The 144,179-nt window shown below is 34.6% G+C and overlaps 3 protein-coding genes across 8 annotated transcripts; all 3 read right to left on the bottom strand.

Annotated features, from left to right (window-relative positions):
* Positions 1 to 41,636: 41,636 nt before the first annotated feature.
* LOC133639447 (centrosomal protein of 95 kDa-like) lies at positions 41,637 to 88,771 on the bottom strand. 4 transcript variants are annotated; one of them, XM_062032738.1, is made up of 19 exons: positions 88,524 to 88,771; positions 81,734 to 81,865; positions 79,458 to 79,565; positions 79,275 to 79,385; positions 75,777 to 75,906; positions 75,407 to 75,546; positions 69,285 to 69,448; positions 65,254 to 65,311; positions 62,836 to 62,897; positions 60,107 to 60,219; positions 59,905 to 60,055; positions 59,701 to 59,818; positions 58,483 to 58,649; positions 58,320 to 58,415; positions 57,161 to 57,290; positions 52,623 to 52,789; positions 52,492 to 52,566; positions 42,087 to 42,239; positions 41,637 to 42,028 (listed from the first exon to the last, which is right to left on the bottom strand). In XM_062032738.1, exons 1-19 carry the CDS (start codon positions 88,546 to 88,548, stop codon positions 41,759 to 41,761), a joined length of 2,370 nt encoding a protein of 789 aa, XP_061888722.1. In that variant the 5' UTR covers positions 88,549 to 88,771; the 3' UTR covers positions 41,637 to 41,758. The 4 variants fall into 4 exon arrangements, with proteins under 4 accessions (XP_061888722.1, XP_061888720.1, XP_061888723.1 ...); XM_062032736.1 differs by having other exon boundaries at positions 41,638 to 42,028; positions 60,107 to 60,288; XM_062032739.1 differs by having other exon boundaries at positions 41,638 to 42,028; positions 59,905 to 60,031.
* Positions 88,772 to 94,977: 6,206 nt separating this feature from the next.
* Positions 94,978 to 118,421, bottom strand: evpla (envoplakin a). Of its 2 annotated transcripts, none has more exons than XM_062033170.1 (23): positions 118,245 to 118,421; positions 115,399 to 115,751; positions 112,493 to 112,592; positions 110,576 to 110,730; positions 108,881 to 109,004; positions 108,675 to 108,806; positions 108,337 to 108,378; positions 106,915 to 107,076; positions 106,721 to 106,828; positions 106,482 to 106,577; positions 106,290 to 106,400; positions 104,624 to 104,770; positions 103,326 to 103,480; positions 103,147 to 103,244; positions 102,904 to 103,073; positions 102,633 to 102,805; positions 101,123 to 101,261; positions 100,852 to 101,045; positions 100,639 to 100,789; positions 100,438 to 100,521; positions 100,258 to 100,365; positions 100,102 to 100,194; positions 94,978 to 98,678 (listed from the first exon to the last, which is right to left on the bottom strand). In XM_062033170.1, exons 2-23 carry the CDS (start codon positions 115,449 to 115,451, stop codon positions 95,295 to 95,297), a joined length of 5,979 nt encoding a protein of 1,992 aa, XP_061889154.1. In that variant the 5' UTR covers positions 115,452 to 115,751; positions 118,245 to 118,421; the 3' UTR covers positions 94,978 to 95,294. The 2 variants fall into 2 exon arrangements, with proteins under 2 accessions (XP_061889154.1, XP_061889155.1); XM_062033171.1 differs by having other exon boundaries at positions 115,399 to 115,733.
* Positions 118,422 to 119,812: 1,391 nt separating this feature from the next.
* On the bottom strand, positions 119,813 to 141,776 carry srp68 (signal recognition particle 68). 2 transcript variants are annotated; one of them, XM_062033167.1, is made up of 16 exons: positions 141,610 to 141,776; positions 140,439 to 140,505; positions 139,592 to 139,705; positions 139,321 to 139,516; positions 136,534 to 136,616; positions 135,854 to 135,963; positions 135,712 to 135,791; positions 134,570 to 134,710; positions 129,589 to 129,687; positions 129,429 to 129,493; positions 129,163 to 129,316; positions 126,961 to 127,055; positions 124,729 to 124,858; positions 124,423 to 124,501; positions 124,305 to 124,357; positions 119,813 to 120,713 (listed from the first exon to the last, which is right to left on the bottom strand). In XM_062033167.1, exons 1-16 carry the CDS (start codon positions 141,695 to 141,697, stop codon positions 120,486 to 120,488), a joined length of 1,782 nt encoding a protein of 593 aa, XP_061889151.1. In that variant the 5' UTR covers positions 141,698 to 141,776; the 3' UTR covers positions 119,813 to 120,485. The 2 variants fall into 2 exon arrangements, with proteins under 2 accessions (XP_061889151.1, XP_061889152.1); XM_062033168.1 differs by having other exon boundaries at positions 124,423 to 124,498; positions 141,610 to 141,772.
* Between the last annotated feature and the right edge of the window lie 2,403 nt (positions 141,777 to 144,179).

Raw genomic sequence — 144,179 nt, 5'->3', positions numbered from 1 at the left:
TCTGCTTTATAAAACATACTTGTGTCAATATATCTGCTTTATAAAACATATTTGTGTCAATATATCTGCTTTATAAAACATACTTGTGTCAATATCGTGTATATCTGCTTTATAAAACATACTTTATAAAACATATTTGTGTCAATATCATGTATATCTGCTTTATAAAACATACTTGTGTCAATATCGTGTATATCTGCTTTATAAAACATACTTGTGTCAATATATCTGCTTTATAAAACATACTTGTGTCAATATCGTGTATATCTGCTTTATAAAACATACTTTATAAAACATACTTGTGTCAATATCGTGTATATCTGCTTTATAAAACATACTTTATAAAACATACTTGTGTCAATATCGTGTATATCTGCTTTATAAAACATACTTTATAAAACATATTTGTGTCAATATCATGTATATCTGCTTTATAAAACATACTTGTGTCAATATCGTGTATATCTGCTTTATAAAACATACTTGTGTCAATATATCTGCTTTATAAAACATACTTGTGTCAATATCATGTATATCTGCTTTATAAAACATACTTGTGTCAATATCGTGTATATCTGCTTTATAAAACATACTTTATAAAACATACTTGTGTCAATATCATGTATATCTGCTTTATAAAACATACTTGTGTCAATATCGTGTATATCTGCTTTATAAAACATACTTGTGTCAATATCGTGTATATCTGCTTTATAAAACATACTTGTGTCAATATCGTGTATATCTGCTTTATAAAACATACTTGTGTCAATATCGTGTATATCTGCTTTATAAAACGAATTTGTGTCAATATCGTGTATATCTGCTTTATAAAACATACTTGTGTCAATATCGTGTATATCTGCTTTATAAAACATACTTGTGTCAATATCGTGTATATCTGCTTTATAAAACGAATTTGTGTCAATATCGTGTATATCTGCTTTATAAAACATACTTGTGTCAATATCGTGTATATCTGCTTTATAAAACATACTTGTGTCAATATCGTGTATATCTGCTTTATAAAACATACTTGTGTCAATATCGTGTATATCTGCTTCATAAAACATACTTGTGTCAATATCATGTATATCTGCTTTATAAAACATACTTGTGTCAATATCGTGTATATCTGCTTTATAAAACATACTTGTGTCAATATCGTGTATATCTGCTTTATAAAACATACTTGTGTCAATATCGTGTATATCTGCTTTATAAAACATACTTGTGTCAATATATCTGCTTTATAAAACATACTTGTGTCAATATCATGTATATCTGCTTCATAAAACATACTTGTGTCAATATCATGTATATCTGCTTCATAAAACATACTTGTGTCAATATATCTGCTTTATAAAACATACTTGTGTCAATATCGTGTATATCTGCTTTATAAAACATACTTGTGTCAATATCGTGTATATCTGCTTTATAAAACATACTTGTGTCAATATGGTGTATATCTGCTTTATAAAACATACTTGTGTCAATATCATGTATATCTGCTTTATAAAACATACTTGTGTCAATATCATGTATATCTGCTTTATAAAACATACTTGTGTCAATATCGTGTATATCTGCTTTATAAAACATACTTTAGTCAATATGGTGTATATCTGCTTTATAAAACATACTTTAGTCAATATGGTGTATATCTGCTTTATAAAACATACTTTATAAAACATACTTGTGTCAATATCGTGTATATCTGCTTTATAAAACATACTTGTGTCAATATCGTGTATATCTGCTTTATAAAACATACTTGTGTCAATATCGTGTATATCTGCTTTATAAAACATACTTGTGTCAATATCATGTATATCTGCTTCATAAAACATACTTGTGTCAATATATCTGCTTTATAAAACATACTTGTGTCAATATCGTGTATATCTGCTTTATAAAACATACTTGTGTCAATATCATGTATATCTGCTTTATAAAACATACTTGTGTCAATATCATGTATATCTGCTTTATAAAACATACTTGTGTCAATATCGTGTATATCTGCTTTATAAAACATACTTTAGTCAATATGGTGTATATCTGCTTTATAAAACATACTTTAGTCAATATGGTGTATATCTGCTTTATAAAACATACTTTATAAAACATACTTGTGTCAATATCGTGTATATCTGCTTTATAAAACATACTTGTGTCAATATCGTGTATATCTGCTTTATAAAACATACTTGTGTCAATATCGTGTATATCTGCTTTATAAAACATACTTGTGTCAATATATCTGCTTTATAAAACATACTTGTGTCAATATATCTGCTTTATAAAACATACTTGTGTCAATATGGTGTATATCTGCTTTATAAAACATACTTTATAAAACATACTTGTGTCAATATCGTGTATATCTGCTTTATAAAACATACTTGTGTCAATATGGTGTATATCTGCTTTATAAAACATACTTGTGTCAATATCGTGTATATCTTTTTTATAAAACATACTTGTGTCAATATCGTGTATATCTGCTTTATAAAACATACTTTATAAAACATACTTGTGTCAATATCGTGTATATCTGCTTTATAAAACATACTTGTGTCAATATGGTGTATATCTGCTTTATAAAACATACTTGTGTCAATATCGTGTATATCTGCTTTATAAAACATACTTTATAAAACATACTTGTGTCAATATCGTGTATATCTGCTTTATAAAACATACTTGTGTCAATATCGTGTATATCTGCTTTATAAAACATACTTTATAAAACATACTTGTGTCAATATCGTGTATATCTGCTTTATAAAACATACTTTATAAAACATACTTGTGTCAATATCGTGTATATCTGCTTTATAAAACATACTTGTGTCAATATCGTGTATATCTGCTTTATAAAACATACTTGTGTCAATATCGTGTATATCTGCTTTATAAAACATACTTTATAAAACATACTTGTGTCAATATCGTGTATATCTGCTTTATAAAACATACTTGTGTCAATATATCTGCTTTATAAAACATACTTGTGTCAATATATCTGCTTTATAAAACATACTTGTGTCAATATATCTGCTTTATAAAACATACTTGTGTCAATATCATGTATATCTGCTTTATAAAACATACTTGTGTCAATATATCTGCTTTATAAAACATACTTGTGTCAATATCATGTATATCTGCTTTATAAAACATACTTGTGTCAATATCGTGTATATCTGCTTTATAAAACATACTTTATAAAACATACTTGTGTCAATATCGTGTATATCTGCTTTATAAAACATACTTTAGTCAATATGGTGTATATCTGCTTTATAAAACATACTTTATAAAACATACTTGTGTCAATATCGTGTATATCTGCTTTATAAAACATACTTGTGTCAATATCGTGTATATCTGCTTTATAAAACATACTTGTGTCAATATCGTGTATATCTGCTTTATAAAACATACTTGTGTCAATATCGTGTATATCTGCTTTATAAAACATACTTGTGTCAATATCATGTATATCTGCTTTATAAAACATACTTGTGTCAATATATCTGCTTCATAAAACATACTTGTGTCAATATGGTGTATATCTGCTTTATAAAACATACTTGTGTCAATATATCTGCTTTATAAAACATACTTGTGTCAATATCGTGTATATCTTTTTTATAAAACATACTTGTGTCAATATCGTGTATATCTGCTTTATAAAACATACTTTATAAAACATACTTGTGTCAATATCGTGTATATCTGCTTTATAAAACATACTTGTGTCAATATCGTGTATATCTGCTTTATAAAACATACTTTATAAAACATACTTGTGTCAATATCGTGTATATCTGCTTTATAAAACATACTTTATAAAACATACTTGTGTCAATATCGTGTATATCTGCTTTATAAAACATACTTGTGTCAATATCGTGTATATCTGCTTTATAAAACATACTTGTGTCAATATCGTGTATATCTGCTTTATAAAACATACTTGTGTCAATATCGTGTATATCTGCTTTATAAAACATACTTGTGTCAATATCGTGTATATCTGCTTTATAAAACATACTTGTGTCAATATCGTGTATATCTGCTTTATAAAACATACTTGTGTCAATATCGTGTATATCTGCTTTATAAAACATACTTGTGTCAATATCATGTATATCTGCTTTATAAAACATACTTGTGTCAATATATCTGCTTTATAAAACATACTTGTGTCAATATCGTGTATATCTGCTTTATAAAACATACTTGTGTCAATATCGTGTATATCTGCTTTATAAAACATACTTGTGTCAATATCGTGTATATCTGCTTTATAAAACATACTTGTGTCAATATCGTGTATATCTGCTTTATAAAACATACTTGTGTCAATATCGTGTATATCTGCTTTATAAAACATACTTGTGTCAATATCGTGTATATCTGCTTTATAAAACATACTTGTGTCAATATCGTGTATATCTGCTTTATAAAACATACTTGTGTCAATATCGTGTATATCTGCTTTATAAAACGAATTTGTGTCAATATCGTGTATATCTGCTTTATAAAACATACTTGTGTCAATATCGTGTATATCTGCTTTATAAAACATACTTGTGTCAATATCGTGTATATCTGCTTTATAAAACATACTTGTGTCAATATCGTGTATATCTGCTTTATAAAACATACTTGTGTCAATATCATGTATATCTGCTTTATAAAACATACTTGTGTCAATATCGTGTATATCTGCTTTATAAAACATACTTGTGTCAATATCGTGTATATCTGCTTTATAAAACATACTTGTGTCAATATTGTGTATATCTGCTTTATAAAACATACTTTATAAAACATACTTGTGTCAATATCGTGTATATCTGCTTTATAAAAATACTTTAGTCAATATTGTGTATATCTGCTTTATAAAACATACTTGTGTCAATATCGTGTATATCTGCTTTATAAAACATATTTGTGTCAATATCATGTATATCTGCTTTATAAAACATACTTGTGTCAATATCGTGTATATCTGCTTTATAAAACATACTTGTGTCAATATTGTGTATATCTGCTTTATAAAACATACTTGTGTCAATATCGTGTATATCTGCTTTATAAAACATACTTGTGTCAATATTGTGTATATCTGCTTTATAAAACATACTTTATAAAACATACTTGTGTCAATATCGTGTATATCTGCTTTATAAAACATACTTGTGTCAATATCGTGTATATCTGCTTTATAAAACATACTTGTGTCAATATCGTGTATATCTGCTTTATAAAACATACTTTAGTCAATATTGTGTATATCTGCTTTATAAAACATACTTGTGTCAATATCGTGTATATCTGCTTTATAAAAATACTTTAGTCAATATTGTGTATATCTGCTTTATAAAACATACTTGTGTCAATATCGTGTATATCTGCTTTATAAAAATACTTTAGTCAATATCGTGTATATCTGCTTTATAAAACATACTTGTGTCAATATCGTGTATATCTGCTTTATAAAACATACTTGTGTCAATATTGTGTATATCTGCTTTATAAAACATACTTGTGTCAATATCGTGTATATCTGCTTTATAAAACATACTTGTGTCAATATATCTGCTTTATAAAACATACTTGTGTCAATATCGTGTATATCTGCTTCATAAAACATACTTGTGTCAATATCGTGTATATCTGCTTTATAAAACATACTTGTGTCAATATCATGTATATCTGCTTTATAAAACATACTTGTGTCAATATCATGTATATCTGCTTTATAAAACATACTTTAGTCAATATCATGTATATCTGCTTTATAAAACATACTTGTGTCAATATCGTGTATATCTGCTTTATAAAACATACTTGTGTCAATATCATGTATATCTGCTTTATAAAACATACTTGTGTCAATATGGTGTATATCTGCTTTATAAAACATACTTTAGTCAATATCATGTATATCTGCTTTATAAAACATACTTGTGTCAATATCATGTATATCTGCTTTATAAAACATACTTGTGTCAATATGTCTGCTTTATAAAACATACTTGTGTCAATATCATGTATATCTGCTTTATAAAACATACTTGTGTCAATATGGTGTATATCTGCTTTATAAAACATACTTTATAAAACATACTTGTGTCAATATCGTGTATATCTGCTTTATAAAACATACTTGTGTCAATATCGTGTATATCTGCTTTATAAAACATACTTGTGTCAATATATCTGCTTTATAAAACATATTTGTGTCAATATATCTGCTTTATAAAACATACTTGTGTCAATATCGTGTATATCTGCTTTATAAAACATACTTTATAAAACATACTTGTGTCAATATCGTGTATATCTGCTTTATAAAACATACTTGTGTCAATATATCTGCTTTATAAAACATACTTGTGTCAATATCGTGTATATCTGCTTTATAAAACATACTTTATAAAACATACTTGTGTCAATATCGTGTATATCTGCTTTATAAAACATACTTTAGTCAATATCATGTATATCTGCTTTATAAAACATACTTGTGTCAATATCGTGTATATCTGCTTTATAAAACATACTTTATAAAACATACTTGTGTCAATATCGTGTATATCTGCTTTATAAAACATACTTGTGTCAATATCGTGTATATCTGCTTTATAAAACATACTTGTGTCAATATCATGTATATCTGCTTTATAAAACATACTTGTGTCAATATCGTGTATATCTGCTTTATAAAACATACTTGTGTCAATATCATGTATATCTGCTTTATAAAACATACTTGTGTCAATATTGTGTATATCTGCTTTATAAAACATACTTGTGTCAATATCATGTATATCTGCTTTATAAAACATACTTTATAAAACATACTTGTGTCAATATCATGTATATCTGCTTCATAAAACATACTTGTGTCAATATCGTGTATATCTGCTTTATAAAACATACTTGTGTCAATATCATGTATATCTGCTTCATAAAACATACTTGTGTCAATATGTCTGCTTTATAAAACATATTTGTGTCAATATCGTGTATATCTGCTTTATAAAACATACTTTATAAAACATACTTGTGTCAATATCGTGTATATCTGCTTTATAAAACATACTTGTGTCAATATCGTGTATATCTGCTTTATAAAACATATTTGTGTCAATATCGTGTATATCTGCTTTATAAAACATATTTGTGTCAATATCGTGTATATCTGCTTTATAAAACATACTTGTGTCAATATCATGTATATCTGCTTTATAAAACATATTTGTGTCAATATCGTGTATATCTGCTTTATAAAACATATTTGTGTCAATATCGTGTATATCTGCTTTATAAAACATATTTGTGTCAATATCATGTATATCTGCTTTATAAAACATACTTTATAAAACATACTTGTGTCAATATCGTGTATATCTGCTTTATAAAACATACTTTATAAAACATACTTGTGTCAATATCATGTATATCTGCTTTATAAAACATACTTGTGTCAATATCATGTATATCTGCTTTATAAAACATACTTTATAAAACATACTTGTGTCAATATTGTGTATATCTGCTTTATAAAACATACTTGTGTCAATATCATGTATATCTGCTTTATAAAACATACTTTAGTCAATATCGTGTATATCTGCTTTATAAAACATACTTTAGTCAATATCGTGTATATCTGCTTTATAAAACATACTTTAGTCAATATCGTGTATATCTGCTTTATAAAACATACTTGTGTCAATATCGTGTATATCTGCTTTATAAAACATACTTGTGTCAATATCGTGTATATCTGCTTTATAAAACATACTTGTGTCAATATCATGTATATCTGCTTTATAAAACATACTTGTGTCAATATCATGTATATCTGCTTTATAAAACATACTTTATAAAACATACTTGTGTCAATATCATGTATATCTGCTTTATAAAACATACTTTATAAATCATACTTGTGTCAATATCGTGTATATCTGCTTTATAAAACATACTTTAGTCAATATCGTGTATATCTGCTTTATAAAACATACTTTAGTCAATATCGTGTATATCTGCTTTATAAAACATACTTTAGTCAATATCGTGTATATCTGCTTTATAAAACATACTTTATAAAACATACTTGTGTCAATATATCTGCTTTATAAAACATATTTGTGTCAATATCGTGTATATCTGCTTTATAAAACATACTTGTGTCAATATATCTGCTTTATAAAACATATTTGTGTCAATATCATGTATATCTGCTTTATAAAACATATTTGTGTCAATATCGTGTATATCTGCTTTATAAAACATACTTGTGTCAATATCGTGTATATCTGCTTTATAAAACATACTTGTGTCAATATCGTGTATATCTGCTTTATAAAACATACTTGTGTCAATATATCTGCTTTATAAAACATATTTGTGTCAATATCGTGTATATCTGCTTTATAAAACATACTTGTGTCAATATCGTGTATATCTGCTTTATAAAACATACTTGTGTCAATATCGTGTATATCTGCTTTATAAAACATACTTGTGTCAATATCATGTATATCTGCTTCATAAAACATACTTGTGTCAATATCGTGTATATCTGCTTTATAAAACATACTTGTGTCAATATCGTGTATATCTGCTTCATAAAACATACTTGTGTCAATATCGTGTATATCTGCTTTATAAAACATACTTGTGTCAATATGGTGTATATCTGCTTTATAAAACATACTTTATAAAACATACTTGTGTCAATATCGTGTATATCTGCTTTATAAAACATACTTGTGTCAATATCGTGTATATCTGCTTTATAAAACATACTTGTGTCAATATCATGTATATCTGCTTCATAAAACATACTTGTGTCAATATATCTGCTTTATAAAACATACTTGTGTCAATATCGTGTATATCTGCTTTATAAAACATACTTGTGTCAATATCATGTATATCTGCTTCATAAAACATACTTGTGTCAATATATCTGCTTCATAAAACATACTTGTGTCAATATCGTGTATATCTGCTTTATAAAACGAATTTGTGTCAATATCGTGTATATCTGCTTTATAAAACATACTTGTGTCAATATCGTGTATATCTGCTTTATAAAACATACTTGTGTCAATATCGTGTATATCTGCTTTATAAAACATACTTGTGTCAATATCGTGTATATCTGCTTCATAAAACATACTTGTGTCAATATGGTGTATATCTGCTTTATAAAACATACTTTATAAAACATACTTGTGTCAATATCGTGTATATCTGCTTTATAAAACATACTTGTGTCAATATCGTGTATATCTGCTTTATAAAACATACTTGTGTCAATATCGTGTATATCTGCTTTATAAAACATACTTGTGTCAATATCATGTATATCTGCTTCATAAAACATACTTGTGTCAATATATCTGCTTTATAAAACATACTTGTGTCAATATCGTGTATATCTGCTTTATAAAACATACTTGTGTCAATATCATGTATATCTGCTTCATAAAACATACTTGTGTCAATATCATGTATATCTGCTTCATAAAACATACTTGTGTCAATATATCTGCTTTATAAAACATACTTGTGTCAATATCGTGTATATCTGCTTTATAAAACATACTTGTGTCAATATCGTGTATATCTGCTTTATAAAACATACTTGTGTCAATATCGTGTATATCTGCTTTATAAAACATACTTGTGTCAATATCGTGTATATCTGCTTTATAAAACGAATTTGTGTCAATATCGTGTATATCTGCTTTATAAAACATACTTGTGTCAATATCGTGTATATCTGCTTTATAAAACATACTTGTGTCAATATCGTGTATATCTGCTTTATAAAACATACTTGTGTCAATATCGTGTATATCTGCTTTATAAAACATACTTGTGTCAATATCGTGTATATCTGCTTTATAAAACATACTTGTGTCAATATCGTGTATATCTGCTTTATAAAACATACTTTATAAAACATACTTTATAAAACATACTTGTGTCAATATCGTGTATATCTGCTTTATAAAACATACTTGTGTCAATATCATGTATATCTGCTTCATAAAACATACTTGTGTCAATATATCTGCTTTATAAAACATACTTGTGTCAATATCATGTATATCTGCTTTATAAAACATACTTGTGTCAATATCGTGTATATCTGCTTTATAAAACATACTTGTGTCAATATCGTGTATATCTGCTTTATAAAACATACTTGTGTCAATATCGTGTATATCTGCTTTATAAAACATACTTGTGTCAATATCGTGTATATCTGCTTTATAAAACATACTTGTGTCAATATCGTGTATATCTGCTTTATAAAACATACTTGTGTCAATATCGTGTATATCTGCTTTATAAAACATACTTGTGTCAATATATCTGCTTTATAAAACATACTTGTGTCAATATCGTGTATATCTGCTTTATAAAACATACTTGTGTCAATATTGTGTATATCTGCTTTATAAAACATACTTTATAAAACATACTTGTGTCAATATCGTGTATATCTGCTTTATAAAACATACTTGTGTCAATATTGTGTATATTTGCTTTATAAAACATACTTTAGTCAATATCGTGTATATCTGCTTTATAAAACATACTTTATAAAACATACTTGTGTCAATATCGTGTATATCTGCTTTATAAAACATACTTGTGTCAATATCGTGTATATCTGCTTTATAAAACATACTTGTGTCAATATCGTGTATATCTGCTTTATAAAACATACTTGTGTCAATATCGTGTATATCTGCTTTATAAAACATACTTTAGTCAATATCGTGTATATCTGCTTTATAAAACATACTTGTGTCAATATCGTGTATATCTGCTTTATAAAACATACTTGTGTCAATATCGTGTATATCTGCTTTATAAAACATACTTGTGTCAATATCGTGTATATCTGCTTTATAAAACATACTTGTGTCAATATCGTGTATATCTGCTTTATAAAACATACTTTAGTCAATATTGTGTATATCTGCTTTATAAAACATACTTGTGTCAATATCGTGTATATCTGCTTTATAAAAATACTTTAGTCAATATCGTGTATATCTGCTTTATAAAACATACTTGTGTCAATATATCTGCTTTATAAAACATACTTGTGTCAATATCGTGTATATCTGCTTTATAAAACATACTTGTGTCAATATATCTGCTTTATAAAACATACTTGTGTCAATATCATGTATATCTGCTTTATAAAACATACTTTATAAAACATACTTGTGTCAATATCATGTATATCTGCTTTATAAAACATACTTGTGTCAATATCATGTATATCTGCTTTATAAAACATACTTTATAAAACATACTTGTGTCAATATCATGTATATCTGCTTTATAAAACATACTTTATAAATCATACTTGTGTCAATATCGTGTATATCTGCTTTATAAAACATACTTGTGTCAATATCGTGTATATCTGCTTTATAAAACATACTTTAGTCAATATCGTGTATATCTGCTTTATAAAACATACTTGTGTCAATATCATGTATATCTGCTTTATAAAACATACTTGTGTCAATATCATGTATATCTGCTTTATAAAACATACTTGTGTCAATATCATGTATATCTGCTTTATAAAACATACTTGTGTCAATATCATGTATATCTGCTTTATAAAACATACTTGTGTCAATATCATGTATATCTGCTTTATAAAACATACTTGTGTCAATATCGTGTATATCTGCTTTATAAAACATACTTGTGTCAATATCGTGTATATCTGCTTCATAAAACATACTTGTGTCAATATCATGTATATCTGCTTTATAAAACATACTTGTGTCAATATCGTGTATATCTGCTTTATAAAACATACTTGTGTCAATATTGTGTATATCTGCTTTATAAAACATACTTGTGTCAATATCATGTATATCTGCTTTATAAAACATACTTTATAAAACATACTTGTGTCAATATCATGTATATCTGCTTTATAAAACATACTTTATAAAACATACTTGTGTCAATATCATGTATATCTGCTTTAAAAAACATACTTTAGTCAATATCGTGTATATCTGCTTTATAAAACATACTTTAGTCAATATCGTGTATATCTGCTTTATAAAACATATTTGTGTCAATATCGTGTATATCTGCTTTATAAAACATACTTGTGTCAATATCGTGTATATCTGCTTTATAAAACATACTTGTGTCAATATCGTGTATATCTGCTTTATAAAACATACTTGTGTCAATATATCTGCTTTATAAAACATATTTGTGTCAATATCGTGTATATCTGCTTTATAAAACATATTTGTGTCAATATCGTGTATATCTGCTTTATAAAACATACTTTATAAAACATACTTGTGTCAATATCATGTATATCTGCTTTATAAAACATACTTGTGTCAATATCGTGTATATCTGCTTTATAAAACATACTTGTGTCAATATCGTGTATATCTGCTTTATAAAACATACTTGTGTCAATATCGTGTATATCTGCTTTATAAAACATACTTGTGTCAATATCGTGTATATCTGCTTTATAAAACGAATTTGTGTCAATATCGTGTATATCTGCTTTATAAAACATACTTGTGTCAATATCGTGTATATCTGCTTTATAAAACATACTTGTGTCAATATCATGTATATCTGCTTTATAAAACATACTTGTGTCAATATCGTGTATATCTGCTTCATAAAACATACTTGTGTCAATATCGTGTATATCTGCTTTATAAAACATACTTGTGTCAATATCGTGTATATCTGCTTTATAAAACATACTTGTGTCAATATCGTGTATATCTGCTTTATAAAACATACTTGTGTCAATATCGTGTATATCTGCTTTATAAAACATACTTGTGTCAATATCGTGTATATCTGCTTTATAAAACATACTTGTGTCAATATCGTGTATATCTGCTTTATAAAACATACTTGTGTCAATATCGTGTATATCTGCTTTATAAAACATACTTGTGTCAATATATCTGCTTTATAAAACATACTTGTGTCAATATCATGTATATCTGCTTCATAAAACATACTTGTGTCAATATCGTGTATATCTGCTTCATAAAACATACTTGTGTCAATATCATGTATATCTGCTTTATAAAACATACTTGTGTCAATATCATGTATATCTGCTTTATAAAACATACTTGTGTCAATATCGTGTATATCTGCTTTATAAAACATACTTGTGTCAATATCGTGTATATCTGCTTTATAAAACATACTTGTGTCAATATCATGTATATCTGCTTCATAAAACATACTTGTGTCAATATATCTGCTTTATAAAACATACTTGTGTCAATATCGTGTATATCTGCTTTATAAAACATACTTGTGTCAATATGGTGTATATCTGCTTTATAAAACATACTTGTGTCAATATCGTGTATATCTGCTTTATAAAACATACTTGTGTCAATATCATGTATATCTGCTTTATAAAACATACTTGTGTCAATATCGTGTATATCTGCTTTATAAAACATACTTTAGTCAATATGGTGTATATCTGCTTTATAAAACATACTTTAGTCAATATGGTGTATATCTGCTTTATAAAACATACTTTATAAAACATACTTGTGTCAATATCGTGTATATCTGCTTTATAAAACATACTTGTGTCAATATCGTGTATATCTGCTTTATAAAACATACTTTAGTCAATATGGTGTATATCTGCTTTATAAAACATACTTTAGTCAATATGGTGTATATCTGCTTTATAAAACATACTTTATAAAACATACTTGTGTCAATATCGTGTATATCTGCTTTATAAAACATACTTGTGTCAATATCGTGTATATCTGCTTTATAAAACATACTTTATAAAACATACTTGTGTCAATATCGTGTATATCTGCTTTATAAAACATACTTGTGTCAATATGGTGTATATCTGCTTTATAAAACATACTTTATAAAACATACTTGTGTCAATATCGTGTATATCTGCTTTATAAAACATACTTTAGTCAATATGGTGTATATCTGCTTTATAAAACATACTTTATAAAACATACTTGTGTCAATATCGTGTATATCTGCTTTATAAAACATACTTGTGTCAATATCGTGTATATCTGCTTTATAAAACATACTTGTGTCAATATATCTGCTTTATAAAACATACTTGTGTCAATATATCTGCTTTATAAAACATACTTGTGTCAATATGGTGTATATCTGCTTTATAAAACATACTTTATAAAACATACTTGTGTCAATATCGTGTATATCTGCTTTATAAAACATACTTGTGTCAATATGGTGTATATCTGCTTTATAAAACATACTTGTGTCAATATCGTGTATATCTTTTTTATAAAACATACTTGTGTCAATATCGTGTATATCTGCTTTATAAAACATACTTTATAAAACATACTTGTGTCAATATCGTGTATATCTGCTTTATAAAACATACTTGTGTCAATATGGTGTATATCTGCTTTATAAAACATACTTGTGTCAATATCGTGTATATCTTTTTTATAAAACATACTTGTGTCAATATCGTGTATATCTGCTTTATAAAACATACTTTATAAAACATACTTGTGTCAATATCGTGTATATCTGCTTTATAAAACATACTTGTGTCAATATCGTGTATATCTGCTTTATAAAACATACTTTATAAAACATACTTGTGTCAATATCGTGTATATCTGCTTTATAAAACATACTTTATAAAACATACTTGTGTCAATATCGTGTATATCTGCTTTATAAAACATACTTGTGTCAATATCGTGTATATCTGCTTTATAAAACATACTTGTGTCAATATCGTGTATATCTGCTTTATAAAACATACTTTATAAAACATACTTGTGTCAATATCGTGTATATCTGCTTTATAAAACATACTTGTGTCAATATATCTGCTTTATAAAACATACTTGTGTCAATATATCTGCTTTATAAAACATACTTGTGTCAATATATCTGCTTTATAAAACATACTTGTGTCAATATCATGTATATCTGCTTTATAAAACATACTTGTGTCAATATATCTGCTTTATAAAACATACTTGTGTCAATATCATGTATATCTGCTTTATAAAACATACTTGTGTCAATATCGTGTATATCTGCTTTATAAAACATACTTTATAAAACATACTTGTGTCAATATCGTGTATATCTGCTTTATAAAACATACTTTAGTCAATATGGTGTATATCTGCTTTATAAAACATACTTTATAAAACATACTTGTGTCAATATCGTGTATATCTGCTTTATAAAACATACTTGTGTCAATATCGTGTATATCTGCTTTATAAAACATACTTGTGTCAATATCGTGTATATCTGCTTTATAAAACATACTTGTGTCAATATCGTGTATATCTGCTTTATAAAACATACTTGTGTCAATATCATGTATATCTGCTTTATAAAACATACTTGTGTCAATATATCTGCTTCATAAAACATACTTGTGTCAATATCGTGTATATCTGCTTTATAAAACATACTTGTGTCAATATCATGTATATCTGCTTTATAAAACATACTTGTGTCAATATCATGTATATCTGCTTTATAAAACATACTTGTGTCAATATGGTGTATATCTGCTTTATAAAACATACTTTAGTCAATATCATGTATATCTGCTTTATAAAACATACTTGTGTCAATATCATGTATATCTGCTTTATAAAACATACTTGTGTCAATATGTCTGCTTTATAAAACATACTTGTGTCAATATCATGTATATCTGCTTTATAAAACATACTTGTGTCAATATGGTGTATATCTGCTTTATAAAACATACTTGTGTCAATATCGTGTATATCTGCTTTATAAAACATACTTGTGTCAATATCGTGTATATCTGCTTTATAAAACATACTTGTGTCAATATATCTGCTTTATAAAACATATTTGTGTCAATATATCTGCTTTATAAAACATACTTGTGTCAATATCGTGTATATCTGCTTTATAAAACATACTTTATAAAACATATTTGTGTCAATATCATGTATATCTGCTTTATAAAACATACTTGTGTCAATATCGTGTATATCTGCTTTATAAAACATACTTGTGTCAATATATCTGCTTTATAAAACATACTTGTGTCAATATCGTGTATATCTGCTTTATAAAACATACTTTATAAAACATACTTGTGTCAATATCGTGTATATCTGCTTTATAAAACATACTTTAGTCAATATCATGTATATCTGCTTTATAAAACATACTTGTGTCAATATCGTGTATATCTGCTTTATAAAACATACTTTATAAAACATACTTGTGTCAATATCGTGTATATCTGCTTTATAAAACATACTTGTGTCAATATCGTGTATATCTGCTTTATAAAACATACTTGTGTCAATATCATGTATATCTGCTTTATAAAACATACTTGTGTCAATATCGTGTATATCTGCTTTATAAAACATACTTGTGTCAATATCATGTATATCTGCTTTATAAAACATACTTGTGTCAATATTGTGTATATCTGCTTTATAAAACATACTTGTGTCAATATCATGTATATCTGCTTTATAAAACATACTTGTGTCAATATCATGTATATCTGCTTTATAAAACATACTTGTGTCAATATTGTGTATATCTGCTTTATAAAACATACTTGTGTCAATATTGTGTATATCTGCTTTATAAAACATACTTGTGTCAATATCGTGTATATCTGCTTTATAAAACATACTTGTGTCAATATCATGTATATCTGCTTCATAAAACATACTTGTGTCAATATGTCTGCTTTATAAAACATATTTGTGTCAATATCGTGTATATCTGCTTTATAAAACATACTTTATAAAACATACTTGTGTCAATATCGTGTATATCTGCTTTATAAAACATACTTGTGTCAATATCGTGTATATCTGCTTTATAAAACATATTTGTGTCAATATCGTGTATATCTGCTTTATAAAACATATTTGTGTCAATATCGTGTATATCTGCTTTATAAAACATACTTGTGTCAATATCATGTATATCTGCTTTATAAAACATATTTGTGTCAATATCGTGTATATCTGCTTTATAAAACATATTTGTGTCAATATCGTGTATATCTGCTTTATAAAACATATTTGTGTCAATATCATGTATATCTGCTTTATAAAACATACTTTATAAAACATACTTGTGTCAATATCGTGTATATCTGCTTTATAAAACATACTTTATAAAACATACTTGTGTCAATATCATGTATATCTGCTTTATAAAACATACTTGTGTCAATATCATGTATATCTGCTTTATAAAACATACTTTATAAAACATACTTGTGTCAATATTGTGTATATCTGCTTTATAAAACATACTTGTGTCAATATCATGTATATCTGCTTTATAAAACATACTTTAGTCAATATCGTGTATATCTGCTTTATAAAACATACTTTAGTCAATATCGTGTATATCTGCTTTATAAAACATACTTTAGTCAATATCGTGTATATCTGCTTTATAAAACATACTTGTGTCAATATCGTGTATATCTGCTTTATAAAACATACTTTAGTCAATATCGTGTATATCTGCTTTATAAAACATACTTGTGTCAATATCGTGTATATCTGCTTTATAAAACATACTTGTGTCAATATCGTGTATATCTGCTTTATAAAACATACTTGTGTCAATATCATGTATATCTGCTTTATAAAACATACTTGTGTCAATATCGTGTATATCTGCTTTATAAAACATACTTGTGTCAATATCATGTATATCTGCTTTATAAAACATACTTTATAAAACATACTTGTGTCAATATCGTGTATATCTGCTTTATAAAACATACTTGTGTCAATATCATGTATATCTGCTTTATAAAACATACTTTATAAATCATACTTGTGTCAATATCGTGTATATCTGCTTTATAAAACATACTTTAGTCAATATCGTGTATATCTGCTTTATAAAACATACTTTAGTCAATATCGTGTATATCTGCTTTATAAAACATACTTTAGTCAATATCGTGTATATCTGCTTTATAAAACATACTTTATAAAACATACTTGTGTCAATATATCTGCTTTATAAAACATATTTGTGTCAATATCGTGTATATCTGCTTTATAAAACATACTTGTGTCAATATATCTGCTTTATAAAACATATTTGTGTCAATATCATGTATATCTGCTTTATAAAACATATTTGTGTCAATATCGTGTATATCTGCTTTATAAAACATACTTGTGTCAATATCGTGTATATCTGCTTTATAAAACATACTTGTGTCAATATCGTGTATATCTGCTTTATAAAACATACTTGTGTCAATATATCTGCTTTATAAAACATATTTGTGTCAATATCGTGTATATCTGCTTTATAAAACATACTTGTGTCAATATCGTGTATATCTGCTTTATAAAACATACTTGTGTCAATATCGTGTATATCTGCTTTATAAAACATACTTGTGTCAATATCATGTATATCTGCTTCATAAAACATACTTGTGTCAATATCGTGTATATCTGCTTCATAAAACATACTTGTGTCAATATCGTGTATATCTGCTTTATAAAACATACTTGTGTCAATATCATGTATATCTGCTTCATAAAACATACTTGTGTCAATATCGTGTATATCTGCTTTATAAAACATACTTGTGTCAATATCGTGTATATCTGCTTCATAAAACATACTTGTGTCAATATCGTGTATATCTGCTTTATAAAACATACTTGTGTCAATATGGTGTATATCTGCTTTATAAAACATACTTTATAAAACATACTTGTGTCAATATCGTGTATATCTGCTTTATAAAACATACTTGTGTCAATATCGTGTATATCTGCTTTATAAAACATACTTGTGTCAATATCATGTATATCTGCTTCATAAAACATACTTGTGTCAATATATCTGCTTTATAAAACATACTTGTGTCAATATCGTGTATATCTGCTTTATAAAACATACTTGTGTCAATATCATGTATATCTGCTTCATAAAACATACTTGTGTCAATATATCTGCTTCATAAAACATACTTGTGTCAATATCGTGTATATCTGCTTTATAAAACATACTTGTGTCAATATCATGTATATCTGCTTCATAAAACATACTTGTGTCAATATATCTGCTTTATAAAACATACTTGTGTCAATATCGTGTATATCTGCTTTATAAAACATACTTGTGTCAATATCATGTATATCTGCTTCATAAAACATACTTGTGTCAATATATCTGCTTCATAAAACATACTTGTGTCAATATCGTGTATATCTGCTTTATAAAACATACTTGTGTCAATATCATGTATATCTGCTTCATAAAACATACTTGTGTCAATATCGTGTATATCTGCTTCATAAAACATACTTGTGTCAATATCGTGTATATCTGCTTCATAAAACATACTTGTGTCAATATCGTGTATATCTGCTTTATAAAACATACTTGTGTCAATATCGTGTATATCTGCTTTATAAAACATACTTGTGTCAATATCGTGTATATCTGCTTTATAAAACGAATTTGTGTCAATATCGTGTATATCTGCTTTATAAAACATACTTGTGTCAATATCGTGTATATCTGCTTTATAAAACATACTTGTGTCAATATCGTGTATATCTGCTTTATAAAACATACTTGTGTCAATATCGTGTATATCTGCTTCATAAAACATACTTGTGTCAATATGGTGTATATCTGCTTTATAAAACATACTTTATAAAACATACTTGTGTCAATATCGTGTATATCTGCTTTATAAAACATACTTGTGTCAATATCGTGTATATCTGCTTTATAAAACATACTTGTGTCAATATCGTGTATATCTGCTTTATAAAACATACTTGTGTCAATATCATGTATATCTGCTTCATAAAACATACTTGTGTCAATATATCTGCTTTATAAAACATACTTGTGTCAATATCGTGTATATCTGCTTTATAAAACATACTTGTGTCAATATCATGTATATCTGCTTCATAAAACATACTTGTGTCAATATCATGTATATCTGCTTCATAAAACATACTTGTGTCAATATATCTGCTTTATAAAACATACTTGTGTCAATATCGTGTATATCTGCTTTATAAAACATACTTGTGTCAATATCGTGTATATCTGCTTTATAAAACATACTTGTGTCAATATCGTGTATATCTGCTTTATAAAACATACTTGTGTCAATATCGTGTATATCTGCTTTATAAAACGAATTTGTGTCAATATCGTGTATATCTGCTTTATAAAACATACTTGTGTCAATATCGTGTATATCTGCTTTATAAAACATACTTTATAAAACATACTTGTGTCAATATCGTGTATATCTGCTTTATAAAACATACTTGTGTCAATATCGTGTATATCTGCTTTATAAAACATACTTGTGTCAATATCGTGTATATCTGCTTTATAAAACATACTTGTGTCAATATCGTGTATATCTGCTTCATAAAACATACTTGTGTCAATATGGTGTATATCTGCTTTATAAAACATACTTTATAAAACATACTTGTGTCAATATCGTGTATATCTGCTTTATAAAACATACTTGTGTCAATATCATGTATATCTGCTTTATAAAACATACTTGTGTCAATATCGTGTATATCTGCTTTATAAAACATACTTGTGTCAATATCGTGTATATCTGCTTTATAAAACATACTTGTGTCAATATCGTGTATATCTGCTTTATAAAACATACTTGTGTCAATATCGTGTATATCTGCTTTATAAAACATACTTGTGTCAATATCGTGTATATCTGCTTTATAAAACATACTTGTGTCAATATCGTGTATATCTGCTTTATAAAACATACTTGTGTCAATATATCTGCTTTATAAAACATACTTGTGTCAATATCGTGTATATCTGCTTTATAAAACATACTTGTGTCAATATTGTGTATATCTGCTTTATAAAACATACTTTATAAAACATACTTGTGTCAATATCGTGTATATCTGCTTTATAAAACATACTTGTGTCAATATATCTGCTTTATAAAACATACTTGTGTCAATATTGTGTATATTTGCTTTATAAAACATACTTTAGTCAATATCGTGTATATCTGCTTTATAAAACATACTTTATAAAACATACTTGTGTCAATATCGTGTATATCTGCTTTATAAAACATACTTGTGTCAATATCGTGTATATCTGCTTTATAAAACATACTTGTGTCAATATCGTGTATATCTGCTTTATAAAACATACTTGTGTCAATATCGTGTATATCTGCTTTATAAAACATACTTGTGTCAATATCGTGTATATCTGCTTTATAAAACATACTTGTGTCAATATCGTGTATATCTGCTTTATAAAACATACTTGTGTCAATATCGTGTATATCTGCTTTATAAAACATACTTTAGTCAATATTGTGTATATCTGCTTTATAAAACATACTTGTGTCAATATATCTGCTTTATAAAACATACTTGTGTCAATATCGTGTATATCTGCTTTATAAAACATATTTGTGTCAATATCATGTATATCTGCTTTATAAAACATACTTGTGTCAATATCGTGTATATCTGCTTTATAAAACATACTTGTGTCAATATCGTGTATATCTGCTTTATAAAACATACTTGTGTCAATATCGTGTATATCTGCTTTATAAAACATACTTTATAAAACATACTTGTGTCAATATCGTGTATATCTGCTTTATAAAACATACTTTAGTCAATATCATGTATATCTGCTTTATAAAACATACTTGTGTCAATATCGTGTATATCTGCTTTATAAAACATACTTGTGTCAATATCGTGTATATCTGCTTTATAAAACATACTTTAGTCAATATCATGTATATCTGCTTTATAAAACATACTTGTGTCAATATCGTGTATATCTGCTTTATAAAACATACTTGTGTCAATATTGTGTATATTTGCTTTATAAAACATACTTGTGTCAATATCGTGTATATTTGCTTTATAAAACATACTTGTGTCAATATCATGTATATCTGCTTTATAAAACATACTTTATAAAACATACTTGTGTCAATATTGTGTATATTTGCTTTATAAAACATACTTGTGTCAATATCATGTATATCTGCTTTATAAAACATACTTTATAAAACATACTTGTGTCAATATCGTGTATATCTGCTTTATAAAACATACTTGTGTCAATATCGTGTATATCTGCTTTATAAAACATACTTGTGTCAATATCATGTATATCTGCTTTATAAAACATACTTGTGTCAATATCATGTATATCTGCTTTATAAAACATACTTTATAAAACATACTTGTGTCAATATCGTGTATATCTGCTTTATAAAACATACTTGTGTCAATATCGTGTATATCTGCTTTATAAAACATACTTGTGTCAATATCGTGTATATCTGCTTCATAAAACATACTTGTGTCAATATCGTGTATATCTGCTTTATAAAACATACTTTATAAAACATACTTGTGTCAATATCGTGTATATCTGCTTTATAAAACATACTTTATAAAACATACTTGTGTCAATATCATGTATATCTGCTTTATAAAACATACTTGTGTCAATATCGTGTATATCTGCTTTATAAAACATACTTTAGTCAATATCATGTATATCTGCTTTATAAAACATACTTGTGTCAATATCGTGTATATCTGCTTTATAAAACATACTTGTGTCAATATCGTGTATATCTGCTTTATAAAACATACTTGTGTCAATATTGTGTATATTTGCTTTATAAAACATACTTGTGTCAATATCGTGTATATCTGCTTTATAAAACATACTTGTGTCAATATTGTGTATATTTGCTTTATAAAACATACTTGTGTCAATATCATGTATATCTGCTTTATAAAACATACTTTATAAAACATACTTGTGTCAATATCGTGTATATCTGCTTTATAAAACATACTTGTGTCAATATCGTGTATATCTGCTTTATAAAACATACTTGTGTCAATATCATGTATATCTGCTTCATAAAACATACTTGTGTCAATATATCTGCTTTATAAAACATACTTGTGTCAATATGGTGTATATCTGCTTTATAAAACATACTTTATAAAACATACTTGTGTCAATATCGTGTATATCTGCTTTATAAAACATACTTTATAAAACATACTTGTGTCAATATCATGTATATCTGCTTTATAAAACATACTTGTGTCAATATCGTGTATATCTGCTTTATAAAACATACTTTAGTCAATATCATGTATATCTGCTTTATAAAACATACTTGTGTCAATATCGTGTATATCTGCTTTATAAAACATACTTGTGTCAATATCGTGTATATCTGCTTTATAAAACATACTTTAGTCAATATCATGTATATCTGCTTTATAAAACATACTTGTGTCAATATCGTGTATATCTGCTTTATAAAACATACTTGTGTCAATATTGTGTATATTTGCTTTATAAAACATACTTGTGTCAATATCGTGTATATCTGCTTTATAAAACATACTTGTGTCAATATTGTGTATATTTGCTTTATAAAACATACTTGTGTCAATATCATGTATATCTGCTTTATAAAACATACTTTATAAAACATACTTGTGTCAATATCGTGTATATCTGCTTTATAAAACATACTTGTGTCAATATCGTGTATATCTGCTTTATAAAACATACTTGTGTCAATATCATGTATATCTGCTTCATAAAACATACTTGTGTCAATATATCTGCTTTATAAAACATACTTGTGTCAATATCGTGTATATCTGCTTTATAAAACATATTTGTGTCAATATCGTGTATATCTGCTTCATAAAACATATTTGTGTCAATATCGTGTATATCTGCTTTATAAAACATACTTGTGTCAATATCGTGTATATCTGCTTTATAAAAATACTTTAGTCAATATTGTGTATATCTGCTTTATAAAACATACTTTATAAAACATACTTGTGTCAATATCATGTATATCTGCTTTATAAAACATACTTTATAAAACATACTTGTGTCAATATCATGTATATCTGCTTTATAAAACATACTTGTGTCAATATCATGTATATCTGCTTTATAAAACATACTTTATAAAACATACTTGTGTCAATATCATGTATATCTGCTTTATAAAACATACTTTATAAATCATACTTGTGTCAATATTGTGTATATCTGCTTTATAAAACATACTTGTGTCAATATCATGTATATCTGCTTTATAAAACATACTTTAGTCAATATCGTGTATATCTGCTTTATAAAACATACTTTAGTCAATATCGTGTATATCTGCTTTATAAAACATACTTGTGTCAATATCGTGTATATCTGCTTTATAAAACATACTTGTGTCAATATCATGTATATCTGCTTTATAAAACATACTTTATAAAACATATTTGTGTCAATATCGTGTATATCTGCTTTATAAAACATACTTGTGTCAATATATCTGCTTTATAAAACATACTTGTGTCAATATCGTGTATATCTGCTTTATAAAACATACTTGTGTCAATATGGTGTATATCTGCTTTATAAAACATACTTGTGTCAATATGTCTGCTTTATAAAACATACTTGTGTCAATATCATGTATATCTGCTTTATAAAACATACTTGTGTCAATATCGTGTATATCTGCTTTATAAAACATACTTGTGTCAATATCGTGTATATCTGCTTTATAAAACATACTTTAGTCAATATCGTGTATATCTGCTTTATAAAACATACTTTAGTCAATATCATGTATATCTGCTTTATAAAACATACTTGTGTCAATATTGTGTATATTTGCTTTATAAAACATACTTGTGTCAATATCGTGTATATCTGCTTTATAAAACATACTTGTGTCAATATTGTGTATATTTGCTTTATAAAACATACTTGTGTCAATATCATGTATATCTGCTTTATAAAACATACTTTATAAAACATACTTGTGTCAATATCGTGTATATCTGCTTTATAAAACATACTTGTGTCAATATCGTGTATATCTGCTTTATAAAACATACTTGTGTCAATATCATGTATATCTGCTTCATAAAACATACTTGTGTCAATATATCTGCTTTATAAAACATACTTGTGTCAATATCGTGTATATCTGCTTTATAAAACATATTTGTGTCAATATCGTGTATATCTGCTTTATAAAACATATTTGTGTCAATATCGTGTATATCTGCTTTATAAAACATACTTGTGTCAATATCATGTATATCTGCTTTATAAAACATATTTGTGTCAATATCGTGTATATCTGCTTTATAAAACATACTTTATAAAACATACTTGTGTCAATATCATGTATATCTGCTTTATAAAACATACTTTATAAAACATACTTGTGTCAATATCGTGTATATCTGCTTTATAAAACATACTTTATAAAACATACTTGTGTCAATATCATGTATATCTGCTTTATAAAACATACTTGTGTCAATATCATGTATATCTGCTTTATAAAACATACTTTATAAAACATACTTGTGTCAATATCATGTATATCTGCTTTATAAAACATACTTTATAAATCATACTTGTGTCAATATCGTGTATATCTGCTTTATAAAACATACTTGTGTCAATATCGTGTATATCTGCTTTATAAAACATACTTTATAAAACATACTTGTGTCAATATCATGTATATCTGCTTTATAAAACATACTTTATAAAACATACTTGTGTCAATATCATGTATATCTGCTTTATAAAACATACTTTATAAAACATACTTGTGTCAATATCGTGTATATCTGCTTTATAAAACATACTTGTGTCAATATCGTGTATATCTGCTTTATAAAACATACTTGTGTCAATATTGTGTATATCTGCTTTATAAAACATACTTGTGTCAATATCATGTATATCTGCTTTATAAAACATACTTTAGTCAATATCGTGTATATCTGCTTTATAAAACATACTTTAGTCAATATCGTGTATATCTGCTTTATAAAACATACTTTAGTCAATATCGTGTATATCTGCTTTATAAAACATACTTGTGTCAATATCATGTATATCTGCTTTATAAAACATACTTGTGTCAATATATCTGCTTTATAAAACATACTTGTGTCAATATCGTGTATATCTGCTTTATAAAACATACTTGTGTCAATATGGTGTATATCTGCTTTATAAAACATACTTGTGTCAATATGTCTGCTTTATAAAACATACTTGTGTCAATATCATGTATATCTGCTTTATAAAACATACTTGTGTCAATATCGTGTATATCTGCTTTATAAAACATACTTGTGTCAATATATCTGCTTTATAAAACATACTTTATAAAACATACTTGTGTCAATATCATGTATATCTGCTTTATAAAACATACTTTATAAATCATACTTGTGTCAATATCGTGTATATCTGCTTTATAAAACATACTTGTGTCAATATCATGTATATCTGCTTTATAAAACATACTTTAGTCAATATCGTGTATATCTGCTTTATAAAACATACTTTAGTCAATATCGTGTATATCTGCTTTATAAAACATACTTTAGTCAATATCGTGTATATCTGCTTTATAAAACATACTTTATAAAACATACTTGTGTCAATATCATGTATATCTGCTTCATAAAACATACTTGTGTCAATATATCTGCTTTATAAAACATATTTGTGTCAATATCGTGTATATCTGCTTTATAAAACATACTTGTGTCAATATCGTGTATATCTGCTTTATAAAACATACTTGTGTCAATATCGTGTATATCTGCTTTATAAAACATACTTGTGTCAATATATCTGCTTTATAAAACATACTTGTGTCAATATATCTGCTTTATAAAACATATTTGTGTCAATATCGTGTATATCTGCTTTATAAAACATATTTGTGTCAATATCGTGTATATCTGCTTTATAAAACATACTTGTGTCAATATCGTGTATATCTGCTTTATAAAACATACTTGTGTCAATATCATGTATATCTGCTTCATAAAACATACTTGTGTCAATATATCTGCTTTATAAAACATATTTGTGTCAATATCGTGTATATCTGCTTTATAAAACATACTTGTGTCAATATCATGTATATTTGCTTCATAAAACATACTTGTGTCAATATATCTGCTTTATAAAACATACTTGTGTCAATATCATGTATATCTGCTTCATAAAACATACTTGTGTCAATATATCTGCTTTATAAAACATATTTGTGTCAATATCGTGTATATCTGCTTTATAAAACATACTTGTGTCAATATCGTGTATATCTGCTTTATAAAACATACTTGTGTCAATATCGTGTATATCTGCTTTATAAAACATACTTTATAAAACATACTTGTGTCAATATCGTGTATATCTGCTTTATAAAACATACTTGTGTCAATATCGTGTATATCTGCTTTATAAAACATACTTGTGTCAATATCATGTATATCTGCTTCATAAAACATACTTGTGTCAATATATCTGCTTTATAAAACATACTTGTGTCAATATCATGTATATCTGCTTTATAAAACATACTTGTGTCAATATCATGTATATCTGCTTTATAAAACATACTTGTGTCAATATCGTGTATATCTGCTTTATAAAACATACTTGTGTCAATATCGTGTATATCTGCTTTATAAAACATACTTGTGTCAATATCGTGTATATCTGCTTTATAAAACATACTTGTGTCAATATCGTGTATATCTGCTTTATAAAACATACTTGTGTCAATATCGTGTATATCTGCTTTATAAAACATACTTTAGTCAATATCATGTATATCTGCTTTATAAAACATACTTGTGTCAATATCGTGTATATCTGCTTTATAAAACATACTTGTGTCAATATTGTGTATATTTGCTTTATAAAACATACTTGTGTCAATATCGTGTATATTTGCTTTATAAAACATACTTGTGTCAATATCATGTATATCTGCTTTATAAAACATACTTTATAAAACATACTTGTGTCAATATTGTGTATATTTGCTTTATAAAACATACTTGTGTCAATATCATGTATATCTGCTTTATAAAACATACTTTATAAAACATACTTGTGTCAATATCGTGTATATCTGCTTTATAAAACATACTTGTGTCAATATCGTGTATATCTGCTTTATAAAACATACTTGTGTCAATATCATGTATATCTGCTTTATAAAACATACTTGTGTCAATATCATGTATATCTGCTTTATAAAACATACTTTATAAAACATACTTGTGTCAATATCGTGTATATCTGCTTTATAAAACATACTTGTGTCAATATCGTGTATATCTGCTTTATAAAACATACTTGTGTCAATATCGTGTATATCTGCTTCATAAAACATACTTGTGTCAATATCGTGTATATCTGCTTTATAAAACATACTTTATAAAACATACTTGTGTCAATATCGTGTATATCTGCTTTATAAAACATACTTTATAAAACATACTTGTGTCAATATCATGTATATCTGCTTTATAAAACATACTTGTGTCAATATCGTGTATATCTGCTTTATAAAACATACTTTAGTCAATATCATGTATATCTGCTTTATAAAACATACTTGTGTCAATATCGTGTATATCTGCTTTATAAAACATACTTGTGTCAATATCGTGTATATCTGCTTTATAAAACATACTTGTGTCAATATCGTGTATATCTGCTTTATAAAACATACTTGTGTCAATATTGTGTATATTTGCTTTATAAAACATACTTGTGTCAATATCATGTATATCTGCTTTATAAAACATACTTTATAAAACATACTTGTGTCAATATCGTGTATATCTGCTTTATAAAACATACTTGTGTCAATATCGTGTATATCTGCTTTATAAAACATACTTGTGTCAATATCGTGTATATCTGCTTTATAAAACATACTTGTGTCAATATCATGTATATCTGCTTCATAAAACATACTTGTGTCAATATATCTGCTTTATAAAACATACTTGTGTCAATATCGTGTATATCTGCTTTATAAAACATATTTGTGTCAATATCGTGTATATCTGCTTTATAAAACATATTTGTGTCAATATCGTGTATATCTGCTTTATAAAACATACTTGTGTCAATATCGTGTATATCTGCTTTATAAAACATACTTGTGTCAATATCGTGTATATCTGCTTTATAAAACATACTTGTGTCAATATCGTGTATATCTGCTTAATAAAACATACTTGTGTCAATATCATGTATATCTGCTTTATAAAACATATTTGTGTCAATATCGTGTATATCTGCTTTATAAAACATACTTGTGTCAATATCATGTATATCTGCTTTATAAAACATACTTTATAAAACATACTTGTGTCAATATCATGTATATCTGCTTTATAAAACATACTTTATAAATCATACTTGTGTCAATATCGTGTATATCTGCTTTATAAAACATACTTTATAAAACATACTTGTGTCAATATCATGTATATCTGCTTTATAAAACATACTTGTGTCAATATCGTGTATATCTGCTTTATAAAACATACTTGTGTCAATATCGTGTATATCTGCTTTATAAAACATACTTGTGTCAATATTGTGTATATCTGCTTTATAAAACATACTTGTGTCAATATCGTGTATATCTGCTTTATAAAACATACTTTAGTCAATATTGTGTATATCTGCTTTATAAAACATACTTTAGTCAATATCGTGTATATCTGCTTTATAAAACATACTTTAGTCAATATCGTGTATATCTGCTTTATAAAACATACTTTAGTCAATATCGTGTATATCTGCTTTATAAAACATACTTGTGTCAATATCATGTATATCTGCTTTATAAAACATACTTGTGTCAATATCATGTATATCTGCTTTATAAAACATACTTGTGTCAATATATCTGCTTTATAAAACATACTTGTGTCAATATCGTGTATATCTGCTTTATAAAACATACTTGTGTCAATATGGTGTATATCTGCTTTATAAAACATACTTGTGTCAATATCGTGTATATCTGCTTTATAAAACATACTTGTGTCAATATCATGTATATCTGCTTTATAAAACATACTTGTGTCAATATCGTGTATATCTGCTTTATAAAACATACTTGTGTCAATATATCTGCTTTATAAAACATACTTTATAAAACATACTTGTGTCAATATCGTGTATTTCTGCTTTATAAAACATACTTGTGTCAATATCATGTATATCTGCTTTATAAAACATACTTTATAAAACATACTTGTGTCAATATCATGTATATCTGCTTTATAAAACATACTTTATAAATCATACTTGTGTCAATATCGTGTATATCTGCTTTATAAAACATACTTGTGTCAATATCATGTATATCTGCTTTATAAAACATACTTTAGTCAATATCGTGTATATCTGCTTTATAAAACATACTTTAGTCAATATCGTGTATATCTGCTTTATAAAACATACTTTAGTCAATATCGTGTATATCTGCTTTATAAAACATACTTTATAAAACATACTTGTGTCAATATCATGTATATCTGCTTCATAAAACATACTTGTGTCAATATATCTGCTTTATAAAACATATTTGTGTCAATATCGTGTATATCTGCTTTATAAAACATACTTGTGTCAATATCGTGTATATCTGCTTTATAAAACATACTTGTGTCAATATCGTGTATATCTGCTTTATAAAACATACTTGTGTCAATATCGTGTATATCTGCTTTATAAAACATACTTGTGTCAATATCGTGTATATCTGCTTTATAAAACATACTTGTGTCAATATCGTGTATATCTGCTTTATAAAACGAATTTGTGTCAATATCGTGTATATCTGCTTTATAAAACATACTTGTGTCAATATCGTGTATATCTGCTTTATAAAACATACTTGTGTCAATATCATGTATATCTGCTTCATAAAACATACTTGTGTCAATATATCTGCTTTATAAAACATATTTGTGTCAATATCGTGTATATCTGCTTTATAAAACATATTTGTGTCAATATCGTGTATATCTGCTTTATAAAACATACTTGTGTCAATATCGTGTATATCTGCTTTATAAAACATACTTGTGTCAATATCGTGTATATCTGCTTTATAAAACATACTTGTGTCAATATCGTGTATATCTGCTTTATAAAACATACTTGTGTCAATATCATGTATATCTGCTTCATAAAACATACTTGTGTCAATATATCTGCTTTATAAAACATATTTGTGTCAATATCGTGTATATCTGCTTTATAAAACATATTTGTGTCAATATCGTGTATATCTGCTTTATAAAACATACTTGTGTCAATATCGTGTATATCTGCTTTATAAAACATACTTGTGTCAATATCATGTATATCTGCTTCATAAAACATACTTGTGTCAATATATCTGCTTTATAAAACATATTTGTGTCAATATCGTGTATATCTGCTTTATAAAACATACTTGTGTCAATATCATGTATATCTGCTTCATAAAACATACTTGTGTCAATATATCTGCTTTATAAAACATATTTGTGTCAATATCATGTATATCTGCTTTATAAAACATACTTGTGTCAATATCGTGTATATCTGCTTTATAAAACATACTTTATAAAACATACTTGTGTCAATATCGTGTATATCTGCTTTATAAAACATACTTGTGTCAATATCGTGTATATCTGCTTTATAAAACATACTTGTGTCAATATCGTGTATATCTGCTTTATAAAACATACTTGTGTCAATATCATGTATATCTGCTTCATAAAACATACTTGTGTCAATATATCTGCTTTATAAAACATACTTGTGTCAATATCGTGTATATCTGCTTCATAAAACATACTTGTGTCAATATCGTGTATATCTGCTTTATAAAACATACTTGTGTCAATATCATGTATATCTGCTTCATAAAACATACTTGTGTCAATATCGTGTATATCTGCTTTATAAAACATACTTGTGTCAATATCGTGTATATCTGCTTTATAAAACATACTTGTGTCAATATCGTGTATATCTGCTTTATAAAACATACTTGTGTCAATATCGTGTATATCTGCTTTATAAAACGAATTTGTGTCAATATCGTGTATATCTGCTTTATAAAACATACTTGTGTCAATATCGTGTATATCTGCTTTATAAAACATACTTGTGTCAATATCGTGTATATCTGCTTTATAAAACGAATTTGTGTCAATATCATGTATATCTGCTTTATAAAACATACTTTATAAATCATACTTGTGTCAATATCGTGTATATCTGCTTTATAAAACATACTTGTGTCAATATCGTGTATATCTGCTTTATAAAACATACTTTAGTCAATATCGTGTATATCTGCTTTATAAAACATACTTTAGTCAATATCGTGTATATCTGCTTTATAAAACATACTTTAGTCAATATCGTGTATATCTGCTTTATAAAACATACTTGTGTCAATATCATGTATATCTGCTTTATAAAACATACTTGTGTCAATATCATGTATATCTGCTTTATAAAACATACTTGTGTCAATATATCTGCTTTATAAAACATACTTGTGTCAATATCGTGTATATCTGCTTTATAAAACATACTTGTGTCAATATGGTGTATATCTGCTTTATAAAACATACTTGTGTCAATATGTCTGCTTTATAAAACATACTTGTGTCAATATCATGTATATCTGCTTTATAAAACATACTTGTGTCAATATCGTGTATATCTGCTTTATAAAACATACTTGTGTCAATATATCTGCTTTATAAAACATACTTTATAAAACATACTTGTGTCAATATCGTGTATTTCTGCTTTATAAAACATACTTGTGTCAATATCATGTATATCTGCTTTATAAAACATACTTTATAAAACATACTTGTGTCAATATCATGTATATCTGCTTTATAAAACATACTTTATAAATCATACTTGTGTCAATATCGTGTATATCTGCTTTATAAAACATACTTGTGTCAATATCATGTATATCTGCTTTATAAAACATACTTTAGTCAATATCGTGTATATCTGCTTTATAAAACATACTTTAGTCAATATCGTGTATATCTGCTTTATAAAACATACTTTAGTCAATATCGTGTATATCTGCTTTATAAAACATACTTTATAAAACATACTTGTGTCAATATCATGTATATCTGCTTCATAAAACATACTTGTGTCAATATATCTGCTTTATAAAACATATTTGTGTCAATATCGTGTATATCTGCTTTATAAAACATACTTGTGTCAATATCGTGTATATCTGCTTTATAAAACATACTTGTGTCAATATCGTGTATATCTGCTTTATAAAACATACTTGTGTCAATATCGTGTATATCTGCTTTATAAAACATACTTGTGTCAATATATCTGCTTTATAAAACATACTTGTGTCAATATCGTGTATATCTGCTTTATAAAACATACTTGTGTCAATATCATGTATATCTGCTTCATAAAACATACTTGTGTCAATATATCTGCTTTATAAAACATATTTGTGTCAATATCGTGTATATCTGCTTTATAAAACATATTTGTGTCAATATCGTGTATATCTGCTTTATAAAACATACTTGTGTCAATATCGTGTATATCTGCTTTATAAAACATACTTGTGTCAATATCATGTATATCTGCTTCATAAAACATACTTGTGTCAATATATCTGCTTTATAAAACATACTTGTGTCAATATCATGTATATCTGCTTTATAAAACATACTTGTGTCAATATCGTGTATATCTGCTTTATAAAACATACTTGTGTCAATATATCTGCTTTATAAAACATACTTTATAAAACATACTTGTGTCAATATCGTGTATTTCTGCTTTATAAAACATACTTGTGTCAATATCATGTATATCTGCTTTATAAAACATACTTTATAAAACATACTTGTGTCAATATCATGTATATCTGCTTTATAAAACATACTTTATAAATCATACTTGTGTCAATATCGTGTATATCTGCTTTATAAAACATACTTGTGTCAATATCGTGTATATCTGCTTTATAAAACATACTTGTGTCAATATCGTGTATATCTGCTTTATAAAACGAATTTGTGTCAATATCATGTATATCTGCTTTATAAAACATACTTTAGTCAATATCGTGTATATCTGCTTTATAAAACATACTTTAGTCAATATCGTGTATATCTGCTTTATAAAACATACTTTAGTCAATATCGTGTATATCTGCTTTATAAAACATACTTTATAAAACATACTTGTGTCAATATCATGTATATCTGCTTCATAAAACATACTTGTGTCAATATATCTGCTTTATAAAACATATTTGTGTCAATATCGTGTATATCTGCTTTATAAAACATACTTGTGTCAATATCGTGTATATCTGCTTTATAAAACATACTTGTGTCAATATCGTGTATATCTGCTTTATAAAACATACTTGTGTCAATATCGTGTATATCTGCTTTATAAAACATACTTGTGTCAATATATCTGCTTTATAAAACATATTTGTGTCAATATCGTGTATATCTGCTTTATAAAACATATTTGTGTCAATATCGTGTATATCTGCTTTATAAAACATACTTGTGTCAATATCGTGTATATCTGCTTTATAAAACATACTTGTGTCAATATCGTGTATATCTGCTTTATAAAACATACTTGTGTCAATATCATGTATATCTGCTTCATAAAACATACTTGTGTCAATATATCTGCTTTATAAAACATATTTGTGTCAATATCGTGTATATCTGCTTTATAAAACATATTTGTGTCAATATCGTGTATATCTGCTTTATAAAACATACTTGTGTCAATATCGTGTATATCTGCTTTATAAAACATACTTGTGTCAATATCATGTATATCTGCTTCATAAAACATACTTGTGTCAATATATCTGCTTTATAAAACATATTTGTGTCAATATCGTGTATATCTGCTTTATAAAACATACTTGTGTCAATATCATGTATATCTGCTTCATAAAACATACTTGTGTCAATATATCTGCTTTATAAAACATATTTGTGTCAATATCATGTATATCTGCTTTATAAAACATACTTGTGTCAATATCGTGTATATCTGCTTTATAAAACATACTTTATAAAACATACTTGTGTCAATATCGTGTATATCTGCTTTATAAAACATACTTGTGTCAATATCGTGTATATCTGCTTTATAAAACATACTTGTGTCAATATCGTGTATATCTGCTTTATAAAACATACTTGTGTCAATATCATGTATATCTGCTTCATAAAACATACTTGTGTCAATATATCTGCTTTATAAAACATACTTGTGTCAATATCGTGTATATCTGCTTCATAAAACATACTTGTGTCAATATCGTGTATATCTGCTTTATAAAACATACTTGTGTCAATATCATGTATATCTGCTTCATAAAACATACTTGTGTCAATATCGTGTATATCTGCTTTATAAAACATACTTGTGTCAATATCGTGTATATCTGCTTTATAAAACATACTTGTGTCAATATCGTGTATATCTGCTTTATAAAACATACTTGTGTCAATATCGTGTATATCTGCTTTATAAAACGAATTTGTGTCAATATCGTGTATATCTGCTTTATAAAACATACTTGTGTCAATATCGTGTATATCTGCTTTATAAAACATACTTGTGTCAATATCGTGTATATCTGCTTTATAAAACGAATTTGTGTCAATATCATGTATATCTGCTTTATAAAACATACTTTATAAATCATACTTGTGTCAATATCGTGTATATCTGCTTTATAAAACATACTTGTGTCAATATCGTGTATATCTGCTTTATAAAACATACTTTAGTCAATATCGTGTATATCTGCTTTATAAAACATACTTTAGTCAATATCGTGTATATCTGCTTTATAAAACATACTTTAGTCAATATCGTGTATATCTGCTTTATAAAACATACTTGTGTCAATATCATGTATATCTGCTTTATAAAACATACTTGTGTCAATATCATGTATATCTGCTTTATAAAACATACTTGTGTCAATATATCTGCTTTATAAAACATACTTGTGTCAATATCGTGTATATCTGCTTTATAAAACATACTTGTGTCAATATGGTGTATATCTGCTTTATAAAACATACTTGTGTCAATATGTCTGCTTTATAAAACATACTTGTGTCAATATCATGTATATCTGCTTTATAAAACATACTTGTGTCAATATCGTGTATATCTGCTTTATAAAACATACTTGTGTCAATATATCTGCTTTATAAAACATACTTTATAAAACATACTTGTGTCAATATCGTGTATTTCTGCTTTATAAAACATACTTGTGTCAATATCATGTATATCTGCTTTATAAAACATACTTTATAAAACATACTTGTGTCAATATCATGTATATCTGCTTTATAAAACATACTTTATAAATCATACTTGTGTCAATATCGTGTATATCTGCTTTATAAAACATACTTGTGTCAATATCATGTATATCTGCTTTATAAAACATACTTTAGTCAATATCGTGTATATCTGCTTTATAAAACATACTTTAGTCAATATCGTGTATATCTGCTTTATAAAACATACTTTAGTCAATATCGTGTATATCTGCTTTATAAAACATACTTTATAAAACATACTTGTGTCAATATCATGTATATCTGCTTCATAAAACATACTTGTGTCAATATATCTGCTTTATAAAACATATTTGTGTCAATATCGTGTATATCTGCTTTATAAAACATACTTGTGTCAATATCGTGTATATCTGCTTTATAAAACATACTTGTGTCAATATCGTGTATATCTGCTTTATAAAACATACTTGTGTCAATATCGTGTATATCTGCTTTATAAAACATACTTGTGTCAATATATCTGCTTTATAAAACATACTTGTGTCAATATCGTGTATATCTGCTTTATAAAACATACTTGTGTCAATATCATGTATATCTGCTTCATAAAACATACTTGTGTCAATATATCTGCTTTATAAAACATATTTGTGTCAATATCGTGTATATCTGCTTTATAAAACATATTTGTGTCAATATCGTGTATATCTGCTTTATAAAACATACTTGTGTCAATATCGTGTATATCTGCTTTATAAAACATACTTGTGTCAATATCATGTATATCTGCTTCATAAAACATACTTGTGTCAATATATCTGCTTTATAAAACATACTTGTGTCAATATCATGTATATCTGCTTTATAAAACATACTTGTGTCAATATCGTGTATATCTGCTTTATAAAACATACTTGTGTCAATATATCTGCTTTATAAAACATACTTTATAAAACATACTTGTGTCAATATCGTGTATTTCTGCTTTATAAAACATACTTGTGTCAATATCATGTATATCTGCTTTATAAAACATACTTTATAAAACATACTTGTGTCAATATCATGTATATCTGCTTTATAAAACATACTTTATAAATCATACTTGTGTCAATATCGTGTATATCTGCTTTATAAAACATACTTGTGTCAATATCGTGTATATCTGCTTTATAAAACATACTTGTGTCAATATCGTGTATATCTGCTTTATAAAACGAATTTGTGTCAATATCATGTATATCTGCTTTATAAAACATACTTTATAAATCATACTTGTGTCAATATCGTGTATATCTGCTTTATAAAACATACTTGTGTCAATATCGTGTATATCTGCTTTATAAAACATACTTTAGTCAATATCGTGTATATCTGCTTTATAAAACATACTTTAGTCAATATCGTGTATATCTGCTTTATAAAACATACTTTAGTCAATATCGTGTATATCTGCTTTATAAAACATACTTGTGTCAATATCATGTATATCTGCTTTATAAAACATACTTGTGTCAATATCATGTATATCTGCTTTATAAAACATACTTGTGTCAATATATCTGCTTTATAAAACATACTTGTGTCAATATCGTGTATATCTGCTTTATAAAACATACTTGTGTCAATATGGTGTATATCTGCTTTATAAAACATACTTGTGTCAATATGTCTGCTTTATAAAACATACTTGTGTCAATATCATGTATATCTGCTTTATAAAACATACTTGTGTCAATATCGTGTATATCTGCTTTATAAAACATACTTGTGTCAATATATCTGCTTTATAAAACATACTTTATAAAACATACTTGTGTCAATATCGTGTATTTCTGCTTTATAAAACATACTTGTGTCAATATCATGTATATCTGCTTTATAAAACATACTTTATAAAACATACTTGTGTCAATATCATGTATATCTGCTTTATAAAACATACTTTATAAATCATACTTGTGTCAATATCGTGTATATCTGCTTTATAAAACATACTTGTGTCAATATCATGTATATCTGCTTTATAAAACATACTTTAGTCAATATCGTGTATATCTGCTTTATAAAACATACTTTAGTCAATATCGTGTATATCTGCTTTATAAAACATACTTTATAAAACATACTTGTGTCAATATCATGTATATCTGCTTCATAAAACATACTTGTGTCAATATATCTGCTTTATAAAACATATTTGTGTCAATATCGTGTATATCTGCTTTATAAAACATACTTGTGTCAATATCGTGTATATCTGCTTTATAAAACATACTTGTGTCAATATCGTGTATATCTGCTTTATAAAACATACTTGTGTCAATATCGTGTATATCTGCTTTATAAAACATACTTGTGTCAATATATCTGCTTTATAAAACATATTTGTGTCAATATCGTGTATATCTGCTTTATAAAACATACTTGTGTCAATATCGTGTATATCTGCTTTATAAAACATACTTGTGTCAATATCATGTATATCTGCTTCATAAAACATACTTGTGTCAATATATCTGCTTTATAAAACATATTTGTGTCAATATCGTGTATATCTGCTTTATAAAACATATTTGTGTCAATATCGTGTATATCTGCTTTATAAAACATACTTGTGTCAATATCGTGTATATCTGCTTTATAAAACATACTTGTGTCAATATCATGTATATCTGCTTCATAAAACATACTTGTGTCAATATATCTGCTTTATAAAACATATTTGTGTCAATATCGTGTATATCTGCTTTATAAAACATACTTGTGTCAATATCATGTATATTTGCTTCATAAAACATACTTGTGTCAATATATCTGCTTTATAAAACATACTTGTGTCAATATCATGTATATCTGCTTCATAAAACATACTTGTGTCAATATATCTGCTTTATAAAACATATTTGTGTCAATATCGTGTATATCTGCTTTATAAAACATACTTGTGTCAATATCGTGTATATCTGCTTTATAAAACATACTTGTGTCAATATCGTGTATATCTGCTTTATAAAACATACTTGTGTCAATATCGTGTATATCTGCTTTATAAAACATACTTGTGTCAATATCGTGTATATCTGCTTTATAAAACATACTTGTGTCAATATATCTGCTTTATAAAACATATTTGTGTCAATATCGTGTATATCTGCTTTATAAAACATACTTGTGTCAATATCGTGTATATCTGCTTTATAAAACATACTTTAGTCAATATTGTGTATATCTGCTTTATAAAACATACTTGTGTCAATATCATGTATATCTGCTTTATAAAACATACTTTATAAAACATACTTGTGTCAATATCATGTATATCTGCTTTATAAAACATATTTGTGTCAATATATCTGCTTTATAAAACATACTTTATAAAACATACTTGTGTCAATATCGTGTATATCTGCTTTATAAAACATACTTGTGTCAATATCATGTATATCTGCTTTATAAAACATACTTTATAAAACATACTTGTGTCAATATCATGTATATCTGCTTTATAAAACATATTTGTGTCAATATCGTGTATATCTGCTTTATAAAACATACTTGTGTCAATATCATGTATATCTGCTTCATAAAACATACTTGTGTCAATATATCTGCTTTATAAAACATACTTGTGTCAATATCGTGTATATCTGCTTTATAAAACATACTTGTGTCAATATCGTGTATATCTGCTTTATAAAACATACTTGTGTCAATATCGTGTATATCTGCTTTATAAAACATACTTGTGTCAATATCGTGTATATCTGCTTTATAAAACATACTTGTGTCAATATCGTGTATATCTGCTTTATAAAACATACTTGTGTCAATATCGTGTATATCTGCTTTATAAAACATACTTGTGTCAATATCGTGTATATCTGCTTTATAAAACATACTTGTGTCAATATCGTGTATATCTGCTTTATAAAACATACTTGTGTCAATATTGTGTATATCTGCTTTATAAAACATACTTGTGTCAATATCGTGTATATCTGCTTTATAAAACATACTTGTGTCAATATCGTGTATATCTGCTTTATAAAACATACTTGTGTCAATATATCTGCTTTATAAAACATATTTGTGTCAATATCGTGTATATCTGCTTTATAAAACATACTTGTGTCAATATCGTGTATATCTGCTTTATAAAACATACTTTAGTCAATATTGTGTATATCTGCTTTATAAAACATACTTGTGTCAATATCATGTATATCTGCTTTATAAAACATACTTTATAAAACATACTTGTGTCAATATCATGTATATCTGCTTTATAAAACATATTTGTGTCAATATATCTGCTTTATAAAACATACTTTATAAAACATACTTGTGTCAATATCGTGTATATCTGCTTTATAAAACATACTTGTGTCAATATCATGTATATCTGCTTTATAAAACATACTTTATAAAACATACTTGTGTCAATATCATGTATATCTGCTTTATAAAACATATTTGTGTCAATATCGTGTATATCTGCTTTATAAAACATACTTGTGTCAATATCATGTATATCTGCTTCATAAAACATACTTGTGTCAATATATCTGCTTTATAAAACATACTTGTGTCAATATCGTGTATATCTGCTTTATAAAACATACTTGTGTCAATATCGTGTATATCTGCTTTATAAAACATACTTGTGTCAATATCGTGTATATCTGCTTTATAAAACATACTTGTGTCAATATCGTGTATATCTGCTTTATAAAACATACTTGTGTCAATATCGTGTATATCTGCTTTATAAAACATACTTGTGTCAATATCGTGTATATCTGCTTTATAAAACATACTTGTGTCAATATGGTGTATATCTGCTTTATAAAACATACTTGTGTCAATATATCTGCTTTATAAAACATACTTGTGTCAATATGGTGTATGTCTGCTTTATAAAACATACTTGTGTCAATATGGTGTATGTCTGCTTTATAAAACATACTTGTGTCAATATGGTGTATATCTGCTTTATAAAACATACTTGTCTTGTTGCCTTATTTGTATTAGACTTGATTAAAAGTTTGTCTAGAATGATCTGAAACAAAAGCAGTTTAATGTAGTAGAAGTTGTTATTAAAGAAGAATACTGTGCTGCCAATAATGATGCACCTGCTGTTTGGTCAATAAAAACTAGGACTAAAATGTACTTTACAGTCAATCTGGTGTTGAAATTGCCGTGTAAAATTGCTAATGCTGATCAATAGCATGTCAGTAGCAAAGCCAATGTATATTAGCATTGAGCTAGCAATTTTTTGGAAAAGTGGATTCTACTTTGCTTTAGCCTTTTTTTTTACTGGCATTGAACATTGCAATTTCTCCTAGAGGTAGTTTGGCCGAGTCCGCTCTCGGTGCTGCTGGAGTGATGGCAGCGTTGTTAAACAGGTGTGTGTAGTGTCCTACTTGGTCTCTGTAGTAGTTCTCCATGGACTGGATGTGGTCCTGGTGTTGCCTGTGGTGCTGCTGCCTCTGCTCCGTGGCGTAGTCCCTCTGCTCCCGCAGGCGACTCTTCTGCATCTCCAAACCTTCTTCAAAGAGCTGTCGAAACATCTGAGGAGGAAGGAAGGTGTAAGAAGCAAGATGGAGGAGGAGTGTGTGGAGCTCCCACCTTCTCTTCTTTGGTGCGAGCTTTCATGAGACGAGCGCGGTGTTGGACGTGGTAGTCCTGGTGGTACTTCCTGGCGCGGGCCACCTGCTGCCGCTGATCCCTCAGTCGGTTCTGGGTGGACTTCTGCTGCTGGGCGTGCTCCTTGAAGTCCCTCTGCCAACACACACAAGCATTAGCATGTTTGCTACTTCACCTCAGCAGCTCTCCATCCTTGCTCAGTCCTTGTGGCCTCAATCCTTCTCCACAACTGTCTTTTCATGTCTGACACGGAAAAATGCTGACAATTGCACATCCTTTTTGGATGGGGGATCCAGTTTTTGTCCTTCTTTCTTGGCCTCTTCCGCGTCGCGTTTTGTTTGTTTTGGCGACTGCAGCGATGGAGTTGCTGTGGGCTGGTTAAAGGAGCGCCAGGACTCAATCAAATAAGTTGTGGCACTAGAAATGCACAATAACAACTAGTAATGGAAACACCCATTATTTGAAAAACCTCTCAAATATGGCAAAAACATTTGTGAGGTGTTTTTTTCCCCAGACGTTTCAATATGTGTCACAGAAGCATTATTTGTTATTTACACAATACTGACCTTCTTTTGTGTCTTTGCTACCAAACATTGTTTTTCACACGGAAATTATGTCACTGAATTTTTTGCCTTTAAATTTTGTGAACTGAATTTTTTGACATCAAATCATGCATGATGTAAGTATATATTTAATATAGTAACATTCATAATAACATGTAATATATACATGATGTAAGTATCTATTTAATATAGTAACATTCATAATAACATGTAATATATACATGATGTAAGTATATATGTCATGTAGTAACATTCATAATTACATGTCATATATACATGATGTAAGTATACAAGTCATGTAGTAACATTCATAATAACATGTCATATATACATGATGTAAGTATATATGTCATGTAGTAACATTCATAATAACATGTAATATATACACGATGTAAGTATATATGTCATGTAGTAACATTCATAATAACATGTAATATATACATGATGTAAGTATATATGTCATGTAGTAACATTCATAATAACATGTAATATATACATGATGTAAGTATATATGTCATGTAGTAACATTCATAATAACATGTAATATATACATGATGTAAGTATATATGTCATGTAGTAACATTCATAATAACATGTCATATATACATGATGTAAGTATATATGTCATGTAGTAACATTCATAATAACATGTAATATATACATGATGTAAGTATATATGTCATGTAGTAACATTCATAATAACATGTAATATATACATGATGTAAGTATATATGTCATGTAGTAACATTCATAATAACATGTAATATATACACGATGTGAGTATATATGTCATCTAGTAACATTCATAATAACATGTAATATATACACGATGTGAGTATATATGTCATGTAGTAACATTCATAATAACATGTCATATATACATGATGTAAGTATATATGTCATGTAGTAACATTCATAATAACATGTAATATATACATGATGTAAGTATATATGTCATGTAGTAACATTCATAATAACATGTAATATATACATGATGTAAGTATATGTCATGTAGTAACATTCATAATAACATGTAATATATACATGATGTAAGTATATATGTCATGTAGTAACATTCATAATAACATGTCATATATACATGATGTAAGTATATATGTCATGTAGTAACATTCATAATAACATGTAATATATACATGATGTAAGTATATATGTCATGTAGTAACATTCATAATAACATGTAATATATACATGATGTAAGTATATATGTCATGTAGTAACATTCATAATAACATGTAATATATACATGATGTAAGTATATATGTCATGTAGTAACATTCATAATAACATGTAATATATACATGATGTAAGTATATATGTCATGTAGTAACATTCATAATAACGTGTAATATTTACGTATTTTGCTCATTTTAAGTATACATAGCGCATTAATTTCAAAAACGCATCACAATGTTCGCTTTTTTTTACTATCACTGATTATTACTCACTGCAGACTTCATGAGCGCCAACAAACATAATAAAACATCACTTACTGTACAATGTCTGCTGTCATTATGATGCTATATTTATATATTCCCATTTAGATGAAGAATGACTCATCATCCTCACCAAGAAAAGGGGGGTCGAACTGAGCGTCTTTTTGTGTCGTTCTTGCCATTTCCGGGTCTAAATTGGCTGTCAAAGTGTACCAACTGCTCGAAATAGGTCGTCATCCTTCTACTATCCAGGTGAGAGGCATGACTTATGAGCTACATTAAAGTTGGATGAGCAAGCAAGCGAGAAAGCAGCTAACGAGTCGATGATCTCAACATTGGCACACAAGCTTGTGATCACGGCACCGCTAGAAATATTTGTCTGCGTTAGCACTTCTAATAACAATACCACTAATACTTGTTCATATTTATAATAACACTATCACTAATACTTGTTAATATTTATAATAACAATATCACTAATACTTGTTCATATTTATAATAACACTATCACTAATACTTGTTAATATTTATAATAACAATACCACTAATACTTGTTCATATTTATAATAACACTATCACTAATACTTGTTAATATTTATAATAACAATATCACTAATACTTGTTAATATTTATAATAACAATATCACTAATACTTGTTAATATTTATAATAACAATATCACTAATACTTGTTAATATTTATAATAACACTATCACTAATACTTGTTAATATTTATAATAACAATATCACTAATACTTGTTAATATTTATAATAACACTATCACTAATACTTGCTAATATTTATAATAACACTATCACTAATACTTGTTAATATTTATAATAACAATATCACTAATACTTGTTAATATTTATATTAACAATATCACTAATACTTGTTAATATTTATAATACAAATATGACTAATACTTGTTAATATTTATAATAACAATATGACTAATACTTGTTAATATTTATAATAACAATATCACTAATACTTGTTAATATTTATAATAACAATATGACTAATACTTGTTAATATTTATAATACAAATATGACTAATACTTGTTAATATTTATAATAACGATATGACTAATACTTGTTAATATTTATAATACAAATATGACTAATACTTGTTCATATTTATAATAACAATATCACTAATACTTGTTAATATTTATAATAACAATATGACTAATACTTGTTGATATTTATAATACAAATATGACTAATACTTGTTAATATTTATAATAACAATATGACTAATACTTGTTAATATTTATAACAACTATATCACTAATACTTGTTAATATTTATAATAACACTATCACTAATACTTGTTAATATTTATAATAACAATATCACTCATACTTGTTAATATTTATAATAACAATATGACTAATACTTGTTGATATTTATAATACAAATATGACTAATACTTGTTAATATTTATAATAACAATATGACTAATACTTGTTAATATTTATAACAACTATATCACTAATACTTGTTAATATTTATAATAACACTATCACTAATACTTGTTAATATTTATAATAACACTATCACTAATACTTGTTAATATTTATAATAACAATATCACTAATACTTGTTAATATTTATATTAATAATATCACTAATACTTGTTAATATTTATAATAACAATATGACTAATACTTGTTAATATTTATAACAACTATATCACTAATACTTGTTAATATTTATAATAACACTATCACTAATACTTGTTAATATTTATAATAACACTATCACTAATACTTGTTAATATTTATAATAAAAATATCACTAATACTTGTTAATATTTATAATAACAATATGACTAATACTTGTTAATATTTATAATACAAATATGACTAATACTTGTTAATATTTATAATAACGATATGACTAATACTTGTTAATATTTATAATACAAATATGACTAATACTTGTTCATATTTATAATAACAATATCACTAATACTTGTTAATATTTATAATAACAATATGATTAATACTTGTTGATATTTATAATACAAATATGACTAATACTTGTTAATATTTATAATAACAATATGACTAATACTTGTTAATATTTATAACAACTATATCACTAATACTTGTTAATATTTATAATAACACTATCACTAATACTTGTTAATATTTATAATAACAATATCACTCATACTTGTTAATATTTATAATAACAATATGACTAATACTTGTTGATATTTATAATACAAATATGACTAATACTTGTTAATATTTATAATAACAATATGACTAATACTTGTTAATATTTATAACAACTATATCACTAATACTTGTTAATATTTATAATAACACTATCACTAATACTTGTTAATATTTATAATAACACTATCACTAATACTTGTTAATATTTATAATAACAATATCACTAATACTTGTTAATATTTATATTAATAATATCACTAATACTTGTTAATATTTATAATAACACTATCACTAATGCTTGTTAATATTTATAATAACACTATCACTAATACTTGTTAATATTTATAATAACAATATCACTAATACTTGTTAATATTTATAATAACAATATGACTAATACTTGTTAATATTTATAATAACACTATCACTAATACTTGTTAATATTTATAATAACAATATGACTAATACTTGTTCATATTTATAATAACAATATGACTAATACTTGTTAATATTTATACTAACAATATCACTAATACTTGTTAATATTTATAATAACACTATCACTAATACTTGTTAATATTTATAATAACAATATCACTAATACTTGTTAATATTTATATTAATAATATCACTAATACTTGTTAATATTTATAATAACAATATGACTAATACTTGTTAATATTTATAACAACTATATCACTAATACTTGTTAATATTTATAATAACACTATCACTAATACTTGTTAATATTTATAATAACACTATCACTAATACTTGTTAATATTTATAATAAAAATATCACTAATACTTGTTAATATTTATAATAACAATATGACTAATACTTGTTAATATTTATAATACAAATATGACTAATACTTGTTAATATTTATAATAACGATATGACTAATACTTGTTAATATTTATAATACAAATATGACTAATACTTGTTCATATTTATAATAACAATATCACTAATACTTGTTAATATTTATAATAACAATATGATTAATACTTGTTGATATTTATAATACAAATATGACTAATACTTGTTAATATTTATAATAACAATATGACTAATACTTGTTAATATTTATAACAACTATATCACTAATACTTGTTAATATTTATAATAACACTATCACTAATACTTGTTAATATTTATAATAACAATATCACTCATACTTGTTAATATTTATAATAACAATATGACTAATACTTGTTGATATTTATAATACAAATATGACTAATACTTGTTAATATTTATAATAACAATATGACTAATACTTGTTAATATTTATAACAACTATATCACTAATACTTGTTAATATTTATAATAACACTATCACTAATACTTGTTAATATTTATAATAACACTATCACTAATACTTGTTAATATTTATAATAACAATATCACTAATACTTGTTAATATTTATATTAATAATATCACTAATACTTGTTAATATTTATAATAACACTATCACTAATGCTTGTTAATATTTATAATAACACTATCACTAATACTTGTTAATATTTATAATAACAATATCACTAATACTTGTTAATATTTATAATAACAATATGACTAATACTTGTTAATATTTATAATAACACTATCACTAATACTTGTTAATATTTATAATAACAATATGACTAATACTTGTTCATATTTATAATAACAATATGACTAATACTTGTTAATATTTATACTAACAATATCACTAATACTTGTTAATATTTATAATAACAATATCACTAATACTTGTTAATATTTATTATTTATATATATCCGTTCTGTCTTGCCTCTTGGTGAGGGTGGTCGCATTTTTCCCTGCTCCTCCTCCTTCCCGCTTGCTTTCTTGTGTCCTTGTCTTTGTCCGAACTTTTTGAAGCCTCTTTTCTTGAGCTGTCCTCAAATCTAAACATCAAAATGAATTTGATCAACTGGACTCTCGACGCAATTGACACAGTCTTTTCGACAAGGAAAAGAGGTTCGGGGGAGCCTGGCTGCCCTGATGGAACCATTGCTGCGGGGTACGTGAGAGATTCCTGGAATACTGGAGAATCATGTGCCTCTCAGTCCTTTCCATCGAGGACGTGGAAGACATCTACCTATTTGGAGCTGTGATCGCAGGGCATTTGCTGATTGGGCTGGGCATTGCTCTGGTGTATCGTCAAATTCGGAAGACGATGGCAGCCACTCAAGGGGCCAACAGGCTGTTCAACGCAATGGAAGGATTGGGTCGTGCTGTGGGATCACAGACTGGAGCGATTGCTGATTTGAATCGCAAGGTAGATTCCATCTTGATGAAGTTAGAGAAAGAATAAATTGGAATTGTCAGAGCCAGCATATAGAGCAGGAATGTCATTGTTTTGACTGCTCGAAGAAAAAACAACATCTTAATCTACGATTTGACTCCCTCGAATGGCCTTGAGGAACAGGCTGTTTGAAAACACTCCCCTGAGGACTCCTCAAAGATGGACGCTTTTGACCTTTCCCTTTTTTTCAAAAGCACCTGGGTCGGACTCTTGAACTCTTGAACTCTTGGGGCCGGCCTCGGCCCATAAAGACAATTCCAACATCTCACCCAAGTTAATTGGGCATACATGCACGCACACACCCCTCCCCAAATCAACGCCTTCACCACTGCTTAATTCCTCCGGGGTTGTGGGGGCTGAGTAGCGCTCAACAGCAGCTGCCGGCCTCCAAAGTCCTGTTGGATGACTCTGTTGCGAGTTGTTGTGATTACATGTACCATGTTTATGTGTGCCATGCTATGTGAGGTTTTTTCCTCGGACTCAGTCTGGACCATTCCTGAGGGTCCAGCCTCAGACTGATATTTTTTTACTCTTCCCCCCCCTTCCCCAATGTCACCTTTTTCCCACCTTTTTAAGGAGCGCCCTAAGTGAGGCTGATCCGTTGGCGGTCCCGTCTTGTCTCCCTGTAACGTATGTCTGCTCTTAGCAGGATTGTGCCGAAAATGTAATTTCAGTTCTTATGTGTCTTGTACATGTTAAGAATGGACAAATAATGCTCTGAATCTGATATTAACAATATCACTAATACTTGTTAATATTTATATTAACAATATCACTAATACTTGTTAATATTTATAATACAAATATGACTAATACTTGTTTATATTTATAATAACACTATCACTAATACTTGTTAATATTTATAATAACAATATCACTAATACTTGTTAATATTTATATTAACAATATCACTAATACTTGTTAATATTTATAATACAAATATGACTAATACTTGTTAATATTTATAATAACACTACCACTAATACTTGTTAATATTTATAATAACAATATCACTAATACTTGTTAATATTTATAATACAAATATGACGAATACTTGTTAATATTTATAATAACACTATCACTAATACTTGTTAATATTTATAATAATATCACTAATACTTGTTAATATTTATAATAACATCACTAATACTTGTTAATATTTATATTGACAATATCACTAATACTTGTTAATATTTATAATACAAATATGACTAATACTTGTTAATATTTATAATAACACTATCACTAATACTTGTTAATATTTATAATAACAATATGACTAATACTTGTTAATATTTATAATACGACTAATACTTGTTAATATTTATAATAACACTATCACTAATACTTGTTAATATTTATAATAACAATATCACTAATACTTGTTAATATTTATAATACAAATATGACGAATACTTGTTAATATTTATAATAACAATATCACTAATACTTGTTCATATTTATAATAACACTATCACTAATACTTGTTAATATTTATAATAACAATATCACTAATACTTGTTCATATTTATATTAACAATATCACTAATACTTGTTCATATTTATAATACAAATATGACTAATACTTGTTAATATTTATAATAACACTATCACTAATACTTGTTAATATTTATAATAACAATATCACTAATACTTGTTAATATTTATAATACAAATATGACAAATACTTGTTACTATTTATAATAACACTATCACTAATACTTGTTAATATTTATAATAACAATATCACTAATACTTGTTAATATTTATAATAACAATACCACTAATACTTGTTAATATTTATATTAACAATATCACTAATACTTGTTAATATTTATAATACAAATATGACTAATACTTGTTAATATTTATAATAACACTATCACTAATACTTGTTAATATTTTTAATAACAATATCACTAATACTTGTTAATATTTATAATACAAATATGACTAATATTTGTTAATATTTATAATACAAATATGACTAATACTTGTTAATATTTATAATAACACTATCACTAATACTTGTTAATATTTATAATACAAATATGACTAATACTTGTTAATATTTATAATAACAATATGACTAATACTTGTTAATATTTATAATAACAATATCACTAATACTTGTTCATATTTATAATAACAATATCACTAATACTTGTTAATATTTATAACACTATCACTAATACTTGTTAATATTTATAATAACAATATGACTAATACTTGTTCATATTTATAATAACAATATCACTAATACTTGTTAATATTTATAATAACAATATCACTAATACTTGTTAATATTTATAATAACAATATCACTAATACTTGTTAATATTTATAATAACACTATCACTAATACTTGTTAATATTTTTAATAACAATATCACTAATACTTGTTAATATTTATAATACAAATATGACTAATACTTGTTAATATTTATAATACAAATATGACTAATACTTGTTAATATTTATAATAACACTATCACTAATACTTGTTAATATTTATATTAACAATATCACTAATACTTGTTAATATTTATAATACAAATATGACTAATACTTGTTAATATTTATAATAACAATATGACTAATACTTGTTAATATTTATAATAACAATATCACTAATACTTGTTAATATTTATAATAACAATATCACTAATACTTGTTAATATTTATAATAACAATATGACTAATACTTGTTAATATTTATAATAACAATACCACTAATACTTGTTAATATTTATAATAACAATACCGTTAATATTTATAATAACAATACCACTAATACTTGTTAATATTTATAATAACAATATGACTAATACTTGTTAATATTTATAATAACAATATGACTAATACTTGTTAATATTCATAATAACAATATGACTAATACTTGTTAATATTTATAATAACAATATGACTAATACTTGTTAATATTCAAGTCACCAAATGTAAATGAAGTATTGTTGTTGCTTTTTGGATGGTTATTTATTGGTTTATATATATAGGACCTCCCATTGGCTCTGTTGTAAGCCGACTTTTATTTAGGAGTTAGAATGCATTCAAAAAAATGTCATGTCTTTCATAAGGATGTCAACGACAGGCAAAATTCCCCCAAAAGTGCAATCCCACTTTAAAGTCTGGTTTAGTGCATAATGTTTATGTTGACATGACTTTTACTGCCAAGGAATAAAAGTGCAATCCCACTTTAAAGTCTGGTTTAGTGCATAATGTTTATGTTGACATGACTTTTACTGCCAAGGAATAAAAGTGCAATCCCACTTTAAAGTCTCGTCCAGCTGTTTAGTGCATAATGTTTATGTTGATATCACTTTTAATGCCAAGGAATAAAAGTGCAATCCCACTTTAAAGTCTGCTTTAGTGCATAATGTTTATGTTGACATGACTTTTACTGCCAAGGAATAAAAGTGCAATCCCACTTTAAAGTCTCGTCCAGCTGTTTAGTGCATAATGTTTATGTTGATATCACTTTTAATGCCAAGGAATAAAAGTGCAATCCCACTTTAAAGTCTGGTTTAGTGCATAATGTTTATGTTGACATGACTTTTACTGCCAAGGAATAAAAGTGCAATCCCACTTTAAAGTCTTGTTTAGTGCATAATGTTTATGTTGACATGACTTTTACTGCCAAGGAATAAAAGTGCAATCCCACTTTAAAGTCTTGTTTAGTACATAATGTTTATGTTGACATGACTTTTACTGCCAAGGAATAAAAGTGCAATCCCACTTTAAAGTCTGGTTTAGTGCATAATGTTTATGTTGACATGACTTTTAGTGCCACTATAATGAGGGCTCCACATATGGAGCTTGACTGTGGACACGGTGAGGGACTTACCAGACGCCTGCTGTGCTCCTGCTGCCTGTGCACCATCCCCACCAGCAGGTCGTGTTTCCGCTCAGCTTCTTCCATCTGCAACACAGGCCAGCATCACCGTGGCTCCTCACCCCCCCGTCACCGTCTCATACCTCTTTGCAGAGTCTGCCGCGGTGCTGCTTGTGAGAGGAGGCGGCGTGGAGGCGTTCCACCTGCTGCCTCTGCTGCTGCCACATGTGCTCCAGCTCCCGCGAGGACACCTGCAGGTAAGGTAACTCCTCCTGGAGCACGGGGAGGAGATCCTGCTCGCTCACTTTGACTGAAGGAAGCAAACACGTCAACCATGATGTGGAGTGCAGGAGAAAGTTGAAAGGTCATTTATTAACAAGCTATTGCAGCTATGTTTGCTAGCAACAGCAAGCTAACTACTTGACTTCAAATGCATCAATGTTGATTTGGCATGAAATAAATACGGCTTTATCCAGCAATAATGATATGTATCACAAGATATTAGTTGGCATATTAATTCAAAACAAAGGCTCCCGTATGCATCATTTTGTCTATTATTTTCTCAAAACTATTATTAATTGACTGTTAATATCTGGTTACTTTCTGTTCTAACATCTACACTTCTGTTCAAATGCAATAACAACTTATTCTCCTGTTGTTTGGATACTTTACATTATATTTGGGCGATACTGCAAATGATCCGATACCAAGTATTTAAGGCAGTATTGGCCATATCAATGTTCACACCTGGAATTTTCAGGCTCATTAAATGATTCCATCTCATGATATCAGACAAAAACACTGAATGGCGGTGTATAATTATCAATTAAAAGTTGTTATTATATCCTTATCATTAACAGTATCTACAACGTGTATAATAAAGTCAATTGTGCAACACAAAACAAAATCAAAAACTACAATTAGCTCATATTTCCCTAGTTTGTAAACAACAAGTCAAAAACGATAGTAATAAATATCGTCCTAATCACTGTGGTATCGACCATTAACTGATACTATATTTGTAGCATGTTTAGCTTTTCCTTGTCCTCTAGTCCTCCAGTGATAATGCTACTTGTAAGAAACGTAGTAGATTTGCCGCCATGGAGGCGACGATTAGTCATTTAAAAGCAGATTGGTGCTGTGATGGGACGTCAGCTGCTAGCGCAGGGGTCGGCAACCTTTACCACTCAAAGAGCCATTTTGGCAAGTTTCACAAATTAAAGAAAGTAATGGGAGCCACAAAAAAAAATTTTAAATTTAAAATGAAAAACACCGCATACAAAGCTTAAATGCTTTGTGCTATGTTAACCAGGGGTCTCCGACACACGCACCGGCACGCACCTTAATGTGGACATTTGATGTTAGTACAGCCCGCGAGTTTTGAATGGCGCTTGATAGCGTCACACTTGCCAACCCTTTCATTTTCCCGGGAGACTCCCGAATATCAGAGCGTGATGACACTGCATTTGGCGCCCTCTACAGTCTGCCCTTACAGTGTACCTGCTCGACCACATGTAGAATGCAATTTCAGCTTGCTCACTCACGTAAGTGACAACAAGGCGTACTAACTCAGCAGCCACACATCTTACACTGATGGTACCAATACCCAGAATCCCATGCAGCACTAACTCTTCCGCTCAACCAACGCACGGAGAGGGGGGGGGGGGGGGTTGATGTGTGGGGGGATTTGGTGGTAGCGGGGGTGTATAATGTAGACAGGAAGAGTTAGGGCTGCATGGGATTCTGGGTAATGGTTGTGTTGTGTTTATGTTGTGTTACGGTGGGATGTTCTCCAGAAATGTGTTTTTCATTCTTTTTTGGTGTGGGTTCACAGTGTGGCGCATATTTGTAACGTAACAATGTTAAAGTTGTTTGATACGGCTACCGTCAGTGTAAGCTGTGTGGCTGATGACTAAGTATGCTTTGCTGTCTCCTGTGTGTGCAAGTAATGACAACATGCAACATGTGGCTGGACTGGCACGCTGTATGTAAATGCTATAGAGGACAATTACTGCAGTGCAATTAGTGCACGCCCTTTATTTAGTAATTAGAGTGTAAATAGGATTATTTTTTCCCTGGGAGTTATCTAGGAGAGACACTGAGATCCATAAGTCTCCTGGGAAAATCGGGGGGGTCGGCATGTATGTAGCTGAGCCGCATCAGAGTAGCTTGTCTAATGTGCAGACACAGCAAGAATGTACACAATCAACATGCATTAGCACTAAATAATCATAGTAATAACTAGGGATGTCCGATAATGGCTTTTTTGCCGATATCCGATATTGTTCAACTCCTAATTACCGATACCGATACCAACCAATACCGATATATACAGTCGTGGAATGAACACATTATTATGCCTAATTTGGACAACCAGGTATGGTGAAGATAAGGTCCTTTTTTTTAAAATGTATAAAATAAAATAAGATCAATAAATTAAAAACATTTTGTTGAATAAAAAAGAAAGTAAAACAATATAAAAACAGTTACATAGAAACTAGTAATGAATGAAAATGAGTAAAATGAAGTGTTAAAGGTTAGTACTATTAGTGGACCAGCAGCACGCACAATCATGTGTGCTTACGGACTGTATCCCTTGCAGACTGTATTGATATATATTGATATATCATGTAGGAAGCAGAATATTAATAACAGAAAGAAACAACCCTTTTGTGTGAATCAATCAATCAATCAATCAATGTTTAGTTATATAGCCCTAAATCACAAGTGTCTCAATGAGTGTAAATGGGGGAGGAAGGTTTTTTGGGTTGGTGCACTAATTGTAAGTGTATCTTCTGTTTTTATGTTGATTTAATTAAAAAAATAAAAAAATAAACCAATACTGATAATAAAAAAACCTATACCAATAATTTCCGATATTACATTTTAAAGCATTTATCGGCCGATATTATCGGCAGGCCGATATTATCAGACATCCCTAGTAATAACATCTCTATCATCGTCATTTGTATCGTCCATATTGCGCAACCCTCGTGTCAACTACTCTCTCATCTTGTAGAGTTCGTAGGAAAAAAAAGTACATTAGGAGGTTGCCTACAGCCACAGCTCTACTGTCATCTTGTGGAGCTTGTTTAAAAAATATATCAGGTGGTTGCCTACAGCCACAGCACTGTCATCTTGCCTTGTTTATCAAAAATACATCAGGAGGTTGCCTACAGCCGCAGCTCTACTGTCATCTTGTGGAGTGAATAACAAATACTTGAAGAGGTTGCCTACAGCCGCAGCTCTACTGTCACCTTGTGGAATGAATAACAAATACTTGAAGAGGTTGCCTACAGCCGCAGCTCTACTGTCATCTTGTGGAATGAATGACAAATACTTGAAGAGGTTGCCTACAGCCGCAGCTCTACTGTCATCTTGTGGAATGAATAACAAATACTTGAAGAGGTTGCCTACAGCCGCAGCTCTACTGTCATCTTGTGGAATGAATAACAAATACTTGAAGAGGTTGCCTACAGCCGCAGCTCTACTGTCATCTTGTGGAATGAATAACAAATACTTGAAGAGGTTGCCTACAGCCACAGCTCTACTGTCATCTTGTGGAATGAATAACAAATACTTGAAGAGGTTGCCTACAGCCGCAGCTCTACTGTCATCTTGTGGAATGAATAACAAATACTTGAAGAGGTTGCCTACAGCCGCAGCTCTACTGTCATCTTGTGGAATGAATAACAAATACTTGAAGAGGTTGCCTACAGCCGCAGCTCTACTGTCACCTTGTGGAATGAATAACAAATACTTGAAGAGGTTGCCTACAGCCACAGCTGTCATCGTGTGGAGTTCATTGAAATAAATACATCAGGAGGTTGCCTACAGCCACAGCTGTCATCTTGTGGGGTTCATTGAAATAAATACATCAGGAGGTTGCCTACAGCCACAGCTGTCATCTTGTGGAGTTCATTGAAATAAATACATCAGGAGGTTGCCTACAGCCACAGCTGTCATCTTGTGGGGTTCATTGAAATAAATACATCAGGAGGTTGCCTACAGCCACAGCTGTCATCTTGTGGAGTTCATTGAAATAAATACATCAGGAGGTTGCCTACAGCCACAGCTGTCATCTTGTGGAGTTCATTGAAATAAATACATCAGGAGGTTGCCTACAGCCACAGCTGTCATCTTGTGGAGTTCATTGAAATAAATACATCAGGAGGTTGCCTACAGCCACAGCTGTCATCTTGTGGGGTTCATTGAAATAAATACATCAGGAGGTTGCCTACAGCCACAGCTGTCATCGTGTGGAGTTCATTGAAATAAATACATCAGGAGGTTGCCTACAGCCACAGCTGTCATCGTGTGGAGTTCATTGAAATAAATACATCAGGAGGTTGCCTACAGCCACAGCTGTCATCGTGTGGAGTTCATTGAAATAAATACATCAGGAGGTTGCCTACAGCCACAGCTGTCATCGTGTGGAGTTCATTGAAATAAATACATCAGAAGGTTGCCTACAGCCACAGCTGTCATCGTGTGGAGTTCATTGAAATAAATACATCAGGAGGTTGCCTACAGCCACAGCTGTAAATGCCAAAGTTTTGTGAGCAGTTGTGAATGAGAGACGGAGGCTGTTGTCGGCCACTACAATTGATTTAAAGGCGATACTTGGAGGGTAACTACATCTGCTTCTGACGTCTCTCTATCCATTTGGAAACTTTCTTACCTGATGCACTTTTCTTGGGAATTCGTAGTCGTCCTGATGTGGCTTGAGTGTTGACCTTACGCCAGGACTTGGTTGTTGATGGCGACGTTGTAGGAAAGTCTTTTAGTATAGCCTCTCTGTATTCTCGCTCCTACACACACACACACGCACGCACACACACACACACACACACGCACGCACGCACACACACACACACACGCACGCACGCGCACGCGCACACGCACACACACACACGCACACGCAGAGTACAGTCAATAGAGATGTCAGCAGAAAAACAAGTGATACCACATTGATTAGGGATGGGTACCGTTCACATTTGAACCAATACAGAACCAATTCCCGGTACCTGGGAATCAATACTGGTCCTCAACGGTACCAATTTTGGGTACTTTTGTGTGCATCAGTAAATGTTACATTTAAAAATGAGCTGATTAAAATAACTGTGCTATTAGATTGTGTTTTCTTATAACATTTGAGTCCCATTTGCAATGCAGTTGCACTTCCAAGACATTAGATGGCAGTACTGCATAGGCATCTTTTTTCACCAAATACTACCCAGAAAACACTTGGCTCTCAAAGTACCACCGTCATGACTAACAATACAATTAATTGGCGTAGTTGGCCTAAATATTCATTTGAAAAAACCTGTAACATCACACATAGTTTGAACACAAACACTTTGTGTGAATATTTAATGAACCTTAGCAGTTTAAGAATCACTGGTATGGGCTATCTATGGTTTGTTGTCTAACTAGGAAGTAGCTTTGTGTGTTCTGTTGCGCCCTACAAAGTCTTTGGACTGCTAAGTATCTTGCTTATCACACATCAGCTGTTTGACTGTAACATTTATCTTAGTTGTCGTTTCAATTACCAAATTTGGAGGTGCAAATCCAATTAGCATCAAGCTGGCGCATTTTAGAAGAGTGGAGATGTTTTCTACCAAGCATACTTGCAACATTCATTTGAGGGAGTTTGGCTGAGTGCAGCTAGAGTGATAGTTTACGTGAGCCGGTGTTTTACACAGCAAGCAGACGTGATGTCAGCTGCAACAAAAGTACGAAATATAGCACCGTTTGATTTTAGGTGAATCGAAACCCGGTAGTGACAACGGAATTTAAAGTAGCAAATTGGGTTCCCATCCCTAACATGAATGACTTACAGCTTCCTGTGCTTTGTGTCGTTCCTTGTCGACAACTACTCGTTTTTTGCTTTTTAGTCTCCTTAACTCCTCCTCATAGGGCTGCTTGACGACGCTCTAAAAGGTGATGGTTAGAGTGTTAATGTCCTTTCTATCAGTGAAATGTTTGTTGACTAATAAATACCTTGCTGTGTTGTCCACGGTGCAGTGGCTGCCTTTGCCACACATCTGCTGTCCTGCTGTCTTCAAGGCTCCCAGCTTCATCCTCCTCATCTTCTGAGTGCTCCTCTACGTAGTGATGAGCTGATGGAGGCGAGGTCAACGAGGAGCGACGGGTGGCGTCGGGTGTTTCTGGAATGAGGAAATATTTATCTATCACAGGGGTGCCCAAACTTTGTTCCCTAACCACAGACTGACAAATCAAAGGATGCGGGGGCCATTTCCACCTTCAAAACCAGTACAACATATAAATAACATATTTTTTGGACTATAAGTCGCAGTTTTTCTCATAGTTTGGCCGGGGGTGCGACTTATACTCAGGAGCAACTTATGTGTGAAATGATGAACACATTAGCGTCAAATATCAAATAATATTATTCACGTAAGAGACTAGACGTATAAGATTTCATGGGATTTAGCGATTAGGAGTGACAGATTGTTTGGTAAACGTATAGCATGTTCTATATGTTATAGTTATTTGAATGACTCTTACCATAATATGTGAGGTTAACATAGCAGTTGGTTATTTATGCCTCATATAACGTACACTTATTCAGCCTGTTGTTCACTATTCTTTACACATTTTAAATTGCCTTTCAAATGTCTATTCTTGCTGTTGGCTTTCATCAAATACATTTCCCCAAAAAATGCCACTTATATATGTTTTTTTTCCTTCTTTATTGTGCATTTTCGGCCGGTGCGACTTATACTCCAGAGCCACTTATACTCCGAAAAATACGGTAGTTTTTTTTCCAAAGAACTCGAAAATGCTTTTTCGGTAGAAATTTCAAGAGCCAAAGCCGAACTGAAATGCTGACAGTTAGCATCAAGTAACAAAAAATATGAGCAAATGAGCTAAAAAAAAAGCGAGCATGCTAACAGTAATATACAGGTAAAAAAATCTAGCATGTTAGAATGCTAACTGTAACATGCATCAAGTACCAAAAATGTACCTGAAAAATGTGTTTAAAATGCTGGCCTGCATCAAGTACTGCGGTGTAAACGTATCAAATCTAACAGGTATCATTCATCAGGCAACAGAATATTTGACGCTGAGGTGTACACCTGCAAAGTTTGCAAAAAAAGCTAGCATGCTAATGTTAGGATTGTACCGAGGGCAAGTGGCACTTTGGACACCGCTGCTCTATCCCAGAGACACTAAGCCAAGTTTGCACATTCCCACCTCTGGACTGTTGGGGACTCCTGTGAGGCTGCGTGATGCGTTCACTGAGCCGGGACGTCTCCTGCTCCTTTCTGACAGCAGCAGGCTCGCCACTGCTTCCAGAAACTCGTTTTAGCATCTGCAGGGGAAACAATCAATGTGACAATAACATTAGACTCCTAAGTAGAGCTAGAAAAAGAAGAAGAAAGTGAGACTAAAACGCACATCATGCAGCTCCTCAACCCGATTATAGACGTTTTTCTTAATATGACGTAGTTCCTTTTCTGCTTCTTCCCTGCGGGGAGATCGTGGCTCCTTGGATTCTTCCTCTTCCTCCTCCTCTTGCAACTTGCTGCTCCAACAGAAAAATATTTGACTGAATTTAGCTAGCATCAGTAGCGTGGTTCTTCTTTTCTCTTGAAGATACCCGAGGAGTGTCTTGTGCTGGTCGCCCAGGCCTCCCAACTGTACACTACTCAGGTCTTCCTCTTCCTCTTCCTCTGTGTCTGGAGGGGAAGGTGACTCGGCCGGGAGCTCATTCTGCAGCGAGAGGAGGAGCACGTCTGGTTGCGTGTGGAATAAAACCCTCCTGGGGCCTCCATTAGTGGGCTGTTTCAAAAATGTAAAAAAAAAAGAGACTAGCATTCATCAAATAGGACAAGAAAAAGAGACAACATGCAAGATGGAGAAGTGCCTAGAAACTAGAGATTGACCGATATGGTTTTTTTTAGTATCAATACCGAGTCGAGGAGGCCAATAACCAATGTTTGGACTTTGGAGAAGATATTTATTTGCAGTAAAAGTTACTTAAACATAAATAGTATGTCAGTACACAGCTGGCCGAGGCTTTAAAGGCCTACTGAAAGCCACTACTAGCGACCACGCAGTCTGATAGTTTATATATCAATGATGACATCTTAACATTGCAACACATGCCGATACGGCCGGCTTAACTTATAAAGTGACATTTTAAATTTCCCGCGACACTTCCGCTTGAAAAGGTCTATGTATGATGATGTATGCGCGTGACATCAATGGTTGAAGCGAAAGTATTCGGACGCCATTGTATCCAATACAAAAAGCTCCGTTTCATCGCAAAATTCCACAGTATTCTGGACATCTGTGTTGGTGAATCTTTTGCAATTTGTTTAATGAACAATGAAGACTGCAAAGAAGAAAGCTGTAGGTGGGATGGGTGTATTAGCGGCTGGCTGCAGCAACACAACCAGGAGGACTTTGACTTGGATAGCAGACGCGCTATCCGATGCCTGCCGCCGACCGCATCGATGATCGGGTGAAGTCCTTCGTCGCTCCGTCGATCGCTGGAACGCAGGTGAGCACGGGTGTTGATGAGCAGATGAGGGCTGGCTGGCATAGGTGGAGCGCTAATGTTTTTATCATAGCTCTGACGAGGTCCCGTAGCTAAGTTAGCTTCAATGGCGTCGTTAGCAACAGCATTGTTAAGCTTCGCCAGGCTGGAAAGCATTAACCGTGTAGTTACATGTCCATGGTTTAATAGTATTGTTGATCTTCTGTCTATCCTTCCAGTCAGGGGTTTATTTCTTTTGTTTCCATCTGCATTTAAGCCCGATGCTATCATGTTAGCTCCGTAGCTAAAGAGCTTCGCCGATGTATTGTCGTGGAGATAAAAGTCACTGTAAATGTCCATTTCGTGTCCTCGACTCTCATTTTCAAGAGGATATAGTATCCCAGGTGGTTTCAAATACAAATCCGTGATCCACAATAGAAAAAGGAGAGAGTGTGGAATCCAATGAGCCAGCTTGTACCTAAGTTACGGTCAGAGCGAAAAAAGATATGTCCTGCACTGCACTCTAGTCCTTCACTCTCAAGTTCCTCATCCACGAATCTTTCATCCTGGCTCAAATTAATGGGGTAATCGTCGCTTTCTCAGTCCGAATCGCTCTCGCTGCTGGTGTAAACAATGTGGAAATGTGAGGAGCCTTTCCACCTGTGACGTCACGCTACTTCCGCTACAGACAAGGCTTTTTTATCAGCGACCAAAACTTTATCGTCGATGTTCTCTACTAAATCCTTTCAGCAAAAATATGGCAATATCGCAAAATGATCAAGTATGACACAGAGTGGATCTGCTATCCCCGTTTAAATAAAAAAATTTCATTTCAGTAGGCCTTTAAGTTGTTTTGTTGACATTATTTATTAGGAAACGTATGACCAGTAGCAACATCATGTTTAATGCGGCGCTAATGTTGTTATTTTAGCACTAACAGACATCAGGGGATTTCACAAACACCTTCATTACGTGGGTGTAATAGGAGCATCCACATTTGCATTTCCAAATGTGGGAAATCTCCTGAAAATCTGTAAAAATATGGGACTTCTCTCCATCACAATAACTCACCATTTCCTCAATGTTGTAGCAGTTACTGTATTTAATACATTGTAAGGTTTCCTCGTGAGGATATTGCAAACATTTCAATTTAAAAAAGTCTTGGCTCCTTCACGTCGCTTATAGCTTAGACATTTTTCAAGCTGGCTGACACATAGAGTGTCCGCCCTGAGATGGGTAGGTTGTGAGTTGAAACCCCGGCCGAGTCATACCAAAGACTACACAAATGGGAGCCATGACCTCCCTGCTTGGCACTCAGCATCAAGGCTTGGAATTGAGGGTTCAATCACCAAAAATGATCCCCTGCAGACATTTTCTGTGCATTTCTACACTATCTTTGACCTTTTTGATCTACAAACCTCTTTTAGCTGTCTTTCTGACACTTACACGTAGAATTTGAAAGGTTCTTTTAGTAGACAATTTACTAACATTATTATCATTGAAAATGTAATGTCAAATTCAGTAACTTGCATGCAAAGAACTCGTTTCCCGTTTGGCAACTCTATCCTGTAGCCACGCCCCTCGAGTAACATACTTGCCTTGTTGTGACCTCTGTTTACAATCCGTTACGTCAAAATAAATACTCTAGAACTACTCCTAACAGTTTTCGGATGGTTATCAGTTTTAGTTATAAACTTTTTTTATTTTTTTTAAATGGCCAATTCCGATAAAAAACACTGATATGCGTCAAAATGCCAAATATGGGCGGCAATAATCGGTCGAGCTCTAATAAAAACTTTGAGAGATGTGTAAAATAAATAACATGTGACTGCTTGTCGGGTTCTCACCTCCAGTGTTTCTCCCTTTAAGTCGCTCCTTTCCTGGATGGATGAATCTCTTTCACTCCGAGCTAGAAAAGGAATGCATCAAGTCTTAAGATTAGAGATCTTTTTTTATTGCAAAGGACATGAGGTGCACATACATGACAAACAAATCTTGTTAAATCAACAATACAGCTTGGTATAAACCAGTGCTTCTTAACCTGGGTTCCATGGAACTCTAGGGGTTCTGTGAGTCGGGTTCAGGGGTTCAGCGGAGGTCAAAACACACCCGACTCATCGTGTAAATACAAACTTCTCCCTATCGGCGTATTACGGATACAGTAACAGCAGACTGGTTTGCAGGTGTGTCATTTGTTGTGAGTTTATGCACTGTGTTGCTTTTGTTGTTTGAACAAGGTGATGTTCATGCACGCTTCATCTTGTGCACCAGTAATAAAACATGCTAACACTTTAGTATGGGGAACATATTCACCATTAATTAGTTGCTATTATTAATGCCTTATTTGGCATGGCCTTATTATAACCCTAACCCTCTAACCCTGGCCCTAACCCTAACCCTAACCAAATAACTCTAAAGTAAGTCTTTGTTACTTAGAATATGTTCCCCTAGTGTCCAAAAACTCTAAATTAAGTCTTTGTTACTTAGAATATGTTCCCCTAGTGTCCAAAAAATTCTAAATTAAGTCTTTGTTACTTAGAATATGTTCCCCTAGTGTCCAAATAACTCTAAATTAAGTCTTTGTTACTTAGAATATGTTCCCCTAGTGTCCAAATAACTCTAAATTAAGTCTTTATTACTTAGAATATGTTCCCCTAGTGTCCAAATAACTCTAAATTAAGTCTTTATTACTTAGAATATGTTCCCCTAGTGTCCAAAAAACTCTAAATTAAGTGTTTGTTACTTAGAATATGTTCTCCTAGTGTCCAAATAACTCTAAATTAAGTCTTTGTTACTTAGAATATGTTCCCCTAGTGTCCAAAAAACTCTAAATTAAGTGTTTGTTACTTAGAATATGTTCTCCTAGTGTCCAAATAACTCTAAATTAAGTCTTTATTACTTAGAATATGTTCTCCTAGTGTCCAAAAAACTCTAAATTAAGTCTTTGTTTAGAATATGTTCTCCTAGTGTCCAAAAAACTCTAAGTTAAGTCTTTATTACTTAGAATATGTTCCCCTAGTGTCCAAAAAATTCTAAATTAAGTCTTTGTTACTTAGAATATGTTCCCCTAGTGTCCAAATAACTCTAAATTAAGTCTTTGTTACTTACAATATGTTCCCCTAGTGTCCAAATAACTCTAAATTAAGTCTTTATTACTTAGAATATGTTCCCCTAGTGTCCAAATAACTCTAAATTAAGTCTTTATTACTTAGAATATGTTCCCCTAGTGTCCAAAAAACTCTAAATTAAGTGTTTGTTACTTAGAATATGTTCTCCTAGTGTCCAAATAACTCTAAATTAAGTCTTTGTTACTTAGAATATGTTCCCCTAGTGTCCAAAAAACTCTAAATTAAGTGTTTGTTACTTAGAATATGTTCTCCTAGTGTCCAAATAACTCTAAATTAAGTCTTTATTACTTAGAATATGTTCTCCTAGTGTCCAAAAAACTCTAAATTAAGTCTTTGTTTAGAATATGTTCTCCTAGTGTCCAAAAAACTCTAAGTTAAGTCTTTGTTACTTAGAATATGTTCCCCTAGTGTCCAAATAACTCTAAATCAAGTCTTTGTTACTTAGAATATGTTCTCCTAGTGTCCAAATAACTCTAAATTAAGTCTTTGTTACTTAGAATATGTTCCCCTAGTGTCCAAATAACTCTAAATCAAGTCTTTGTTACTTAGAATATGTTCTCCTAGTGTCCAAATAACTCTAAATTAAGTCTTTGTTACTTAGAATATGTTCCCCTAGTGTCCAAATAACTCTAAATTAAGTCTTTGTTACTTAGAATATGTTCCCCATACTAAAGTGTTACCAAAAACATATAACTTTGTCTTGAATTTGAAAAAAAACAACATTTTATTTTTCACTAAAGAAGGGTTGAGTGAATGCGCATATGAAACTGGTGGGGTTCGTTACCTCCAACAAGGTTAAGAACCACTGGTATAAACTAAGAAAAAACATTTGCAACCATACAGAGTAAAGGTTATTCCACTAGCTTAAAGCTAACATACAATGAACCAGCTCATTGACAGGCTCACAAATATTAGCATTGCAAATTGTTTTACACTGTAGGAACGTTTTAACAAATAAGATTTTAACGGAACAAAACTGGAAGATACATTTCTACTTGAGACACATTTTGTACTACCAGGCCAGTCTGCTGCTCTCTTTTTAAACATCTTCTACTTGTGGCAGCCCTCAATCTACTTGTGGCGAAAAAGTGACGGTGAGACCTTTCAGACATGTGAGACAGTTGAGTTTGGACTCACCAGGAGAGTGCAGTCCATTGCAGTCTATTCTCTCATCTCCAGCTGTAGAGGTGTGGGTCTGGGGGACGGGGAGACAAAACAAGATGGCTGCTACTAACAGTGACTGCTTATTCTACATGTGAGCTAAACTAGCATCAACCACACATTAACACTAGAGATCCACCAATATGCTTTTTTCAGGGCCGATACCGATTATTAGTAGTCAAGAAGGCCAATGAGGCCCTGTGATGAGGTGGTGACTTGTCCAGGGTGTACCCCGCCTTCCGCCCGAATGCAGCTGAGATAGGCTCCAGCACCCCCCGCGACCCCGGAATGGACAAGCAGTAGAAAATGGATGGATGGAAGAAGGCCAATGACTAATATAGATGATTTTTAAGGAAAGGTCAGGCCAGTGGGGACATGCGGTGCTAATGTTGAGGTTCATTCACCACCACAAAATATCAGGAGATTTCCACAAACACATTTTATTACGTGTGAAGCCCTGCGAGCGTTGCGGTGGGAAGAAAATATATATCATTTTTCTCAAGAAAGGCAAAAGGCCTGTTGCTGAGCAGTGGTTATTACTATTTAACATACTAATTATTTTTTTTAAATATACTACATCAGGGGTCACCAACGCGGTGCCCGCGGGCACCAGGTAGCCCGTAAGGACCAGATGAGTAGCCCGCTGGCCTGTTCTAAAAATAGCTCAAAGAGCAGCACTTACCAGTGAGCTGCCTCTATTTTTTACATTGTATTTATTTACTAGCAAGCTGGTCTCGCTTTGGCCGACATTTTTAATTCTAAGAGAGACAAAACTCAAATAGAATTTGAAAATCCAATAAAATATTTTAAAGACTTGGTCTTCACTTGTTTAAATAAATTCATAAATTGTTTTACTTTGCTTCTTATAACTTTCAGAAAGACAATTTTAGAGGAAAAATACAACCTTAAAAATTATTTTAGGATTTTTAAACACATATACCTTTTTACCTTTTAAATTCCTTCCTCTTCTTTCCTGACAATTTAAATCAATGTTCAAGTATTTATTTATTTTTTATTGTAAAGAATAATAAATACATTTTAATTTAATTCTTCATTTTAGCTTCTGTTTTTTCGACGAAGAATATTTGTGAAATATTTCTTCAAACTTATGATTAAAATTCAAAAAAATTATTCTGGCAAATCTAGAAAATCTGTAGAATCAAATTTAAATCTTATTTCAAAGTCTTTTGAATTTCTTTTAAAATTTTTGTTCTGGAAAATCTAGAAGAAATAATGATTTGTCTTTGTTAGAAATATAGCTTGGTCCAATTTGTTATATATTCTAACAAAGTGCAGATTGGATTTTAACCTATTTAAAACATGTCATCAAATTTCTAAAATTAATCTTAATCAGGAAAAATTACTAATGATGTTCCATAAATTATTTTTTTAATTTTTTCAAAAAGATTCGAATTAGCTAGTTTTTCTCTTCTTTTTTTCGGTTGAATTTAGAATTTTAAAGAGTCGAAAATGAAGATAAACTATGTTTCAAAATTTAATTGTCTTTTTTTTCGTGTTTTCTCCTCTTTTAAACCGTTCAATCAAGTGTAAATATCATTAATTATTAATAATAACATAGAGTTAAAGGTAAATTGAGCAAATTGGCTATTTCTGGCCATTTATTTAAGTGTGTATGAAACTGGTAGCCCTTCGCATTAATCACTACCCAAGAAGTAGCTCTTGCTTTCAAAAAGGTTGGTGACCCCTTCTCTACATCATGTGGACTATAAGCCGCTACTTTTTTCCAATGCTTTGAACCTTGCAGCCTTTAAAACGGTGTGGCTAATTCATAGCTTTTTCTTCACTACCAGACATTATGTACACCTGTTGAGGAGACTGAGGTCTTTCAGGGTGTGCTGCGCACCTTTTACAACACTGTGGTGGCTTCTGCGGTGTTTGATGCCATCGTTTGCAGGGGTGGGGCAGCGCTGTCATAGACAGGAACAGACTTCATAAACTGATTAAGAGAGCTGAATCTGTCCTAGGCTGCCCACTAGACAGCATCGAGAAGGTGGCTGACAGAAGAATGCTGACTAAGTTGACATCCATAATGTCCAATCCCTCTCACCCGTGCATGGCACTGTGGAGGCCCTGAGTGGCTCCTTCAGCAACACACTGTTACACCTACAACCTTTACTATGTGATTATTGTCTCTTTTCTTCTTGTGCAAGACAGATTTTAGTCTTTTATCTTGTCTTTTATCCATACATAAGTGCGCAATATGTACTATTTATTGCAATTGTTTGGTTTTTCATTACGTTTTACTACTGCTACTGCATGTAAAAAGCTGCACTGCAACAACGTAACTTCCCTATTGTTCAGTTCAGTTTCGGTTTATTTGGAACATGCATACGATACAATGTAATGCATCACACAGTTCCAGTTGTTTCATTACAGCACGTCCGAAAAGGAGTAGGAAGAAGCAGAGCTTATTCAATCATACCCCTTTTCATACCTTAGCAATTTTATCCAATTTCATTGTTCTCTGTAACAGAACAGTGAACAAATAAATACATAATATACCATAGTAAACATACAAATATTAAATACATAAATAATCTGTGTCTCAATAAAAACAAAAGGAAGAAAACGGGTTGAAGATGTTCATCATAATTCTTGTTCTGTGTACTCTGTGAACCATGAATTGATTAACGTGGACCCCGACTTAAACAAGTTGTAAAACTTATTAGGGTGTTACCATTTAGTGGTCAATTGTACGGAATATGTACTGTACTGTGCAATCTACTAATACAAGTCTCAATCAATCAATCAATCAATCAACACTTATAGTTTGAAGAGTCTCTTAAACTAAATCATATTGATGCTTTGTTTGATTTATTTGGTTAATCCGTTCCATCATTTAATTCCACATACTGATATACTAAATGTTGTAAGTGTTGTACGAGCATACAAATGTTTTAAATGACATTTCCCTCTAAGGTTATACATCTCCTCTTCTGTTGAGAAGAATTGTTGTACATTCTTGGCTAGCAGGTTATAGTTTGCTTTGTACATCATTTTACATGTTTGGAAATGCACCAAATCGTTGAATTTCAATAATTGTGGTTTAATAAATAAAGGGTGTGTATGTTGTCTATATCCAACATTATGTATTATTATAATTGATCTTTTTTTGTAACACAGTTGTGGGATGAATAAAAGTATATCCTATCCTATTCAATAAATACTAGTGTTTTTGTTTGTGCTGTGACGCCATCTTTGTAACGAGTTTGCTCACTGCAGGTGCGGCCAGTTGAAAATGTGCTTCCCGTTTTGCACCTTGAACCGGAAGTATAACCGTCTATAGAATTTGTGCTCGAAAGGATTCTTTAATCATCACTCTAAGCAAGGTTTGTAAGTTTTACAATACAACTACAACAATTCATACTTACGAAACCGTCCCATGTGTGACGTCTGTAGGAGTGTTTTCATGCATATTTCTACGTGCTATCGTATTGTAATCAAGCTAGCATCGTTAACATTAGCGAATATGCTAACACATTTACAAGTGTCTGTGTTAGTATTATTAACTTACAATGGCATTCTTTTTTTTGGTTTCAGTTTCGTAAATTCACCAAACTGTCACCGTCTGTTTTGTAGATTGGAGAGCTAGCTTCCGCGGGTTGTGGATCAATGACCATAGCTTCTGTTTTGTTTCATCAAAGTGCAGTTTTACAGGAACTATTTGGAAACAAATAAGGTATGGAAATAAACATTTACAAAATATTTGGTAATGGTATAAATCTGCAGCTAATATATGGAAACATATTTTTCTTCTACAATTTGGAGGGTACGGCTTAAATACAGTTGCACTCTATGGCCCGGAAAACACAGTAAATACTGGTATCATTTGTGTATGTATTGTATCGGCTAATGTAGTTCTGTTGAAGTTGTTAAAAAAAAAAAAAGGGTTTTACCGTTTTATGTGAAAATGGCAAATATCGGCGCAGATAATTGGTTGAGCTGTAATAAACACATAAAAGATAGAAGGATGGTAGTTATGGTACCGGGATGGTGGCAGCTGTTGGTGGCTGCGGGTGTGGAGAGTCGCTCTGAGCGGGTGGGTGCAGAGCGATGGCAGGGTGCAGCACTACACTCAAAAGTGCACCCGGGTCTTCTGGGAAAGCAGACGTGGTGATTGTCTCCGTGGTTTGCGGTTGGACAGATGGTTCTGTTGGAAGATTACATGTGTCAGGAGGAGTTCAAAAGGAGTCACAAGTTGAAATGTTCTGCTCCAGGCATCAGAATCCACATGACAAACACACAACACCACAACACCACGTCTTAGATAGATCATGACATACAAACGTACCATCAGATCAGTGGTTCTTAACCTGGGTTCCATGGAACCCTAGGGGTTCGGTTAGTCTGCCTCAGGGGTTCGGCCGAGGTCAAGACACACCCGACTCTTCGTGTAAAAACAAACTTCTCCCTATCGGCGTATTACGGATACGGCAACAGCAGACTGGTTTGCAGGTGTGTCATTTGTTGTGAGTTTATACACTGTGTTGTTTTTGTTCTTTGAACATTTAAACATTAACCAGATTGTTGCGTTCAAATGTCTATTAAGTACATCAATAGTAAAAATGTTGTGTTCAAGTGTTTACCAAGTAAAACATAAACAAGAGTGTTGCGTTCAAATGTCTACTAAGTACATCAATAGTAAGAATGTTGTGTTCAAGTGTTTACCAAGTAAAATAATAGTGGGAGTGTTGCGTTCAAATGTCTATTAAGTACATCAAGAGTAAGGATGGTGTGTTCAAGTGTTTACCAAGTAAAACATAAACAGGAGTGTTGCGTTCAAATGTCTACTAAGTACATCAATAGTAAGAATGTTGAGTTCAAGTTTTCACCAAGTAAAATAATAGTGGGAGTGTTGCGTTCAAATGTCTACTAAGTACATCAATAGTAAGAATGTTGTGTTCAAGTGTTTACCAAGTAAAATAATAGTGGGAGTGTTGCGTTCAAATGTCTATTAAGTACATCAATAGTAAGAATGTTGTGTTCAAGTGTTTACCAAGTAAAACATAAACAGGAGTGTTGCGTTCAAATGTCTACTAAGTACATCAATAGTAAGAATGTTGTGTTCAAGTGTTTACCAAGTAAAATAATAGTGGGAGTGTTGCGTTCAAATGTCTACTAAGTACATCAATAGTAAGAATGTTGTGTTCAAGTGTTTACCAAGTAAAATAATAGTGGGAGTGTTGCGTTCAAATGTCTACTAAGTACATCAATAGTAAGAATGTTGTGTTCAAGTGTTTACCGTGTAAAATAATAGTGGGAGTGTTGCATTCAAATGTCTATTAAGTACAGTAAAAATAAAAATGTTGTGTTCAAATGTTTACCAAGTAAAACATAAACGAGAGTGTTGCGTTCAAATGTCTACTAAGTAGACCAATAGTAAGAATGTTGCGTTCAAGTGTTTACCAAGTAAAACATTAACGTGATTGTTGTGTTTAAATGTCTATTAAGTACATCAGTAGTAAGAATGTTGTGTTCAAGTGTTTACCAAGTAAAATAATAGTGGGAGTGTTGCGTTCAAATGTCTATTAAGTACATCAAGAGTAAGGATGGTGTGTTCAAGTGTTTACCAAGTAAAACATAAACAGGAGTGTTGCGTTCAAATGTCTACTAAGTACATCAATAGTAAGAATGTTGAGTTCAAGTTTTCACCAAGTAAAATAATAGTGGGAGTGTTGCGTTCAAATGTCTACTAAGTACATCAATAGTAAGAATGTTGTGTTCAAGTGTTTACCAAGTAAAATAATAGTGGGAGTGTTGCGTTCAAATGTCTATTAAGTACATCAATAGTAAGGATGTTGTGTTCAAGTGTTTACCAAGTAAAACATAAACAGGAGTGTTGCGTTCAAATGTCTACTAAGTACATCAATAGTAAGAATGTTGCGTTCAAGTGTTTACCATGTAAAATAATAGTGGGAGTGTTGCGTTCAAATGTCTACTAAGTACATCAATAGTAAGAATGTTGTGTTCAAGTGTTTACCATGTAAAATAATAGTGGGAGTGTTGCATTCAAATGTCTATTAAGTACAGTAAAAATAAAAATGTTGTGTTCAAATGTTTACCAAGTAAAACATAAACGAGAGTGTTGCGTTCAAATGTCTACTAAGTAGACCAATAGTAAGAATGTTGCGTTCAAGTGTTTACCAAGTAAAACATTAACGTGATTGTTGTGTTTAAATGTCTATTAAGTACATCAGTAGTAAGAATGTTGTGTTCAAGTGTTTACCAAGTAAAATATAAACAGGAGTGTTGCGTTCAAATGTCTATTAAGTACATCAATAGTAAGAATGTTGTGTTCAAGTGTTTACCAAGTAAAATAATAGTGGGAGTGTTGCGTTCAAATGTCTATTAAGTACATCAATAGTAAGGATGGTGTGTTCAAGTGTTTACCATGTAAAATAATAGAGGGAGTGTTGCGTTCAAATGTCTATAAAGTACATCAAGAGTAAGGATGGTGTGTTCAAGTGTTTACCAAGTAAAATAATAGTGGGAGTGTTGCGTTCAAATGTCTACTAAGTACATTAAAAATAAAAATGTTGTGACATTTGAACGCAACACTCCCACTATTATTTTACTTGGTAAACACTTGAACACACCATCCTTACTATTGATGTACTTAGTAGACATTTGAACGCTACACTCCTGTTTATATTTTACTTGGTAAACACTTGAACACAACATTCTTACTATTGATGTACTTAATAGACATTTGAACGCAACAATCTCGTTAATGTTTTACTTGGTAAACACTTGAACGCAACATTCTTACTATTGATCTACTTAGTAGACATTTGAACGCAACACTCTCGTTTATGTTTTACTTGGTAAACACTTGAACGCAACATTCTTACTATTGATCTACTTAGTAGACATTTGAACGCAACAAGGATGGTGTGTTCAAGTGTTTACCAAGTAAAATAATAGTGGGAGTGTTGCGTTGAAATGTCTACTAAGTACATCAATAGTAAGGATGGTGTGTTCAAGTGTTTACCAAGTAAAATAATAGTGGGAGTGTTGCGTTCAAATGTCTACTAAGTACATTAAAAATAAAAATGTTGTGTTCAAGTGTTTACCAAGTAAAACAAACAGGAGTGTTGCGTTCAAAAGTCTATTAAGTACATCAATAGTAAGGATGGTGTGTTCAAGTGTTTACCAAGTAAAATAGTGTTGCGTTCAAATGTCTACTAAGTACATTATAATTAAGAATGTTGTGTTCAAGTGTTTACCAAGTAAAACATTAACGAGATTGTTGCGTTCAAATGTCTATTAAGTACATCAATAGTAAGAATGTTGCGTTCAAGTGTTTACCAAGTAAAATAGTGTTGCGTTCAAATGTCTACTAAGTACATTATAATTAAGAATGTTGTGTTCAAATGTTTACCAAGTAAAACATTAACGAGATTATTGCGTTCAAATGTCTATTAAGTACATCAATAGTAAGAATGTTGCGTTCAAGTGTTTACCAAGTAAAACATAAACGAGAGATGTGATGTTCATGCACGGTTCACTTTATGCACCAGTAATAAAACATGGTAACACTTTACTATGGGGAACATATTCACCATTAATTAGTTGCTTATTAACATGCAAATTAGTAACATATAGGCTCTTAAAGGGAAACTTCGGTTTTTTTCAACCTGGGCCCTGTTTTCATAATTTTTTCTGTATATGTGAGTGCTGGATAAAACATTTTTTGAGGTCGCGCCAGTATTGAGCAGGGCAGGCAGCCTCCAGCCCAGCTAACGCTCGTACACAGGGCAACTGGCTCTCGTCAAAATTCGGCCTATAAACATGCATTTTTTTCACACTGACAGGCTCAGATAGTTACAATGAGTGTCCGACAACATACTAGAAAGGAGAAATTAACGTATGTCTCTACCTTTAGCTGGAGATCGCTGTTTTTTGCGAGCTGTGTCCAAATCTCACCACGCTACAAATCTCGTTCCGAAATCTCGCGATAACTCGCGACAAAACACCGGTGGAAAAACAGTTACCTGACTGAGGTGAAGAGAGCCATGACAGACAAACAAACAAACTTTTCTATAAAACTAAAATAACAGTCTTCGGTAATCCAACAGAAAATCACTTCAGTCATCTCTCTTCACCTCAGTCAGGTAACTGTTTTTCCACCGGTGTTTTGTCGCGAGTTATCGCGAGATTTCGGAACGAGATTTGTAGCGTGGTGAGATTTGGACACAGCTCGCAAAAAACAGCGATCTCCAGCTAAAGGTAGAGACATACGTTAATTTCTCCTTTCTAGTATGTTGTCGGACACTCATTGTAACTATCTGAGCCTGTCAGTGTGAAAAAAATGCATGTTTATAGGCCGAATTTTGACGAGAGCCAGTTGCCCTGTGTACGAGCGTTAGCTGGGCTGGAGGCTGCCTGCCCTGCTCAATACTGGCGCGACCTCAAAAAATGTTTTATCCAGCACTCACATATACAGAAAAAATTATGAAAACAGGGCCCAAGTTGAAAAAAACCGAAGTTTCCCTTTAAGTAGTCATTATTAAGTAATTATTAATGCCTTATTCGGCATGGCCTTATTATAACCCTAACCAAATAACCCTGACCCTAACAAATAACTCTAAATTAAGTCTTTATTACTTAGAATATGTTCCCCTAGTGTCCAAATAACTCTAAATTAAGTCTTTGTTACTTATAATATGTTCCCCTAGTGTCCAAATAACTCTAAATTAAGTCTTTATTACTTAGAATATGTTCCCCTAGTGTCCAAATAACTCTAAATTAAGTCTTTATTACTTAGAATATGTTCCCCTAGTGTCCAAATAACTCTAAATTAAGTCTTTGTTACTTAGAATATGTTCCCCTAGTGTCCAAATAACTCTAAATTAAGTCTTTGTTACTTAGAATATGTTCCCCTATTGTCCAAATAACTCTAAATTAAGTGTTTGTTACTTAGAATATGTTCCCCTAGTGTCCAAATAACTCTAAATTAAGTCTTTGTTACTTAGAATATGTTCCCCTAGTGTCCAAATAACTCTAAATTAAGTCTTTATTACTTAGAATATGTTCCCCTATTGTCCAAATAACTCTAAATTAAGTCTTTATTACTTAGAATATGTTCCCCTAGTGTCCAAATAACTCTAAATTAAGTCTTTATTACTTAGAATATGTTTCCCTAGTGTCCAAATAACTCTAAATTAAGTCTTTGTTACTTATAATATGTTCCCCTAGTGTCCAAATAACTCTAAATTAAGTCTTTATTACTTAGAATATGTTCCCCTAGTGTCCAAATAACTCTAAATTAAGTCTTTATTACTTAGAATATGTTCCCCTAGTGTCCAAATAACTCTAAATTAAGTCTTTGTTACTTAGAATATGTTCCCCTAGTGTCCAAATAACTCTAAATTAAGTCTTTGTTACTTAGAATATGTTCCCCTATTGTCCAAATAACTCTAAATTAAGTGTTTGTTACTTAGAATATGTTCCCCTAGTGTCCAAATAACTCTAAATTAAGTCTTTGTTACTTAGAATATGTTCCCCTAGTGTCCAAATAACTCTAAATTAAGTCTTTATTACTTAGAATATGTTCCCCTATTGTCCAAATAACTCTAAATTAAGTCTTTATTACTTAGAATATGTTCCCCTAGTGTCCAAATAACTCTAAATTAAGTCTTTATTACTTAGAATATGTTTCCCTAGTGTCCAAATAACTCTAAATTAAGTCTTTGTTACTTATAATATGTTCCCCTAGTGTCCAAATAACTCTAAATTAAGTCTTTATTACTTAGAATATGTTCCCCTAGTGTCCAAATAACTCTAAATTAAGTCTTTGTTACTTAGAATATGTTCCCCTAGTGTCCAAATAACTCTAAATTAAGTCTTTGTTACTTAGAATATATTCCCCATACTAAAGTGTTACCAAAAACATATAACTTTGTCTTGAATTTGAAAAAATATAACATTTTATTTGTCACTAAAGAATCAAATCAAATCAAATCAAATCAACTTTATTTATAAAGCACATTTAAAATTGACCACAGGGTTGGGTGAATGTGCATATGAAACTGGTGGGGTTCGTTACCTCCAACAAGGTTAAGAACCACATCACTGCATTAGATACTTTCCTCTTTTAGCGGCTTACCTTCTTGACGGTCTGTGAATGTGAGCGCTGAAACTCCGAACCCTAGGAGTTCACAGGCTGATTCCATCCTTTCGCTTTTACTAGAATATTCCGAACTTTTACCAGAATTTTCCGAACTCTTACTGGACACGGGTGCGGACCTGCATGTGAAGAAACACAATGAGCCAGAGGTTCATTATCATTGGCTACGATCCACATGGAGACTTGCGCTGTGCAAAACTTTGTGGCTTGAAGTATTGTCTCTCTCGCGACACTGCTTTCAACACAACAGGCCAGGAGAAATCAGTGCCAGACTTGACATCACTGTCCTTCACCATTCACACGGGCGTTGTCCCATTTTGGAAGGTGAAATACTTGCAAGGCGACTTACACTCCTCCGTCAGAGGACAAAGAAGTTCCCTCCATCGTAGTGTCCATGTTCTTGATAGCATTGCTGTTGGTCGCCTCCTCACTTTCACTGGGAAATCCCTCTCGGAGACCACCATTACATAGCCCGGATTCTTCAAAAGAACATTTGTAGAAAAAAAGTGATTGAATAAACGTGTTAGTAGGCCTGGGCCGGTAGTCAATTAATGGAAGGATGAATGAAAATGAAGTCGATATCTTTGCTGGCATGGATAAATTGCTATGTTCATGTGTGTTTGTTTTCTTCGTCTATCGCTTCAAACAGGATGCAAGAGGGTTCACTCTCTGACCGTGTTTATATAACAGAGTAGTTAACTGAATGCAGCGAGTCAATCTTTGTCTCGTTGGGTGGAGAGCGGGTCAGCATTCAAGGACACATCCCTTCCTACTCGCCAGTGACAAGTTCCACAAAGTAACAAAAATTAAAAGGGAAAAAATAGGATTAAATATCCTGTTGTGGCAATATTTCAGCTTTAAACAGGTTCAGCAATATGAGCCCATCAACACAGACGTACAAGCGAGAATGCTGTGTAGCGACAAAAAAAGACAAGGCCCGACTTTGCTTTTCCAACTATGAAAATAAATGATTATAATATGTTCAATATTTATTTAAGTGTAATTTTTTTTAATTCATTTTGGATAACTGTGTTATTTACATTCTAATTACAGTACAATGGCAAACAATTATACAGTAATGTAAAATAAAAGTGCACATCTTTTTAAAATTGTTACTTGCATTATTATTAGAGATGTCCGATAATGGCTTTTTTGCCGATATCCGATATTGTCCAACTCTTAATTACCGATACCGATATATACAGTGGTGGAATGAACACATTATTATGCCTAATTTTGTTGTGATGCCCCCGCTGGATGCATTAAGCAATGTAACAAGGTTTTCCAAAATAAATCAACTCAAGTTATGTAAAAAAATGCCAACATGGCACTGCCATATTTATTATTGAAGTCACAAAGTGCATTATTTTTTTTAACATGCCTCAAAAGAGAGCATGAGGAGGTTGAGGTGGGCGGGGTTGGGGGGGGGGGGTAGGGGTTAGCGGGGGGTGTATATTGTAGCATCCTGGAAGAGTTAGTGCTGCAAGGGGTTCTGGGTATTTGTTCTGTTGTATTTATGTTGTGTTACGGTGCGGATGTTGTCCCAAAATGTGTTTGTCATTCTTGTTTGGTGTGGGTTCACAGTGTGGCGCATATTTGTAACAGTGTTAAACTTGTTTATACGGCCACCCACAGTGTGACCTGTATGGCTGTTGACCAAGTATGCATGGCATTCACTTGTGTGTGTGAAAAGCCGTAGGTATTATGTGACTGGGCCTGACGCTCTGTACTTCTCCCTACGTCCGTGTAAACAGCGGCGCTTTAAAAAGTCATACATTTTACGTTTTGAAACCGATACCGATAATTTTGAAACCGATACCGATAATTTCCGATACTACATTTTATAGCATCTATCGATATTATCGGACATGTCTAACTATTATTATTTATTATGATTACATTAGCGCTTAATTTGGTCACAAAATAATGCTGACAATAAAATTGTTTATCTGCAAACATTTGTGGAACAATATATCCAAATGTGTTATGGGCCTAGGCCTCGTGTACATATCAGGACAAACTACTCCAATGATACACTTATCTAACTGTGCCCTGTGTGCGGTATCAGGGTCATTAGCTTGCAGATGCTGTTACATAATAGGTCACAAAACTCCACTTAGTGCTGCCAAATAAGAGCGGTCTTTGTTTCTCACAGCTGATTTTTCAAAAGGAAAGTTGTACACTTTACGTAACAAAGAACAGACTTTGTCAATATGTGCAGAGAAGATTGTTGTGCACCGTTTGCACAAAACTGTCGCATCAGGAGCACTTTTCACAGTTTCTGTTAATAATGTTAAGCCTTTGTTCCGTGTTGGTGAATGTGGAAAAAGTAGTCACACTGAATAGAAACAGGGATACCTCAGGGTAGTGTCTTGGGACCTGTACTATTCAGTCTATACATCAATGACCTACCAGATATAGATTTACAGATGTATGCGGATGACACGGTGGTATATACATCAGGTAAGACCTGTACTCTAGTTGCTGACAAGTTAAATGCTCAATTAGACAAAATAGCATCTTGGCTGGAGTCATCCTGTTTAACCCTAAACACTAAAAAGACTAACTCTGTCTGCTTCTCCATAAAAAAGCTACCTCAAACAAACCTGAATATAAAAATTAATGAGGAGGTCATTGAACAAGTACCTGAAGTCAAATATTTGGGCATAATCATAGACTATGAGCTGAATTTTAAAAGTCACATTAACAAGATGTGTAAAACCCTGAAGGCAAACCTAGGCTGTTTTAACATTATAAGACACTGCTTAACTCTTAGCTGTGCTTTTAATTTTATGAATGCCATGATTCTGTCACACATATCTTATGGCTTAACCACATGGTCCCAGGCACACCAGTCATCAATCAAGACCATTGAGTGTCTTTATAACCGCACCTTGAAAGTCCTAGACAAGAAGAGTATACGATATCATCATTGCCAAATTTTAACCAAATACAATATTTTAAGTTTTACTAATTTTATTTTGTTACACACAGTCAAACTGGTTTTAAATGCTTGTATAACTCTGCTCCCCAATTGCTCTGCAAGGCAATTCCAAGACTGCAAAGTGGTAGCAGATCTACCACCCGAGCTACGTCAAAAGGCAACTGTTGTGTTCCATTCCGTAGAACATCTTTTGCCCAGACTGCCTTTTCAATAAAAGGACCACAACTATGGAACTCTTTACCGGACACTTTGAAAAGTAGACCTGCACTTGTCACTTTCAAAAAACAAACAAAATGATGGCTAGTTGAGCAACAATCGTGTTCCCATGTTTAGTTTTTACTCATTTTTACTAATTGGTTTTTATCTAGTCTGCACTTTGTCTGTGTTATTATTAATATTATTGGCTTTTATCTAGTTTGGACTTTGTCTGTGTTATTACTATTATCATTATTATCAACTCACTCTATTTTTTATTTTCCTATTTTAATGATGTTGGATCTGTGTTGTTGTTGTTGTTGTTGTTGTTGTTGTTGTTGTTGTTGTTGTTGTTGTTGGGGACAAGTGTTGTAAATGAGCTTTAGCTACAAACACTGTGATGCATGCATCGGATAACTGTTTCAGATGTCTATGTTTTTGTATCTGTCCCTATTTCAAATAAACCTCTATAATTGGGGATTAAAGTTGACGTTTACATTTTCCAGTATCAGAGGTAATACCAGGTGTAACATAGGAGGAGCGTCTGTTGTAGTATTGTATGTCACACTGGACACATGATATTAATGGTTTGCACAAAGCCGAATGTCTGTATGTCCCACTTCCCACTATTTCTATTCCCACATCCCCTGTCCCGCCTCCTGCAAAGTTCACATGTCAACTTAGACCCCCCGTGTGTCTTTTACCTACCATCATTGTGTGAGCTCTCACTTATCTCCTCACTGAGATATTCCAACAGGCCATCAAAGATATCCAATAGGTTCTTGATTGACTCTTGGTCTCCCTGGATGATATTTTCTCCTGCAGGCGCACAACATCAGCGTTATAAATGTCATTGTCCACAGTTTGAAAGGAAATCAATGTCCAGAAAACCTGTGATATGCGAAAGGCTGATCTGAAGATAATCCAGCGACAGGGAGTCAATCACACTCTGTACATTATGTATGTCGTCCTCCTGACTGCTGGGTGTGGAAATATAATCTAAAAAGGAAGAAATAAGGTGAGAAAAAAAGCGATTTAGTTCTTGACTGATGTTTTAAAAACACTGAGTAGTGTGACTTGCATCTAGAGGCAGCTGGAGGACAAGAGTCCCTTTAGGCTACTGCTTATTGACATGCATCACTGCAGGATTTGGACATGTTTAGAGGCAAGTATACAAGCTATCAGGAAAACATATTGAAAGGGATGACGTGGATTAATGCACTCTTAGGAATTAGTTTTTCTAAAGATGCAAACATTTCACTATCAGCAAAGTCGACAGTTCAAGTTTCTGCTGGATCGCACTTTCTTTCTACACTCACAAGGATTTCAAGTAGCAAAGATTGGAAGCACATCAAGTTAAGTAGGGATTCAATAATTAAGCATTTATCCGTTAAAGACAATATTGGATTTTTTGTGCATGGGTAATAATGTATTTGATTGACATTAACAAGTGCCGTATTACTGGGGTCGTTATGCTAATGAGAAAAAGGATAACTTCAGTTTTTGCAGTTGATTTCCTGGTACTAATATTTCCCTGTGATCTTCAATTCATGTCGGCAGTGGTTTTAAATGGTATGAAGTCTCATGGTTTAGCTACATTTCCCTGATGTTCAGCAGTGTTTGCTTTTCAACAATATTTAGCAATATCAGGAGTCAGTATGCTGTTGAGCCTACAAGAGATTAATTACAGAGTATCAGCAAATTAAACTCAATGCTTTACAATGCCCTTTTTGCCACTTAAAACTCATTTAATGCCCATGTCATACAGCACATCGGTGTTGTATTTAGTGAAAAGCTTACAATAGTCTGTATGGACAAAATTGTAAGCATTTGACAAAGATAATCTTGAGTAGTTGAAACATTTACAAGAACTGTTAGCTTCCAGTGAATTACAATTAGCTCACAAGACTGTCTGATCCAAGAATTTATTTTTTGCAGTACTAGATGGGCTCCAACACCCCCGGTGACCCCGAACGGGACAAGCGGTAGAAAATGGATGGTTAGATAGCAGCAGCTGCCAGTTGTGTTGGCGTCGTGGCGACAGCAGAAGTTGCTTTGTTGGTCATGCCGTTAACTACTGCCTGCCTGACTTGTGATTGGCTACTAGCATGTGTTATTTCACCACATTAAATTGATGTGAATTGACATTTTCTGGACATCAAATGTAATGCTTTTTAATGCAATTAAAGGCCTTAATGTTTAAACAATCAATGTAATGACTTTGCATGCTTTTTAATGACCTTTGGAAACCCTGAATTACTCTAGTTTATTAATACTGTTAAGGCTATTTTCTTGATGCTAACAAATAGCACCAAAGACGACATAGCATGGTCATCCACTTGGCTTTCCTGCACAACAACAACATATAGCTTTTAGTTTCTGCTATAAAAATCTACAACGAAAATACGGTAGATTAACCCCATCCATTTTCTACCGCTTGTCCCTTTCGGGATGGCGTCGGGTGCTGGAGCCCATCTCAGCTGCATTGGGGCGGAAGGCGGGGTACACCACATCAGAGGTCTCTGTAGTTATATTTAGGCATAGCAACTACAACATAACTTCAAACAAATGTGATCCTCTTGTCCTTTGTTTGTGCTTAGTACTGCTCTCAAACATGAGTCAGGAAGAAACCTGATAGCAACACAGAAAGTGTTTAAAAACAAATCCAATGTTCAAACAAACCTTTTACAAAGTGATCTCTGCAGACACCAGCATATCCCGACTGTACTCCACAAGATGAAAGAGATGTTGGAGAGACATTTTTCTTGACGCGCTTTTGTCATCTCCACAACTTTATTCCCTTTACGTACCACTTCTTTCGGTACTCTATAAAAGCTATTTCCTATCTCTGGATTCCTGGCGAGGCTGAAGCTTCTCTGGCCTCTGTAATGTGCATTATTACACTGCGACAAGGCAAAGTGGACCTGAAGCTTCTCTGGCCTCTGTAATGTGCATTATTACACCGCGACAAGGCAAAGTGGACCTGACCTGACGTCACATGCAACCCAGCAATAAGCATGGCCAACATGACAATGCTACTTTCAACCTCTTCACTTCATTGGATTGTTACAAATTCAACTAAAAGCAAGCAATCAATTTTCACACGTTTATTCATTGAGAAAAAAGATTTCAAAGAATTAGGTTTTAGCTGTGAGGTTCAAGCTTACCTGGAACTTTCTCTCTCAGGATGTTCTCATACAAACACACAAAGACATTAGCGTCGCAGTCCGTGAGTTTCGTCAACCTCTGTGCTCCTATGTGACACCTGGCCAGTAGATCATTGGCCACATTCACCCAATCTGTGCAAACAACAACAATGTTAACCCTGAACAGACATTTTACATTTGTCATCTTCCTTCCTTTATTCATCTTAAACGGCAAAGATACACAAATTCCAGCATTTGTTGCTGGTGATAAAAGAACATGGAAAACATTATAAACGACATTTTTGATCTTACATTTATCTTATAATAAATTCATGCATTTCTTATGTTAAGAGTTCAATTTCAGCAACTTTTATTTTGTATACATTTGTCAGATGGTGATACTTTTTCCCATCCATCCATCCATTTTCTACCGCTTGTCCCTTTCGGGGTCGCGGGGGGTGCTGGAGCCTATCTCAGCTGCATTCGGGCGGAAGGCAGGGTACACCCTGGACAAGTCACCACCTCATCACAGATAGACAACATTCACACACTAGGGACCATTTAGTGTTGCCAGTCAACCTATCCCCAGGTGCATGTCTTTGGAGGTGGGAGGGGCCTATCCCCAGGTGCATGTCTTTGGAGGTGGGAGGGGCCTATCCCCAGGTGCATGTCTTTGGAGGTGGGAGGGGCCTATCCCCAGGTGCATGTCTTTGGAGGTGGGAGGGGCCTATCCCCAGGTGCATGTCTTTGGAGGTGGGAGGGGCCTATCCCCAGGTGCATGTCTTTGGAGGTGGGAGGGGCCTATCCCCAGGTGCATGTTTTTGGAGGTGGGAGGGGCCTATCCCCAGGTGCATGTCTTTGGAGGTGGGAGGAAGCCGGAGGGAACCCACGCAGTCACGAGGAGAAGATGCAAACTCCACACAGAAAGAACCCGAGCCCGGGATTGAACTCAGGACCTTCTTGTTGTGAGGCACATGCACTAACCCCTGGTCCACCGTGCTGCCTACTTTTTTCCCATTTAAAGCAAAATGTCTCACCTTTTACTATTTTTAGCAAAATAAATGTGTCTCTCTACTGATGTTGCTTACGGGTGTAAAATAACATTTTTATGTGGCACTGTGTAACATACTAGTTTGAAGGGTTAAAGTCTACAATAATATAATTCATATATATATATATATATATATATATATATATATATATATATATATATATATATATATATATATATATATATATATATATATATATATATATATATATTCAGCATTATATATATTTCAGGTTAAAATACATTCACTTGTTTAAAGTGGAAAATAATATATATTATCAATCAATCAATCCAACTTTATTTACCAAAGCCAAAAGCAGTAAAGTTGTCAGGTTGTGTAAATGGTAAATAAAAAGAGAATACAACAAATCCTTTTCAACTTATATTCAATTGAATAGACTGCAAAGACAAGATATTTCATGTTCACACTGAGAAACTTTGGTATTTTTTGCAAATAATCATGAACTTAGAAAAAAAGTTGTCATAGGGGCATTTTTACCAGTGTGTTACATGGCCTTTCCTTTGAACAACACTCAGTAAAGGTTTGGGAAGTGAGGAGACACATTTTTGAAGTGGAATTCTTTCCCATTCTTGCTTGATGTACAGCTTAAGTTGTTCAACAGTCTCCCTTCTCATATTTTAGCTGCCACACATTTTCAATGTCTGGACTACAGGCAGGCCAGTCTAGTACCTGCACTCTTTTACTATGAAGCCACGCTGTTGTAACACCTGGCTTGGCGTTGTCTTGCTGAAATAAGCAGGGGCGTCCATGATAAGGTTGCTTGGATGGCAACATATGTTGCTCCAAAAGCTGTATGTACCTTTCAGCATTAATGGTGCCTTCACAGATGTGTAAGTTACCCATGTCTTGGCCACTAATACACCCCCATACCATCACACATGCTGCCTTTTACACTTTCACCCTAGAACATGTCTTGACCACTAATACACCCCCATACCATCACACATGCTGCCTTTTACACTTTCACCCTAGAACATGTCTTGACCACTAATACACCCCCATACCATCCCACATGCTGCCTTTTACACTTTCACCCTAGAACATGTCTGTATAAATCCCAGGTATTATTATTATTATTATTGACCACTAATACACCCCCATACCATCACACATGCTGCCTTTTACACTTTCACCCTAGAACATGTCTTGACCACTAATACACCCCCATACCATCACACATGCTGCCTTCTACACTTTCACCCTAGAACATGTCTTGACCACTAATACACCCCCATACCATCACACATGCTGCCTCTTACACTTTCACCCTAGAACATGTCTTGACCACTAATACACCCCCATACCATCACACATGCTGCCTTTTACACTTTCACCCTAGAACATGTCTTGACCACTAATACACCCCCATACCATCACACATGCTGCCTCTTACACTTTCACCCTAGAACAGTCTGGATGGTTCTTTTCCTCTTTGGTCCGGAGGACACGACGTCCACAGTTTCCAAAAACAATTTGAAATGTGGACTCGTCAGACCACAGAACACTTTTCCACTTTGCATCAGTCCATCTTAGATGAGCATGATCCCAGCAAAGCTGGCAGCGTTTCTGGGTGTTGTTGATAAATGGCTTTGGCTTTGCATAGTAGAGTTTTAACTTGCACTTACAGATGTAGCGACCAACTGTAGTTACTGACAGTGGTTTTCTGAAGTGTTCCTATACACATGTGGTGATATCCTTTACACACTGATGTGGCTTTTTGATGCAGTAGCGCCTGAGGGATCCAAGGTGTGTAATATCATGGCTTACCTGCAGTGATTTCTCCACATTCTCTGAACCTTTTGATGATATTACGGAGCGTAGATGGTGAAATCCCTAAATTCCTTGTTGAGAAATGTTGTTGTTCAACAATTTGCTCAGGCATTTGTTGACAAAGTGGTGACCCTCGCCCCGTCCTTGTTTGTGAATGACTGAGCATTTCATGGAAGCTGCTTTTATACCCAATCATGGCACCCACCTGTTCCCAATTAGCCTGTTCACCTGTGGGATGTTCCAAATAAGTCTTTGATGAGCATTCCTCAACTTTCCCACTCTTTTTTGCCACTTGTGCCAGCTTTTTGGAAACATGTTGCAGGCATCAAATTCCAAATGGGCTAATATTTGCAAAAAATACCAAAGTTTCTCAGTGTGAACATGAAATATCTTGTCTTTGCAGTCTATTCAATTGAATATAAGTTGAAAAGGATTTGTTGTATTCTCTTTTTATTTAGCATTTACACAACTTCACTGCTTTTGTAGTTTGTACATAGCACTTTTCATACGCAGGCAAGTGGCAACACAAAGTGTTTTACACCAAAGAAAAACAAAGAAGGAAAAAAAGGGTCAGCGTGAATCGTTTGGTTGAGCGGCCGCGCCATGAAACTTGAGGGTTACAGGTTAGATCCCCGCTTTCGCCAACCGAGTCACTGCCGTTGTGTCCATGGGCAAGACACTTTACCCACCTGCTCCCAGGACCACACACACTGGTTTAAATGTAGCTTAAATAATGTAGATAATGGGTTTCAATATGTCACGCGCTTTGAGTCTCTAGAAAAAATGTGCTATGTATATATATATATAACTCACTTCACTTCACAATAACAAAGCATGGCATGGCACTGACTCTTGAGGAAACACCACCTTTGAAGCATCCACACAGGAGAATAATGAAAATTAAAAATGCCATAAAATATATGTAAAAAATAAAGTATAAGTAATACATTAATAAAAACATAATATTGAAAGTATAATAGTAATAATAATAGCAATTTTAAAAAATTACAATGTCAAAATATAAATAAATAATAATAAATAAAAATAAAAGAACTACAAAATAAATGTATTTAATTAAAAATGAACATGATTAAAATATTACACGACATAAATAAATACATACATAAATATTTATGAACAGCATTTTTTTGTTTAACTGCGTAAGCTTTGGTTTCCAAAAATTAACACATATGAAAAATCAGTGTTGCTACTTTCCAATCATTAATCTATTTCAAAATATAATATTTTAATCACTAATGATATTAATAATAATAATTACTGATTAACACTTTTTTAGTAGTTTCGGAATAAGCTGACGTTTTTTTGTTATTCAGGACAATCATGTGAGTACATCTGAAGGAGAGCGAATAGACACATTAATAGCATAACACAACATTTATATAGTAGCGTTGGACGGGATAACATTAATTTTTTCATCGAGATATGACATCATTCTGTATGAAATTTAATGATGACGTTCATTTCATTGAATGCAAGGCATACTTGCTCTACAGCTATACATGTCACAGTAAGGGTGGCCATAGTAACACTGTCACAAACATGTCAAAGCACACTAAACAACAATGACAAACACATGTCAGGAGAACATCCGCACTGAAACACAACACAACAAATACCCAGAACCCCTTGCAGAACCATCTCTTCCGGGACGCTACAATATAAAACCTTGTTAATGCGACATTAAGAGTAACATACGCGGTAGTTGCGAGGATTCATATTGTTGCGTTACAAAGTGAGGGGCATCTTAAGAGGTGGGTCCATCCATCCATCCATTTTCTACCGCTTGTCCCTTTCGAAGGTCCTAATTGTAATGTCACAACAGCGGCAAAGTCAAGTTAGGGAGCGGGCATTACATTCACATTTAATATAAACACGAGGATAACATTACATTCCTTCACCAACATATATTTAATATAAACACAAGGATAACATTACATTCCTTCACCAACATATATTTAATACAAACACAAGTTTAACATTACATTCCTTCACCAACATATATTTAATATAAACACAAGGATAACATTACATTCCTTCACCAACATATATTTAATATAAACACAAGTTTACATTACATTCCTTCACCAACATATATTTAATATAAACACAAGTTTACATTACATTCCTTCACCAACATATATTTAATATAAACACAAGGATAACATTACATTCCTTCACCAACATATATTTAATATAAACACAAGTTTACATTACATTCCTTCACCAACATATATTTAATATAAACACGAGGATAACATTACATTCCTTCACCAACATATATTTAATATAAACACAAGGATAACATTACATTCCTTCACCAACATATATTTAATATAAACACAAGGATAACATTACATTCCTTCACCAACATATATTTAATATAAACACAAGTTTACATTACATTCCTTCACCAACATATATTTAATATAAACACAAGTTTACATTACATTCCTTCACCAACATATATTTAATATAAACACGAGGATAACATTACATTCCTTCACCAACATATATTTAATATAAACACAAGGATAACATTACATTCCTTCACCAACATATATTTAATATAAACACAAGTTTACATTACATTCCTTCACCAACATATATTTAATATAAACACAAGGATAACATTACATTCCTTCACCAACATATATTTAATACAAACACAAGTTTAACATTACATTCCTTCACCAACATATATTTAATATAAACACAAGTTTACATTACATTCCTTCACCAACATATATTTAATATAAACACAAGGATAACATTACATTCCTTCACCAACATATATTTAATATAAACACAAGTTTACATTACATTCCTTCACCAACATATATTTAATATAAACACGAGGATAACATTACATTCCTTCACCAACATATATTTAATATAAACACAAGGATAACATTACATTCCTTCACAACATATATTTAATATAAACACAAGTTTACATTACATTCCTTCACCAACATATATTTAATATAAACACAAGGATAACATTACATTCCTTCACCAACATATATTTAATACAAACACGAGGATAACATTACATTCCTTCACCAACATATATTTAATATAAACACAAGGATAACATTACATTCCTTCACCAACATATATTTAATATAAACACAAGTTTACATTACATTCCTTCACCAACATATATTTAATATAAACACAAGGATAACATTACATTCCTTCACCAACATATATTTAATATAAACACAAGGATAACATTACATTCCTTCACCAACATATATTTAATATAAACACAAGTTTACATTACATTCCTTCACCAACATATATTTAATATAAACACAAGGATAACATTACATTCCTTCACCAACATATATTTAATACAAACACAAGTTTAACATTACATTCCTTCACCAACATATATTTAATATAAACAAGGATAACATTACATTCCTTCACCAACATATATTTAATATAAACACAAGTTTACATTACATTCCTTCACCAACATATATTTAATATAAACACAAGGATAACATTACATTCCTTCACCAACATATATTTAATATAAACACAAGGATAACATTACATTCCTTCACCAACATATATTTAATACAAACACAAGTTTAACATTACATTCCTTCACCAACATATATTTAATATAAACACAAGTTTAACATTACATTCCTTCACCAACATATATTTAATATAAACACAAGGAGTTGCCATTAGTAACCAGAGATAACGTAAATGACCATTTTGTGTCGCAAGTATGCCTCGACGTACCGCAACAACACAAACTAGCCAACAGGGCTAAATGTTGTCGCTTTTTGTGCCGGCTAAACGTCAAATAATAAAGCAATGTGGACTTATTGGGATTGAAATGCGATATATGAGCTTATTTATGGGACAATAGATGGCAGAAAGACAGGCTAGTTGAAGTTAGCTTTCGAGAGTGTGTTGCTGCCTACCTCTCTCTTCCTCCGGGGTTCCCATCAAACAGCTGTTGGCGAGGCAGCTGTGGCTCAAAAAGTCCACAAAACAGGTAAAGAAAGGCTTCCGGTGAGAAGTCAGATAGCAGCAGGCACAAATTAAAGCTCGCTCGTCTGTTAAAAATGTCCTTTTAGGGCAGAGAAAAAGAAGGAAGTGTCTCTCCTGAGTTAAAATTGAAGTGTTGTTTGATTGGTTGGTCTTCTTGCTACTTCCCGGAAGTGCATTGGTGAGCTGCTTGCACTGCACCCTGCTGGACACTTTTTGTAGTGCTGGAGATATGACGTCACACTGTACCCTGCTGGACACTTTGTGTAGTGCTGGAGAGATGATATATGTCACACTGCATCCTGCTGGACACTTTGTGTAGTGCTGGAGAGATGACGTCACACTGTACCCGGCTGGACACTTTGTGTAGTGCTGGAGAGATGACGTCACACTGTACCCTGCTGGGCACTTTGTGTAGTGCTGGAGAGATGACGTCACACTGTACCCTGCTGGGCACTTTGTGTAGTGCTGGAGAGATGATATATGTCACACTGCATCCTACTGGACACTTTGTGTAGTGCTGGAGAGATGATACATGTCACACTGCATCCTGCTGGACACTTTGTGTAGTGCTGGAGAGATGATACATGTCACACTGCATCCTGCTGGACACTTTGTGTAGTGCTGGAGAGATGACATCACACTGCATCCTGCTGGACACTTTGTGTAGTGCTGGAGAGATGATACATGTCACACTGCATCCTGTTGGACACTTTGTGTAGTGCTGGAGAGATGACGTCACACTACATCCTACTGGACACTTTGTGTAGTGCTGGAGAGATGATACATGTCACACTGCATCCTGTTGGACACTTTGTGTAGTGCTGGAGAGATGATACATGTCACACTGCATCCTGCTGGACACTTTGTGTAGTGCTGGAGAGATGACGTCACACTACATCCTACTGGACACTTTGTGTAGTGCTGGAGAGATGATACATGTCACACTGCATCCTGCTGGACACTTTGTGTAGTGCTGGAGAGATGACGTCACACTACATCCTACTGGACACTTTGTGTAGTGCTGGAGAGATGATACATGTCACACTGCATCCTACTGGACACTTTGTGTAGTGCTGGAGAGATGACGTCACACTGCATCCTGCTGGACACTTTGTGTAGTGCTGGAGAGATGATACATGTCACACTGCATCCTACTGGACACTTTGTGTAGTGCTGGAGAGATGATACATGTCACACTGCATCCTACTGGACACTTTGTGTAGTGCTGGAGAGATGATACATGTCACACTGCATCCTGCTGGACACTTTGTGTAGTGCTGGAGAGATGATACATGTCACACTGCATCCTGCTGGACACTTTGTGTAGTGCTGGAGAGATGATACATGTCACACTGCATCCTACTGGACACTTTGTGTAGTGCTGGAGAGATGACGTCACACTGCATCCTGCTGGACACTTTGTGTAGTGCTGGAGAGATGACGTCACACTGCATCCTGCTGGACACTTTGTGTAGTGCTGGAGAGATGATACATGTCACACTGCTGGACACTTTTTTTTTTTTAATTTGTTTTATAAGTTTTATTTATACATTTCAACATTTCAACAATCAAATAAGTACAAAAGTAGTACAAAACAGTACAAAAAGAATACAAAGCAGCGCCAGGGGGTTATAAATTCAAAGTAACTAAAATAGAATGCAAAAAAACATATATATAATATTTACAAAGTGCAAAGCCATAGGCTCACTCAATTTCAGTAAACAACTCAAATTTGGAACACAGCATAATCGTCTTCACAGCTTTCTGGTTGCTAGAGGTAGGGAGTGTCTTAATGTACACTTCTAACTCTTTTTTAAAGGCACAAAAGACAGGTCGGGTATTGAGAAACTTACATTTATGAATATAAAACTTAGCCAATAGTATAATGAGGTTGCAAAGGTAAAATTCCTTTTCAGATTTTTGTTCATATAGTGTAAAACCAAATATCACACAATCGGAGTGTTGCTGGTTACTGGGGTTCAATTCCCACCTTCTACCTTCCTAGTCACGTCCGTTGTGTCCTTGGGCAAGACACTTCACCCTTTGCCTCTGATGGCTGCTGGTTAGCGCCTTGCATGGCAGCTCCCGCCATCAGTGTGTGAATGTGTGTGTGAATGGGTGAATGTGGAAATAGTGTCAAAGCGCTTTGAGTACCTTGAAGGTAGAAAAGCGCTATACAAGTATAACCCATTTATCATTTATTTATCTTTAAAACAAAGCACAAATTTGTCAAGAATATTGTCCAGGATGAAGCATCACGTGACATGAAAGATACCCACAGGAAGTAGTGGTCACGTGACATGAAAGATACCCACAGGAAGTAGTGGTCACGTGACCCGCTTGAAAGAAATGGCGCTGTCACGCCAAATGTCTTCCCCCTACAAAAACCTTCCCCCTCCCCCCAGCCTATGGCTTTGCACTTTGTTTATTTTATATATGTTTTTTTTGCATTCTATTTGAGTTACTTTGAATTTATAACCCCCTGGCGCTGCTTTGTATTCTTTTTGTACTGTTTTGTACTACTTTTGTACTTATTTGATTGTTTCTTGTCTGTTTCTAAATGTTGAAATGTATTAAAAAAAAAGTTTAAACCCCCCCATTTACTTCCGGGGCTGCGTCCGGTAAAATCACAAAGTTGCCGGGGGTCCTTAACCGGCACGCGACTGTCCAGTTTCGCGCCTGTACAAAAAAAAAACAATAATGGATTTCTTCAGATTGCAGCAGCTGTCAAAGACCAAGTATCCTTCCAGCGACGGCCAGTCAAAGTTGAAGTGCTATCGATCGCTGTCAATGACGTAAGAGGAAACATGACCCCGGAAGTGAATGGGGGGAGGGGAAGGTTTTTGTACAGGGAAGAAATTTGGCGTCACAGCTCCAACACTGTCACTCAAACAAAACACTTCCTGAGTGTCACGTGATTCCTTTTGGTCCTTTTCAGCTGTAAATAACAATATCTAAATAATAAATGTCACTGTCTATATGTAACTAATAATATACAATAACAAATGTCAGTGTCTATATGTAACTAATAATATATAATAATAAATGTCAGTGTCTTTATGTAACTAATAATATACAATAATAAATGTCAGTGTCTATATGTAACTAATAATATATAATAATAAATGTCAGTGTCTTTATGTAACTAATAATATACAATAATAAATGTCAGTGTCTATATGTAACTAATAATATATAATAATAAATGTCAGTGTCTTTATGTAACTAATAATATACAATAATAAATGTCAGTGTCTATATGTAACTAATAGTATATAATAATAAATGTCAGTGTCTATATGTAACTAATAATATACAATAACAAATGTCAGTGTCTATATGTAACTAATAATATATAATAATAAATGTCAGTGTCTTTATGTAACTAATAATATACAATAATAAATGTCAGTGTCTATATGTAACTAATAATATACAATAACAAATGTCAGTGTCTATATGTAACTAATAATATACAATAACAAATGTCAGTGTCTATATGTAACTAATAATATACAATAATAAATGTCAGTGTCTATATGTAACTAATAATATACAATAACAAATGTCAGTGTCTATATGTAACTAATAATATACAATAATAAATGTCAGTGTCTATATGTAACTAATAATATACAATAACAAATGTCAGTGTCTATATGTAACTAATAATATATAATAATAAATGTCAGTGTCTTTATGTAACTAATAATATATAATAATAAATGTCAGTGTCTATATGTAACTAATAATATACAATAATAAATGTCAGTGTCTATATGTAACTAATAATATATAATAATAAATGTCAGTGTCTATATGTAACTAATAATATATAATAATAAATGTCAGTGTCTTTATGTAACTAATAATATATAATAATAAATGTCAGTGTCTATATGTAACTAATAATATACAATAATAAATGTCAGTGTCTATATGTAACTAATAATATACAATAATAAATGTCAGTGTCTTTATGTAACTAATAATATATAATAATAAATGTCAGTGTTGCTGACAACACAAACACATCGGCTGTAGCGGTAGCTTGTTAGCATTAACATGGTGTTCTAATAAGAAGTGTCACTGACTACTTTTACAACATGTAACAAAGTCATTAGATAATATTTGATGTTATTTACCATCATTACATCCGTGTTGTGCCTCCCTTTTCCCCATTTATCCAACAAAGTCAGAGTAGTAAGCAGCTGGCAAACCTTTAAAAGAGTTTGTACAGAGGAGTAAACAACAACAAACTGCGTACAGTTTAAAGACTATGGCTGAGTAGAAACACTCCAAAATAGTTCCACTGATCAGCACATAGAAGTTCCTGCATGTTGAAAGTTCCTTTGTTGTCATAGAAGTACACAAGAAATAAGAACTAAACAAACCTATTCTGATGACTGCCGTGTTTTGGAAAAATTGCTTTTAGGAACGCCCCCAACTGTGTTCAACCAATTAGCGTTTAACAGCACAGCCCGCCCCCAACTGTGTTCAACCAATTAGCGTTTAACAGCACAGCCCGCCCCCAACTGTGTTCAACCAATTAGCGTTTAACAGCACAGCCCGCCCCCAACTGTGTTCAACCAATTAGCGTTTAACAGCACAGCCCGCCCCCAAAAAGGTTCCGGGTACCTTCCAGAAGTCCCACCCAGCAGGCAGGAACTCCAAAAAGTTCCTGAAGAACTAAATCTAGTTTGAGGTGTAATTGTACTTAAATGGGAAAAGGGCCTAATCTGATGAAGTGTGTTTTGCTCATCCCAGGATGACAAGTTGTGGAAGAGTTCTGTGTCTCACTTTTTCTTTCTTTCTGTAGCAGCGTTAACATTGTCCTTTGTAATCTGAGTACGCAAATAATGACTTCAAATAGCTCAGTTTACTCTGGACATTTATTGAATACAGTGGTGTGCCAGCAAGACCTTCTCTGCTGGCCTAACATCACCAGGAATCATCATCATAATTAAAGATAGAAAGTCATTTTTTATTAATTTCCCTAAATATGTAAAAGTATTCATATTTTCTTCATGTCATATTATGTTCCTTCCAGTGCTGTTGGTTTTACTTTATAGAGTTTCTATCCAATCACAATTCAGCTAGCTTATGTTGCCATGCTGTACCAAATCTGCCTTCAGCATCAACAATGTGTGTGCACTGTAATTGAGCGGGCACATACAGTTGATAGACAATTGCCTTCAGCATCAACAATGTGTGTGCACTGTAAGTGAACGGGCACATACAGTTGATAGACAGTTGCCTTCAGCATCAACAATGTGTGTGCACTGTAAGTGAACGGCCACATACAGTTGATAGACAGTTGCCTTCAGCATCAACAATGTGTGTGCACTGTAAGTGAACGGCCACATACAGTTGATAGACAGTTGCCTTCAGCATCAACAATGTGTGTGCACTGTAAGTGAACGGCCACATACAGTTGATAGACAGTTGTGATAGCCAATCAGAACACGAGTTGTTGTCAGTAACTTCTAGATGACCTAAGGCAGATATATAGTGATGTTATGAGCTAGGTAACATAAGAACTCCATTACCCAGCATGCCACAGTAGTGAAGAGCATGCGCGGTAGCCCCGTTTAGGTTGTATAATGTAGACATGCCAGCTGGGATGTTTTTGATGAGCACCTTGTGGAGTAAACTTGAAGAAGTCAGCCAACACGCCTGGTCTGCATCTTTTATGATTAGACAAGACAACACATATATTTGCAAGGCCATTTTCAAGAAGGATATTTAAAGAGAAACTCCATCTTGTGAGAGCATGTCGGCCAACCCTGGAAGCTAGCTCAGCTGTCCATGAAATGTGAATTCATATATTTTGTTTCTTTTTTTTTTCACGTTTAAAATGTTTTTTGCAATTTTAATTTTGACAGTACCACATAAGATATGTTTTAATTGCTGATGCGGGTTTATTGATTTTTAAATGCGCCATAAAATAAACCGTTTTGTACAATGGCCAGTAGGGCGTAAAAGTGTTCCTGTATAGTATTTGTCCAGCAATGGTCATGTGGTGACATCAGTGATGCTATTTGGAGAAGTAATCATTGACGTCGGACATCACTGAAGGCCTAGGTGGGAAACACACGGCCCACCACTGATCGAATAGGATCAAATCCAAAACACTACACGCAGTCATGTTTTTCAATGACCTTGGTCTTAATTCAATGAATATCATCCACTTCTTCTCAGCGCTGTCCTTCATGCTCACCTTCTTTGGACCCATGGTTGGAAAAACTACCATGATCTGTCAGTTACAAGCTAATGCTAATGCTGAGACTCTGGATGTTCACTCCGGCTTTGGCGACACCAACTAGCGGTGCTGACCGAGGAGGTATCTGAAATTGTAAGTCACTGTTTAGAAGACAACACAACTGTTATAATTTAAATTTATTGATCTGCTTTTCATAAAGTATCAAACAAGAGTGTCTATGATAGCCCACGAGTAATACAGAATCATATTGGTCTTGGTAAAATAGCATTGCACCATGTCCCAGTATTCCACAATAATATCATCGAAAAGGTACTTCATTTGTAATCTTCTATTCTAAAGACATCTTGCCCACATGTTTGGTAAACAGCGATCGTTTTTGTCTTGACAAAAAGCTCAGAAAATGGTATGCTGGGTTTGTTTGTACAATAAGATCCCAAATGTTTTTTGAATCCATCACTTGACGAAGCAGTAAACATATTTAGAATCTGGAAAATCTGCTGTATGTTGGAGTGTAACCCGACTCTTTGGAGGAGGCCGGCAGCATCAGCATGCCAGAGTTGGGGTCTCTCCTGCAGCGCTCCAGGGCTTGCTTGTAGTTGATCTTCTGCTTGGTGAGGGGGTCGGTGATGTCCTTCCTGTAACTTGTTTCAGCTTGAATCCCTCTCATCATGGTGCTGTCAATCATCTTGGATCCAATGGCGTCCACGATGCTTATCCTTCTGTTGCTTTTTGGATCAACCAGCCCTCCAGTCAGGTGCTGAGCTTCCATGTACCAAGTGGCACTTTCCTTTGGCATCCAGCCTTTCTGGACGGCTTCGCCCACAGACAGACGCTCTCTGGTCACAGGGTCTTCAATGCCGGTGTAGGCCTTTTGAGCGTTAAGGAGCCTCTGGAGCTGGCTGTCCTCCACGAGACCTCTAGTGGCCGCCTTGTGAACGGAGTGTCTGTCCTTGGTGGTGATGTCAATGATACCGCCGGTTGCTGCCTGAGCCTCCAAAAGCTTTTGGGCTGTAGTGGGGTCGATAAGTTTGCGCATAGCAGCGCTGCGCACGGTGAAGCAGGTGTCAGTGTGTGTATCCACGATCCCAGCGATTGGATGTGTCAGGTTTGAGTCGAAGGGAGCTGAATTGACTGACGTGCTGGTCCTGGAGCTAACAGAGTTGAACTGAGGTCTATGTTTTGTATCCCCAGCAACCAGCAAGGCAAACTCTGAGATGTGGAGTTTTCCCTGTTTATACATCTCCAAATCTCTCTGGGTCAGCGTGCCTTCCCTCAGGGCGTCCTTAATGGGGTACTGGTTTCCACTCTTGCGATCCTGCAATATAGACGTCTCGCCGTCAGGTCCAGTAGAAGTGATCTCCTCCCAGTCGCACTCCAGCTCCTGCAGGTGAATGTACTGCTGGCGATCGATCAGACGCCGCACGTAAGCATCATAGGGAGACATGTCTTTGCCGGTATCTGGATCCAGAATGGTGATTTTGGTGGACACGTTGGTCTCTTTAGTCCTAGTTTCTGAATGGTCCTCTTTCTGTATACTCAGCAGGAGGTCTCGGATGGTGCTGTCACGAATGTGGATCTTGTCCTTTTCGCTCAGGATTTCCCTCTCAATCATTTGGACGTCAGAACCCATCTTCATGCTCCTGTGCCGGCTCATCTGCGTCCTCTCACTCATCAGCCTGCTCTGCTTCTCGTAGGACAAGTTAATGTCTTGTTTCTTAGTCTCCAGGGTCCTGAGCTCACGAGTCAGGTTGTCCTTCTCCCTCAGGAGGGCATCTCTGTTCATGGTTATGGTAGTCTCTTCTCTAGAGGTGCTAGACTTGCTACTCATCAGATGGTTGACTTTGGCATTCAGACGTTTGATTTGATCCTCTACGTCCTGCCTTGCAAACTTTTGCTTGGATACCTGTTCCCTCAAGTGATCCCTGGCTGATTCCACAGCTTGGTCTTTCTCCACACGGACAACCTCCTTGTACACTTTCTTCTCACCAGACTTCTCCTTGTGGAGGACCTCAAGCTTCAGGGTGATGTTACGGATCTCTCTCTGGAGACGCAGGATTTCATTGGATTCCTTATCCATGTCTACGCGCAGGCCGTTGGTCATCCTCTCCAGTTTTGGGTCTCTCTCCACCTTCAGCACCTCCTCGACAACGATATTCTCCTGGATAGCAGGTGGGGAGTGCTCCAACTGGTGGATACGGAATCTTAGCTCTTTCAATTCCGACTCTGCGGCAATTCTCTTCTGTTGCTCATTGCTCTCTCTAAGGAGCCTCTCCTTTTCCCCCACCTTTGTTCTCAGATGCTGCAACTCCAGCTCGATCTGACGGCGAGTCATGACTTCTTCATCCAGGCTCCTACTGAGCCTCTCGTGGTCAAGCACTTGCCTCGGGTCCTTCTGTAAACGTACAATCTCCTGCACGACCACTTTCTCCTCAGGCTTCTGTCTCTCCAGCAAGATGTATTTGTTCTTCAGGTCAAACACCATCTCTTCGATCGAGCGCCGCCTCTGCGCCTCGTCGCGCAACTCTCTTCTCAGGCGGTCAGCCTCCTTCTCCAAGAGAGGGTCGGGTTCATACTTGATAATGTCTCTGGTGAGGACTTTGGTCTCTACCTTAGACTTTTCAGCCTTCCAGCTGTCTCTCTCTTTTTTGAGTGTTCTCACCTGTTCTAAGATATAGTTGTAATTGTTGTGGGTGATGTTAATCTGTTCATTTAACCTCTGAATCTCTCGCACATTTTCAGGGCTTCTTTCTTCCTTCACCACCTCTTGAAGGACTTCTTTCATCTCCACTTTGGGCTTCTGCGATCGAAGAATATTAAGCTCTGAGGTGATTTTTCCGATATCCCTATCCAAACCTGAGCGGTGCATGTTAGCCTCCTGTATCTCTTTCCTCAAACGCATTATCTCTATCTCTGTATTTGGATCGATCCGGAAGATCTCATTAACGACTTCCTTCACCTCCACTTTGGGTTTGAAACTGCTAACTTCTCTGTAGCGACTGTGGAGTTCCAGCAGCTCTTTGGAAATGGTGTTGTTACCCATCATTTCACTCTCCAAAGATGTTCGAATCCTCTTGGTCTCTGTGATGAGTTCAGGGTCCTGCTCCACCTTTTTAATTTCCTTTGTGATGACTTTTGGCTGGATGTTGGGAATCAGTCTTTCCAGTGCATTAATCTGGCTTCTCAGTTGGAAAATGTCGTCGTTTATGAACTTCACTTTGTTATTCTCGTCTGAAATTTCGGTCTCAAACACTCGCACCGCTCTCAACATCTCTGGGTCTTTCTCCACTTTTAGTACTTCTTTCTTCACCACCCTCTCTTTGATGAGTGGTTTCTTCTGCTGGAGAATCTCGATTTCCGTCTTGATCTGAATGTACTCTGATTCACGCAGCCGGATGTCGTCTCTCATTCTCGACAGCTCGTCTCGAAGTCTCCCAGCCTCCACATCCAGAAGAGGATCTTTCTCAAACTCGGTCACCTCTCTAGTCAGCAGTTTGGGCGGAGTATTTTTGAAGTTGTCCTCTAGGAGGGCAAACTTCTTATTGTACATCTCCACCTCGTTGTAGACGGTGGTTCTTCTCATGACCTCTTCGTGTAGTCTCTTCTGTAAATCTAAAAACTCGGCCTCACTTTTTGGCTCACGATAGTATTGGAGCACTTCTTTTTCTTCCACACGTTCTACCCCTCTGCGATTCCTCAGTGACATCAACCTGTCTCTGAAGGCTTTTAGATTGGTCTCAACATGCAGTGTCCTCTCCCTCTCTTCTTCCAGCTCTCTGACAAGACTGTTTGCCTCGGAAGCACTCCTTTGCTGGCTTTCCAGCTGCACTTGATGTTGCGCCAGCAAGTGGACTTTCTCTTCATTCTGCAGCAGGGGAAACGACAAAGTGTTGAAGGACAGTAAATGATCCAGTCATTTGTTGTAGGTATTAGTACCGTAGTGATGGGAGTATTGATATCAAAATATCAGTACAACCGATGCCAAGTGTTATAATAATGGATTAGATTCATATAGCGCTTTTCTATCGACTAGATACTCAAAGCGCTCACATCTATTAATCGTATCGATTTTCATTTTAGTATAAAGTAGTGCCTCAATTTACAAGCTCAATAGGTTCTGTGACAGAGTCCTAAACTCAAAACACTTGTAACTCAAATCAACATCTCTTCACACTCACGTTTCCCCGTTACAATGGTTGGAAAACCAATTTCTATCAATCTCTAGCTATAAGCTAATGCTAGCGAGTAAGACCCGATGTTTCCGGATGGTCTTACGGGGCTGATTAGTTGGAATTTGCTATGCCAACTAATGGCGGGGATGCTTGTAACTACAATTTTTACTTGCAACTTAATGCATAACAATGAGCCGAGAGACAGCTCTTATCTCTTAGCACTCCTAAGCTGAAGTAACATTTGGTCACAGTTATAGCAAATGTGTGTTTGAGAGAAGCGGTTCAAATTAGTCAGTGCTTTAGTGCTAAATTGGCCCACAGTTGACTTTAAACCAGTCTTTCTCAAATAGTGGGGCAAGCCGGGCCCCCTTGGGGAGGGCGCATGTGACCCTTGGGAACATGCTTTATCAGTATCATGAAGTATCTTGCTTCAAACCCCGCTTGAAAAAGCTGTGCATTCCTCATCTTGATAAATAAATAAATAATCAGCTCAAATTGCTTTATTCGTTTTGGTTGGTTTATATACTGTGCTCCTGAGCTATGGTGCAAATCAATTTAAAAATACATATATTTATTAAATTTATTTCATTGAATTTTTAGTATCAAATGGTTGAAGTTTAAGTAAGGACTTAAAAAAAAGAAATCAGACAAATTGATGAACTTTAAATCTTTTCTGTTACAGACCAAAAACAATGTTGATAAAGTTATTGTTTGTTGCAAGTTGACCTATATTTCAGTTTTTTTGTCTTTAGTGTTAATTAGGATACGATGTCATGCACAACAACTTGATAAATAGTCGAGACCGAGATTGGGGGCGGGCGGAGCGGAGTGGAATGTTTTCAAACAGGACAGGTAAAATGCAGAACAAATATATATATATATATATATTTATTTATAATATAGCTGTGTTCTTTTGGGTATCATTCATTAGAATTTTAATGGATATTTATTTTATTGATACATGATCATTAAAATGATTAGAATCTATTTTAGTGTCAAAGGGTAAATCAAGGTGTTTGATTGGATAATTGATATTGGTAGTGTATTAGTATTTACTTGGTATGGTATCAATAAGAACATCTGGGGTGTGGCCCATCACTATGTTTGTGCTCTTACTTGCGCCATCAGATTACGAGCCAACACCATCTGCTTTTGGCGCTGAGCATTTTCAGCGGTTGCCTCAGCGTAACGGTTGACCAGATCCATTTCCTGTAATAGAAAGGATGTAATATTGAAAGAAATGACACATAGTGTCAAACTTGCAAAGGCTACCTCTTTCTGAACAGCCTCGCTGAGGGTGAGCGTGTAAGGTCTCTTGGGGAGGGTGGCACCGGCGCCTTCAAGCGTACTGTTGAATTTGTCCGTGTTGGCGTCATACTCCTGCATATTGAGAAGAATTAGGGTGTGGTGTTCTTTTACTATTTTCTAGCCCGGTTTTAAAAACGGCCTTACGCGGAGTAGATTCTGGACGTCCTGAGACACGTCAGTCAGTCTGTCCATGTCGTTTCCTTTGCGCTTCAGGTCATCCATCACCCTCTGTCGTCATTGAATGATAACATACTATGAGATTGCTACAATAGCTGGTGAATGAACGTCGTGTGAGTGTGAGAGTACAAGGAGATGGCCAGCAAGCAGGAGAATGGGTTAGCTCACCTCCTGAGAGCTCTGCATAGCAGACACCTGAGCCAGATCGTCGTTGTAGTTTATTTTGTTTTTCGGCAGATTGTTTAGAAAGAAATTCAGAGACTTGGCAGAACTTTGGAACTCTTGATTTTTGGAGCCGGCCTCTTGCAAGATGTTTTCCCTGGGAAGGAGTGTTGTTTAAAAGCGACACACTTGATAGTCAGACAGCAGTGTGATCCTCACCTCTCCTTCAGCTGGTTGTCAACGTTAAGGTAGCGGTTCTGCAGGTGTTTGACCTCGGTCCTCTGACGCTGGATGTCGGGACAGAACTCCTGGTACCCCTGCTGCAGGGAGCTGCATAGCTGCTCGGTGTTCTCCAGATCCTGACTCAGCTTCCTCATGTCGGGCTGAGCCGCTGCCACAGACTGCCGCTGTTGCTAAAAACATTGAGACACGCAACGTTCAGCGTCTTTGTTGCGGAGAAACAGTTTGGAATTTGCAGTCATTTCCTTACATATATATTTTCATTGGCAGCTTGGATTGAGCTTGGCACATCAAGTATTGGACCGTCTTCACTGAGCTTCTTCTCAAAGCCAGAAACCAGGCCATCCACCTTCTTTATCTGATTCTCCAGGTTGAGTGATGCATTCGCCCTAAATGAATAAAGAGAAACCTGACTTCTGGTAAATGTTGGCTATTAAAGAGTGGCTCTGCACTAAATCCTCTGAGGCAAGGGTGTCCAAACTCTTTATTTTCACATGTGCATTAATCATGCTAAAACCAATCCTTTACATGTACTGTTCACTCACTATATGCTAAGCTATCTGAACTAAATAGCGTATTAGCTTTGTGTTGTAGATGACAAAGCAACTTAGTTTACCAATAGTCTACCAATATATCTCGTAAATTATGAATTTAGTTTTATTTTTGGAATATGCTCTAACCCAGTTATTCTCAAACTGTGCTAATCAATTAAATATTCTAACACAGTGTTACTGTTCAAACTGTGGCCACAAAATATGAAATATAATTGTTAAATAAACATCTGCCTTGTTTTAATGAATATGTAGGCCTACTATGCAACTGCATTTTAATGTTGCTCAATGTGGTGGTACCTGGTGAGCCAAGTGTTTTCTGAGGGGATACTTAGTGAAATAAGTTTGTGAGAACCACTGCCGTAGCCCAGTAAAATCAAGATGGGGGGCCGAAAATATTCTGCGTATTCAATCATCTTTTAATAACAGTACCCATACAAATGTAAATCAAATATTTGCTCAAGTATTATTGTTTAACTGTCTTCACACATATGTATGGGTATCTTTTCACATTTCAATCAATACGGTACCGATTCCCAGGTACCATACTCAACAGTACCAATTTTAGGTACATTTGTTCAAATGTGTTAATAAATGTTATTAGTTTTAAAAAATATATGTTTACATTTAACATTCAACCTTGAGCTGTGCCAGTTATCTTGTTTCTTACACTTCTGTGTCTCATTTGCAAGTCGTGTGCTGTACTTTATCGCAGACTTGTAGAGCAATTCCACGACATTTGATGGCAGTGTTGTACAGACTACAATGTATCGGAAGTAGTTAAGTCAAATGTGCCAGTCTTTTCTTTTGTTGAGACCTACAACGTGTTTATACTGTAAAAATTGTACTTGATACACACCGGCTGTTTGATTACGTGCATCTCAGTTGCAGTTTTCATGACCAAATTTGGAGGAGTTAACATCGCCATGTAAAAGTGCTAATGCTAATCAGTTGCATGTCCATGGCAAATCCAAGGTAGCACATTTTCAAAAAGTGTAGCCTCACTGTACTTTTGAGTGCCTTCTTGCTGTGTTGGCATGAAAAACTGTAACATCACCAAAAAGCAGTCCGCTCTAAGTGATTGACCGCATGTTTTTTGGCCAAGTGCTTGAGCACGTGCAACAAAGGTGTGGAAATATGGCACCCTTTGGTTCTACGTAAATCAGTGACCGGCAGTACTGATGGATCTCGGTAGTCGGTAAGGCTTACTTCTTTGTGTAGAGGTCAGCAAGTCCAGCAATGCCATCATGCTTGTTGTTGGCGGCGTTCAGTTTGAGTGGCAGTGCCGAGAAGGCATTTGGGTCTTTAGACAGGAGAGGCTTTAGTTCAGCCTGAGCAGCAAACGCCTGTTTCTCCAGGTCGTTCAGTGCCCTGGCTGCTTGCTAAAAAGAGAAGGAAGCCATTTAGGCTTTGTTGTCACTTTCCAGTGTCATCTTCAGCTAAAATGAATGAATCACAAATAAGATTCATTATTACTCACATCTTGATCCTTCAACCTGTTGGTCAGATCTCCAGTGGGGTTGGAGTGGCTCAGCGGGGATCGCATCCGGCTAAGCATGCCTTTCTCCGCATTGGCCAGGTCGGCATTGAGCTTATCCAACTGCTGACCCAGCATTGACAGTCTGGGATCCACCTGGGCGGACACTGGGGCTGAATAAGCAAACGGAACGTCAATTGACAATGGAAGATGAAGATGGATGCAAGAACTGGGTTGGCAAATGACCTGATTTCTGGGCCTGGGCCATCTCTGACTTGTGATTGTTGAGGGACTTGGCCAAAGCGGCTCGTCTCCTCTTGATGTCGTCCAGTTCACCACCCATACTGTTTCAAAGACAATCTGTATCACTGGCAAGTTTTTGCCTCTTGATAGTAGTATTATTATAAAAGGTTTGTGTGGCTTACAGGTCCACTTTGTTAATGGCCTCTGGATCAGGCGGTGGAATCGTTAAGCAAACCGCTGGGAAGGTGCCACCGACTCCTTTGCTGGTTACAACATCCCAGTTCTGAAGGTCAGAATTGGATTTCAACGTGCACTTCTCTCCTCTTGACAGACTTCCCTTGATTAGAGAAAAGACATGAGATATAAGATGGGTATTTTCCTTCAAAATAAGTCTGAAAAGGACGGCTTAGCTTGTTTAAATTTTAGAGATCTAGGCTACGTTCACACTGCAGGGTAGCTTGTCCAATTCAGATTGTTTTGATCATTTTATGTAGTCTTCACATTACAAAAAATGCAATGTTTTGCAGTAGAAAGGGGATTCACATGGCCCCATTTGTCACGGTTTACCTGACACATAAAACGTAACAAATTTGGGCGGGTGCACGATCCACTTTAGTCGCCGGATGGCAGTAGAGTGTTGAAGTGTCTTTTGTGGCAATTGCAACTTTGACCACAGCGTCAGTTATGTAGAGTGGCGCTTTTCATCATTTTTAGCAGACTGCGTTGCAAAATGATTAGCCTCCCCCTCTTCCTCTCACGTGAGATCCACCCAGGAATGGGGCCATATGAACCGCTTCCCCACTGTATGTGAAGGCAAACTGACACGCATGATGTTATGACGTCACGTGTGCTGCAGTGTTTACGGGTGCAAACATGGACCCAATTCTAGTAGTCCTGGCACTTTTGTGGACATTTCAAAGATTTTGTGCAATCAAAGTCAACATTTTCTGAAGCCAATGATTGCGCTTCGAAGACTAAGAAAGGAGAAGGCAAGCATTTTGGCCTTTTGCAGTTCATTTGCTCCGACGTCTGCCTCGAAGAGCGTGTTGGCAAGCAGTCAGAGACAAGAGTGGTGGAACATTGACGTGAGTTTTAAAACATTATTTTAGCCTCTTTTCTGCTCATTTGTCAACTTTGCAATCGTCTATTTTGGCAACAAATTATGGCGCTTATTCAATTGAATTTGACCAGAGGATCCAGACTGCAATAGCATAGCATACATATCTGGTTTATAGCCCACTACCAAAAATTGCACTGTTCACATTTACATGAAAAAATCCAATACATGCCACAATTATGGATTTAAAAAAAAGACCCTATACATGCAAAGCAACAGATGGTGCTAAATGACTTCTCCACAAGCCAGCCAGAGCTTTTCTTCCTGTCACTCGCAAACACCAATGATTGTTTTAAAAGAAATCATGTATTTGATTCGTGAACAAATATATTTTCCCCAAAACGAGTCTTGGGGCTCCTTTACCCTTTCAGTCTCCCAGTCACAGAGCGACTCCACCATGACCGATCTGTTGAGGGGGCTTCGACGCTGCTTCAGAGGAGCAACGGTGGTGCTGCGCTTCCTCAGGTCAGCCAGCAGCTGCTCACTGTCTTGCACGGCCTTCTCCTCTACCTAAATATATAGCACAGAAATAATAAATGCTAAAATACACGTAAGAATTAGGGACAAATGACAAAACGTAAAGACACAGAAGACAAGAGTAAGAAAAGAATATTAAACACACAAGCAAAACAAATGTTTTCAACATATTTTCTTGGTTATGTGTGCAGTAAGCTGAAGATGAAGCCAGTTAACCAATTTTGATAACATTTTGGTAACTACTCATTTTCACAAATGAATGCATTCTGGAGGCCAAGGATTCTTCATTGACAAAGCAAAACCTTTAAAGTATTTTTAGGCATTTCCATTAATTATTCAACGGGTTAGGACTGCAATTAATTTGTGGCAGTGGGCAAGGAGTTATAGATGTTATCTAATTTGCAAAATTGGCCATTGTGGAAGACAAAGCAAGCAATTAACATGAAAATCAAAACAAATTTAACAAATATAAATGAACTTTCTTCGGTGGCTTCTTTGTGTGTGCTTTATAAATGCAACCTCCAAAAAAATCATCTGTGTGTGTGGGCTTGCCTCATTTGCATAATTGATTACAATGGCTGCTATAGGAGAGAGGAATAACGTGGTGGGAGACATAAAGAGTGAGTTAAAAATGCAAATTATGGTTAGAACTATAAATTAATTTTCTTCTGTTTATTCTTAGTTTAGTTGTATTCTTCTTGGTTCTACATCGGTAAATGTTAGAGTATCAAATTTGATCAAAAGACTGAATGCTTGTGATATTCACAAACAAACCAGATTTATTGACTGGCTCGTTAACATGAACGATGGATTTGTGACAGTGATGAAACACTGTAAACTAAGGCAGGAACTGCGGCATCTTTGCACAGTGGGTGTGTGTCTCCTCTCTGCTCGGACTGGAATGGCACTTACTGTCATTGCACTTAAAAGTGCAACTCAATGTGTTTTCAGTACTAGCTGTCTGTAAGAGTACACACTCAGTAGACAGAGGACTGCCTGTGAGGAAAGGCTTACGACAGGACATTAGAGAGATAGGCGCTTTTATGTACCCAAAACATCCCAAAAAGTTGCTAGATTTGTCCCTTGTCGCTTTTGAGGAAAAAAAGTCACTAAGAGTTTGAAAGACACTCGATTTAGCGAGAAAGTGGCTGAGTTGACAGCACTGTGCTGAGGTGTGTGTAAAAGATAGACGCCAACACCCGCTTTACTTTGCTTCTGATTGCTTTACATTGCGCGGTGCCTTCCGTGGTTGGCTGGATTTAGACACAAGAACATATGGATTTGTCTCGTATTGGTCGTATCAATCAGTACTACTCCATCTACCGCAAGCAGCAAGGAAAAAGTTTATTATTCTGAAAATAATAAATACAGAGTAGTAAGCGTGAGAAATGTCAAACGTGGCATCTGCCGCAACAAAGTAGTGTATGAAAAACACTCCGTGAATAATGCCTGAACCCCCATGACAGGTGTGAAATCCAAATGAGGAGCAGTTTTCCTCCATGTTTCCACCTTCCAAGGTGACATGCTAACCTAACTTATGTTCTCCTAGTACCTCAAGCTGCAGCAGCACCTCCGAGTTGCTCTTCTTATTGGAGATCTTCGGGTCCAAACTAGTGTTGAGTTTGTTTAGTGTCTCTGACAGCTGCTCGGAGTCCAGTTGATACTGCAGAGTAAAATGTCCCCAAAAAGATCGGAAGATGAGAATTTTCAGATCCAGTTTCGAAAGGCGTCATTGTGTCCTTACCTTTTTGTAGTTCTCCAAGTTGTCCAGGTGTGTCTCTTGACAAATGCACAGGTGGAGGAATTTCTGCCAGTCGTTGCGAACGGCGTCTCTCTGCTCCTAAAATGATGAAATACATAACAATGTGAGGAAAATAGTAAATGCATGTCTGGTGAGTGGTACTGGGAGTAGTCTCAGGGCATGAATAAATGAGCCAAGCATTGTTTATTGACGCGTAGTAGCAAAATGAGTTGTGAGTGTACCTGTATGATTTGGCTGGCAGGGTGATTTAACTCAATCAGCTTGTCTCCTTCATCTTGCAGTCTGTTCACCTCGCTCTCATGTGACAGCAGACTGTTGTTCTTGAAGTTCTGAACAAAGATACACAAGCAGCAGGTCAGTGCACACCACGCCTCAAATCCATCCTGATTTTCAGTACGACTCTGTCAACACCCACCTCGTACTGCCTGCGAACATCTGGAGGATCCGCCATGCGGTCACTCCAGTCCTGCTTCTGGATTTTATTCTGCTCCTCTCCCAGGAAACTCAGCTCCTTGTTGCAGCCCTGCATGTACTCGTGCAGGCTGTTCAGGTAGTGGCCGCGCCACTTGGAGTTTTCCTAGGAATAGAAATAGAAATAGTGTAAAACATGCATTCTTAAAACATTTGGTATGGGTTGAAATGGCGGACAGGTATCATTCAAATTGAATGCAGATATAGAGACCAGCATACACAATATTTGTATTTATTATTTATGCTAGAAAACTGCTGAACTTCTTTATAAAAGGTGTTTAGGTCATACTATCACAAATGACTATATTCATTGAAATATAGTAAATAGGGGTGCACACAAAAAATCAATTTACATCCGAATTGCGATTCTTATTTACACTGATTCTAAATTGATTCATATTAATATGATCTAAAAATATCTTTTTTTGAAAGGAATACATCTTTAAAAAGACGTGTTCAGGCCATCTCCATGCAACCAGAAGGACCTTTTCTGTAACCTATAAGCTGTTTTGAAAGAATGTCATTATCATTATTAAACCAAATAATACTTTGCGATAATCCGTTTCAATTGGGAATCTTGTTGAGTCGAGAATCGATTCCGAATCGAATTGTCACCCCAGGGATCAGAATCTGATTGAATCGTTAGGTGCCCAAAGATTTAAACCCCTCCTAAATATATATGTATATATTTTGTATTTTTATTTGATTTTTTAATGTACATTGTATTCATTAATTATTCATAGTATATTTTATTTTAGCAGCAATAGTTTTACATTACATTATGTGAATCACAACTTAAACTATTAATTCAGGAGAACTTTATTATTTATTCATTCATTTATTAAATGTGTTTGTGTTACATATTGAGCACAGGAGGTGAACAAGCAAATGTGTGAGAAATGTCTATGTAATGGAAAAGGGGTAGGATCTGCTTTTTCTTACTCCTTTTCGGACATGTTATAATAAGAAATTGGAAATATGCAGTGTCTCATATTGTAACTGTATGCATGTTCAAAATAAATCAAAACTTTAACCACAATAAATAAAAAATCTAACTGAATAAATACAAATTATATGCAAAGGAAAAAAGGGACACATTTCAGCCACACTGTAAAATTACTAGCAGACAATATATTTTAACAAGGAACATATAAAAGCTATTCAAATTCAGAAAAACAACATAGGAAACTGCATATACAATAATCTAGTTCATATTTATCAAGTATATATTGTTATACATCCAAGTGAAGACAAAGATAATCACTTTATATAGTGTCCAGACTATGGGAGGAAAGGCAAACGCTATGCCAAGAATTCTAGGTCAGATTTGATATCATTTCCAGGTGTTTTGCCACAAATTACTCACCAGCATTTTGTTGTACTGCTTCTTGTATGCCATGTAGTCGTCCTACAAGACAAAATTACCAAATTTCATTGATTGATTGAGAAGTTTATTGACATCTTAAAGAATTGAATCCATGTATTGCTTTAAAAAGGCAAATGGATGGCGCCAAAAGGCTTGTTTCCATCGTGGCCCATTAAATATTCATCACATTTGATACATTCAATAATAAAAGATATATAACCTGTAACATGTATATAAAAAATTACGTTTAAAAAAAAGGTATAAATGATGTACAAATGCCACATAAGGTACTACAGTACTGTCAAATATGTATACTGCAATAACAAATGGATGATCACCTTGGTGCCTGCAGAACTGACACACAGCTGTGAGTTGTAGGCGTCCAGCTCCTGCTGCAGGAGTTTGTGCGATGCAATTTGCTTCTCCAGCTCCGCCATGGTGGGGCCAAACGCATTACTGTTCACCGCTCTCTGAAAACACACACGCACAATAGGGTCACTCATTGGCACGCTATGCTGTAACATTTTTGGCTTGCGATGCATACCTGCTTGTCATTAAAAACAGACCCCCAGTCGATTCTGGGCATCAGTGACACATCATCAATCTGCTCAAAGATGTCCCGATAGAAAGTGCAGTCCTTAAGCCAACGATCATGGAGATGGCGGACACTGGAAACATTAGTGGAACAATTAAACAATATGTAGTAACCTTACCTACAAGAAAAAAACATTCATAAATGGGTGTCATTACTGCCATGGCAACATACAACTACTACTGTATATAACAGGGGCCCAAAACTGCTACCCACCAACGTCCCAAATAATTTTTGACAACATTAAAGTTGACATCATCTGATGGATGATGTCAATAGTGTTCGTCATTGCCCATGAGCATTATAAGGCTCATAAAGTGCATAGAATCATTACGTAGGTTCCAATTCAGACAACCTTTCTCACACATGGTCCAAATAATCTCAACCAACACTGAAAGTTGATACTGGTGGTACAAAGCACAAAGCCTGCCCACTGAACTATGTGGACGTTGTAAAAAAATGTCCAATCCCCATACACAATTCAAAATGACACCCATTTAAATCCACAAGAAAGCACGATGGGCAAAATGCAAAACACTCTCTCCATACTTCCACATTTGTGACGCATTTTAGCTACTTGATATTTCTGATTGATTACAAATGTTTAAGGAGGTCGTCAGGGAAGTAAACAAGGTCCTAAAATCCAATGTTTTATCTAGGGCTGCAACAACTAATCGATTATAAAAATAGTTGGCGATTAATTTAGTCATCGATTCGTTGGATCTATGCTATGCGCAGAGGCAATTTTTTTTTAAAATAAACCTTTATTTATAAACTGCAACATGTACAAACAGCTGAGAAACAATTATCAAAATAAGTATGGTGCCAGTATGCTGGTTTTTTTCAATGAAATACTGGAAAGGATAGAAATGTAATTTGTTTCTTTTATCCGATTATTAATCGATTAATTGAAGTAATAATCGACAGATTAATCGATTACCAAATTAGTTGTTAGTTGCAGCCCTAATTACAAGGCTCATAAAGTGCATAGAATCATTACGTAGGTTCCAATTCAGACAACCTTTCTCACACATGGTCCAAATAATCTCAACCAACACTGAAAGTTGATACTGGTGGTACAAAGCACAAAGCCTGCCCACTGAACTATGTGGACATTGTAAAAAAAATTCAAATCCCCATACACAATTCAAAATGACACCCATTTAAATCCACAAGAAAGCACGATGGGCAAAATGCAAAACACTCTCTCCATACTTCCACATTTGTGACGCATTTTAGCTACTTGATATTTCTGATTGATTACAAATGTTTAAGGAGGTCGTCAGGGAAGTAAACAAGGTCCTCAAATCCAATGTTTTATCGTTTATAGTTCATATTGTAGTGATGCCAATGTGTTGTTGTTCAGTCTGTTAGCTACAGCTTGTTTTAATGAAGGCTTTAACAAATTGAAGTGTCTGATCATTTTCTGAAAATATTGTAAGTCCTACATCTGTCATTTTTGTACAGAATGATTGTTACAATCAGCGCTGTGCGGCGAAAAAAAGGCTTGTAGAAGAATAATATAAGAGCCAAATAGATAGCGTGGTATATAAATGTAGTCTGGACACAGCTCTCAGGTGTGTGTTGGCACTAGCATGGATACTAATTGTCTTCATTCCACTTGTCAGTTGCAGCGAAAGCACTCACTCGCTCTCAATATCTCTGGCCTGCGGGTGTTGGAGCGACTTGGCTTTGTCCACATCCAGGAAGAGGGTTTTCAGCAGACCCTCGGCTTCGCCCAGCTTGTCGCAGATCTCCTGTTGATGCTGGTAGGGGACGTCGTTCTTGTCGTTCTCGGCATCCTTAGAAGAAGACGAGAGTTAGAGTGATTTCAGGCTAATCACACAACAAGTGGGAAGCCATTTTGGCCTTCTCCACTGAAATACTAAAGTCAACACCGCTTTTGCTTTGTGCAAAATGCATACTAGCAGGTACTTTAAATGATCATGTGTGTCACGTAAACTACTGCTGGTCGCCTACCGCTTGAGCACATTTGTCCACCTTGTAGCGTTTTTAGGATAGACCATAGGTAGACATGTGACATCCGCCAGTGAATCGAGTCTTTTGAACGACTCTTTTCAGTGAACGATGACAACTGATTCGCATTTGCAAGCCGTGTTTTTGGGCATATGTAGATGTGCATGCATAGCACCCCACTGGTGACTGGACCAGAAACTTAGGGAAACACAGCAATATTCTGCTCTATTGTTTGATGAGGATATGTGAAGTAGTTCACACCGGGTAGGGTAGCACAATTTTGTATTCACTTTTTTTTTTTTAAATACTTTTGATATACATTCATGCATAGATTTTATTGTCGCTTATAATTTGTGTACTTTTCTCTGTACAGTAGAACCGCGACTTGCGAACCAAACTTTTTGGTTAACAAATTTTTAGGTCGAGCCAAATATGCTTAACCATGTCTCTGTGTACAAACTCTTCATTCATTCATTTTGTGTCCAGCTGGCAGCCATTTTGTGCTTGCTCGTATTGATGAGATTGAGGAAGCCTGCTTCGTACCGCAGCAAGTCTTTATATGTGATGAGAACATACTTTTTTGAAAAAAGATGCCAAAGCAAACTTATTTCACAGCGGAGGAGAAGACTACTTCTCGTTCAGCGGCGCCTCTTCGAAGAGCACACACATCATTATCATCCCGACCTGTCTGCTTCTTTCTCTCCTCTTGTGAACGGCTCCTCTGCCGATGTTAATGTACTGTGTGAGTGGGTATTACTTTTTGAAATGTTTGCGGTAATATGGTTGTTAAAGTTAAAGAATACTGTGATTTCTGATTGTTTGTGAGGGCACCAAAGGGACTTCTTTGTGCGTGCTGGCAGAGCAGCGAATACAGCGCAGTTCAGCTTGAGGCAGTTGATCTTGTTATGTTTGTATGATATACAGTACTGTATATCACTTTATAATGTGTTCAAACCTTCACTAAAATATGGACTTTTATCGGGGCTGCAACTCATTATTCATATTTACATTGTTTCTTACAGTGAAATGTGTTTCACTATATAAACTTTTCAATTTACGAACCCTGTTCAAGAGCCAATTAAGTTTGAATATCGAGGTTCTGGAGTGCTACCATTTTAAGTAATTCCAAAAAGTTTAGTGACGTCACTGTGAAAGCATGGGGGTATGACACCACCTTAAGGAATGTTTACAATAAAAATGCAACAAAAATAAAAGTATAAGCAGAACTTCAGAATGATTGCCACCAATAGAGTAATATTAGTGTAAATGTGTTCCACATATACTGTAACTGCTTACAACCAGCGATTCCTTCTTTAATAAAAAAAATGACCAGCAAGTCTTTTGTACATATATGCTATCGCTAGCTTGGAGCTTAACTGTGCAGTATAATAATGCACATGGCTGAAGTAGCTAAGGGAACACAGGACACCCTCCTTCTCCTATGTTGTTTTCTAGTGTGACTGATGGTTTATTGCAGCTTTTATTTTGAAGCTCAGTAACACAGCTTTTGACCAGCCACCTTAGGATCAATTCCCCAAAACCCTGCATGAAAGAAACCCCAATGACTGTACGTATGCATTTTCTTACCACTGCCAAAAGGCTCTCAGCCCGGAGGATGTCTTTCTCCACCACGTCTGCATTCTTTTGCATCTGTATGATCAACTGTGCCAGGCCGCTGGTCGGGACACTGCAAGGTGAAGGGCAAAGGTTAAGACTGATGTCATTCATCAGCTGGTGATTGATGCCATGCAGACGACTGACACACACACATCCCCTCCGACTGCTTTGGCAGCATGAGGACAATTCCTTTCACCGTCCGAGCCACTCCCGGAACGTTCTTTAGATGCACACCATTCCACGGATGTCACATACGGCCTCGGGCAGACTAGAGGAGACACGGTGTATCTAGCGGAGCCCCAAAACTCATTGAGATGCTTTTTAGTAAGTCGAAGATTGACAGCCGAATATCCTCCATACCAAACCACTATTTTCCTATATTCAAACACAGTGTTACTGTTCAAACTGTGTAGCTGCGGAATAAAACCTCTGCCTTGTTTTTAATGAATACTTAGGTCTACTATGATACTGTACTTTAATGTGGGTCATTGTGGTGGTACTTAAAGAGCAAAGTGAGGTGGTACTTGGTGCAAAAGGTTTGAGAAGCACTGCTCCATAGTGTTATTAATGCACAATACAAACACATGATTTCATATATCTTTGCCACTAGTAGGGGTGTGAATCTTTGGCCACCTAACCATTCCATCCCATTACCATCCCTCCATTAAGAATGGATTCAACACAGTTCTCCATTCAAACCGACTCTCACAATGTATTATTTGGTATAATAATATAGAAAAGCTCCTTCTGGTTCCATGGAGATGGCTTAAAAACTTATTTTTAAAAATGTATTTTTACAAAATTATTATTTTTTTAATTAGATTTTTGAATTTTTTTTATTTTTTTTTATTTATTCTTAAAAATGATGAATCAATTTAGAATGGGGATGAATAAGAATCGCGATAGGGATGTGAATCGATTTTTTTGTGGACCGCTACGCACCACTGTCGTCCCCCCCCACATGAGGTTCGGTTGGTGTGAAGTGTCTTCTAGAAACATTGACGATAAATACCCTTCTCAACATCACTCTTGGTTTTATCTCACTTCATGTTTGAAGGACTTTCCAGCTCTGAAACTCCAGATGGATTTTAACACAGCTATTTTTACTTTGCAATGACTGGGAACTCTGCTTGTCCTTGCCAGGTGAGACAGGTATGTGCTGAAGTCACCTGCAAATGATTATATGTACATCAATGTGTTTGATTCTTGATATCAGGCATGAGTCGAGCACCTAAAGTGTCGACGTCACTGCGGGGGAAAAAAAGACAGAAGATGAAGCTTAAATAGACATTTCCAGGAGAAAAATACCAACAAGTCACTGGCGTGAGTCATTAATTAGCTGCCTTGCCTTAGATGCAGGCTAACCGGATTAACGGCATAATTGAACAAGGCTTGTCTGCATTCTTCATGAAGCCACTGTACACTACTCCCTCGTTTACATGAGTGGCATAGTTGGACGTGAAGACACCCACCAAGCAAGTTCCACACAAATGTCAATGCATCACACATTTATTCAGAATGCATTGCTGACTAATCAAAGCAGGGTAGTGGGGGTGCGCTTATAGGGTTGCTTGGGAAACAGAATTGTCCCCCCCCAAAGAAAAGAAGTTGTTTTGAGTCTAAAAGTGCATTTTCTCGTGTGACCGTGAGGATCAAAACTAGTTCGTCAAATCTGAATGCAATGAATGGGTGACAGCGCGCTTTGCTCTGCTTTACATTACAATTTTACGGCTCACCAATGAGAAAATAAAAGAGCAGAATTCACCTTCTATTTGTAAAATGGTGTCTTTTGTGGAACCAGGAAGGAAAAACTGGGCTAAACGTTAAGCTACACCCTCATGCTTGTTCCATGTATCGTCTAGTTTGTTAAGTTTAGTTCATTTTGCACTAAAAAAACTATTGCTGAACAATGACTTTTAACTGCGTGGCGAAGTTGGTAGAGTGGCCGTGCCAGCAATCGGAGGGTTGCTGGTTACTGGGGTTCAATTGCTGGTTACTGGGGTTCAATCCCCACCTTCTACCATCCTAGTCACGTCCGTTGTGTCCTTGGGCAAGACACTTCACCCTTGCTCCTGATGGCTGCTGGTTATAGCGCCTTGCATGGCAGCTCCCGCCATCAGTGTGTGAATGTGTGTGTGAATGTGGAAATAGTGTCAAAGCGCTTTGAGTACCTTGAAGGTAGAAAAGCGCTCTACAAGTATAACCCATTTATCATTTATAACTAGATATCAATCCAACATATAAAGCTTGTGAGTGAAATATTATTACAAAAAGGAAGTGAAGACAACCGGCCCTGCCAACAGGGTGTTCTTTATTTATTTTCCAAGGAGTTGGCAACCCGAATGGTTGGGGACCAACGCCCATGTAAGGGACAGAAACCAGCTGAGCAGCCCTCATCACGCCAAAGCTGACGAACAACACAAAGGTGAAACATCTCAGCCTGCAATAATAATAATAATAATACCATTCACAAAACGCTGCATGACATGGGTCGGGGTTTTAAAATACATTATGACGCCCTAAAGCTACAGTGGGTACTTTATAGAGCGCATTGAGGCTGTGTGAGAAATTTCAAGTCAACCAGCCATAGTATGCGGTTTAATAACGGTTCAGCGTACTGGTCAAAAAGAAATAATACTACAGGCAACACAGCAAGCGTGCGTGGAACGTTTAAAGTGCAGCTGTAGTAGAATTGTAGAGAAACCCCCGCATGTTCAGCCACTACACTTCTATTCAGCCAAGACTTTGAGCTCTCAGCTGAGCACCAATCAGTGCATCATATAAAAAGGTGGAGAGGAAGAGGAAACCTGACACGCTTCTGGGCTCAGGTGGAACAAGAGCACCAAGATGGAGATGCAGTATCACTATTCACTCACCTGTTGATCTTGACCGACGTGTCTTTCTCCTTTTTCTTAAACATCCTGGACATTTTGTGTAGGGTCAGAAGACTCTCTCCCACACTCCTCGTCCTCGGGTTCCTTCCAAAGTCTAAACACAGCTAAAAGCCTCACCTACTACACGTTCATATCAGCAACGCAGCAGCTCCTCCTCCGCGACGGGCTGAGCGGGCGTGTCACCGCCCAGACATCCACCACCACCACCACCTCTGCAGTGGAGGACCGGATTGACCAGTTTGCCTTCCTCCCACCTCGTCCAGCCTTGCTCATAACCAGGGGGGCCGGGATGCACTCTGCATGGGGCCCATCCATGACTGAAGACACATGCATTCCTTTAAATCCACAATTTTGACATCAGAACACTTGGCACACTCAAAGTTGGGACACTTTTAAAACAGGACAAAATGTCATTGAAGAATGAAAGCATGGTGTATTCTTCTTCAATACTCTAGTCACTGCACTTAGGGCCCACTTCCACGTACACTACATACAGTCCTATTATGACAAATGTTATTTACAATGCTTTTTTCATCTCAAAATATTGCATGGCTGGAGTTGCTCGATTTTATTTCATTCGATTGATTAACATTTTGTGGTTTTTGTATATAACATTTCAACAAAATAAAACCTGAGAAGTTTTTCAGGCTAACACTGCTATTAAGTTGTACATCAGCAGCCAAGAGGAGCTTGTATAACCTGTAACCATGTTTGGAACGAGTCTTATCCTAAATTATATACAAAATAATGAGAATTGTGTTGAATCGAAAATCGATTTTGAATCGAATCGTCACCCCAAGAATCGAAACCGAATCGTGAGGCGCTCAACAATTCCCACCCCTATCCTCTACTTGGGCAAATGAAGGCCCGGGGGCCACACGGGGCCCGTTAAGCTTTTCAATCTGGCCCGCCGGACATTTTCAAATAATAGTTTTAGATGTAAAGTGTAGCTGCCGTTATGATGTGCACTCATGTTTTCTAATGATCTTCAACTGTACTAAGTCTTTACATGCTTGGAATCTGCATCATATACTAGTTACTATGCTCATCTAGTTACTTATTATGGTCATCTAATTAGTTACTATGGTCATCTAATTAGTTACGATGGTCATGTAATGAGTTACTCTGGTCATGTAATGAGTTACTATGGTGATTTAAGTCACGGCAGCTCAGACGAGGCACCAAGCAGTGTTTCTCAGTTCTTTCTTTACCTACTCAGTGGCCTAGTGGTTAGAGTGTCCGCCCTGAGATGGGTAGGTTGTGAGTTCAAACCCCGGCCGAGTCATACCAAAGACTATAAAAATGTGAGCCGTTACCTCCCTGCTTGGCACTCAGCATCAAGGGTTGGAATTGGGGGTTGAATCACCAAAAATTATTCCTGGGCGCGGCCACCGCTGCTGCCCACTGCTCCCCTCACCTCCCAGGGGGTGAACAAGGGTATGAGTCAAATACAGAGGACAAATTTCACCACACCTAGTGTGTGTGTGACAATCATTGGTACTTTAACTTCCACAGAGTGTTTCCAGAGTGTGAAATGTGGGTGTCAGGGACAGACGTGGAAGGAGATTTTGACAACAAAGTTGTAAAGCTTAGTGATGTATTACATATATCAGATTGTAGGTGGGGTTTTTTACCCTTCACCTTCATATTTCACTGTTTGTTGCACTTCGCTGGATTGTAAAATATGTGGATGGAGAGTGTTATGTTGTCAATATTCAGTGTTTTATCCTTCATAGTTAATATTGTCCAAACCTTTATTTTCATGTACATTCTGTGTCAAATTCCATTCCATTTAAGGTGGTCTGTCATAACGTTTTTAGCTTTCAATCAGACAACATTGTGAGGTTTTGTATTTTGTATTAGTGTTTCTAAAAATAGATATACTGGCCCCCGAGTCAATATAATTGTCCAGGCCATGGAAGTGTGAATGAAAGGAGTTAGCTTACATAACACCTATGCCGTACAGTACACTACATGTCTCAGTGTAATCCTTAGCTGCATCTAATACTTGCCATTATAAAAAAGGTGAGTCACCGGTGTGAGTGTAAAAAAGAAACAAAAGCAAGTGGCTAGGGGAATGCAGCAGAGTGACTTTCCTTGCCAGCACACAATTACAATTACACACCCTTCCTGTAGCTCCATAGCATAATCCAGTCATACCAAAGACTGTAAAAATGGGAGCCATTACCTCCCTGCTTGGCACTCAGCATCAAGGCTTGGAATCGGTGGTTAAATCACCAAAATGATTCCCGAGCGCAGCCTCCGCTGCTGCTCACTGCTCCCCTCACCTCCCAGGGGGTGAACAAGGGTGATGGGTCAAATGCAGAGGATAATTTCCCCACACCTAGTGTGTGTGTGACAATCATTGGTACTTTAACTTTATACTAGGGCTGCAACAACTAATCGATTAAATCGATTATAAAAAATAGTTGGCGATTAATTTAGTCATCGATTCGTTGGATCTATGCTATGCGCAGAGGCAATTTTTTTAAAATTATTATAAACCTTTATTTATAAACTGTAACATGTACAAACAGCTGAGAAACTATAATCAAAATAAGTATGGTGCAAGTATGCTGTTTTTTTTCTCAATAAAATACTGGAAAGGATAGAAATGTAGTTTGTCTCTTTTATCCGATTATTAATCGAAGTAATAATCGACAGATTAATCGATTATCAAATTAATCGTTAGTTGCAGCCCTACTTTATACCTGCCATATTAACCTACAAAAATAGTAAATATAGTTTGTAGTGACTGCAGAATGTAAAACACATTTAAAGATACACTGGGGGGAAAGAGACAAAACAACATGCTAACGTTAGCTTACCCTGTTGCTTTAGCTCTGGGCGCTACTGTAGTGTTAAGACTCCACAGTCTCCCCTTTGCTGTATCTGCCCCAAGTCTCCTCTTGAGTAAAACATGTCTTTTTGTTGTGGCCGACATGTAGTCAAGTAATTAATTACAAGAGACTCTCTTTCTCATCATTATCAAAGACTGATTCTAGTTTGCTAGCATGGCGCCTTGAGAGTGATGCGTTCAAAGAAGCTCGGTAATTAGCCTACCATTCTTGAGGCTGAAAGCGCGCCAAACCGAGATGAGTGAAATGGAGTTCTTTGCAGTGGAATGTTAAAGGCGGCTTTATAGTACGTGCAGCCCTGCATCCCCAATCTTGTTATTTCATGATCATATCTGTAATCCCACCCACAACCACACCTTCTTTTCTTTGTTTTTTTTTATATCGATTCACGCTATTTCATAGTTCAGTTCTCTCTCCACTACTTGCTGCCCCCCCCTCCACACCCCTGATTGTAAATAATGTAAATAATTCAATGTGATTATCTTGTGTGATGACTGTATTATGATGATAGTATATATCTGTATCATGAATCAATTTAAGTGGACCCCGACTTAAACAAGTTGAAAAACGTATTGGGGTGTTACTATTTAGTGGTCAGTTGTACGGAATATGTACTTCACTGTGCAACCTACTAATAAAAGTCTCAATCAATCGATCAATCAATCAATTCAGGACGCTTTTCAATGAATCATGAATGCATCAAAAAATAAAAGGCCTTTAAATTAATAAAATATTCGTATTCAAATATTTTTTTCGTAGTTTTAATGTAACATAAAATCATGCAAAAAAAAATAGGTATTAAACTAATTCTTATTTTTAGGAAACATGTAAGACCACAGTTTGAATATAAGTACTCATAACAAATTGTATAACACAAATGAAAATATATATAATAATTGTTTTAATTAATCAAATATATGTAACAAAGATACAATTTAAGCTACATTAGTTTTAATTCATATTTGTATTAATTTATTTCTGGCACAAAAACACCTACTTACACTTGAAAATGGTTTGACCATACCTACAAAACTGCTCTTGTATTGAATGTTTCATGATTGTGTGCTGAATTCCTTCAAGTCTTCACCTTGGTTTCAATCAGCTGAAGAAAGCATCAGACAGATTTTTGCAATGAAAAATCGCAAGATGAAAGCAAAGTATTTTTGGGGGGGAAAACACCAGCAAACATAGGCAAGGTGACATTGATATTATTTCTCACTTTGAAGGGTATAAGTAGCCAGACCGGAAGACTTCTATCATTTGCTCTTTCAACACACAAGGATCTTCATCTCCACGTCATCAGGGCACACTTTAGTGTGTCAAATACATCAGGAGCCTCAGATGCTTCTAAAAAGGGAACACCCGAGTTGCTGTGATGTTAAAATATATTTTAAAAATGTCATCTCTTACACACCTTTACATTTAATCATAGCTATAAAAATGCACACAACATTCACGCCCAGCTGAGGCATCCCACGCAGGAAACACACACCCACACACACACACACACACCTGTTTGCAAATGCAACACTCGGGGCAACCATAAGCACCCATGTCATGGTGCAAATACAGTTTAATTACATCAAAATTATCTTTTCTCTCCCTATGATTAAATCTTTATCAATGCCTTATTTGGTCATGTGCTAACTCCTACATGCCTGTCTTCATTCTTCACAACAAAGGGTGTGTGTTGAATAATTAGACCTAAAACCAGCTTTTCTTGAGGGAGCAGACACAAAAGCCAAATAAAAAGGGAGCCATGTGGCCACTTTGAAACTTCACCAAAAAGTATTTCTGATGGCTATGTGGGACTTTCTCATTTCAACATAATACATATTATTGGGTCACTCCCTCCATTGAAAAAATGCTGTGTGTGCTTTAACAAAAACAAGAAATAAAAAGTTAACAGCCTACACGGATTGTTTTTGCACAATGAGGACAAAAAGCGGCGTGACTTCTTAAGGACGCCTAGAGCAGTTTCATTCAAAGCAACAACAAAAAGTAATTAGGCGTTCCACAGCTCTTTATCTAAAATGACAAACAGGACTTGGAGTTAAAAAAGAAGAGGCTGATAAAAGATGGCAGGTAGACTCCGTTAAGCCTAAATTTCTTTCCTCAAACAAAAAATCTTCCGTCCATGTCGCACGGAGGCACTGCAAATAACGCTTGGAAAGAAGCAGACAATTGTATCCAGTAATTGTGGAACTCTCCTTAGCTGCCGAAGCCAAAGATGCCCTTGATGTAGCCCGTCAGGCCGCCCTTAACCTTCTGCTCCACCTTGTCGTCCAGCGGCGGGAAGGCCACGTGGTTGAGCGCCAGGTCGAAGAACAAAGGCTTGCAGGGGATGGGCTGGAAGTCGGGCGGGAAATGCACCAGGTTGGGACGCTTCCCGACCAGGGAAGGGTCCAGGCGGAAGGTTTCCAAGCGGTCGCAGAGAGGCTGCCATGACAAGAGAGATAATCATCTTGCAGAGGTCATGTGCAGGCCACAGCTTTTAACATTTGTTGAACAATTTGCTTTGTCCTCCGTAACACAAAACTGAGATGTTTTGTTCTTTGATGATGTGTAAGTGTTGACTGCACTGCAGGGGATTTAGCAGGTCATTCTTTTTACAGTCATAAAACGGTTTTATTTTGTAAATTTCAATAATAAATGCAACTTTATACAACCTTGTATTCCATGATGTGTACCTTATTTGCAGTTCCATTATGGACAATCACTAAGGTATTAGGAATAGTTAATTGAGAGATTACTATGTTACCTGGCTTACTGGTCAACATTTGTTTCTTTTTAAATGACATCATCCACTTTATGTGTATAGAATCAGAGATGCATCTATACGACGACACTCAGGACTCTTCTTATACATATGTTTGATGTAGAGTGGATTCTCCATTTACTAAGCCCTCTATTAGCAAACCTTTACATTTACCAACTTTTAGATGGAGCCGTGTGCGAACCACGTCTCAGTGTACCAACGCTTTATTCATTCATTTTCTGTACCGCCTGCAGGCCAAAAGCAGGGCGCAGCATTTTTGGGGAGGCGGAGCTTGCTGTGAAGTACACTACTAGTCAATTCTCAGTCCTTCAGAGTGTTTTTTCACCTTTTGACAAGTTGTGTCCATTCAGCTAACTCAGCATGAGTCCCTAAAAGACCTGACTGTGGCGTTAACAAAAGGACTATTTGCGAGGAGTACATTCCACGAGGCAGGCTGCATGCAACAGCCAGTTTTAATTGTGACCAGACCGGACTTTTCTGGAAAAAGATGTCAAAGAAGACTTAATTCCCAAGTGAGGAGAAGGGCTAACTCTAGTTCAGCAGCCCCTGCCCTCTCTCCCACAGTGTGTCTCATCAGCTCTGGAACTTTAGTTCTTATTAGAGAGTTTCGGTCGGACGGTTTTTCACGGCACACATTTCTGGCATTGTTGTTGCACTAGTGAGTAATGGATGATTGGCTCACTAGTGAAGGTCATTAAAACAATTAGCGCCATCTTTTAAAGTTAAAGTAGTAATGATTGTGTCACACACACACACACACACACACACACACACACACACACACACACACACACACACACACACACACACACACACACACACACACACACACACACACACACACACACACACACACACACACACACACACACACACACACACACACACACACACACACTCTGGGTGTGCATCCCCTTGTTCACCCCCTGGGAGGTGGGGGGGAGCAGTGAGCAGCAGCGGTGGCTGCGCCCTTTTGACACTTCTTCCACTCCCATCCTTGCTCGCTACAACAAAGATGACAAGGAGAAGACGCTGTCGAAGTGGAGGCACATAAATAAGAGCGCCCACAAAATGGCACATCTTGAAGCCACAGTCAGAAAGTGGCTTGAAGATGTGTAAAACATCATCTATGCAACATTTTCAGCAAAGAACCACCATTATATGTTATGTAGACCACAAGGAAGTCTTTTACATGTAGAAAATAATCATAATATGACTCCTTTAAAGGCCTACTGAAATGATTTTTTTTTATTTAAACGGGAATAGCAGATCCATTCTATGTGTCATGCTTGATCATTTCGCGATATTGCCATATTTTTGCTGAAAGGATTTAGTAGAGAAAATCGACGATAAAGTTTGCAACTTTTGCTCGCTGATAAAAAAAGCCTTGCCTGTACCGGAAGTAGCGTGACGTCACAGGCGGTAGTGCTGCTCACAATTCCCCGTTGTTTACAATGGAGCGAGAGAGATTCGGACCGAGAAAGTGACGATTACCCCATTAATTTGAGCGAGGATGAAAGATTCGTAGATGAGGAACGTTACAGTGAAGGACTTGAGAGGCAGTGATGGACGTATCTTTTTTCGCTCTGACCGTAACTTAGGTACAAGCTGGCTCATTGGGTTCCACACTCTCTCCTTTTTCTATTGTGGATCACAGATTTGTATTTTAAACCACCTCGGACACTATATCCTCTTGAAAATGAGAGTCGAGAACGCGAAATGGACATTCACAGTGACTGAACATGTAAATACACGATTAATAATTCAGCTTTGCGAAGCTAAAACAATAGAAGCTAACCTAGCTACGTAGCCAACGTGATAGCAGCAGTTTCAAATGCAGATAGAAACTAAATTTTAGAAAAAAACCTGACTGGATGGATAGACAGAAGATCAATAATACTATTAAACCATGAACATGTAAATACACGATTAATAATATTCCGCTTGGCGAAGCAAAAAAAACAGAAGCTAACCTAGCTGCGTAGCTAACTTAGATGCGGCGGCGGGCGTTGTACGCTTTTGACGACACCCCGGCCGCCATCAGAGTCGGCAAGAAACATATATTTCCCCAAAGTTACGCATGTCACATGCACATAGACACGCACGTACGGGCAAGCGATCAAATGTTTGGAAGCCAAAGCTGTACTCACCGTAGTGCGTCTGTTATCCTGCTCAAAACACAACACAACCACCTGGTGTTGGTGTTGTTGTAGTCCGCCGCTCCACCGATCGCACCTACAACTTTCTTATTTGCAGTCTCCGTTGTCCATTAAACAAATTGCTCAATCGCTTTATTAACAAGCGGTAACTGGTTGTAGTTCAAAAAGTAACGCACACACACATACACGAGCTGCTGTTAGCCAAAAGTCACGCTCACACACACCCAAGTTCTCCGCCAACTCACTCGCGCATGCGCGTTCCCCAAACCCTTAAAGACACAGTACACTAATGCAAATATCACAGATATTACAGTATTGTACTTAGCCGCTAAGACACCGATCCATCCCACCTACAACGTTCTTCTTTGCAGTCTCCATTGTTCATTAAACAAATTGCAAAAGATTCACCAACACAGATGTCCAGAATACTGTGGAATTTTGTCGAAGAAAACAAGAGGCTTTTCTATCGGGTCCGATGGGGTCCAACCACTTCCGTTGCTTTTGTGACGTCACGCGCATAAATCATATCCAAAGGAGTTTTTCAACCGGAACTGTGGCGGGAATTTTAAAATGTCACTTTATAAGTTAACCCGGCCATATTGGCATGTGTTGCAATGTTAAGATTTCATCATTGATATATAAACTATCAGACTGAGTGGTCGCTAGTAGTGGCTTTCAGTAGGACTTTAATGCACCTTTAGTATGAAAATAGACCTGAATAGGCCCGCTCATCAGCAGTGAGCCTTAAAATACGGTGCACCCTTTGGTCCGGAAAATACGGTACATTTAAGCCAGTGTGGGTGGCACTGGGAGCAGGTGGGTAAAATGTCTTGCCCAAGGACACAACGGCAGTGACTAGTATGGCAGAAGCAGGGATCAAACCTGGAACCCTCAAGTTGCTGGCACGGCAAAAGCTGGTTAGACGTTTGATTTGCTAAGTAAAAAAAGCACTCAGACATCCACAAAAGGTGGAATGTATGTGATGGAGACAACTGAACAGCTGAACTGTCAAACATGTATGAAGGTGAAAGCGCGTTGTTATGATTTCTAAGCAGCATTATTATGAGACATTCATCACAGAAGACATCTTACCGTGTTGTCCTTCACTTGCTGTGGAGAGGGAAGGTCTACTGTGTCCTCAGTGTCTGTAAAGTACAAGTAAGCCATCAGACTGGAGTGCCAGCACAGCATTGAGGGCAGGAGTCTTCACCTAAAATAGCGGCTGCTTGAAGAGAGTATTTCTCTGCGCTGACTTTAGCGATGAGCTCTTGAACATCAGGGAGATCCTGCTGACACACACACACACACACACACACACACACACACACACACACACACACACACACACACACACACACACACACACACACACACACACACACACACACACACACACACACACACACACACACACACACACACACACACACACACACACACACACACACACACACACACACACACACACACAGCAGATATATAAGACTGCAACACATTAACAGCTGCTGATGCCCACCTTGGAGATGTTGTTCATGCTCTTGGCCTTAGACTGAACCTCCTTGGCGTACTTCAGCACTCTCTCGTAGAGGACAAGAGCCTCACTCCACTTCTTCACCAAAACGTAAGACTGGGCTATATAGAAACATCTACAACACAAACAGGAGAAGGAATTGGGGCCTGACCGAGAAGGTATTGGTACATTAGTGCGACATGAACAAAACCCAAAATCAATCAAGTTGTCACGTTGTGTAATTCATAAATAAAAACAGAATACAATGATTTGCAAATCCTTCTCAACTTATATTCAACTGAATAGACAAGAGGTACAAAATGGATGGATGGATGGATGGATGGACTGCAAAGACAAGATATTTCATGTTCACACTGAGAAACTTCATTTTTTTCATTTGCAAATAATCATGAATTTAGAATTTAATGGCAGCAACACATTGCAAAAAAGGCATTTTTACCAGTGTGTTACAGTATTTTCCGCACTATAAGGCGCAACGGATTATAAGGCGCACCTTCAATGAATGGCATATTTCAAAACTTTGTTCACATATAAGGCGCACCGGATTACAAGACGCACCTATGCATTCATTAGATGGAGCTGCGCTAAAGGGAATGTCAACTGTTCTACTGCGTGAATGATTGCCTTGAGTTGGAACTATGCCTTAGTAGGAGCCATTTTGGGGTCTTTACAGAAACACACAAATGGAAATGAAAAGTCATATCCCAGGATGCACCGCGCGCTTCTTCTTCTTCTTCTACGGGGGCGGCTGCTTACCGTAGAAGAAGAAGCGATTCTTCTTCTACGGGGAAAAAGAAGTTGGTGGCTGTTTACCGTAGTTGCGAGACCTAAACTTTATGAAAATGAATTTTAGGTTTGTTGTGGCTCAATATTGGTCCATATATAAGGCGCACCGGATTATAAGGCGCATGGTCAGCTTTTGAGAACATTTTTGGTTTTTAGGTGCGCCTTATAGTGCGGAAAATACGGTACATGGCCTTTCCTTTTAACAACACTCAGTAAAGGTTTGGGAAGTGAGGAGACACATTTTTGAAGTGGAATTCTTTCCCATTCTTGCTTGATGTACAGCTTAAGTTGTTCAACAGTCTCCCTTCTCATATTTTAGCCTTCACACATTTTCAATGTCTGGACTACAGGCAGGCCAGTCTAGTACCCGCACTCTTTTACTATGAAGCCACGTTGATGTAACACCTGGCTTGGCATTGTCTTGTTGAAATAAGCAGGGGCGTCCATGACAACATTTGTATGTACCTTTCAGCATTAATGGTGCCTTCACAGATGTGTAAGTTACCCATGTCTTGGGCACTAATACACCCCCATACCATCACACATGCTGACTTTTACACTTTGACCCTAGAACAGTCTGGATGGTTCTTTTCCTCTTTGGTCCGGAGGACACGACGTCCACAGTTTCCAAAAACTATTTGAAATGTGGACTCATCAGACCACAGAACACTTTTCCACTTTGCATCAGTCCATCTTAGATGAGCTCGGGCCCAGCGAAGCCAGCAGCGTTTCTGGGTGTTGTTGATAAATGGCTTTGGCTTTGCATTGTAGAGTTTTAACTTGCACTTACAGATGTAGCGACCAACTGTAGTTACTGACAGTGGTTTTCTGAAGTGTTCCTGAGCCCATGTGGTGATATCCTTTACACACTGATGTGGCTTTTTGATGCAGTACCGCCTGAGGGATCCAAGGTGCGTAATATCATGGCTTACGTGCAGTGATTTCTCCAGATTCTCTGAACCTTTTGATGATATTACGGAGCGTAGATGGTGAAATCCCTAAATTCCTTGCAATAGCTGCTTGAGAAATGTTGTTCTTAAACAATTTGCTCAGGCATTTGTTGACAAAGTGGTGACCCTCGCCCCGTCCTTGTTTGTGAATGACTGAGCATTTCATGGAAGCTGCTTTTATACCCAATCATGGCACCCACCTGTTCCCAATTAGCCTGTTCACCTGTGGGATGTTCCAAATAAGTCTTTGATGAGCATTCCTCAACTTTCTCACTCTTTTTTGCCACTTGTGCCAGCTTTTTTGAAACATTCCAAATGAGCTAATATTTGCAAAAAATTAAGTTTTCCAGTTCGAACGTTAAGTATCTTGTCTTTGCAGTCCATTCAATTTGCAAATCATTGTATTCTGTTTTTATTTACCATTTACACAACGTGACATCTTCACTGCTTTTGGGGTTTGTATCATGTAAAAGTCTCTGACCTGTAGGCCTTATAGGCCAGAGTCTTGAGGGACACCTCCTTCTGAAAGGTGTGGTCGTCCTCTAGACCCTGCAGGGTCGCGAGTTCAGCCAGACTCTGTTGAGACAGCAAAAAAAAGGTTACAGAAGTACAATCATGCACGCAGAATGATGGTACATTAGCTCACACAAGCAATAATAGATAGATAGATAGTACTTTGATTCCTTCAGGAGAGTTCCCTCAGGAAAATTAAAACAGTGATGATTGTATTCTATTTTCCCAAAGGACAATACTATAGAAATTAGAAATCGACAGATATGTTTTTTCCCCAGGTAGTAGTCAAGGAGGCCAACAACCGATATTTGGAGCTGATATTCACAGGCAGTAAAAGTTATTTAAACATGAAGAGTATATGTCAGTTAACAGCTGGACAAGGTTTTAGGTTTTTACTTTTTTTTTTTAGGGAACATGGGACCAGTAATGTTTCATGCGGCGCAAATATTGTGGTAATTTAGCAGCAAAAAACATGAGAGGATTTCACCAACACCTTCATTACATGTGTCTAAGAGGAGCATCCACATTTGCTTTTCAAAATATGGCAAATCTCCTGAAAATCTGCAATAATATGGGATTTCTCTACATCACAATAACTTGCCATTTACTCAATTGTGTACGGTTTTACAGCAGTTTATGGATTTGATACATTGTAAGTAGGGCTGCAACAACTAATCGATTAAAATCGATTATAAAAATAGTTGGCGATTCATTTAGTCATCGATTCCTTGGATCTATGCTATGCGCATGCGCAGAGGCTACTTTTTTATTATAAACCTTTATTTAAAAACTGCAACATTTACAAACAGCTGAGAAACAATAATCAAAATAAGTATGGTGCCAGTATGCTGTTTTTTACTCCGATAAAATACTGGAAAGGATAGAAATGTAGTTTGTCTCCTTTATCCGATTATTAATCGAATTAATAATCGACAGATTAATCGATTATCAAATTAGTTGTTAGTTGCAGCCTTAATTGTAAGGTTTCCTCGCGAGGAACACTGAAATATTACAAACATTGAAATAAAAACAATTCTGGGCTCCTTCACGTAGTTTATAGTTGAGACATTTTTCTAACTGGCTGACATCATTTCTTCCTGAATGTTACTCCTATTTGTCAAGATAGTTACAAAATGTTTGAATTTTGGCAGAGATATATTTTCTGTCATCTTCACATTTATCCATCCGTGTCCCGTTATTGATTTAATCCCAAAAGACGCGGCGCTCCGTCTGCGTGTTGTCAATGGAGGCTTGTCTAGTCGATTGCTGCAGTAGCCAAAACAAACAAAACGGGACCAAGAAGACACCAGGAATAAAGGACAAAAACTGGATTTTCCGGCAAAAATGTAAAGTTTTGAAAGGCAGGCAGAGGAGATGTACTGTAGGAGATCAGCACTGCAGTAGAAGAAAAGAAATGGGGTGGGCGTGGCTGCGTGAGCACTGCGGTGAACGGCCCAGGAGACAGAAGAAAAATTCTCATAAAATCTCAACTAAATGCCCTTTCAGATATCAAATCATATTTGGGGAGAATTATTGACAAAGACAGTCATTTTTATTTGTAAATTAATTTAAAAAGATAAATAAATTGGACTCCAGCAAGAAGGGAACTTTTCTCATGCAAGGCAAAAAGGCTGGAGCTTAAGCAGTGGTTCTTACTATCTACTTGACTCATTTTTATTTAAATACTGCTATCATATATGTATATATTGTATCTGCTGATATAAAAAAAACAGCCAATACCAATATCTGTCAAAATGCCAAATATTGGCTCTGACAATCAGTCAATCTTGAATAGAATTCAAACTATATTTACTATCCAAGGAAAAGTCATCACACAGCCCAAGTAAGTACACATCATTTGTCCAAAGATCATCTTGGAAGGTTTTTGGCTGCGTTATCATTTAGGAAAATGCGCCCCACTTTCCCAAAGAAAGGGGATCATGCTCAGCTTCACAATGCCACAGTATATTCCGGCAATTAATGAACCGCAGCTTTTCCAGTGCCACCAGCACTCATGCAGCCCCATACAATAACGCTAGTATCAGCGAGCATGACACAATTAGCTCCTCTCAAGTGTATCTATGTTTTATTATATAGTATTTCACCTTGAGAAGATCATGTGCTGAAAATGGGTACACACTCTTGTGCGATTGTTTCCAAATACGCTTACCTGCAGGATGATGTCATACAGTCGGATGAGGTCCTGCGGGCGGGGGCCCCTCTTGTTCTCGTCCGCCTCAGGTTCCTTTAGCTTGGCTTGCAGTGTGTGCGCCATGCTCTCGTTCCTCTTCACCAGCGTGCACAGCTTGATGAAGGTCAGGTAGCTGGGAGAAGACACCACCAAAACCTTAGAAGTCCTCAAAACATCTATGCTATTAAAAAGGCACTAAAAAACAACAAAAATATGATAAAGTAGAATGAATTCAAAGCAAATACCTGTGCAGGAACTGCATGTTGGACACTTTGCCATTGTCAGCATCAGAGCTTCTCTCTCGCTGCTTCTAGAAGGGCAACAAGCAATAAAAAAAATCCTCTTCCTACTATTGTTACAATTTAGGATTAGCAGGATGTCAACTTTCAGGTGTGTGTATCATACCGCTTCAGTCTTGAGCTCCTCTCGCACAGCTTGGATGGTGTCCCTGCACTCGGCCAGCAGCGTCTCATACAGATGCTCTTTGGTGTCCTCATTCGCTGCCTTCTCAGGACAGGATACAAGAAAACATTTGGAACACTGATTAAAAAAGCTAAACATGCTTTCTTGTTGCTACACTAACACCCGATGCCTTTAAAACAATAAGAATGATTCATAACAAATGGGTTTAATAAGCAAAAGAATATGGGAGGCCATTGTCTATGTTCTAGGGATGCAACGATCCATCGAGAAAAACATTTCTCGCAGACAAACTCATTTGTCGACAATAGTCGGTGACGTCATCCCTCGCGGCTTTTTTCCCGAACTGAGGCAAGTCAGCACATTTCAAAAGGTGTTAAGTGTGGGAACATTTTATACATACATAAATGCATATATACAGTACATACATGAGAATGAATGTGGAAATAGTGTCAAAGCACTTCGAGTACCTTACAGGTAAAAAGCGCTATAAAAGTGTAATCCATTTACCATTTTTATGTACACACACGTATATACTGTACATACACACGCATATATACACACTTACAGAGTACAATCTACTAGATAGCTAAAATGTTCATACACCATCATCACAAGATGTTTGTTTGTGATGAGGTGGCGACTTGTCCAGGGTGTACCGCCCGAATGCAGCAGCCCCCCGTGACCCCAAAAGGGACAAGCGGTAGAAAATGGATGGATGGATGGGATGTTTGTTTTTATTGTTACTATTTTTAATTCCCTTTGTTTTCATTTAAAAAATCACTTTGCCTGTCCTTGCTTTTAAATGGACACTTCAACAGTTAGTTTTGTACATGTAACAGCCTAATGAGGAGCACAGTTACAGTATTGATACTTCTCAAGGAATTAGTCATCTGGTAGTAAAATATCTTAAAAAGAATTTAAAAGCAAATGGCTAAATTAGAGCTACTGAATAGATTTATACTCCAAAATGCGACTCGTCAACAAATCATTGAGATAATCAATGACTAGCCGACTGAAAACAGTCACCCTACTATGTTCAATGCGTGTGTGTGGTTCTGGTGTCGCTCCACCCCTTTATCAACACATGAAACACCGTCATTCAACGTCCACGTCATTAAACTCATAAGTATCGCACAACCACAACTGAAACTGTAGTAGGTTAAAAGTGCTGGGGTCAAAGCAGGAATGCATTAATGAAGAAGGTAAAAGGGAAGAGGAGGAGGTGATGGTATGTGGTCCAGCAGGCTGCTGATGCATTCCTGTACAGCTTATCATTATGCATACTCTCTTTTAAGGTTCAAATATCTGTGATCACCTCCCAAATACTTGGAATACGCTTGTGGTACTCGTCCATAGAAAGGGAACCCATCATTTACTGTATTTGTTCCACTAAAATGTACCATTTTTATGCAGACGACACCATTATTTATTGCTGTTCAACCTCCATCACTCAGGCTTTTGAGTTTTTACAAGCTGCTTTGGATGTCATCCAGGCTCGCTTATTTGATCTTGAATTGGTTTCAAATACAGATAAAAGCAAGGTAATGGTTTTCTCTCATTCAAGAGTGCTACTGGAAAATATTCCAAATATTGTAACATGAAATGGAAACCCTATAGAGCAGGTCTTAAATGACAAGTACTTGGATTTTACTCTTGATCAGGAGCTTTCATTTAAAGCCCATATTAGCAACTTGGTCTCTAAGCTTAGGGTAAAGCTTGGTTTCTTTTTTAGAAATAAAAACTGCTTCTCTCTTAAAGTCAGAAATAAATTGGTAACAGCAACTATCTTGCCTGTAATTGATTATGGAGACGTGCTTTATTTTAGTGCTTCATCTAAATGCCTCCAGTCCTTGGACACTGTTTTTCATTCAGCACTAAGATTCGTTACTGGCTGTCGCAGTCTCACCCACCATTGTCAACTGTATATGAAGTCAGACTTATCTTCATTGAGTGCACGCAGATACACACATTGGCTGACTATCATTTATAAGGCTCTTTTAGGTTTAATACCTCCATACTTGTGTACTCTGTTACAAAGAAAAAGCAGCTCTTACGCATTACGTTCTAACAATTTGTATGTTTTAACTGTTCCTCATGTACGGACTGAATTTGGCATTGCTGCCCCTATGGCATGGAATGCATTGCAGACGAAATTGAAACTTACAGAACTACTTCCATTTGGAGCCTTCCGTTCTGTCCTGAGGGACAAACAGCGAGAGACGTTTGCACAGTGCCTGTGTTTTTAAAGATGTAAATCTCTGTTGTTTTACAGTTCTCTTAAGTATTTTAAAATGTATGTCTTAATGTATTATTTTTGAAACTGCTCTGTGACATGTGCTGTTGACCTCTTGGCCAGGTCACCCTTGTGAAAGAGATCTTGATCTCAATGGGTTTTCTTATCTGGTTAAATAAAGGTTCTAAAGCTCATGTTAAAAAAGTAATATTTGTGCAACGAGGCGTAAGGGGATGATGCTACTTTATGCCAACACCCTGGCGACGCCCTGCACAACCGGTTCTACTTGTTACACATTCCGTGGTTCATGCTGTAGACCAATGAGAAAAAGGAGCCTTCACTACAGGAAGCAGGTTACGGCCAAACACCAGAGGACTACTGTGTGTAAAAAAAAACAGAAGTGCCTGAGAGTGTCAATGTGACACGTTCTAATTCCTGCAGAGCCATCTGCAACGAGCACTGTCATCATCTCTGGTTGTCCAAAAGAAACAAAGGTAGTTAAATGACCGCACTTGTGTGTCACACACCAGCTGGGTGTAGTCACGCGTGTACGGATATGTACAGAATGTAGTTGTGCGATGAGTGGGGCCGCATGCCACAGGGTGTGATGGGCGTGGCCGCAAGATGTGCTCGTCAAAAAAACAGGAGGAATGACTGCAGGTGGTTTTGATTCACCGCGGCGGACAAGAACGAGGACAGTGACACCACTTGAATGTTTAGAAAACTGCACTAATACACACAGATGGTTTTATGGGGATTGCACAAAGACAAGGCGTGTCCAACTCCTTGTCTTTGAGGGCCACATCGCAGTTATGGTTGCCCTTGTACCAGTGAATAATATATAAATATAAGGATTCGTCTCATATTACATAATTGCCAATGCATTTCATATTATATATTTTTTAAGAACGCTGTAAAAAACGAATACAATTTCACTGAAAAAAACGTCTGCTCGGTCGCCCCAAAACAATCGATTTCTTTTACAGTGTACAATTTGTTGGATAACTTGCTTTAAAATGATAAGTAAAGCAGATATTTAAGTATTTTTATTTTTACATTACTAGACAAAAGTGAAGTTTTAAAGATATGCAATTGCACGCAGTACTTGTATTTATGAATGTCAAAATGGAAAGAACAAATACATTTAGTAAGAAAAGCTAAACATTATTTCGAGGCTTTTGCCGGTCACATAAAATGACGTGGCGGGACAGATCCAGCCCCCGGCCTTGAGTTTGACACGTGTGGTGTAACGGAATGTTATTTGAGGCGTTAACATATTTTGGTGGCTTTCCACGTGTAAACGGCTTTGAACTGTATGAAAGTGTAGGCCAAAGCAACAGGTGCCGCTATAATCACACGCTTAAGGGCTATTTCAACCAAAAGCTTCAAAAAGTAAGTCCTTCCCACTAAGGGAATACAGGAAGAATTGTGGTTAATTAATGGGTTAGGTGAGGGGGGGAAATAATCACACTAAATAATTCAAACAAAAATACAAGTTAATCATATATACAGAATGGGTAACATCCTATAAGGGAAACAAGCCTAAAAAATATTCTGCTAATAGAGAATAGCATGGGTCACAAATAGTTTGACTTCCCAACACTGATTACATGCTATTTGTAAGCAGTTCTAAAAATGACTTTTAATAAGTAACAATAAAACAAAGACTAAAATATCCAGCATATGCATGTGACAGATGTTTCATGAGAGAGAAGTGTGTGTGTCTTTAAAGTGATGTGTGATGTCAGCGAGAGCCTGCTCAGAGCAGCATTTGACCTCAGCTGTGTTTGTGAGCTCTGCAGCGGCAGAACACAGACAGTGATTGCAGCGCTGTTCAATCTATCACTGGATTGTTTTAGCACTCCTTAAAGACATTGAATGTGCTTCGATGGCTGTCTTGTCTAATGTCAACAAACGTGGTATAGTAGGATTGCAAGCTTGATTTTCTGTTCATTATTCCCTTGTAGTAGTAGAGGGAGTGTGTGTGTGTACTACACATTTTCTGCTGTGTGATGTTGCCTCTTACAATTTAATATCACTTTCATTTTAGAGTGATGCTGGTTGTTGCTTTCATTAGTAAAAAATGACTTCCAGTATTGACCTTGCTGTGCTTCTGACGCTGTCTTGGTGACATAACGACATGAAAAGTAGCGTGCCATGTTACATCAAACGCATCGGTAACGGCGCCATGACATACGTAAAAGTAATTATTTAGATCACTCGTTATTAGTAAAAGTACCAAGTTATTACAACACACCGTTTTTCCTAGTACTGTTCATAAGTACTGGTAATTGAATGAATACACAGCAAGTACAGAGTCACATAGATTTGCAAAAATAACTGAAAGCGCTGCAATACGCATACCATACCAATAGTTGCCGATGTTCCTTTGTAAAGAACGTATTCTGCTTTATGCTTCTTTTGCATGTTTGGGTAAGCAATGCAACTCCCTTTGTCAAAGTAGCAGTGTAGTGAATAAAAGATCAAATCATACCCTGCAATGTGAACGTAGCCTAATAAAAAACAACAGTAATGTGGACATTTCATTTTTGCATGTATTGTACCTCTTTTCATCTTTTACAAGTAAACAATACCAATGTAAAAACAATGTTTGCTTTGGTTTTCAGGCCTTGCTGTGTATAACAATGTCCGAAATGACAAAGTTCTCATCTGTTTTTAGTTGAAAATAGTGTCAGGTAAACAAATTCCTGAGTTGGAGAAGATACTGACCTGAGCGATGGCAGCCTCATTGTCTGCCAGACCCAAAAGGAAGATTCGGGCCTTGTCAATCTTGACAGGCACACTTCGTCCTCGCCACTCCACCTCACTCATGGTGGCCGCCTGCTTGGTTCTGGCCTGAGTTATCAGGGACTGGGAAGAATAATGACGTTAATGGGACTGTTCACTTAATCTTTACCATACACTAAAACAGGCAAATTAGTCAGGAGTGCAAAAAGAAAATTGAGTCACATTTGAATTTAAATTCTTATTCATCTAAATCGATTCATAATTTTCAAAAATCGATTAAAACAAACAATGATGTAATTTTTTTTCTCATAAGAATCAATTTTTTAAAAATATGTTTTGGGCCATCTCCATGCAACCACAAAGATCTTTTCTAATCTGTAACCGGTTCTGAGAAAGTTTAATTGTAATTATTATACCAAACAATAAATTGCGAGAATCGATTTAAATCGAGAATCATGTTGAATCTGGAATCGATTCTGATTCCAATCATCACGCCAGGAATCAGATCGAATCTTGAGGTCCCCAAAGATTCACACTACTAGTATTTAGTAGGGGTTCACAAAAAAAGCAATTCAAATCCGAATTGTGATTCTTAATCTAATTACTATAATACAATTTCAAAAGCTGATTAAAAAAAAGATTTTTTTAAGAATCAATTTTTAAAATGACGTATTTGGGCCATCTCCATTCTACCAGAAAGCACATTTCTAAACTGTAACCTGTTTTAAAAAAAAAAGTTTCATTATAATTATTATACCAAATAATAAATTGTGAGAAACCGACTTGAGAATGGTCTTAAATCGAGAATCGATTCTTAATTGAATCAGCACCCCAATATTCGGAATTGGATCGGATCGTTCGGTGCCCAAAGACTCACACGCCTAGTATTTTTAATAGGAGTGTACAATAAAATCAATTCAGATCCCAATTGTGATTCTTACTCATCCTGATTCTGAATCAATTTCAAATTTTAAAAAACGTATTTAAAAAAAAAACTATTGTAAAACTTTTTTCCCCCTCCAAGAATCAACGTTTTAAGGCCATCTCCATGTAACCAGAAATCATTGTTCTTTTCTTTGCCCAAAAGAGTCATGTGCATCTTAAACTGTCAGAAATGTTCTCACCTCTAGTTTTTCAGCCATCATGCCGCCACCGCCTCCAGTCAGTCTCATCTGCATCAAGTCATTGATGGCATTCTGGTCACCTGGGTCAGATAAAGTGCATCATTTCACCATGCAGGCCTGTTATCAGTGGTCAAGCACTCACCAATGTTGTAAGCACAGTAACGGATGTTGGGCGATATTTCATCTACACGCTGGCGATACAACGCTGCAAGCTCCTCAGTGAATGCACTGGCCAGCTTCTCGTAGATGGTCCTGGGGAAAAAAGGGCAACTCGAGGTCAGTTTTCTTCAAAACAATAGTGCAGCCAACCCCATAAAACCCAGCAAAATGTACTCGCTCGTAACAGCTTGTAACTGCAAAGTGACATAACTTTGCTTTTAAACAATTGGAACAAAGTAGGTGAATGAAGAATACTGTAAAGAAAAAGATGAACTATACCGAAGCAGGTGTATATAACACCAGCCAAGGACATTAAAATAACATCTAAATGAGACATGTACTCATCAAAATATGGAAAAGTTGCTGATGGTGTGTTTGACAGAAGCAGCTGGAAGGAGATACAGTAGAGTTACTACATAAAAATACTGTAGATTGTTGTTTTATTCAACATTTCTTATCTAAAAGTTTGTTATTTTCAAAAGAGATGTTACTGGGGGTGAGGGGGGCAAGTACCAATTAATTTGAAGTCAATGCTGTTTCCATATACGGGTTTACCGAGGTGCAACTTTATTTTGGGGCCATCATAAGTGCATGGAACTACAATACATGCAATAGGTGAAAATATAAAGACACATCACAGAAAAAAACAAGGAGAAGACTGACTTGCACTTGTTGAAAGCCTCCATGGCGCGTTTCCACTCCTGCAGTTCAAACTCTACCATACCGGACAGGTACGCTGTGTAGGCCTACAGATTAAAAACACAACTGTCAATGGTTGTTGGAAAAACTAAATAAATGTGCAGAAGACAGCCCGAAAAGTATGTAAACTTGTTCTGCTGTAATTTTAAAAAAGACAATGCAATCAATTTACTCATGTAGGCGGCAGTAAATGAGCATCAAAAAGAAACTAAAAGGAGAACATAGACAAGTTAAAAAATATACATATTTCTTCTAAAAAATACACCACATGGTGGTGCTGTTAAACCTGTTCAACCCCATGAAGCCTGGATTATGTTCCTGCATAATTCTTATGTGCTATTATCGGCCAAATCACTAGGAGGCAGAGTGAGCAACCACAACTCTTAAGATTATAAGAAACTGCTTAACTCTCAGCTGTGCTTTTACTTTTATGAATTCAATGATTCTTTCACACATATCTTATGGCTTAACTACCGTACATGGTCCCAATCAAAACCATTGAGTGTCTTTATAACCGCGCCTTGAAAGTCCTAGACAAGAAGAGTATACAATGTTATTGCCAAATTTTAACCAAATACAATATTTTAAGTTTTACCAATTTTATTTTGTTACACACGGTCAAACTGGTTTTTAAATGCTTGGATAACTCTGCTCCCCAATTGCTCTGCAAGGCAATTACAAGACTGCAAAGTGGTAGCAGATCTACCACCCGAGCTACGTCAAAAGGCAACTGGTTCCATTCCGTAGAACATCTTTTGCCCAGACTGCCTTTTCAATAAAAGGAGCACAACTATGGAACTCTCTACCTGACACTTTGAAAAGTATACCTGCACTTGTCACTTTCAAAAAACAAACAAAATTGTGGCTAGTTGAGCAACAATCGTGTTCCCATGTTTAGTTTTTACTAATTGGTTCTTAACTAGTTTGCGCTTTGTCTGTGTTATTATTATTATGATTAGCTTTTATCTAGATTGCACTTTGTCTGTATTATTACTATTATCATTATTATCGACTCCTCTTTGCCTCGTTCTTTTTATTTTCCTATTTTGAATGATGTTAGATCTGTGTTGTTGTTGTTGGGGACAAGTGTTGTAAATGAGCTTTGGCTACAAACACTATGATGCATACATTGGATAACTGTTTCAGATATCTATGTTTATGTATCTGTCCCTATTTCAAATAAACCTTTATATATATATAACTCTTTGTAAGACGTTGACAAGCTATTTGGGAGGGGTGCACCGTACAACTTTTACACATCCGTTGCCATACCAATATTGCAGCCTTGAGTATTGGCCAATAAAATATCAACACAAAACATACACTACTGTATCACATTGGAACCTCGATTTACGAACCCCTCTATTTGCACACTTTTCGGTTTACAAACTTTTAGACCGCCCCAAATGTGCCTCTGTGTGCGAACCATGTCTCAGTGTACGAACGCTTCATGTATTCATTTTGTGTCTCACTGGCATCCACTTTGTGCTTGCTCTTATTAAAGAAGAAAGTTTAGAATTGTGATGAGAACAGACTTTTTCGGTAAAAAAGATGCCAAAGCGGACTTATTTCAGAGCAGAGGAGAAGACTACCTTCTCATTTACCTTCCTTCTCCACGCCTCTTCCATGGGCACACACGGTCCCTCCCCCTTCTGCTACTTTCTCTCCTCTCGTGAGCGCTCACGACAGGACCTTTGCCAATGTTAATGTAAGTGGATTTGACTTTTTTGAATGTTTATATTGTAGCAATATGATGGTTGTTAAAGTTAAGGATTTTTGTGATTTCCGGTCGTTTGTGAGGGCACCAAACAGACTTCTGTGCAGAACATACAGCTCAGTCCAGCTTGTCGTTATTTTGACCCGCTAATAAAAAGACAGTTGATTTACCACCTTCTTGAGGTGTGTGTTTGATATACAGTATTGTATAGCACTTTATATTGTGTACAAACCTTCACTAAAATATGGACTTTTGTCAAGGCTGGAACCAATTATTCATATTTACATTGTTTCTTATGGAGACATTTGCCTCACTACCCGAACTTTGATTTACAAACCCTGTTCAACAACCAGTTCTACTGCACTTATTTTGTAGTCAGGGTCTCTGCGAGTTTCAACAACAACTTTTTAAGACCATAGTTAATTAAATGTAAGATCCTTTTCACAATCATGCTGGCAATGAAGTAAAAAAACAAGAAGAACATTTTTTGTTTTCAGTACAGCAAGGGAAAGAAATGCAAAACATTTGGGGCCTTTTCATACACTTTGTGCATTATAGATGCTAAAACCAATCCAATGGGGATCAATACACTCTGTAGTATAAACTAAATAAACTTAAATGTTTTGAACCTTATTGAAATTGAGAAAATTATTATTCATCTCATTATGTGAATCATAACTGACATAACTACTTATTTAAGAGAACGGTTGTATTTAGAATGTATTGATTTAAATTGTGAAGTGAATATGTATGTGTTAGTAATTGATATGAATTGAAAAAGGGGCAGGATTAAAAAGGCTTTGCTACTACATAAGGAGATCTTAGAAACGAAAAAATGTAATGTATCATTGTGTAACTGTGTGCATGTTTGAAATGAACCATAACCATATATGGTATGGTAAGATGCAATATGGGACAGCACAAATATCATTTGGATCTAATAATAATAATAATAATGGATTAGATTTCTATAGCATTTAGTGGAGATGAATCTTTAAACGCACATAAAATGCACACAGAGGCATGGACAGTACCTGCGCTTCCAATTTAGTCTTTGCGTCAACATTGGGGCTCTCACACAGCTTCTCCAGCTTCTCGCTGTGTTTGGCAGCTTTGCGTAGACGGGCCAGCAGGTGGAAGCGCTTGCGTGGCTCCGTGTTGGCCTCTTGCTTCAACTGCATGGCGTAGCTCCACGCACGCTCCGCCTCCATCAAAACCAGCAGCAGGTACCTGAAAAAGACATAGGATGAGCCTTTGGTCAGACATCATTGGCTATGGACAAATGACTGATGTGTGATTCATTACCTGCTGTCCGAGAGCATTTCAACATTTATTTTTTTCCCAACAAACTTGTGTCGGTTTCCCATCTTGAACCCCAGGGTTTTACGTAAACGGCGCAGTCTGCGGGAGCAGTAGCCCCTGGAAAAGATTATAGCAGATATTATGTTTTTACAATCAACCTAAAACCACAATGTTTTTGACTGTTGAGGATTTAAACAAGCTTATGGTGAAGAACATCCTCAAAAGTGCTGCAGTTGTCAAACAAAAAGCATCAATGTGTGTGTTTGGCATTAGAGGTACAATAAAAAGGGAAAGCCTGTAATGCAAAAACAACTTTTCCAACCAAGTGGTACCTGTTTTTGTGTTTTTTATGTTGTATATTTTATTACATGAGACTTCCAGTTCAATTTATCATCAATTATTATATCTAGAAATTTGGTTTCATTTACTCTTTCAATTCCTATTCCGTCTATTTGTATTTGTGTTTGACTTTCTCTTTTACTGTTCCCAAATAGCATTATTTTACTTTTACTGAGATTCAAAGATAGTCTGTTTTTGTCAAACCATCTTTTTAATGTGTTCATTTCTTCTGTTATTCACATTATCTTCTGTGTGTTCTCTCCTGAACAAAACGCTGTTGTATCATCCGCAAATAATACTAACTTTAAATCTTTTGTAACTTTACAAGTGTCATTTATATAGAGATTGAACAATTTTGGTCCTAGTATTTGTTGGACCAAACCAAACGACTCGACGGGCCAAATTTGGCCCCCGGGCCCAACATTGGGCACCCCTGGTCTAGATGAAAGTTGAGTTATTATCAACATCCTTCCTTAATAATAACACTGCATAGTAAGTGTTGCTGACTTACCTGTATCTTTGGTAGTCTCCATGTCTGAGACCATGCAGCTGCTGGGACTCCTTAATGATATGCAAGACTGCAATACACAATTAAGGCAGCATTAGACACACATGCATGAGTACCTTTAATAATATTCCAATAGTTTCTACATAGTGGTGTATGAGCATGCAAAAGACACATGCGTGACTACCTTTAATAATATTCCAATAGTTTCTACATAGTGGTGTATGAGCATGCAAGACACACATGCATGACTACCTTTAATAATATTCCAATAGTTTCTACATAGTGGTGTATGAGCATGCAAGACACATGCATGACTACCTTTAATAATATTCCAATAGTTTCTACATAGTGGTGTATGAGCATGCAAGACACACATGCATGACTACCTTTAATAATATTCCAATAGTTTCTACATAGTGGTGTATGAGCATGCAAGACACACATGCATGACTACCTTTAATAATATTCCAATAGTTTCTACATGGTGGTGTATGAGAATGCAAGAGACACATGCATGACTACTTTTAATAATATTCCAATAGTTTCTACATAGTGGTGTATGAGCATGCAAGACACACATGCATGACTACCTTTAATAATATTCCAATAGTTTCTACATAGCGGTGTATGAGCATGCAAGACACACATGCATGACTACCTTTAATAATATTCCAATAGTTTCTACATAGTGGTGTATGAGCATGCAAGACACACATGCATGACTACCTTTAATGATAGTTTCTACATGAGTATGAGTACTATTAATGATAGTTTGTAGTGTATAAGCATGCATGCATGACAGAATTAGGCTGATGAGGGATTTTTCTTATCTCCAGTAAACACATTTAGGATGCCTATAGAGGTGATAGTGAACTATGATAGATAGTAGTAGTGAATGTATAGAGGTGATAGTAGTATAATGTATTATAGCTGCCAATAATAACATGTATAGAGGTGATAGTAGTATAATGTATTATAGCTGCCAATAATAACATGTATAGAGGTGATAGTAGTATAATGTACTATGTATTAATAATAATAAACATATTTTAGAGTGACACGTAGCCTAAAGCCCGCTAGCTAGCAGGCTAACGTTAGCTTCAGAAGCAAGTAGACAGTCTTGCTTTTCAACCGAACCTATGTTACACGCACAACACTGCAAAAAACAGGATACCTTCAAGACCAAGTCCTCCATTCGACGAATTTTCTTTATTTTCACCAAAAAGTGAAAGTTTGGCTGCGCCTTGCTTGTCTGCGGCCATGTTTAATAGCTAGCTAGACGAGACACACGCTCAACGGATCACGTGACCGTGGAGGGCGTGGCTATAGTCTGCGTAAGTCTCGCGAGACTTGGTTTGCCCTGTGTTCTTCCTGGGTAATATTTATGCCTCTTTTGTCTGCTTTTCACAAATACATGACTTTTATTATGACAGCATGTTTTAGGAATTTATTGGCGAAAGGTCATGTTTTTCTTCAAAGCAGTACAACTTAGTTTACTTATTGGAAAACTGAGGTTAGAGAAAAATGTAATTTAAAACATTTGTACGCACGTACAACACTTAAGACCTTCAGTATATCAGTATGTGGAATTAAATGATGGAATGGATTAATAAACAGTGTACTAATATGATCCACTTCAAGAAACTCTTCAAACTTAATGTTTGAACTGGAAAACTTTATTTTTTGCAAATATTAGCTCATTTGGAATTTGATGCCTTCAACATGTTTCAAAAAAGCTGGCACAAGTGGCAAAGAAGAGTGAGAAAGTTGAGGAATGCTCATCAAAGTCTTATTTGGAACATCCCACAGGTGAACAGGCTAATTGGGAACAGGTGGGTGCCATGATTGGGTAGAAAAGCAGCTTCCATGAAATGCTCAGTCATTCACAAACAAGGACGGGGCGAGGGTCACCACTTTGTCAACAAATGCCTGAGCAAATTGTTGAACAACAACATTTCTCAACAAGGAATTTAGGGATTTCACCATCTACGCTCCGTAATATCATCAAAAGGTTGAGAGAATGTGGAGAAATCACTGCACGTAAGCCATGATACTACACACCTTGGATCCCTCAGGCGCTACTGCATCAAAAAACCACATCAGTGTGTAAAGGATATCACCACATGGGCTCAGGAACACTTCAGAAAACCACTGTCAGTAACTACAGTTGGTCGCTACATCTGTAAGTGCAAGTTAAAACTCTACTATGCAAAGCCATAGCCATTTATCAACAACACCCAGAAACGCTTTGCTGGGCCCGAGCTCATCTAAGATGGACTGATGCAAAGTGGAAAAGTCTTCTGTGGTCTGACGAGTCCACATTTCAATTTTTTTTTGGAAACTACGGAACAAAGAGTAGAAGAACCATCCAGATTGTTCTAGGGTGAAAGTGTAAGAGGCAGCATGTGTGATGGTATGGGGGTGTATTAGTGGTCAAGACATGGGTAACTTACACATCTGTGAAGGCACCATTAATGCTGAAAGGTACATACAGCTTTTGGAGCAACATATGTTGTTATCATGGACGCCCCTGCTTATTTCAGCAAGACAATGCCAAGCCAGGTGTTACAACAGCGTGGCTTCATAGTAAAAGAGTGCGGGTACTAGACTGGCCTGCCTGTAGTCCAGACATTGAAAATGTGTGGCGTCTAAAATATGAGAAGGGAGACTGTTGAACAACTTAAGCTGTACATCAAGCAAGAATGGGAAAGAATTCCACTTCAAAAATGTGTCTCCTCACTTCCCAAACCTTTACTGAGTGTTGTTAAAAGGAAAGGCCATGTAATACACTGGTAAAAATGCCTTTTTGCAATGTGTTGCTGCCATTAAATTCTAACTTCATGATTATTTGCAAAAAAAAAGTAAGTTTCTCAGTGTGAACATGAAATATCTTGTCTTTGCAGTCTATTCAATTGAATATAAGTTGAAAAGGATTTGTTGTATTCTCTTTTTATTTACCATTTACACAACGTGACAACTTCACTGCTTTTGGCTCTTGTATATATATCTATGATAAGCATAGGTAGTCACGTCATCTACATTCAGTGTACTTCTTTATTTGAAAAAATAACTAATGTTAAAAGGACAATATCGCTTTGAGAAACCATTGCAATAACAAAAAATCATTAAATGTGTGAAATAAGTGTAAACATACACATTTATTAATGAAAGATTACATTGAATTCAAAATTACTGCTGGAATATTAATGAGACGTTAATATTAATGAGACACCCTGAAAAAATAGCAAGGAATGCCTGAAGGTTTAAGAATATCAAATCAATCCATAAAGGCCATTAGTGGCCCGCAGCACATTTTAAAATGACTATTTACAAAATAAAAACATAAAAAAAGTGGAATAAAAAAGCCAAGAGGTGAAATGTAATGATGCAATGTTGACTTTAATAACACAACGCTGTCATGCAGGCTGTTTGATTCTTTAAAACGCTCATTGCTAAAAACAATAATAATTATCAATCAAAAGAATATTGACTTATTTAAGGCTCCAATTATTTCACATCGAGTATTCCACTTGGAAATATTTTTGGGAAAAATATTGCATATTTTGTGTGTTTGCCATATAAAAAAACTAAATTGTCTTTGACAGAAAGGGAAAAAAACATTAAAAAATAACGAACATAATGGACAAATAGATCTGAAGTTGATCTAGAGCAGTGATTCTCAAACTGTGGTACGCATACCACTAGTGGTGCACGGGCTCCATCTAGTGGTACGCCAAAGAATCA

This window comes from Entelurus aequoreus, linkage group LG22 (assembly GCF_033978785.1).
Source record: "Entelurus aequoreus isolate RoL-2023_Sb linkage group LG22, RoL_Eaeq_v1.1, whole genome shotgun sequence".
In the NCBI taxonomy this organism is placed as follows: domain Eukaryota; kingdom Metazoa; phylum Chordata; class Actinopteri; order Syngnathiformes; family Syngnathidae; genus Entelurus; species Entelurus aequoreus.
This window is presented reverse-complemented; position numbering and strand designations above follow the sequence as displayed.

Coding starts and splice junctions, on each gene's coding strand:
- srp68 (XM_062033167.1), bottom strand. CDS start 141,697: ATGGCCGCAGACAAGCAAGGCGCAGCCAAACTTTCACTTTTTGGTGAA. Junction 139,517..139,591: donor GAAATGCTCTCGGACAGCAG/GTAATGAATCAC, acceptor TGTCTTTTTCAG/GTACCTGCTGCTGGTTTTGA. Junction 136,617..139,320: donor AGACTAAATTGGAAGCGCAG/GTACTGTCCATG, acceptor TTTAATCTGTAG/GCCTACACAGCGTACCTGTC.
- LOC133639447 (XM_062032736.1), bottom strand. CDS start 88,548: ATGGGAACCCCGGAGGAAGAGAGAG. Junction 75,907..79,274: donor TGAGAGCTCACACAATGATG/GTAGGTAAAAGA, acceptor GTTCTTTTGAAG/AATCCGGGCTATGTAATGGT. Junction 69,449..75,406: donor ATTCACAGACCGTCAAGAAG/GTAAGCCGCTAA, acceptor ATCTTCCAACAG/AACCATCTGTCCAACCGCAA.
- evpla (XM_062033170.1), bottom strand. CDS start 115,451: ATGTCCAGGATGTTTAAGAAAAAGGAGAAAGACACGTCGGTCAAGATC. Junction 108,807..108,880: donor CTGTTTTTAATGACAAGCAG/GTATGCATCGCA, acceptor GTGTGTTTTCAG/AGAGCGGTGAACAGTAATGC. Junction 103,245..103,325: donor GCCATTAACAAAGTGGACCT/GTAAGCCACACA, acceptor TCTTTGAAACAG/TATGGGTGGTGAACTGGACG.